Raw genomic sequence first — 122,237 nt, 5'->3', positions numbered from 1 at the left:
CAGGTTCTGCTCAGCCAGCCTGGCCTCCTGCGTAACTCGGCCCCGGGGATTTCAGCCGGGATCTCTGCGTCCGGCCTCGCCCGGAGCTTGTCCTGATGGGCTGTACGTCCACCCGGCTATAGCCCAGGCTGGCCCCCCAGACCGGCTGTGACTCGAGGTCGCTCCATGAGTCAGTCCCGAGTGACCCCGGTTGGGGACCCGGCCCTCCATAGCCAGGCCCTACAACCGCCTGGAACTGCCCTAGGACCCGGCCTGCTCTTTGCTCAGCCTGGCCCCACCAAGGTCCCCCCACCATGGGACCCTGCCCTCTCTGACAGGGGTGGAGGTGGGGGAGCAGGGCTGTGTTTCCCCCTGAGGTCCCCCCATGTGTCTCCTGCCCTGGGGGAGGGTCTGTCCCTTGCAAATGCCCAGCTCTAAAGACAAGATCTTGTGGTGGTGGCAGCCGTTGCTGGGTGGGCACGAGCTGGGTGGGCAGGGGGGAGAGGGCCTGACCCCCGCCCCAGGGGGAGCAGCTCGTGTTTACAGAGCCCCTGGATTCCCCCCACTGCTGCTCACACCCTGTCCTGTTCTCTGGAGCCCCGTGGGGCAGGCTGTCGGCTCTGGGATGGGATTCGCTATGTGTCAGGGAGTCCCCGGGCGATGCTCTGGAACTGCTCCCCACAAAGCCAGACAGGACTCTGGGGAAGTCTCCTCTCTGGGAGCAGCCTGTCTGCAGGACGCACAGCTCCCCCGGCTTCCACCTTCCTGGGTCTGACCTCGGAGCATTCAGCCTCCTCTGCCCCTCCGTGCGCTTCCCCCCAGCGAGTCCGCCCAAGCAGGGTCCTGGGGAAGCCAGAGGGTCCTGCCCCCCAACTCCGTAGTCAGACGTGACTCTCATCCAGCCGGGGAAACAGAGGTTTATTAGATGATAGGAACATGGTCAAACACAGAGCTTGTAGGTGCAGAGAACAGGACCCTTCAGCCAGGTCCATTCTGGGGGCCAGTGAGCCAGACAACCCCGTCTGCACTTCACTCCTTGTCCCCAGCCAGCCCCAAACTGAAACTCCCTCCAGCCCCCTCTCCTCTGGGCTTTGTTTCTTTCCTGGGCCAGGAGGGCACCTGATCTCTTTGTTCTCCAGCCCTTTAGCTCTCACCTCACAGGGGGGAAGGGCCCAGGCCATCAGTTGCCAGGAGACAGAGTGTCGGCCATTTATGTACCCTGGCCCTTTGCTCTGCAACAATTACACCCCCTAAAGACTTAAGAACTGCCTTGGTGAAACTGAGGCACCCCTACAGTATTCAGAGGAAACATTAAGAACAGTCCTGCTTCGTCACACTATGGGTCTGTGCCGGGGTGGGATGGGGCAGGGGGATCCCTTGGCCTGGGGTCCCTGGAGGGAGCAGCATTTGCTGATGCCGTGGGGACAGGGAGCGACCCGTGTCTGTCTCTGAGAGTGTCACGGGGGGGTGCTCCGTTCACCCCCATGGCAGCACCCTCTCCATAGAGCTCAGAGGGGCAGGGAGCAGGAACATGGGGTGTGGTGGTGGGAATCCAGCGGGGAAAGCGCAGGATGGCCCTGATTTCTTGGGACGTGCCTCACCCATGAGGGAGGGGACTTGTCCGACAGACCCCCCGCCCCCCCCACACACACCCAGAACCCGCCCCCAGGAAAGCCGGCCGCACAGGGTCCTGCTTGGGCAGGGATGTCTGTATCCGTGACCCGCAGCCTGTCCCTCCGTCTGCACCCCGAGCCTGAGCACCTCCAAACCCCCATCCTCAGCCAGGACCCCTCATTCCACACCAGCCCCACTCCTCTGACTGAGCACCCCAGATGGACAGACAGCCCCCATGCTTGTCTCTAGCATGTGGGGGGTGGGGGGCTGGGAGCCAGGGCTCCTGGGTACTTTCCTAACACTGCGAGGGGAGTGGGGACTAGCGCGGGGGGCTGGGAACCAGGACTCCTGGGTTCTATCACAGTTCTGTGGCTTCTGACAAGTCGCTTTCCCTCAGTGTCCCCCTCTGTACCATGGGGTGAGGACACCGACCGGGGCTGCATTTCACTCGTAGTTTATTCCTCTCCAGTGCAGGTGTGGGGCTGGGCCAGGCCCCCCGGATGCCGGGTGGTTTCGGGTGGAAAGTCCCTGGCACCGAAATAACGCCCGCCCATGGGACCCTGGTGTCTCACTGACGCACCAACAAGCAGGACGCTGGGCCGGGGTTAGCACCTCCGGGGCTCGGCCAGGGGCAGCGCGGCACCGACCGGGCATCACCGGGCGCCGGGCAGAGTCGGGGCGGGGAGCAGAGTGTGTTGGATGCTGCTGGGGCCCGGGGCTGGGGGCTCAGAACCATCCCTGGGGGCGGGGGGGAGTGAAACCAGGTGAGGGGGAAAGCAGACGTCAGTCTGTCTGTCTGTCCGCCCACAGGCTGCCGGGGTGTGAAAGGACGTAGAGAGTTAACCCTTTCGGGGTCGCGGGGCCTGAGAAATGTCTCCACTGGGCTGTGGGCAATTGCACGGGGACTTTCCGCTGACACGGGATTGATGGCCCTGGACTGAAAGGCCCCATGTCCCGGCCCTGGCCCCCTGAGCCAGCCAGTCCCTCCCCCCCAATCCCGGCCCTTCAGCGCAGCCCTGTCCACTTGCCCTCCCTGACGGAGCCTGTGCAGGGAAAGCCCAGCGAGGCCGCGCTCGAGGGCTGGAGTCTGGAGGGGCCCGTACTCAGAGCTGGGCTGGAACCCAGGAGTCCTGGTGCCCAGGGCTGGGCTCTGTCTGGCCAATGGGGCTGCCGTAGCTGCACCATAGTTAGGTGTGACACAGACTTTGGTTAGCGCAGAGGCAGGATGGTGAATAGCCGGGGCGGGGGTGTGGCGGGGGGCAGGAGTAGGGCCGGGATGGTCCATGTGGGGCGCTGGAGAGAGAAGACTCCATGGCAGGGGGGTCTTGGCCAGCAGAAGGAGCAGCGGGCCAGGCTCTGAGTGACTCACACAGATTCATGCCCTGGCCCTGTGTCCCCTCCCGCGGGGACAGCCCATGGGAGCAGCTGACAGGGACGTCCCCACGGCCTCATCTCCCCGCTCTCCGGGACACTCCCCCACCAGGGTCCCAGAGCTCTTTGCACCCCGATAGCACTGGGGCCAATTTCCCCCACAGAAATGCAGCCACCGCTGGGGTGGGGCCTGGCAGCTGGGAAACAGCACCCAATGGGAGCGGCGGGGAAGGGCCAGGGGAGCATGAATGGCCATGGTGGGGCAGGGGCTGGGGTCTCCCCGGCAGCCCTGGGGCAGGGTAACAGCGACAGAGCAGGGCCGGGCTGGGGGGAGGGGGAATGTGAGCACCCAGCCCACATATCGCCCCAGAGGTTGCGGGGTCCCGCATAGCTGGGACCCCACAAACAACCCCCACAGCGGGATGTGGGACTCTCTGACTGGGATGGGGCTCCCGTGTCACTGGTGAGTCTCTGGGCCCCTGGGGGGATGGGGCTGTGACTCCCTGGGGGGTTTGGGCTCCTGGATAATAACTGCCCTGCCCCATAGCCCAGCTCAATGACAGCCCCCCCATCCCAGCCCGGCCCTGTCGCTGACCCCAGGCCGGGGTGTCCATGCTCTTGGGGTGCCCCCCAGGCTCACCAGGGGGACGGGAGCATCCCCCCCTCTGCAGCTGCCTCTCCCCTGGGGAAGGAACCGGTCTGCACTGGGACTGGGAACCCACAGCCTCCCCCAGGGGTCACCCCCACCCGCAGAGCCCCCCTCTGGGGTCCTGCCCCCTCCCTCCCGTCAGATCCTGCCCTGCCCAGGGCCCTCCCCAGCACAACAACCCTGATCCCTCCAGCCGCTAAATGGCCCCATGGTGTGTCTGGGGAGTCCCCTCCCCCAGGGCAGCTGCTCTGTGCCCTGCGTCCCGCTCCCCCCAGCCAGAGCCCAGCGGGCCCAGTGGCCCCAGCCCTGTCCCGGCCCCGGGGGAGCAGTGAGCACGGAGCCGGGGGGGCTGGGGATGGTTTATTAGGGTGCAGCAGTTCTAACAGCGCCCGGCCTCGGTCCGGCTTCCCCCCGGGCTGTGGAGCAGCGTCCCCCAAAGGTTCCCCGAGGGCCGCGGGGTCAGCGAGAGGGAACGTGGGGCTGGGCTGGGGCAGGGAAAGGGTTAACGCAGGAGGGGTCGCCCCCGTGGCAGACCCTGCGGGGACTGAGGGGCAGGGACGGGTCCCAAGGCGGGGGCAGCGCGGGCTGGAGCCGGGCAGAGCGCGGGGAGCAGACGGGGACGGGAAGGGACCAGCCCCAGGTTCTGCATTCTCCGGGCTGGGCGAGGGGCTGGGAGAGACGGACGGAAACTCCTGCCGGCCGGGGGGTCCGACGCCCAGGATCTAACTCAGGAGCCCTGCAGGGAGAGGGGAGAGAAATCAGCCCCTGGCCATGGGGCTAGCGGGAGGGACGGGGGATTTTCTCTGCCAGGCCCCAGGGCGCCCCCAGGGACTCTGCCCGGCAGCCGCAGGGCTGGGCGATGCTCGGCAGGACCCAGGACCCTCTGCCCCCGGGAGCAGCTCGGGGATCGGCCTGAACGAGGACTGAGGGAGCCGCAGACTCCTCCTCCGCGATGCCAACGCCCCATTGCCCAGCTGCCCCGGGGCTGAGCCGGGCGGGTGTCATGGGCCGAGGGGCAGAAGCAGCCGCCCCACGGGTGTCCCAGGCAGCCTGTGGTCAGTGTGGGGGGAGGTGGGTTTAACGGGGGGAGGGGAATTGAAATTACCTGCAGGTTGGGGAATGGGGCGCCCTGAAAAAGAAAGAGATACATGGTCAAAGCCGTGGGCAGAGAGAGCCGGATCCTGGGGGTCAGAGCTCCAGCCCCCGCCCCACGGCATGGAACGTCCCTCACTAGGACCCCAGCCCCCGTCTAACCCCCAGACCTGGGGTTCCCCCCCAGCCTGTTATTACAGTATTGTAAATCCCTGCCCCAGGATCCCCACCTCGGGGGAGGGGACGGGAAAGGCTCTCAGCCCCGGGGTAGGGGCAGCTCCCCGCACTGCGAGGGGTCGGGGTCTCTGTCCCACCCCGGGGTCTCGGCCGGGAGAGGGGAGAATGGGAGCTCCCAGGCTGGCCCTGGGGCCCCCCACTGAGATCTCCCCATGGCCCCTGCTCTGTCCCTACCCTAAGGGTGGGGGGAGGTGGTGAGATCTGACCCGGCCCCAGCCCCAGGAGACTAGAAGTTGGGAGGCCCCTGCCAGGCTCTGAGCAGCCCCTGCTGGGGGGTGGGAAGGAGCCTGCAGCCAGGCCCACATCCCCCCCACAGAGAAACCCTGGTGCCCCGACCCCGCCCGGAGCCATTCACCTTTCTTATTCTTCAGGTAGATGAGGAGTCCTGGCACCAGGAAGATCAGCCCCAGCACGAAGCCCCCGACGCCCGTCAGCATCTTGCTCCTGGCAGCATCAGACTGTGCCTCTGTGAGACAGGGAAAGGGGAACGGGCAGTCGGGTCAGAGCCAGAGGACTCCGGGCCAGGCTCCCGTCAGCACCAGGGACCAGCGCCAGCCGGGGCAGAGCCCGGGCCAGAGCCCGCAGGTGCAGCTATGGGACATCAGGGCTCCTCCCGGTCTGTGATCATCAGAGATCGGTCTCCGGCTCTGCAGCGCGAGGTCTGACATCCTGCCCATTGTCAGTATGAACTAGTCGAGCCCTGGATACTCCTGTGAGCCACAGAACTGGCCAACCCCTTTGTGAACCTTGCTCAGCTCTTGGGTCCGTTATATCCTGTGGCTGTTCGTTCCACAGGGGAACTTCACAGTGTGTGGAAAAAGTCCTTGCTTTTCCCAGGTGTGAATTTGCCCCCTCCGTCGAGCGTCCCCTTGTCCTTGTGCTGTGAGACAGGGAGAACAGGAGTTCCCAGCTCAGGTCAATAGATTTGGGTTAGCAGGGCTCAAACAAGTGCTCTAAAAATTGTGAGTAGGGTCGATGCTTTTGCTAAACACAAGCATAAATGTAAAAATCTGGATGTAACTGTTAAAATTTTCGAAGAAAGTTTCCCCCCACAAAAGCAGTGTCCTTTTCCAAATCAGGCCAAACCTTAAATTGCTAAAACCATTGACTCTCTTCTGCAACAAGAAATCATTTGTGTGTGTACTTCCATGTGCAATTCTCCCATTTGGCCAGGACAAAAACCAGATGGATCATGGCGTCTTCGTACGGATGATCAAAACTTAAATGAAGTCTCTCCAGCTGTTACAGCTGTTGTTTCCAAAATCCCTAATCTAATTAATCTGTAAATCCCAGAGCAAAATAAGTTTCTACCATTGGCACCTGTTGGGTTTGAATATAACTATAAGCTTTAGAGAATGAGTTCAGCACTTCTGGAAGAGTGCTCCCAGGGTGGACACGCATCGGTACTGGACCCCGAACCTAAATTCTCACGAGCGTTGACATGTAAGAAATACAGCAGCAAATGAATTCCATGCCACTGAGCAGTCAGCACACCCCACCTCAACCCACGTAGCAACTAAACTAGCACCCTGGATTTCAACTCCGCCCAAGGAGTATAAAAAGCAGGAAGTGAAATTAAAGTTTCAAATAAAACCAAAGTTACCAATAAATACTTAAAAAGAAAAGGAGTACTTGTGGCACCTTAGAGACTAACCAATTTATTTGAGCATAAGCTTTCGTGAGCTACAGCTCACTTCATCGGATGCATACTGTGGAAAATATCGAAGAAAGTACCCACCTGCGGAAGTGAAGAAACAGATAGATAGAGCCAGAAGAGTACCCAGAAGTCACCTACTACAGGACAGGCCTAACAAAGAAAATAACAGAACGCCACTAGCCGTCACCTTCAGCCCCCAACTAAAACCCCTCCAACGCATTATTAAGGATCTACAACCTATCCTGAAGGATGACCCAACACTCTCACAAATCTTGGGAGACAGGCCAGTCCTTGCCTACAGACAGCCCCCCAACCTGAAGCAAATACTCACCACCAACAACATACCACACAACAGAACCACTAACCGAGGAACCTATCCTTGCAACAAAGCCCGTTGCCAACTGTGCCCACATATCTATTCAGGGGACACCATCATAGGGCCTAATCACATCAGCCACACTATCAGAGGCTCGTTCACCTGCACATCCACCAATGTGATCTATGCCATCATGGGCCAGCAATGCCCCTCTGCCATGTACGTTGGCCAAACTGGACAGTCTCTACGTAAAAGAATAAATGGACACAAACCAGACGTCAAGAATTGTAACATTCAAAAACCAGTCGGAGAACACTTCACTCTCTCTGGTGACGCGATTACAGACATGAAAGTTGCAATATTACAACAAAAAAACTTCAAATCCAGACTCCAGTGAGAGATTGCTGAATTGGAATTCATTTGCAAATTGGATACAATTAACTTAGGCTTGAATAGAGACTGGGAATGGCTAAGTCATTATGCAAGGTAACCTATTTCCCCTTGTTTTTTCCTACACCCCCCCCCCCCCGCCCCTCAGACGTTCTTGTTAAACCCTGGATTTGTGCTGGAAATGGCCCACCTTGATTATCATGCACATTGTAAGGAGAGTGATCACTTTAGATAAGCTACTACCAACAGGAGAGTGGGTTTGTGTGTGTGTGTTGGGGGGGGCGGAGGGGGGGAGAAAACCTGGATTTGTGCTGGAAATGGCCCAACTTTATTATCATACACATTGTAAGGAGAGGTTTCAGAGGAACAGCCGTGTTAGTCTGTATTCGCAAAAAGAAAAGGAGGACTTGTGGCACCTTAGAGACTAACCAATTTATTTGAGCATGAGCTTTCGTGAGCTACAGCTCACTTCATCGGATGTATACCGTGGAAACTGCAGCAGACTTTATATACACACAGAGAATATGAAACAATACCTCCTCCCACCCCACTGTCCTGCTGGTAATAGCTTATCTAAAGTGATCATCAGGTGGGCCATTTCCAGCACAAATCCAGGTTTTCTCACCCTCCACCCCCCCACACAAATTCACTCTCCTGCTGGTGATAGCCCATCCAAAGTGACAACTCTTTACACAATGTGCATGATAATAAAGTTGGGCTGGAAATGGCCCACCTGATGATCACTTTAGATAAGCTATTACCAGCAGGACAGTGGGGTGGGAGGAGGTATTGTTTCATATTCTCTGTGTGTATATAAAGTCTGCTGCAGTTTCCACGGTATGCATCCGATGAAGTGAGCTGTAGCTCAGGAAAGCTCATGCTCAAATAAATTGGTTAGTCTCTAAGGTGCCACAAGTCCTCCTTTTCTTTTTGCGAATACAGACTAACACGGCTGTTACTCTGAAACCTGTCAATAAATACTTCCAAGTGCTCGGAGCAGGAAAATGGAGCGTCCTACGGAAAACCAGCAGGAACCACTCCCGTATATTGATGGTCAATCCAGGAGGGGGCAAGAGACTCTAACACCATCGAGGAGGAGGCGAGTAAGTCTGGAGGTGTAACTGGCACGTGGGACGTATGTTTAGGACTTGTATATGCGGTGACATGTATAACTTTGTTGGTAACCTTAATAAAACTGCTAAAAGACAGATGCTCTCGCATGCGTTGGGTGCCTACGGCTCCATGTGTTCCTATGGGCTCTAAATCCAGAAGAAACAGAGACAACGTTGTGGAACTTGAGACTGCAGCCCAGAGCTGAACCCACTGGAGTGCGATTCACCGTAAACAGAACGAAAGGCTACGGCAGACAGCGCTTTGAAGTCTTGGCTTGGGCTGGTATTTGTGGGGGCTGGGTGACCCAGAGGCTCTTACCCCAGTTCACGGCGAGGGGGCCCCGCAGGCTGATGTGCTCCACCTGGCAGGTGTAGACGTCCCCGCGCCGGGGGCTCATCTCCAGCATCACCAGGATCTGGAAGGTCCAGTCTCCGTTCTGGAGCAGCTCCGTGGACACCACCCCGGCCGTCTGCTCCTGCCCGTTCTTGAACCACTTGATCTCGATCCCCGAGGGATAAAACCCCGTCACCGAGCAAACCAGCAGGTGGGAGTGGGGCCCAGACCCCGATGTCGTGGGGGAAACTTTCACCTTGGGCTGAACTGGGGGGAGAGAGAGAGAGCTGGGAAAGGGTCTGGAGATGGACGGGGGCTCAGAGAGAACAGGGGCCCCTCCAGGGAAATACTCCCCCCAACCCCCGCATGTGCCCAGCACCTGCCTAGGGCGATGCCCCCCAGGGTGTGTGGAGTCCAATCCCCCCAACCGCACACACGGTGCCGTTCCAGGACAGGGCATCCGACCCCCCCAAGACACCTGGCAGCTGCCCGGGGCAGGGCACCCGGGATGTGTAAGGTCCCGTTCCCCGGGACACGCCCAGGACAGACGGGGCTCCCCATGGTGTGTGGGGTCTGATTCCCAGGCCACCCCGTTCCCCCCTCACTGCCCTGGGGTGGGGCTGGTTCTCTCCTGCCCCCCGTTGCCCTGGGCAGGCTCCGGCAGGAGGGCCCGAGGGGAGTCGCGTCCTGTCACCCCCATGGGGACAGAGCCGGGGACGGTCTGACCCTCGGGGCCCCGGGAGACGGGGTCTCAGCCAGGGACCAGGGGCTGCGCTGACCCCTGCCAGTGGGGACCCCGAGGGGGGAGGGGCGGGGTTGGGGGGAGGGGAAAGTTCTGCCCCATCGCCCGGCCCCCCCAGCCCAGGAAGGGGGGTAGGAGCCGCAGCAGCCGCCTGCCCCGAGGGGGGTCTGGGGGGGCGCTGGGGGCTGAACCCCTCAGAGGGGTGTGGGGGGGCTGGGAAGGGGGAGGGGTCACCGGCCCCCCAGAGACTGACCCGGGGTGGGGCTCTGCTCCCTGCCGACAGGGGGCGCCGCAGCCAGACCGGGAGGGGGGCGGGAGGGGAGATGACCCCGCCCCAGCGCGAGACGTTCGGTCCCCCCCCCGGGGTGCGGGTGGCGGACCGCGCCCAGCGAGGGGAGCAGGGGGCGGGGCAGGGCGTGTCCTGCTGCAGCCCCGCCCCCCGCGCTCCCTCTCAGGGCCCCGCCCCCCCGAGCCCCGGCCCTAACCCCGCCCCCCGCGCTCCGTCTCCGGACCCCGCCCCCTCGAAGCCCCGCCCCCGCGCTCCCCTCTCTGGCCCCGCCCCCTCGGAGCCGCAGCCCCGCCCCCGCACTCACCTCTGCGGCCGACCATCCTCCCCGTCTGCGCCGTCTCGTAGTTGTGCCGGCAGAACCGGTCCACCGCCGCCCGCGCGTTCGCCAGGATCGCCGGGTCCTGGTTCCAGCCCTCGGCACAGCGCCGCCCCACCGCCGTCTCCCCCACGTACACCCCCACCTCGCTGTCGAAGTGCAGGAACTGCTGCCGGTCGTAGAGGTACCGGGCCAGGAACCGGACCCGCTCCGTGCCGTTGGTGAACAGACACTCCGACTTCGCCTGGTACAGGAACCGCCCTGGGGGGGGACGGGCTCGGCTCGGCTCGGCTCGGCTCGGCTCAGCCCAGCCCATGCCCCTCCCCCCCGCTGCCGCTGCCCCCCCCCTTGGACCCGGCTCGCAGCCCAGCGGGGGGGACCAGCCGGAGCCGTCAGAGCTGCAAGGAACCCGCCGCCCCGAGCCCACCCCCGGGGGCGGGGAGCCCGGCGGGCCGGCAGGGGCGTGACAGGAACGCCGAGCCCCGACTCGGGCACGCAGGGCAGAGACGGGGGGCTGCGGGGAGACACTGAGCGGGGGGGGACACCGGCACAGGCAGCACAGGGCTCCCGGGACATGTCGGGTCTGACCCCCCCCCCCCCGAAACACCCAGCACCTGCCCAGGACGGGGCTCCCCGGGGCGCTGGGGTCTCTGCTCACCTGGGGGCTCCGTGCAATGAGCCAGGTGGGTTCTCAGCACCGTCAGTGTCACGAGCAGAGCCCCAGCCCAGCGGCTCCCGGCCCCCAGGATCCGACCCGCCCCCATCGCGGCTCAGGAGGGAGAGATCTGGAAAGTCGTCGGGACCCCGCAGACTGAGACCTTCTCTGTCCAGCTCCGAGCACCAGACCCGGGACGCTGCCCACGGCCCCGGGGATTGGGCACCCCCAGCCTAGGGGCCAGTCAGCATCGGGTCTGGGCAGCATCATCCGTTGCCAGGCAGAGCTGGCCCCAGCAGGGCTCGGTTCCATACTTCTCCCTCGTAGGGGGCAGAGCAGGGTCTGGGGTCGGGCTGCAGGACTCGCCACCCAGATGCCACCAGAGAAGGACACACAGCAAAGTGTCTGGCACACTCTGTCCCCTTCCCCTGATCCCCCAAAGCCCCCTCCCTGCTGGGGTTGCGGCAGGCCATGTGTGTGTGTGTGGGGGGGGGTCTCTGGTTTGTTGGGGGTAAATTTAGGCCCAGTGGAAGGTTCGGGGCTGGCCCCACAGGCAGAAGTTCTGAGCTTCCCCTCCCCCCACCCCTACATGCCTGAGCCGGGGACAAACCCCTCCCAATGGCGCCACTTCCACACTGGGGACTAGTCCCCCTGGCAGCGCCGTGTCCACACCGGAGACAACGCCCCCCGGCAGTGCCACGTCCACACCAGGGACAGACCCACCCTTGGCCGCACTATGTCCACACAGGGAACAAACCTGTCCTAGCAGCACAGTCCCCACACTGGGCAGCTGGTTGGAGCCCACCCCACTGCAGGCCCTGCCAGGCAGCCCCAGCCCCAGAACCTGGCGCCCGGCACCTGGCCGGAATTTCTCAGTCTCCTCTCGGGGAGGCTCCACACTGCTGCTCTGCCCGGTAACAGCCTGGTCGGTGCAGGGATTTCTGCCATTGGGTGCGGGCCACTGGGCTGGGCTCCCCTGGCCAATGCCGGGCGCTGCCCCCCAGCCCTGCCCCCCAGGGTGTGACACGTGCCCCCCCCGACCCCCTAGCACTGCCGGCCCCACGCCCAGCCCAGTGTCCGGGGAGAGGAGATGGGTGCAGGACGGGGCGTCCCCATGGCCCAGCTGGCCCTGCTCACCCTGCTGGCCCTGCCGGGTGCCGGGGCGGTGACAGGTACGGGTGGGGCGGGGGCTGTGACGCCTGGGCCTGGGCAGGGGGGCGGCTTCATCCCCAGAGCGCCCGGCTCCCCCCCAGGGAGGGGACAATGGGGGCTGACGGGGCAGGGAGGCGTATGGGGGGAGTCAGATTGGGGTGGGGGCTGCAGGAAGGAGGGTCTCACCCCATAGTGGGGAGGGGATGAGGTTGGTGGGCTGGATGGGGGGCTGATCTGGGCAGGGTGGGGCTGCACGGAGGGAAGGGTTTCACCCCCGTGACAGGGAGGGGGGAGGGGAGGCTGGTGCAGGGGCAGCCGAGGGATCATGGGGAAGTCGCTGTGGTTTGGGTACGACACAGCCCTGCCCTAGGGGTGCAGCCCCCTCCCCCACAGGGACTCGGGGGCTGATCTCCCAGGGGATGCCAGGCACAGGGGAGATGCGGGAGCGTTCCCCAAAGACCTGTTTCTGGGCCAGACCCTGCCGAGCAGTGAGTGCATCTGTGCAGAGCAGGGAGCCCCTGGACCTGCCCCCTGGCCTGTCCCCATTGTCCCCCGTCCCCCCAGGGCTCAGACCCACGGGGGGAGGGGGACTCTGTGGTGCTGACTCTCTCCTCGGCTAGTGGTGGCAAGTTTCCTCCTTTGGGCCCTGGGGGATGCTAGCCTCAGGCCTGAGCCAGACCCCTCCCCCTCCCGGAGGGTGTCTGACCCCCCCCAGTGCAGCTTTAATGTCTCTGGCTGGGGAGTTCTTGGGTCTCCCAGTGACCGGCCCCGGGGGGGTGAGTGTCGGGGGCCAGGATTGAAATCGCCTGAGAACCAGGTCATGGTGACACTGGGACATGGAACGAGCCCCATGGACAGAGGGGAGAATGAAATGTCCTGCAGCCGCAGCCCCCAACCCCACCTCACCCCCAGCACACACCTCTCTGGACTGGGGTCACGTTCACCCCTCACCAACTAAGTGGGTAGAGGCCTGACCACTTCCTGGATGGGAGACCTGTAGTGATCAAATGAGCGGCGGGGGGCACGGAAGGGGCGCTGTCCCCTCCCAGGCAGCGCGTGCCCCAGTGCCCCAGTGTGATGCCAGGGGTCCCTGTGCTCCCTGCGGCTGCTTTCCCCTGGCACCGGGGGTCCTAATGCCAGTGTCACAGCCCGGGAGCTGGGGGGCTGTGGCCTTAGGGGGAGCGCTCAGAGACCCTGTGCCCGGGTGGCCCGTGCTGACGCCCGTCTCCCCGCAGCGGAGAACATGCTCTCCCAGGTGGAGTTCTACCAGCGCACGGAGCCGGCCCAGCAGGTGTCCGGGGAGTTCATGTTCGAGTTCGACCAGGACGAGATCTTCCACGTGGACCTGGAGAGGAAGGAGACCGTCTGGCGCCTGCCCGACTTCGGCAAGTTCGCCAGCTTCGAGGCGCAGGGCGCCCTGGGCAACGCAGCTGTGGGCAAGGCGAACCTGGAGACTCTTATCAAAAGCTTCAACCACACACGGGCCCAGAATGGTACAGCAGGACAGGGGGTGGCATCTTCCCTGACAGGCACCTTTACTGGGGCCCCCCCTCAATCTTGCTCACCAAGGGACCCTCCACTCCCCATGTGAGCCCAGTACCAGGCACCGGAAAGATTGCGCGCCCCCCTTCAGCTCCCGCAACAGCCCCTGGAGGGCTGCGGGGAGCCAGTCAGCCGGGCCAGGGCTGTGCAGGGCAGGGGCCCCGGGCAGTTCACACCCTCCAGGCTGGTGGCCCAGGGCATCTCTTTGCCGAGGGCTGTTCCTTGCCCCTGCCCAGCCCCAGGCCCTGCCCCTGAGGGATTCTCTCGCCGGCCCCTGGTGCCCCATGAGCCGTCAGGGCAGGGAGCTGGGACGGCCCCGGTGACGCCCCCACAGTCCTGGGGAGAGACCCCTGAGCTGGAGCGTGAGTACCAGGGACTGGCTGGCTCAGGGGGGCAGGGAATGGGGCACAGGGCCTTTCCCCTCTAGGGGGTGCTGGCTCCGATCCAGCCCCAGGGCAGGGACTGGCTGGCTCAGGGGGGCAGGGAATGGGACCCACTCACCCCTGTCTCCCCAGTGCCCCCTGAGGTGACCGTGTTCCCCGAAGACCCCGTGGAGCTGGGGGAGCCCAACGTCCTGATCTGCTTCGTGGACAAGTTCTCCCCACCCGTGCTCAGCGTGACGTGGCTGAAGAACGGGCAGGAGGTGACGGGGGGCATCTATGAGACCGACTTCTACCCCCGCCAGGACGACTCCTTCCGCAAGTTCTCCTACCTGCCCTTCCTCCCCAGCCAGGGCGACTTCTACGACTGCCGGGTGGAGCACGGGGGGCTGCCCGAGCCCTTCACGAAGCACTGGGGTAAGGCTGGGATGCCCGGGAATCCCATGGGGCACAGGGCTGGGAGCCAGGACACCTGGGTTCTATCCTGGCTCTGGGAGGGGAGTGGGGGCTAATGGCTCAGAGCAGGAGGGGCTGGGAGCCAGGACTCCGGGTTTCTATCCCAGCTCTGGGAAGGAGGGGTGGGAACAGCCCCCTTCACTCCGTGCCCTGTCTCTCTCCCCCTCTCTCCAGAAGCCCAGATACCCACCCCCGTCCCCGAGACCACCGAGACCCTGATGTGCGCCCTGGGCCTGGCCGTGGGCATCATTGGCATCATCGCGGGCACCATCCTCATCATCAAGGGCATGAAGATGAACGCCGCCCGCAACCCAAGGGGCCCCTTGTGAGTAGCCGGTGCCTGGGGAGGGCACCCGCAGCCCTTGGGCCCATCCAGCGCCCCCTGGGGAGACCCCCCCCACCCGCTGTGCCCCCCCAGCCAGCCACAGCCCCTAGGCCCACCCATCACCCCCTGGGGAGATCCCACTGTGTTCCCCAGCTAGCCACGGCCCCTCCTCCACCCAGAACCCCATGGGGAGAACCCCCCAACCGCTGTGCCCCCACAGCGACTCACAATCCCTCTCCCACCCAGTGCCCCCATGTCAAAGGGAGACTCCCTGGGGGTGCTGGGGAGTGGTCCTGATCCCTGCGAGCTTCGCGTTGGGGCCCAGGGCTCCTGGTAACTGACCCTCTTTGCCTTTCAGATAAACGCGGGGAGGAGCCGGGGTCCCTGAATCCTTCCCAGGTGCCTTCGTGAGACCCACTCGCGCCACCCACCCCCGTCAGCTCTGCTCCCAGCGTCCCTGCTCCGTGCCCATTGGTGCCAGCTGCTGTACCCAGGCGGGAGCCTCCTGGGCCTGTAATCGCGATGAGCCAACTCACTAGAGACTCTCTGGGGAGCTGGCCCCTCAGGCTGCCACTGCCTCCATCCACTCTGGGCTTGGGAGGGGGGCCCCTATCCAGGGAGAGGGCTGCTGCCCCATGGGGCTGGGAATGGGGGTCGCCCCTCGTCAGGGGGCAGAAGGGCCCACGGGGCTGATCCAAACCCCATTGCCATCGTGGGGAAGGTTTCTCTTGACTCCAGTGGGGGCTGGATTGGGCCCCGAGCCCAGCCCCTGTTGGCCAGAGGCTGCTGTCAGTCACCCCAGGTAAAGCCCCTCCAGCTATTACCCAGAAGGCTTTGGGCCAGATTCAGCCATTCCCAGTCAATGGGTCCTGTGGGGCGGGATCGGGCCCATGGCTAGCACCCGGCTAAAGGCCCCATGGTGCCCGTGTGTGACTCCCCCGGGGTCCAGCCCTGCTGAGTCCAGCGCCCAGGGCAGGGTCTGTGTAGGAAGGGCCCAGTCCCCTGTATAGCCTTCCCTGCTCCTTCATCCTTCGACCCATACCCTGCAGCCCTGGATCTCTCCGTGCAGCTTTGCTAACAGCAATAAAGTGAATTTTTGAGACGTTTTTGATCCTGATTTTAAATCTGGTCAGTCTGGGCCGTGCCCACGGCAGCCTGTGTTAGCCCAGCCCAGCTGCAGTCGGTCCAGGGGCCCCAGGTTATAGCGGGAGTTAAGGGCGTTTGGTAGAAGGGCTAAGGAAGGGCCCAGGACTCCTGGGTTCTGTCCTGGCTCTGGGCGGGGAGTGGGGGCTAGTGGGGGAGAACTGGGAGTCAGGACTCAGCAGTGTGCCCTTGTTGCCAAGAAGGCCAATGGCATTTTGGGATGTATAAGTAGGGGCATAGCGAGCAGACCGAGGGACGTGATCGTTCCCCTCTATTCGACATTGGTGAGGCCTCATCTGGAGTACTGTGTCCAGTTTTGGGCCCCACACTACAAGAAGGATGTGGATAAATTGGAGAGAGTCCAGCGAAGGGCAACAAAAATGATTAGGGGACTGGAACACATGACTTATGAGGAGAGGCTGAGAGAACTGGGATTGTTTAGCCTGCAGAAGAGAAGAATGAGGGGGGATTTGATAGCTGCTTTCAACTACCTGAGAGGTGGTTCCAGAGAGGATGGATCTAGACTATTCTCAGTGGTAGAAGAGGACAGGACAAGGAGTAATGGTCTCAAGTTGCAGTGGGGGGAGGTTTAGTTTGGATATTAGGAAAAACTTTTTCACTAGGAGGGTGGTGAAACACTGGAATGCGTTACCTAGGGAGGTGGTGGAATCCCCTTCCTTAGAAGCTTTTAAGGTCAGGCTTGACAAAGCCCTGGCTGGGATGATTTAATTGGGGATTAGTCCTGCTTTGAGCAGGGGGTTGGACTAGATGACCTCCTGGGGTCCCTTCCAACCCTGATATTCTATGATTCTGGGGGTCCATTCCCGTTGCTGACACAGACTTGCTGCGAGTTGTGACGCACCCTATACCTGTTTCCCCTTGTGTGACATATGGCCAGTCTCCTCCTGCCGTGGTGGTGGGGGCTCTGGGGCTGAGGGATGGTCCATGAAGAGCTTTGAGAACGTCCCATGGCCGGGAGCCCTGGAGAAGGGCAGGACTCATGGGCTAGGCTCCCCTAGGACTGAACCCCGCAGGGCGAGCGGCTGCAGAGAGACGCTGGCCTGTCCGGGTGCTGCGGTGACGTCCCCCAGGCTGGGGTCACGGTGACGCGAAGGGCAGATCCCCCCTGAACATGGCACCGAGACCGAGCACAGCTTCCTCGCACCCCTTCCCGGGCACATGCCGGGAGACCCCCCGGCTCCCAATAATGCCACCAACCCACCAAGCTCTCCCATTGGCCGCTGGAGCATTGGACCAGCCTCCTGCGCATTCCCATTGGCTGCGGCTGTACAGCTGTCCCTGGTGGGAATGTTCCCAGGTCCCTTCAGGCAGCTCCAGACACAGGTCCTGGGCTCCTGCCGGCTGGGGAGGCCCTGGGGGGCTGGGCGTGGGGGAGGGGGGCTGTTTCCAGTGGGGGCTGACAGGGCCTGGTCCTTGTCCCAGGGCTGGTCAATAGCCCGGTGAGCCGAGAGACGATGTAAACCCGCCATGGGGTGCGTCTGCGGGGACACCGAGAGTGGGGGACGGCTGATCATGATGGGTTCGCTTGGTGAGCTGGGCCCATTCGCATGTGTTTTCACACAGCCAAGTGCAAGATAAGCGGGGAACAAATCTTTGATAATGGGCTCTTCAGCCTAGCAGAGGAAGGTCTAACATGACCCAACGGCTGGAAATTGAAGCTAGACAAGTCCAGGCTGTAAATCAGGTGCAATTTTTACCAGTGCGGGAAATGAACCAGTGGAACATGTTACCCAAGGCCGTGTTGGATTCTCCACCCCAGGAATGTTTGGATCATGATTGGCTGGTTTTCTCCAAGATCTCCTCTAGGGGGCAGGTCTCTGGCCTGTGCTGTACAGGGGGTCAGAGGAGATTACGATGGTCCCTTCTGGCCTTGGGATCTACAAAAAATCTAGAAAGGCTATACATCTAGGACACAAAGCTGTAGGCCCCACAAGATGGATGGGTTGAGTTGTACCCTGGGATGCAGTGACTCTGAACTGGACTTGGGGGTCATGCTAGAAGTCAATTGAACACAAGCTCCCAGTGCAATCTGTGGCTAAGGGTAGGTGTACCTTGCAACTAGACACCCTGGCTGGCCCATGCCAGCTGACTTGGGCTCATGGGGCTCAGGTTGTGTGGCTGTTCCATTATAGTGTAGCCTTCCGGGCTTGGGCTGGAGCCAGGGCTCTGGGATCCTCCCACCACGTGGGGTCCTAGACCCTGGTCTCCAGCCCAAGCCTGGAAGTTTACACTGCAATGAAACAGCCCTGCAGCCTGAGCCCCGCAAGCCCATCAGCTGGCATGGGCCAGCCTTGGGTGTCTAGTTGCAGTGTAGACGTCATGTACCCTAATAGGGTGAATGTGACCATGGGCCATATGAACAGGGGAATATCGAGCAGGTGCAGGGAGATGGTATCACCTCTATATACAGCACCAGTGAGACCGCCAGTGGCTACTGTGTCCCATTCTGGGGTCTGCCCTACAGAAAGGCCATTGTGTGACGAAGCGGGACTGTTCTTAATGTTTCCTCTGAATAGTGTGGGGGTGCCTCAGTTTCCCCTAGGCACTTCTTAAGTATCTAGGGGGTGGGGTAAGGGTGTATGATCACTGCAGAGCCCTAGAGGGCAGGTGTGTGCAGGGGTCTGGACACAGAGAATGGCCGACACCCTGTTTCCTGGCACCTGATGGCCTGGGCCCTTCCCCCCTGCAAGGTGAGAGCTAAAGGGTTGGAGAACAAAGGAATCCGGTGCCCTCCTGGCCCAGGAAAGGGACAAAGCCCAGAGCAGGGCAGGGCTGGAGGGAGTTTCAGTTTGGGGCTGGCTGGGACATGGAGTGAAGGGCAGACGGGGTTGTCTGGCTCACGGCCCCCCAAAATGGACCCAGCTGAGGGGTCCTGTTCTCTGCACCTGCAAACTCTGTGTTAGACCACGTTCCTGTCGTCTAATAAACCTTCTGTTTTACTGGCTGGCTGAGAGTCACGTCTGACTGCGGAGTTTGGGGGCAGGACCCTCTGGCTTCCCCAGGACCCTGCCTGGGCGGACTCGCGGTGGGAAGCGCATGGAGGGGCAGAGGAGGCTGAATGCTCCGAGGTCAGACCCAGGAAGGGGGAAGCCGGGTGAGCTGTGTGTCCTGAAGACAGGCTGCTCACAGGAAGGCGACTGCCCCAGAGTCCTGCCTGGCTTCATGGGGAGCTGTTCCAGAACATCGCCCAGGGACTCCGTGACACATTGAAACACAGAGAGGAGCCACAAGGACGATTCAATGTCTGGAGAAATCTGCCTTTGAGTGAGAGATGGAAGGAGCTCAGGCTATGCAGTTCATCCAAGGGAAGGTTCCTGGGGAGCAGATTTCTGCAAGCAGGGGGCTCTTTAGTCTCACAGACAAAGCTGAGTGAGAGCCAGTGGCTGGCAGCTGAAGTGAGACAAATTCAGATGAGAAATAAGGGATACATTTAACTGAGAGGGGCACTAACCATTGGAACGGCCGACCCAGGGACACGGTGGATTCGGCAACACTTGGAGTCTGTACATCAGGCTGGGACGTCTCTTTCTAACAGACCCGCTCTAGCTCGACTACCAGACATGGGCTGGATGTTGGTATTTCTGGGTGTGACTCTCTCTGGCCTGTGCATGCAGGAGCTCAGACCAGATGCTCTGAACAGTGCCTTCTGGCCTTGACAGCTCTGGCTCCGTGACTGGGATGTGGGGTGAGGGCGCCAGGGACGTGGTGCTGCCCTTCAGGAGAGGCCAGCAGAGCACTCCTGGCAATTACTGCCCCTCAAAGCTTGCTCCTGGACCCCAGCTGGGGTACGAGAACTAACAGCACCAGGGAGAGAGCCTTGACAATACCAAGTTGGGGGCAGGGGGCAGGACCGTGAGCTGCAGGGCAGCACTGGGGGTAGGGGTGGGTGGCAGTGGGTAGAACTGCAGACTGAACAGTGGTGGGGAGGGCAGGGCATGGTGCCTGCAGGGTCTGGGGAGGGGCCCAGAGACAGAGGTTGGCAGGGTCTGGGGATCAGGGCACTGCCCAGGGTTGGGGTGTCATGGGGGGTGGGTCTGGACAGGGTGTAGAAGGGTCCGGGCTCAGGAAGGGACCAGGATGTGAGGTTATGGGATTACCCAGAGTCGGGTGTGGGGCTTGGGATAGGGGTTGGCCCACAGGATAGAGTCTAGAGGGATCAGGGGTTATCTGTGGTGGGGCCTGGGATTGATGAAGGACCTGGGGTTGGGGGGTTCAGGAGCACACAGGACAGGGTCTGGCAGAGTCAGGGGTTACCCCGGGGGTGTAGGGCTGGGGGAGGGGTTGGAATGGGGGGGTCAGGGAGCGCACAGGTCAGGGTTTACCCGGGGCACTGGTTGCCCTGTGCCAGGGCGCAGGGAGGCTGCCATCCCTCCAGCTGACTGGGATCTTTCTCGAGCTCGGGGCGCGCCCTGTCCCCTGGGCCGGGGATGGAGCAGACACGGCTCATGCAGAGCCCGGACCCGGCTCTCGCTGCAGCACTTTCACCCAGCAACAGGTGACCCAGCGGCCCCAGGGCCTGCGATTGGTGCTGCTGGATCCACACCCGGTGCACGGAAAGTCCCTAGCAAAGCCCTGGGTCCCGGGAGCACATGCCAGGGAACCGAGCCTGGGAGAGTCCCTGGCCCCGGCCCAGTGTGGGGGATGGGGAGCCCCTCCCAGTGCATCACCGAATGGGGAGCGGCCCAGCCTAGAGACGCCCTGAGGGCAGCAAAGCCAGATAGGATGGCTGGGCCAGTTCAGAAAATCCTGCATGGACCCCTCCTCCCCTCAGAGAGAGGGATCCCCTCATCTCACACCCACCCAACCCAGGGGCTCCTGAACCTTCCCTTGGGGAAAGGATCCCCCGGCTCACAGACCTCGCAGCCCCAGGGCTCCCCCTGACAGCTCACAGACCCCTCACAAGCCACGATTCCACAGGCATGGAAAAAGTTGGACTCAGCAAGAAGCCATCCTGCTTGAAAGGAGATGTGGGAACAACAATCAAACATTAAACAATCAATATAAAAAGGGGAAGTAAATGGCAACAAATATGTTACAAGTCAACTAATACAGGCTATTGATAAGGGAAGCTAAAGGATTCAATGGCCAACAGGGTTAAGGACAATAAAAAGACATTTTAAAACATATTAGGAACTAAAATAACCCTCAGTCAGGTATAGGTCCATCACTAGATGCAGATGGTAAAACATTAAAGATGCAGAGAAGGCAGAAATGTCCCACAGCTATTCCTGTCTGTGTTTGGAGTGAGGCAGGAGGCTGGGTCCGTCCCTGAGGAAGCTGTGGATGGACCAGAATATTCACCGTCTCTAACAAAGGAGGAGGTGTTTGCTAAAATCGGACACTTTCACATCAACAGTCCCAGATAATTTACACCCAAGATCAGAGGAACCAGCTGAGGAGCACTCTGAGAGTAATTACAGCCCAAGGCGAGGCAGCCCATCTGGGCACCAAGAACGCAGTTTGTACCTGCAGGGTGGGGACTGCCTTGGAAAGCTGTGACTCAGAGACGGGCTCAGGGTCAGGGCAGATACCTGCCTCACCATGAGTTTTCAGGGCAGGGCTGTGGAAGGCGGGCTGAGGAGATCCTTGGATGTATAAGCAGGGGAATATCGAGTAGAAGCAGGGACGTGACCCTGCCTCTGTATGGTGCATTGGTGAGACCGCCAGAGATTGCTGTGTCCAGCTCTGGGGTCCACACTTGAAGAGGGATGTAGAAATGCTGGAGCGAGTTCAAAGGAGGGCCAGAAAAACGCTCCAGGTCCATGGGCCGGGTAACAACCCCTAGGAGGTGAGGCTAAAGGCTGAGGGGCCTGGTCACTGGGGCTAGGTCCTGACCCACAGACGGATCTGAGAGTGGGGCGGCTTCTCAGTCCTGCTGACAGAGGCAGAACAAGAGCCAATGGCTAGAAGCTGAAGACAGACAAAACTCAGTTTGAAATAAGGTGCAAATATTTCCTAGCAGAGGGTGGTGACTGACACTGGAACAGCTCCCAGGGAAGGTGGGTGGTGATTCTGCATAAAGGATTTTCTTTCGTCCAGCCTCCCTACAGCCCGTGTAATGGGGAGGGGTTGGGCTGGGTGGGTCCCTTCTGGCCTTGGAGTCTGTGAATCTGGGGTTCCCGTTTGTCTCCTCCCTTCACAGGTCACGGGAGAATAGGGTTGCCTGCGTTGCTCTTGGCATGCTGTAACACTCAGACAATGGCTCTCATCCAACCTCAGGCTTCAGGGCTTCAGCCAGTCACCTGCGGGGTCAGGAAGGGATTTGCTCCCCAAGACTCAGTTGACCAGATGTCTCTGGGGCTTTTCCTCTGAAGCGTCAGGACTCGGCCCAGCTGGAGACGGGGCACTGCACGGGGGTGGGAGTGGGGAATACTCTGAGCGGCTCCAGAGACTCTGTCTGGCTCACATGTTGGGGGTCCCCAGATTGGGGGCAGGGAAGGAATCCCCCCAGGGCAGACTGGAGGGGCCCTTGGGGAGTTTCCCATTCTGCTGTAGCGCGGGGTGTGGGTCGCCAGCTGGGATCGGGTCCCAGCCATTGCAGGGGTGTTGGTCCTTGGGGCCCCTCGGTCCCACCTGGGCTTTGGCTGGGGCCACATCAGCACGGTCCCCCAAGGGCTGAAATGCCTTGGTCCGACCAGGCACCGGGGACTGGCTGTGGGTCTCTGGCCTGGGCTGGGCTGCAGTGGGACAGGCCAGACAATCCGATGGTCCCTGCTGGCCTGGCTCTCTATGGAGCCGTGCTGGGGGCCCGCTCCTGGCGGGTGTCGCTCCCGGCCCGGGCCCCACTGCGAGGGAGTCCGGCCCCGATTCACCTGGCTGGGCGCTGGCCCGAAGGCTGGGCCGGGCGCAGCGTGTCCGGGGGCTGGAGGTCAGGGCTCATTGGGGTGAGGAGAGCCCTGACCTTTGCCCTCCCCCCAGTGCTAGCCCCCAGCCCTGCCCCCTACTTCAACCTCCACATCCCAGTCCCCCCCCCCGGGCTAACACCCCCTCCCTGGTTAGCCCCCCCATGGCTCTTGGTGCATCTCCACGCGGGCGGGGGTCCGTGTCCATGGCAGGGCTGGTGCGAGCGTGGTCCCATCCCCCCCCCGGGCCCAGTGTCCTCCCCCCCCCCAATTCTCAGCCCTAGGGGCTTTCCCCAGAAGCTTCCACTTCACCTTGAACTCAAGTAACCCCCCTTTCCCAGCCAATCAGCACGCGGCTCTGGGCAGCGTCATCGGTCTCCGGCAGATTCCGGCCGGGCCAGGCCGCGCTGGGGCAGGCTGAGCGGTGCAGCGGGGGGGGGACACGACGGAGGGCCCGGCTGGTGTTAGGGGGCAGCGGATCCCCCAGCCCCCCCCCCCCACTGGCTCAGTCCGGCTCCTCCTCCCCAGCAGGGAGCTGAGTTCAGTCGCCCCCTGAGCCCCAGCACTGGGGGTCTGGTGGGTTACAGTGGGGGGAGGGGCTGGGAGCCAGGACTCCTGGGTTCTCTCCCCAGCACTGGGGGTCTGGTGGGTTACAGTGGGGGGAGGGGCTGAGAGCCAGGACTCCTGGGTTCAGTTCCCCCTTTTGGCACTATTGTGCTGTGTGCACTGGGGTAAATCCCTCCCTGTCTGGGGCTCCGTTCCCAGCTCTGACGTGGGGCTGGCGACCTCCCGGTGTCTTGTTGTCTTAGGCTGTAACCTCCCGAGGGCAGAGCCCGTGTCTCTGGGCAGCGCCCGGCACAACACGGCCCTGATCCCAGCTGGGGTCTGTGCAGCCCCCGGGGAGGGGACTGGCTGGCTCATGGGGGCAGGGAATGGGGCACAGGCCCTTTTCCACCCAGGAGGCGCCGGCTCCGATCCAGCCCCAGGTTTGGCTCTTCAGGTGCCTGCTCCAGTCACTCCAAACCCACCCCTGAGCCAGGTGCAGCCTGTTGGTACCATCCCGATTTCCAGCCCCAGCGGTTGATTGGCGCCCTCCAGGGCTTTCCCTGCACAGCCGGCTCCGGGCAGCAGGAGGTGCCGGACGCAGACGCTGAGCCCACGCACTGAGCTCTGGTCCTGGGGCGTTTGGGGTCGGGTCAGGCAGGTGTCTGGTGTAAACAGGCCCTTCGAGGGGCAGGAATCCCCGAGCGGCTCAGCCTGGTCAGGGGCCCCTCTAACCTGGTCTCCCGACTCTGACAGAGGCCAGTCCCAGCTGCTCCGGGGGGCGGGGTAGGAACCCCACAGGGATGGGATAACCTGCCCTGGGAGAAGTTTAACCCCCCATAGCCGGAGTTCAGCTGCTGTCCTGCGGCAGGTGGTGTTTGCTCCCATCCCAATCGCTTATTAGCCATTACTGGACACCCTCACGGTCCATATACACCTCCAGTTCTTGTGTGAATCCTGCTGAGCTCTCGGCCCCAGTCAGATCTTGTGGCAGTGAGTTCCACAGGCCAGAGGTGCATCTTTCCTTTTGCCAGCTTTACGCTGGCCACGATTCAATTTCACGGACTGTCCCCTTGTTCTTCTATTAATTATTTCTCATACCGGGTGTCTGGAGGACCCAGACTCCCTGTTGTACCAGGGGCTGCACATACACCCCCAGACCAAGACTTCAGCCCCGCCCCTGCGCCAGGCACCATCCAGATTCCCACAACAGAGATCAGGGCCCCATCGTGCCAGGCGCTGCACAGACCCCGACTGAGACTGGGGCTGGATCGGGGCCAGTTCTCCATGAGGGAAGCCCCCCGGCACCGTGAGGCCGACCCCGGGTCCAGCGTCTCAGTGCTGGGGTCCCAGCGCGGGGGCTGAGCGATGCTGCAGACGCCCGGGGTTTCGGTTCCTCTCCTGCAGCCCCACGCTGGGTGGAGTCCAGCCTTGGGGGAAGTGAAAGAGAGAAGCTGGCGGGTTCCAGGGCTCAGAGGGGAAGTGGCCCTGGCTGGGCGGTTCCCCCAGGCCAGGCAGCCCCGTGGCGGGGCCAGTGGGGAGGGAGAAGGGCCCCGCGTCACCCGTCCCCAGGGCAAGGAGAGCGCGGCGCCCAGGGCACAGGCTGCTGGCAGGGCCCGCTCGTCCCTTCTGGGGCAAACAGCCATTGCAACAGACAGGCCCCAGCATCAGAGCCAGCGGCCCCTAGAGGGGAACAGTCCCATAGCTTATTGCCCCCCCCTCCCGCCCTCCGCCAGCCTGTTGGACTGGAGCTGGTGCCCTTAGAGGGGAGAAGCCCTTCCCCCCCCCGCCCAAAACCAACCAGACACCCCAATTCCCCTCCAGCCTGGAGCCATTTGGTCACTCGGGCCTCATTCCTCTGCATTAGAAAGCACAGATGATGTGTGTGAGATTAGGCCAGGAGTCCTGGCCCCCAGCACCCCTCCCCCATGCTCTATCCATTAGACCCCACTCCCCTCCCAGGGCCAGGGAGAGAACCCAGGAGTCCTGGCCCCCAGCACCCCTCCCCCATGCTCTGTCCATTAGACCCCACTCCCCTCCCAGAGCCGGGGAGAGAACCCAGGAGCAGTCCTGGCCCCCAGCACCCCTCCCCCATGCTCTAACCATTAGACCCCACTTCCCTCCCAGGGCCAGGGAGAGAACCCAGGAGTCCTGGCCCCCAGCGCCTCCTCCCCCATGCTCTAACCATTAGACCCCACTCCCCTCCCAGGGCCAGGGAGAGAACCCAGGAGTCCTGGCCCCCAGCCCCGCTGCTCATAGACTCTTAAGGCCAGAAGGGACCATTGTGATCATCTAGTCCGACCCCCTGCACATCGCAGGCCACAGCCCCTCACCCACCCACTCCTGTAACAGACCTGAATCTCTGGCTGGGTTACTGACAGCCTCGAACCGTGGGTTCAAGACATCACATGACAGAGATTCCACCAGTGACACTAGTTTAAACCTGCCCATGCCCCACGCTCCAGGCTGCAGGGGAAGGCGAAACCCCCCCTCCCCTCCCAGGGTCTTTGCCAATCTGACCCAGGGGAAATTCGTTCCCCACCCAACATCTGGTGATCAGTTAGACCCTGAGTATGTGGGCGAGACCCACCAGCCAGCCCCTCCCCAGACTCCCCAGCCGCCCTGGTCACTGAACCCCGGCCAGCGAGCACAGCTCGGTGCGGGCAGCCTGGTTATCAGCAGCCTGGTTATCAGTTTTCCGGGGAGCGGGGACGCCCCTCGCTGGCTGCCACCGGCTGGGCCGGGAGCCCAGGCCCCAGGAACAAGCCCACCCTTCAGGGTCACCGGGAGATAGCCCGGAGCCTGGCGGGGGAAATCGCTGCCAGGCCGGAGCGAGGGGGGATCTGACCGTCCATGGGCAGCCCCCACTGTGCAGGTACCTGAGGAGGTCGGGGCGATCAGACCCTGTGTGGGTCACAGAGAGCTCTGTGCTATCCCCATGTCTGACACCTGCCCCGTGCCTAGGATAGGTGAGATCCTGGCCAGGCTGGGAGGGGCCCAGTTCCTGATCACAGCTGACCTCACTAACGGGCATTGGCCTCAGATACCCGGCTCCAGTCGGCATTTACCCCCGCACTGGGGCTCTTGCAGTTCCTGGTCCTGTCGTTTTGGCTGGAGGGGGCCCCAGCTTCCTTCCAGCGGCCGGTAGCTCCGGTGTGGGGTGGGCTGGGGAGTGTCCCCCGGCGTGGCTAGAGGGTGTTTGTAGGTTAGTCAGACCTGGGACAAGCCCGTGACTCGCGTCAGGTGGGGGCTGCGAGGCATTCAGACCCCAGCCCTGCCTGGGAAGGGGGAGCAGGGCAAGGTGGGGCTGGCAGAAGTGGGAGATCTTGGCCATGGAGGGGGGAGGGGGCTGCATGAAACCAGAGCCTGCAAAAGTGGAGGTGGCTGAGACCTGGCCCATCCCCAGCCAAGGGAGCCGGTACCGGCCGCCAGCGGCTGGCAGGGGATTGCCGGAGATTGTCCCTCACTGCGGTACCCACCCGCCCCGTCACTGGCCTGTGTGAGCCGGGGCAGCCAGACAAGGGCGTCCGGTCTAACGGGGTCCACGGGCCGGCTGGGAGCAGGGGGCAGCCCTGAGCACTGACCCAGCTCTGGGGGGCCGCAACTGTGACAAACCGGTTGTGGGTTTCACAGCCGCCTCTCTCGGGCTGCACTGCTTCTGTGAAGCCATGAACAGGGGAGACGCCCCCCCGCCCACACACACACACACACCCGGGGCCGGATCTGAGCAAGACATTGCTTCCCTGAGAGAACTAGGGGACAATAGACAATGAACATCTGGTCCAGGGCCTGGCCCTCTGCAAACTACAGCCTGTCTGTCCTGGAGACGTCGCCCTGTCTGTACCGACCGCTTGCCGGCCCGCAGCCAGTGACGGGCTAAGGCCAGGGGACTGCCATGGCGCCTGGTGCCCCTAGCGAACGGAGTGGGGGTGAGCCATGCTACAGGGATTGCAGCTCTCCCAGCTGGTGCCTGGCCAGGCCATGTGTCACGGCGTGAGGGGGAGTCAGGGCCCCGCACCCCCACTTCCTGCAATTCACCGTGACTCTCAGCCAGCCAGGAGAACAGACGGTTTATTAGAGGACAGCAACACAGTCCAAACCAGAGCTTGTAGGTACAGACAACAGGACCCCTCAGTCAAGTCCTTCTGGGGGGTAGGGAGCTTAGACCCCAGCCTTGGGGTTCCCTCCATTTCCCCATCCAGCCCAAAACTGAAAAACCCCCTCCAGCTGTCTCACCCAGCCTCCCCCCAGCTCCTCCTTCAGCGTTTGTCCAGTTTCCCGGGCAGACGGTGTCACCTGGCCCCAGCCTCCCTCCTGGCTCAGGTGACAGGCTCAGGTATCGTCCCTCCAGTAAAGTCACGCCCTGCTCGCCCATCCCCAGTGCAGACAGTGCCAGTAAAACTAGACGACACTCCCCGGTCATCCACCCCGCTCCCTACTGCGTCACCCCATGAGCCATGGATTCCCCAAGCCTGCTAGTCGGGCAGCCTGGGTCCCTGACTTCTTCATGAGGAAGGTGATATCACAGCCCAGGGCGGTGTCTGTGCGGCCCACGCTGGGTTATGCCCATGAGGGGTTTGTGGATCACTGCGAGCCAGGGATTGATCTGCTCCATGGCAGGGGGGTGTGATGAAGTGGGGGGTTTTCTTGGTTTTTCCTTGGTTTTGTCAATGGTTTGCATGCAGAGGGGGTGGGACTCAGTTTCCCTGGGTGTTATGGGTTTAACGAGGTGATGGGAGAGGGAGTTTGTGGGGACACAGGACCAGCGAGAGAACTTGGGACCCCAGCCAATGGCCTGGAGAATGGAGACCCCAGCGCCTGGTGACCTGGGGACCCGGAGGCCCAGCTCGGGAGTTGCAGCCGGTTCTGGCCAGTGGGACGACAATGGGCTGCGGGGAGAGAACTCCGGTGACCTGACCAGCCGGCTCCAGCCAGAGGGGGCCCAGGTGACCCTGTTTACCTGGAGAGAAGACAATGGACGGGAGGGCGGGGGGGCTTGGGGCCAGTGATAGCAGATGCCCAGCTGGGAAGCAGGGGGGCTCTGGGCTGGAGGAGGGAGCAGGCAGAGCCCCCCAGATGCAGGGGAGACTGGGATGCGCTGGGCTGAGGGAGGCCAGGTCTGAGGCCCGGAGAGTTTCCTGTGAAGGGTTCAGACGCTCAATAACCCCTCCTGTTTTACGCTGGCGGACAGTCGCTCCGGTCTAGAGAACAGGGGGGGCATCATCCCCTTTGGGGGGTGGAGGCCCAGGGGGTCCAGAGCGAGGGGACTCCCTGAGGGGGCCCATGGCAGAGACAGGGATGCTGAGGGTCAGAGCGGTGCGGCTCCAGGAGGTGGAGGGGCTGGACCCCCGAGAGAGAGTGGACCCCTGGGAGAAGGGCTGTCTCACTGAAGGAGGTTCCTCCCATGGACCACATGGGGCCAAGAGTGGGCACGACCTGGGAGTCCGTGACGGGGGGTCGCCCCTGGTCCCCAGGCACTAACAGCAGCGTGGGGTGATCACTGCAGTGCCTGGGACTGTGGCCAGCTCAGAGACGTATCCCCCTGCCCGGGGTGGGTCGCCCAGACTGGCAGGGCTGGGTCAGAGGAGAGGTGAGGGCCACAAAACGAACCAGGGCTAGAGAGACGGCATTTAACAGGCTTGGGGCCTTGCTTTGGATCCAGCGACAGATGGGGCTTTGGTCCTGGGGCCCTAATTCTGGCTGGTGAGCGGGGAAGAGCCTGGGCCCATCCGACACCCCGTGAGGGAGACGGGCAATTCCTGCTCCTCAGGGAGCGGTTACGTCTGGTTACTGGTTTTTATTTGTGTCGCTGTGATGAGAGTCGCTGTCTTGGCTGAGTGCGAGCCAGCTGGGAACCGGTGTCCCAAGTACACTGGTTCGGGGCTACGGCCCAGCTGTGGATCAGGCTCTGGGAGGCCCCGTCAGGCCAGGGGGCCAGACCTCTGGGGTCTCACTCTGCTGCCAGGGTGAGCCCCATGGCTTCACCGCCTCCTTAGGCTGGACATCTGGGCCTGCAGCCCCCTGCTCCCCCCGTGAGCTCGTCAGCCAGCCCCACTGAGGCAGACCCTGGGGGAGACCTGGCCACTCTGCGGGGATCAGTGCCCCAGCCCAGTGTTTGCAGGGACACGCAGACGGTGCTGCCAGAACAGGCGGGTTTATTAGCCAGGCGGCCCCAGCACAGGGAGGCCTGTGGGGCACCCAGAGGACCAAGCGTTACAGCCCGGCCCACGGTCAGCCCAGCGCCCAGCCTGGCTGCAGGGAACCCCTGGCTTCAAGCTCCGTCTGTCTCTCCTCCTTCGGCAGATGCCAGATGGGAGCCCCGACTCCACCCAGCTCCTCTCCCCCCATCACCCCTCCCAGCCCTTTGCTCTCCAGCTGGGGGTCGTTGCTCAGCCCCCCTGCGGAGAAGCAGGGAGTCCGTCTCCCCCTGGGGTGCTGGGTGCTGAGTGAGTCAATGCCCTGGCCACTGGATCTGCCATTCTCAGCTGCTCCACTGATCTGGGGCCTACGGCCCAGGCAGCTGGGTGATACCCACACCTGTGGCTCCTAGCCTGCCCTGAGAGCAGACAGTCCTTCACCACACTGGGTAACAGTGCAGCACATGGGGGAAACTGAGGCACACACAGGACTCATAAAAACATCACAGAAAATTCCCTTGTCGTCACACCTGGTAACTGCCAGCAAACACTGGAGCTCAGAGCCGACCCCCCTGAGCCAGGTCTGGGATTCTCTGCCAGGGACAGGGCTCCGGGGTGGCTGGGGAGTGAATCTCTGGGCCCCAGGTGGTGAGGGGCTGTGACTCCCTGGGGGTGGGGGGGTTGGAATGCTGGGTAATAATTGCCCCCACCCCATGTGCTGCCCCCGAGCTGCTCCCCAGCCCTGCTGCCCCACTGCTGAGCCCCCGGGGCTGGGGGTGTCAGGCTGGTCCCTGCAGCCCAGGCTTGGGACAGGAGCATCTCTCCAGCTGCCTCTCCCCTGGGAAAGGGATTTGGGGGCCCCCTCCCCGCTCTCCCCATCCCTGCGCAAGGAGCCCATCCAGCCTGGGAACAAACCTGCAGCCTCCCCCAGGAATCACCCCCCTCTCAGAGCCGCCCCGTGGGCTCCTGCTCCCTCCCCCCAATCAGATCCGGCCCCTGCCCCGTGCCCAGCCTGGCTCAGCCGTGTGTTCGCACTGTTCCAACGGGCGTTAGATGGATCCCAGTGGGGTCAGACTGTGTGAAATGCTCGTGAGGGCTGTCTGCGTTAGTCTCCCCCAGAACGGGGGGTCCCAGGCTATCAGGCGACAGGGAAGGGTTTGCTCTGAATCAGTGAATCCAGGCAGGAGAGACGAGTCACCGAGCGTGAAACACCAGAGTGCCCAGGCCGGGTTCTCTCCGCCCGGCCCAGCAACAGACGCCCCCGGGAAGTCTGCACTACGGTTCGTCTCACCGTAATTGATGTCTCCTGCCCTGGGGCTGGGGGAGTTCGGTGCCTACGCTGATTGGGGGGGTGCCCCTGCTCGCCCCCCCCGGCGCACGCCCCTGTGTGAATAAACCACCTCCCGGAGTGACGGAAGTGAGACGGACACAAGCCCTCGTGGGCCCAGCGCTGCCGGCGGAGAGCGTCCTCCCCACTCCCATGCCGCGCGCAGAGATGGGTTATCGGGCCAAGGGCAGATCCCCCTCCCAGCGGCGTAAAGCGTCTTCACCAGACCCGCTGCAGCAGCCCTGGGCGTGGGGACAAGCCCCACGCCCCAGGTGGGTCCTTGGGGGGCCTCAGAGGACACAGGACTTGGTTGAGCCCCCCCCCCACACCCCCATGAAGGGGAGAGGTGCAGGAGCGCTCGTCCCACCAGCTTGAACATGGGCAGGAAGGGCATGAAAACCCCCGTCCAGGAGAAATCCCTCGCTGGGAGCGGCGTGGATGGGAAGGGGCAGGAATGACCAGGCACCGATCCCCTGGCTGTGCCCCAGTCAGCCCCATAGCAGACACAGCGCTTGCTTCTGACAGGAGTTCCTGCGACCTTTGGGCCCCGAGGGCTGTAACTCCCTGGTGTGTGTGTGGGACCTGCTGTAACCTTGTAAAGAAATCCCAGTGCTTGGTCTCCGTTAACAAGTCTTTACTGAGGTTATAGCAGGATTGGCTACAAGCGTTGTCTGTGGAGTGGGACCGAAGGTGCTACTGACCTGGGGAAAGCGACTGCTCCTTTGGGACAGGGAGAGACCTGAATATTGCTGTGATTTGTGGGGGAAGGGACAATTGACTGATCACAAAGGCAGGCTGGCCGGGGTGGCCAGACAGATGGGAGAGCCCAAGGGGACTATCTGTGGCCCCACAGTGACATCGTTACCGGGCCTGCGGAGTTCACACCCGATACTTTGGTGAAATCTCGGGACAGAACTCAGCCAATTTGGGGTTGGTGCCCCGGGTACTAACTGTGCCCTGAGATTGGTACCCACACTCGTGAACCACTCGACAGTGTGACAGGGTCACCCTAGGGCCCTGTGGGGACTGATGGGCAGGGACGGGTCCCCAGGCGGGGGCAGCGCGGGCTGGAGCCGGGCAGAGCGCGGGGAGCAGACGGGGACGGGAAGGGACCGGCCCCAGGTTCTGCATTCTCCGGGCTGGGCGAGGGGCTGGAAGAGACGGACGGAAACTCCTGCCGGCCGGGGGATCCGACGCCCAGGATCTAACTCAGGAGCCCTGCAGGGAGAGGGGAGAGAAATCAGCCCCTGGCCATGGGGCTAGCGGGAGGGACGGGGGATTTTCTCTGCCAGGCCCCAGGGCGCCCCCAGGGACTCTGCCCGGCAGCCGCAGGGCTGGGCGATGCTCGGCAGGACTCAGGACCCTCTGCCCCCGGGAGCAGCTCGGGGATCGGCCTGAACGGGGACCGAGGGAGCCGCAGACTCCTCCTCCGCGATGCCAACGCCCCATTGCCCAGCTGCCCCGGGGCTGAGCCGGGCGGGTGTCATGGGCTGAGGGGCAGAAGCAGCCGCCCCACGGGTGTCCCAGGCAGCCTGTGGTCAGTGTGGGGGGAGGCGGGTTTAAGGGGGGAGGGGGATTGAAATTACCTGCAGGTTGGGGAACTGGGCGCCCTGAAAAACAAAGAGAGAGATGGTCAAAGTCCTGGGCGGGGGGAGCCGGTTTCTGGGGATCAGAGCTCCAGCCCCTACCCCACGGCATGGAACGCCCCTCACTAGGAACCCAGCCCCCCTCCGGCCCCCAGATTCCCCTGAGCCCCCCCAGCCCCACATCCCTCCAGAGACACCCTGGTGCCCCGCCCCCGCCCGGAGCCATTCACCTTTCTTATTCTTCAGGTAGATGAGGAGTCCCGGCACCAGGAAGATCAGCCCCAGCACGAAGCCCCCGACGCCCGTCAGCATCTTGCTCCTGGCGGAGTCAGACTGCGCCTCTGAAACAGGGACACGGAACGGGCCGGGTCAGAGCCAGGGCCCTCCGGGCCAGGCTCCCGTCTGCACCAGTGACCAGCGCCGGCCGGGGCAGATCCCGCAGGATCAGCTGTGGGACAATCTGCCCCATGTCAGGGCTCCTCCTGGTCTGTGATTGTCAGAGATCGGCTCAGACCCTGCAGCGTGAGGTCAGATATCCCTGCCCATTGTCAGCATGAACTCGTCTAGCCAGGGCCTTCCCTAGGGGGGTGCGAGGCCCATGGGAGGAAGTGACAGATTTGTCTCTCTTCCGGGAGTGACCACGCTGGCCAATCGCACCGGCCCGCAGGGCCCAGAGCGGTTGCTCTGATTCGCCCTACCCAAGGGACAGCTCTGAGTCTAGCCCTGAATAGTCTGTGAGACACAGAAATAGCCCGTCTCTGTGTGAACCTTGCTCTGTTCTTGGGCTCAGTTATATCCTGTGGCAGTGAGTTCCACAGGCTAATTACACAGTGTGCGGGAAACATCCTTCCTTTTACCAGGTGTGAATTTGCCCCCTTTCCCTTCCACTGAGTCTCCCCTTGTCCTTGTGCTGTGATCTCCCTTCTCCAGACCTGTCATAATTATGGAGACTTTTCTCCTCTCCCAGCCCTGTCACTGCCTGTCATAAAAATACAGCTAAGGGTAGCATAAAATCCCTCCTTTACCTATAAGGGGTTAATCAGTTCAATTAACCTGGAGCAGGCTGTCCAGCACCGTCTGTGATTTGGGGGGCGTGTCATAAACATACAGCTAAGGGTAGCATAAAATCCCTCCTTTACCTATAAGGGGTTAATCAGTTCAATTAACCTAGTTGGCACCTGACCAGAAGGACCAATGGGGAAAGAAAATACTTTCAAATATGAAGGGAGGTTTTCTTTGTGCTCTTTGTTTTGTTCCCTCTTGGGACAAAGAAAAAAACCAAGCAGGTAACCCAGCTCCTACTGAAATGATACATCTAAAATTACAAAAATTGTAAGTAATAGCAAGAAAATGTGTTAAATTATCTTTTGTTTTAGCTTGTAAATTTTCCCTATGCTAAGAGGGATGTTTATTCCTGTTTTTGTAACTCTGAAGTTGAGCCTAGAGGGAAATCCTCTGTGTTTTAAATCTTTTTATTACCCTGTAAAATTACCTTCCATCCTGATTTTACAGAGGTGCTTCTTTTACTTTTTTCTTTATAATAAAGTTCTTGTTTTAAGAACCTAATTGATTTTAGTGTCCTAAACATAAAGGGTCTGGTCTGTACTTTTATTAAAGACAACTGGTTGGTAGATTATTCTCAAGGCTCCCCAGGAAAGGGGGTGAAGGGACTTGGGGGGAGATTTTGGGGAAATAGGAACTCCAAGTGGTCCTTTTCCTGAATCTTTGTCTAACTCACTTGGTGGTGGCAGCGATACCGTACAAGGACAAGGGAAGGAATTTGTGCCTTGGGGAAGTTTTTAACCTAAGCTGGTGGAATGTAAGATTAGGGGGTCTTTCATGGGCTCCCCACATCTGTACCCCAGAGTTAGAGTGGGGAGGGAACCCTGACATGGTAGCAGCACGGTGGGATCATTTTGAACCAGAAGCAGAGGATATTAAAAAGACATTTTTTTTCCTTTTGTGCTTGAAAACCAGGGAGGTTGTTTTTTTTTTAGCTGAGAGCAGCTGGAGGTTTTTTCTCTGTCTGAGGGCAGAGTAGTTAAGTTCCTGCAAGGGAATTGAGAAGCTTTTTTCTTTCTTTCTTTCTAGCTCTCGGGTTAGGCTAGGCTAAGCACAGGAAGGCTAGGATGATGGAAAGTGAGGTCCAAAAGAAACTAGAATTAGCCAGATAGGAAGCTGAAGAGAGACAGAAAGAACATGAAAGACAAAGGGCCTTAAAGCGCTTGAAGTTGGACGCGGAGGAGAGGAAGGAGGCAAAACGCTTGGAGGAAGAAACAGCCAGGGAGGAGGCTGCCCACAAGACAGTTATGGAGGCAGAAACAGCCAGAGAGGAGGCTGCCCATAAAAGAGATCTGGAGTTAAAAGACAAAGAAATACAGGCCCAGATTGAGGCTCAGAAGCGTGAACTGGCTGTTATGGAGTAGAAAAGACAGAACCCTTCAGCAGCTGGCTCCAATTCCCCAAAAATCCACAAATGGGAGCGACTATGTCCACAGTATGGTGAATCCAGTGATATTACTGAATATGTCTTCACCTTTGAGAGACTGTGCACCCTCCATGCAATTCCTAAAGATCACAAGATGACCATGTCGCGGAGTGTGGGGGAGTCCAGGCCCTGCACCCCTCTTCCTGGGATCCACTGAGACTCTCAGCCAGCCAGTAAAACAGAAGGTTTATTGGACAACAGGAACACAGTCCACAACAGAGCTTGTGGGTACAACCAGGACCCCTCAATCACGTCCTTCTGGGGGAGCAGGGAGCTTAGACCCCAGCCCTGGGGTTCCCTGTGTTCCTCTCCCCAGCCTCCAAACTGCCAACTCAATCCACCCAGCAGGTTCCCTGCTGCAGCCTCTGTTCACATTCCTGGGCAGAGGTGTCACCTCCCCCTCCCCCTCCTGGCTCAGGTGACAGGCTCTCAGGTCTCCCATCCCCAGGGCACATTCCCAGGTCAACACTCCCCCCTCCCTGCTGAGTCACATCGTCACAGACCACATTCGTAGCAAAATTAACTGGAAGAGCTCTGGACATATTCAACAAAATGGGTCAAGGAAGGGGTGTAACTAGCTTTGAAGGAATGTGTGATTTGGTTGTACAGGAGCAGTTCCTGACTATGGCCAATGATGATGTAAAACAGTGTTGATGGGATAAAAAAATAAACTCAGCAGAAAGTCTTGCTTCTTATGCTGATCAATACGAGCAGTCCCAGACCGCCAGAGAGGCGGGGCAAATTGGAACAAAACAGGTGGCGGTACCAGAGAGGAACAGCCCTGGTCGCAGTTTGGGCGGATACCAGAAGGGAGACACTGAGACTACACCATACCACCGGGGGCAGCCCAAGGCCCCACCTACACCCCAAGGAAAACCCCAGACACGTTATCATCCCACCACATCATTCTCCAGCAACCCACCTCGCCCCAGTGACCCGTCAGCTGGGCGATGTTTTAAATGTAACGAGCTGGGGCATGTAAAGGCCAACTGCCCCAAGAACCCCAACAGATTACAGTTCATTGCATCTGGGACACACCAAAGGTCCTCAGGCCCAGATGCCTCCCAGATACCCTCAGAGCGAAGGGAAACTGTGAGTGTAGACGGGAAGAAAGTTACCGCGTGGAGGGTTACTGAAGCACAGGTGTCAGCTATCCACCAATCCTTAGTGGACCCCAACTTCATCAACCCAGAGGTCCAAGTGACGATTCAACCCTTCAAGTCCATCTCTTTCGATTTGCCTACAGCCAAGTTGCCTGTCCAGTACAAGGGCTGGTCAGGAACGTGGACTTTTGCAGTCTATGATGATTATCCCGTTCCCATGCTGCTGGGGGAAGACTTGGCCAACCATGTGAAGCAGGCCAAGAGGGTGGGAATGGTCACCCGCAGCCAGGCTAAGCAAGCCTTCACACCTATCCCTGTTGCTGAGCCTTCCACCAGGGCCCCGTCTGTGCTACCAGAGACCCAGACTGAGGTGGTGGAATCGGACCCCAGGCCAATGTCTGCAACAGCCGTAGTGGATCCAGTCCCAGAGACCCAGCCAGAGCCAGGCCCAGAACCGGAACGGGCGGAGCACCCAGCACCAGAACCATTGCCAGCCCTGAGTCTAGCGCTTGCAACCCCGTCTGCAACCCCAACATCAGAGGGCCCCACCGAGCCCGCCCTGGCAGCAGCAGCTAAACCAGCGCAAGAGGCTCAGCCGGAGCCTGAACCCCAACCTAGCGCACCCGCGGAGAGCGGGTCACCGTCCCCGGAACCAGCCTCGTCCCTTGCGTCGCTTCCCGAGGGACCAAGCCCAGGCCCACCATCCAGTGAGGAACTGAGGTCTCCAGCATCAAGGGAACAGTTCCAGACCAAACAGGAAACAGAAGAAAGCCTCCAGGGAGCTTGGACAATGGCACGGAGCAACCCAGCGCCTCTCAACTCTTCTAATCGATCCCGGTTTGTGGTAGAATGAGGATTTTTATACAAGGAAACTCTTTCTGGTGGGCACCAGGAACCTGGCATCCTCAGAGACAGTTGGTAGTTCTAACTAAATACTGGGACCGTTTGGGGAGGTCATTCCACTGGGAGGGAATGGACAAGAACGTTTCTACTTACGTCCAGTCCTGTGAGGTGTGCCAAAGAGTGGAAAACCCCCAAGACCAGGTCAAAGCCCCTCTCCAGCCACTCCCCATCATTGAGGTTCCATTTCAGCGAGTAGCTGTGGATATTCTGGGTCCTTTCCCGAAAAAGACACCCAGAGGGAAGCAGTACAGACTGACTGTCATGGATTTTGCCACCCGATGGCCGAAAGCAGTAGCTCTAAGCAACACCAGGGCTAAAAGTGTGTGCCAGGCCTTAACAGACATTTCTGCCAGGGTAGGTTGGCCCTCCGACATCCTTATGGATTCGGGAACTAATTTCCTGGCAGGGACCATAAAAAGCCTTTGGGAAGCTCATGGGGTGAACTACTTGGTTGCCTCTCCTTACCACCATCAAACAAATGGCCTGGTGGAGAAGTTTTATGGAACTTTGCGGGTCATGATACGTAAATTCGTAAATGAGCACTCCAATGATTGGGACCTAGTGTTGCAGCAGTTGCTCTTTGCCTACAGGGCTGTAACACATCCCAGTTTAGGGTTTTCACCATTTGAACTTGTATATGGCCGTGAGGTTAAGGGGCCATTGCAGTTGGTGAAGCAGAAATGGGAGGGGTTTATCTTTAATTATCTCATAGCATCCACCACCTCAAACCGAAAGCCCAAGGTGTACCATGTTAATTCTCTAAAGCCCTTTTATTCCAGAGAATTAAAGGTTTGTCAGTTTACAGCCCAGGGAGGAGATGACGCTGAGTGGCCCGAAGGTGTCTACTACGAAGGGAAAAGTGCGGGTGGCGTGGAAGAGGTGAAACTCTCCGTGACCCTTGGGCGTATGCAGCGACAGCAGATCCAGGAGCTGTGCCCTAGCTACGCGCCAACGTTCTCAGCCACCCAGGACTGACTGAACGGGCATACCACTCCATTGACACAGGGAATGCTCACCCAATTAGAGCCCAACCTTACCGGGTGTCTCCTCAAGCCAAAACTGCTATAGAACGGGAGATCCAGGACATGCTACAGATGGGTGTAATCCACCCCCCTAACACTGCATGGGCATCTCCAGTGGTTCTAGTTCCCAAACCAGATGGGGAGATAGGCTTTTGCGTGGACTACCGCAAGCTAAATGCTGTAACTCGCCCAGACAACTATCCCATGCCACGCACAGATGACCTATTGGAGAAACTGGGATGGGCCCAGTTCATCTCTACCTTGGACTTAACCAAGGGGTACTGGCAGGTACCGCTAGATGAATCCGCCAAGGAAAGGTCAGCCTTCATCACCCATGTAGGGCTGTATAAATTTAATGTGCTCCCTTTCAGGCTGCAAAATGTACCCGCCACCTTCCAGAAACTTGTAGATAGTCTCCTAGCGGGATTGGGAGAATCTGCAGTCGCCTAGGTTGACGATGTGGCCATCTTTTCAGATTCATGGGCAAAACACCTGGAGCATCTCCAGAAAGTCTTCAAGCGCATAAGAAAGGCAGGACTAACTGTTAAGGCTAAGAAGTGTCAAATAGGCTTAAACAGAGTGACTTACCTTGAACACCAGGTGGGTCAAGAAACTATCAACCCCCTACAGGCCAAAGTGGATGCTATCCAAAAGTGACCTGTCCCAAAGTCAAAAAACCAGGTCCAGTCCTTCTTAGGCTTGGCCAAATATTACAGGCGATTTGTACCGCAATACAGCCAAATCGCTGCCCCACTAACAGAGCTGACCAAAAAAACCCAGCCAAATGCCGTTCAGGGAACTGAAGAGTGTCAGAAGGCCTTTAACCACCTTAAGGTGACACTCATGTCTGACCCTGTGCTAAGAGCACCTGACCAGAAGGACCAATGGGGAAAGAAAATACTTTCAAATGGGGGGCGGGGCAGGTTTTGTTTGTGCTCTTTGTTTAGTTCCCTCTCAGGACAAAGAAAAAAACCAAGCAGGTAACCCAGCTCCTACTAAAATGATACATCTAAAATTACAAAAATTGTAAGTAATAGCAAGAAAATGTGTTAAATTATCTTTTGTTTTAGCTTGTAAATGTTCCCTATGCTAAGAGGGATGTTTATTCCTGTTTTTGTAAAGTTAAGCCTAAAGAGGAATCCTCTGTGTTTTAAATCTTTTTATTACCCTGTAAAATTACCTTCCATCCTGATTTTACAGAGGTGCTTCTTTTACTTTTTTCTTTATAATAAAGTTCTTCTTTTAAAAACTTAATTAATTTTAGTGTCCTAACCATAAAGGGTCTGGTCTGTACTTTTATTAAAGACAACTGGTTGGTAGATTATTCTCAAGCTTCCCCAGGAAAGGGGGTGAAGGGGCTTGGGGGGAGATTTGGGGGAAATAGGAACTCCAAGTGGTCCTTTTCCTGAATCTTTGTCTAACTCACTTGGTGGAGGCAGCGATACCGTCCAACGCCAAGGGAAGGAATTTGTGTCTTGGGGAAGTTTTAACCTAAGCTGGTGGAATATAAGCTTAGGGAGTCTTTCATGCTGGTCCCCACATCTGTACCCCAGAGTTCAGAGTGGGGAGGAAACCCTAACGCTGCCCCACTCAGGTTGTGTCTACACAGCGTTTTGGAGCCCGTGGAAGTGAGCTCCCAGCCCAGGTTGATAGATTTGGGTTAGCAGGGCTCGTGTGAGCGCTCTGCCCCAGGCCCATCCCCTGGGGGCTCCACAGAGCGAGGGCTGCCCCTGCGGGCTCAGGGGTTGCCCCACACCCAGAGGCTCTTACCCCAGTGCACGCTGAGGGGGTCCTGCAGGCTGATGTGCTCCACCTGGCAGGTGTAGACGTCCCCGCGCCGGGGGCTCATCTCCAGCATCACCAGGATCTGGAAGGTCCAGTCTCCGTTCTGGAGCAGCTCCGTGGACACCACCCCGGCCGTCTGCTCCTGCCCGTTCTTCAGCCACTTGATCTCGATCCCCCCGGGGTAAAACCCCGTCACGGAGCAAACCAGCAGGTGGGAGTGGGACCCAGACCCCGATGTTGTGGGGGAAACTTTCACCTTGGGCTGAACTGGGGGGAGAGAAGGGGAGGGGTTGGGGGAGGGGCTGGGATAGGGGCTGGAGACAGAGCAGGGTGACCCCCCCGTCCCCCAGGGAAAGGCCCCAGCTCCGGGATCAGCAGAAAGGGCCCGAGGTGAGTTGCATCCTGTCACCCCCATGGGGACAGAGCCAGGGATGGTCTGACCCTCGGGGCCCAGGGAAACGGGGTCTGGCCCAGGGACCAGGGGCTACCCCCACCCTCCTGCCAGGGGCACCCCAAGGGGGAGCGGCAGGGTTGGGGGGGAGGGGAGGGGAAAGTTCTGCCCCATCATCCAGCCCCGCCCACCCCAGGGAGGGGGGTAGGAGCCGCAGCAGCCGCCTGCCCCGAGGGGGGTCTGAGTGGGGGGTGCTGGGGGCTGAACCCCCAGAGGGGCGGGGGGGGCTGGGAGGGGGAGAGGGTCAGTCCCTGGCCTGCAGAGAGGGGGTGCCGCAGCCAGACCCGGGGGGGGCCGGGACGGGCGGGGGGGGGAAGGCGAAGGGCGGAGACGTCCCCGCCCCAGCGCCGGGTTCCCGCCTGCTCCTGCCGCTGGGTGACCCCGGCCCCCGCCGCCCCCCCCGCTCCCTGGGCCCCGCCCCCTGCCCGTGACCCCGCCCCCTGCCCCCCCCGGCGCAGGAGCAGCTCAGCCGCCCCCCCGGCCAAGAGCCGGAGCATGGAGATAACTGGGGGGGGGGGCAGAGCGGAGGACCCCCCCCCCCCCGCGCGCTCACCTCTCCGGGCCACGGTGAAAGGCGCGTCCACCTCGTAGTTGTGCCGGCAGAACCGGTCCACCTGGCCCCGCTTGTACGCCAGGGTCTCGGGCTGGCTGTTCCAGAGCTCGGCGTCGGGCCGGCCCAGCTCCGTGTCCGCCACGTACACCCCCAGCTCGCTGTCGAAGTGCAGGAACTGCCGCCCGTTGTAGAGGGCCCGGTCCAGGAACCGGACCCGCTCGGTGCCGTTGGTGAACAGACACTCCGAGTTCTGCTGGTACACGTACCGCCCTGGGGGGGACGGGCTCGGCTCGGCTCGGCTCGGCTCGGGCACCCCGCCCCGCCCCCTGCTGCCCCCGGGGGGGCCCAAATCCTCCGGGAGCGCCCACGAGCCCGTAGCCGCCCCCCCAGCCCCGGACGCAGGCGGGCACGGACGGGGGGGGGCAGTGACGGTAACACCGAGCGGGGGGGCGCTGGGCCCATGTGTACGGGGGGGGGGGGGGTTGCTGAGAGCCCTTGACCCGAACCGTGACCCCCGTGTGGGAGGGAAACCGCTTCAATCCGGGGGGTGCGGCAGCCCCCTCGTCCCAGCACCTCCAGGAGGGGACACAGAGAACGGGGGAGACACTGAGCAGACAGGACACCAGGACAGGGGACCCCAAGGCATGTCGGGTCTGACCCCCCCAGATACACCCAGCGCCTGCCCAGGACAGGGCTCCCCGGGGCGCTGGGCTCTGACACCCCCCCACCCCCAGATACACCCAGCACCTGCCCAGGACAGGGCTCCCCGGGGCGCTGGGCTCTGACACCCCCCCACCCCCAGATACACCCAGCACCTGCCCAGGACAGGGCTCCCCAGGGCACTGGCGTCCAATTCCCCCCCCCCGGAAACACCCAGCACCTGCCCAGGACGGGGCTCCCCGGGGCGCTGGGCTCTGACACCCCCCCACCCCCAGATACACCCAGCACCTGCCCAGGACAGGGCTCCCCAGGGCACTGGCGTCCAATTCCCCCCCCCCCCCCGGAAACACCCAGCAGCTGCCCAGGACGGGGCTCCCCGGGGCGCTGGGCTCTGACACCCCCCCACCCCCAGATACACCCAGCACCTGCCCAGGACGGGGCTCCCCAGGGCACTGGCGTCCAATTCCCCCCCCCCCGGAAACACCCAGCACCTGCCCAGGACGGGGCTCCCAGGGGCACTGGGGTCTCTGCTCACCTGGGGGCTCCGTGCAACGAGCCAGGTGGGTTCTCAGCACCGTCAGTGTCACGAGCAGAGCCCCAGCCCAGCAGCTCCCAGCCCCCAGGATCCGACCCACCCCCATCGCGGCTCAGGAGGGAGAGATCTGGAAAGTCGTCGGGACCCCGCAGACTGAGACCTTCTCTGTCCAGCTCCAAGCACCAGACCCGGGACGCTGCCCACAGCCCCGGGGATTGGGCACCCCCAGCCCAGGGCCAGTCAGCATCGGGGCTGGGCAGCATCATCCGTTGCCAGGCAGAGCCGGCCCCAGCAGGTCTCGGTTCCATACTTCTCCCTCGTAGGGGGCAGAGCAGGGCCTGGGGTTGGGCTGCAGGACTCGCCCGGCGCCTGCCATGGCCCCGGGACAGCTGGAGAGCGGGGCCAGCCCAGGGACCAGCCCCCGCCAAAGCAGGGCCCCCAGCAACAAGCCTGGGACCCTCCGTCCCCTTCCCCTGGTGCCTCGACCCTCTGCTGCTGGCTGGGGCAGGCCGGGTCTGTTCGGGGGGGTCTCTGGTTGTGGATAAATTTAGGCCCAGTGGAAGGTTCGGGGCTGGCCCCACAGGCAGAAGTTCTGAGCTTCCCCCACCTCCACGGGCCTGAGCTCTGCCCCCCAGGCACCCCACCAGAGCAGGGGGCTCAGTCTCCATGGGTCAGGCACAGCTCGGCCTCCCAGCTGCTCCCACCATCGATCTCCCGAAGGGGCTTCTCTGGCCCCCCTGTCTCTGATCCCCTCCCCCTCTCTGCTGCGCGCATACCCCCCCCCCCGCCCCGTGGGGCAGGGCCATTGTCCCCAATGCCCAGCTGGGGAGGGAGGCCCAGAGAAGTCAGTGACAGGCCCAGGGTTACACACAGTCTGTGGCAGGGCTGGGAATGACCCCAGGGCTCCTGGGTCCCAGGCCAGCCCCTCTCGGCCCCTCCTGCCAGGGGCAGTGTGAACACCCCGCGCGTTAGCTGTGGGGGTGGGGGGGACAAGTTGGTGCCAATGGGGACAGGAGGCAGTGGGTTTGGGCAGGGGACAGGGACCAGCGTGCCACACATGGGGCCCAGGACAGACTCCGGGGGGAAGGAAGTTTGGTCACTAACAGCAGATCCACCCGAGGGAAAGGGCCTGTGTCCCATTCCCGCCCCGAGCCAGCCAGGATCCCACCCTGAGGCCAGGTGGGAACCAGTGCCCCAGAGGGGAATGGCCGGGCGTCCCGGTCTCCCACGGATGGTCTCCCCGAACCCTGCCTGTGGCCTGGTCTACACTTAACGCTTATCCCAGCAGAGCTCTGCAGTTAGGTGTGACACCACCCCCGGGACACACACAGAGCTCCGGGGGTCAGAGGTGTGACCCCACACCCCAGCACACCGCTGTGTCGCCAAGCCCCCCGTGTGCACACAGTCGCTCTGCAGAGCAGGGCATGTGTGGACCGGGCAAGGGCCGTGCGGGGAGGTGCTGTCCCCATGCTGGGGATAAACCCCTCCTGGCTGCGCTGCGTCCACGCTGGGGATAAACCCCTCCTGGCTGCGCTGCGTCCACGCTGGGGATAAACCCCTCCTGGCTGCGCTGCGTCCACGCTGGGGATAAACCCCTCCTGGCTGCGCTGCGTCCACACTGGGGATAAACCCCTCCTGGCTGCGCTGTGTCCACACTGGGGATAAACCCCTCCTGGCTGCGCTGCGTCCACACTGGGGATAAACCCCTCCTGGCTGCGCTGCGTCCACACTGGGCTGCTGGCAGAGCCACACCACGCTGGGCCCTGCCATGCAGACTCAGCCCGCGGCCCCAGGTGGCTGGGTGGGAATTTGCAGTATTGCCAACCCCGAGTGTTCAGAAATCCTGAAGTTATGTAAAAATACCAGCTGCTGTGAGGTTCTTTTAATTTGCCTGATTTGCCTGCAACTTCTCCATCTCCTCTCGGCGAGGCTCAGCCCTGCTGCTCTGCCCGGTAACAGCCTGGTCGGCGCAGGGATTTCTGCCATTGGGTGCGGGCCACTGGGCCAGGCTCCCCTGGCCAATGCTGGGCGCTGCCCCCCAGCCCTGCCTCCCCCCAGAGTGTGACACATGCCCTCCAGCCCCCTAGCACTGCCGGCCCCACGCCCAGCCCAGTGTCCGGGGAGAGGAGATGGGTGCAGGACGGGGCGTCCCCATGGCCCAGCTGGCCCTGCTCACCCTGCTGGCCCTGCCGGGCACCGGGGCAGTGAGAGGTACGGGCGGGGCGGGGGCTGTGACGCCTGGGCCTGGGGGGGGGGGCAGCTTGACCCCCCATAGTGCCCGGCTCCCCCACCCTCGGGGGGACAATGGGGGCTGACGGGGCAGGGAGGGGTATGGGGAGGAGCCAGATAGGGGGGCTGCAGGGAGGAAGAATCTCACCCCACAGTGTTGAGGGAGGGGTCGGGGGCTGATCTGGGCAGGGTGCATGCTGCATGGAGTGGAGGGTCTCCCCCCTCCCCCCCCCAATGGCATCGGGGGAGAGGAGGGGAGGCTGGCGCGGGGGCAGCAGAGGGATCGTGGGGAAGCCGCTGTGGTTTGGGTACAACACAGCCCTGCCCTAGGGGTGCAGCCCCCTCCCCCACAGGGATTCGGGGCTGATCCCCCCAGGAGGGATGGGGGAACGTTCCCCAAAGAGCTGCGCCAGGGCCAGACCCTGCCGAGCAGTGAGTGCGTCTGTGCAGAGCAGGGAGCCCCTGTCTCCACTCCCCGGCCTGGCCCCATTGTCCCCCGTCCCCCCAGGGCTCAGACCCACGGCGGGGGGGCGCTCTGTGGGGCAGACTCTCTCCTTGACTAGTGGTGGCAGGTCCCCTCCTTTGCAGTCGCTCTGTGAGATCCTGCCGGGCGAGCTGGATCAGCGAACGACTCCCTAGGATGTAGGTGCCCAACTCCCTTGGGCCCTGGGCAATCCCAACCTCAGGCCTGAGCCAGACCCCTCCCCCTCCCGGCGTGTGTCTGACCCCCCAGCGCAGCTTTAATGTCTCTGGCTGCGGGGTTCCCGGGTCTCCCAGTGACTATCCCCGGGGTGTGAGTGTCGGGGGCCAGGGATTGAAATCGTCCCGAGAACCAGGTTGTGGTGATGCGAGGACCCGGAACGAGCCCTCGGCACAGACGGGAGAATGAAATGTCCTGCAGTCACAATGTGTAACCTTCCCACCCCCACTCCAGACACCCCCCACTCTGCAATGGGGTCACGTCCCCCTTCCTAAGCTAAGTGGGTGTCGGCCTGGACACTACTTGGATGGAAAGGAGGACTCGTGGCACCTTAGAGACTAACCGATTTATTTGAGTGTAAGCTTTCCTGAGCTACAGCTCACTGCATCGGATGCACTTGGATGGGAGACCTGTTAGAACAAATGAGTGGTGGGGGGGGGCACAGCGGGGGCCTGTCCCCTCGCAGACAGCGCTGACCCCAATGCCCCAGCGTGATGTCAGGGGTCCCTGCGCTCCCTGCCGCTGCTTTCCCCTCGCAGCGGGGAGTCCTAGGATGAATGCTGGGGGCTGTGGCTGTAGGGGAAGTCCTCCAGAGACCATGCCCCGTGGGGGGGCTGCTGATGATGCCCCTCTCCCCACAGTGGAGCACATGAGCTCCCAGGTGAATTTCTACCAGCGGACGGACCTGGCCCAGCAGGAGTCTGGCGAGTACATGCAGGAGTTCGACCAGGACGAGATGTTCCACGTGGACCTGGAGAGGAAGGAGACCGTCTGGCGCCTGCCCGACTTCAGCAAGTTCACCAGCTTCGAGGCGCAGGGCGCCCTGGGCAACATCGCCGTGCTGAAGAACAACCTGGAGATCCTGATCAAGAGGTCCAACCATTCGCGGGCCCAGAACGGTACGGCACGGCGGGGGGGCACCTTCCCCGTCCCCTTCCTGGGGCCATCCCACACCTTGCTCACCCGTGGACCGTCCCCGCCACGCACGGGCCCAGTACCAGACACCCTAAAGACTGAGGGGCCTCGCTTAGATCCCCTCCCAGCCTCTGGCGAGGGCTGCGAGCAGCCACGCAGCTGGGGCCCGGGCAGTTCGCACCCTCCAGGCTGGTGGCCCAGGGCAGCTCCTTTGCTGAGGGCTGTTCGTTGCCCCTCCCCAGCACCTGCCCCTGCCCCTGGGGGATTCTCCCCCCTGCCCCTTCTGCCCCATCAGTCGTCAGGGCAGGGAGCTGGGACAGCCCCGGTGACGCCCCCACAGTCCTGGGGAGAGACCCCTGAGCTGGAGCATGATCACCAGGGACTGGCTGGCTCAGGGGGGCAGGGGATGGGACCAACTAACCCCTGTCTCCCCAGTGCCCCCTGAGGTGACCGTGTTCCCTGAAGACCCCGTGGAGCTGGGGGAGCCCAACGTCCTGATCTGCTTCGCGGACAAGTTCTTCCCGCCCGCGCTCAGCATGACGTGGCTGAAGAACGGGCAGGAGGTGACGGGGGGCGTCTACGAGACCGACTTCTACCCTCGCCAGGGTGACTCCTTCCGCAAGTTCTCCTACCTGCCCTTCCTCCCCAGCCAGGGCGACTTCTACGACTGCCGGGTGGAGCACTGGGGGCTGCCCGAGCCCTTCACGAAGCACTGGGGTGAGGCCGGGGTGCCCGGGGACCCCGCTGGGCACAGGGCTGGGAGCCAGGACACCTGGGTTCTATCCTGGCTCTGGGAGGGGAGTGGGGGCTAATGGGTCAGAGCAGGGGGGGCTTGGAGCCAGGACTCCTGGGTTCTATCCCAGCCCTGGGAGGGAGGGGTGGGAACAGCCCCCCTCACTCCGTGCCCTGTCCCTCTCCCCCTCTCTCCAGAAGCCCAGATGCCCACCCCCGTCCCCGAGACCACCGAGACCCTGGTGTGCGCCCTGGGCCTGGCCGTGGGCATCATCGGCATCATCGCGGGCACCATCCTCATCATCAAGGGCATGAAGATGAACGCCGCCCGCAACCCGCGGGGCCCCTTGTGAGTAGCTGCTGCCTGGGGAGGGCACCCGCTGCACCTGCAGCCCCTGGGCCCACACAGGGCCCCCTGGGGAGACCCGCCCCCCCGCTGTGCTTCCCCCATCCAGCCACAGCCCCATTGCCCATCCAGCACCCCCTGGGCAGACCCCCCACCCACTGTGCTTCCCCCATTCAGCCACAGCCCCTCCCCCACCCAGCAGCTACTGGGGAGATCCCCCCCCCACTGTGCGCCCCCAGCCAGCCACAGCTCCTGAACCCACCCAGCCCCCCCGTGTCAATGAGAGAGTCCCTGCAGGTGCTGGGGAATGGCCCTGATCCCTGCCAGCCTCGCGTCAGGGTCCAGGGCTCCTGGTAACTGACCCTCTTTGCCTTTCAGATAAACGCCGGGAGAAGCCAGGGCCCCTGAATCCTTCCCAGATGCCTTCCTGAGACCCGCTCACGGCCCCCACCCCCTCCAGCTCTGCCCCCAGCAACCCTGCTCCGTGCCCATTGGTGCCAGCTGCTGTACCCAGGCGGGGCCCCCCGACCCCATAACCGCGCTGAGCCAAGCCGCTAGAGACTCCCTGGGGAGCCGGCCCCTCAGGCGGGCCCTGCACCCCCGCTGGGCTTGGGAGGGGGGCACCTATCCAGGGAGAGGGCTGCTGCCCCATGGGGCTGGGAATGGGGGTGGCCCCTCGTCAGGGGGCAGCAGGGCCCACGGGGCTGATCCAAACCCCATTGCCATCGTGGGGAAGGTTTCTCTTGACTCCAGTGGGTGCTGGATTGGGCCCCGAGCCCAGCCCCTATTGGCTAGAGGCTGCTGTCAGTCACCCCAGGTAAAGCCCCTCCAGCCATTACCCAGAAGGCTTTGGGCCAGATTTGGCCATTCCCGGTCAATGGGGTCCCCACGGGGCAGGATCGGGCCCATGACTGTCCCAGCGCTAGCCCCTGGCTAAAGGCCCCATGGCACCCATGTGTGACTCCCCCGGGGTCCATCCCTGCTGGGTCTGTGTGGGAAGGGCCCAGTCCCTGTATAGCCCCCCTTCTCCCTGTGCCCCGTGTGTGTCCACAGCCCGGCTGCCCTCGATCTAGCTTTGCTAACAGCAATAAAGTGGATTTTGGGGACGTTTCTGAGCTTTTTATCATGATTTTAAATCCGGTCGGTCTGGGCCGTGCCCACGGCAGCCTGTGTTAGCCCAGCCCAGCTAGAGTCTGTCCAGGGGCCCCGGGTTATACCGGGAGTTAAGGGAGTTTGGTATGAGGGTTAAGGAAGGGGCCAGGACTTCTGGGTTCTATCCGAGCTCTGGGAGGGGAGTGGGGTCCAGTGGGTTAGAGCAGGGGGGATGGGAGCCAGGACTCCTGGGTTCTATTCCTGTTGCTGACACTGTGACACTGACTTGCTGCAAACTGTGAGGCTTTCTGTGCCTCAGTTTCCCCTTGTGTGACATGTGGCTGGTCTCCTCCTGGGGCGGTGGTGGGGGCTCTGGGGCTGAGGGATGGTCCATGGAGCACTTTGAGATCATCCTATGGTCAGGATCCCTGGGGCAGGGCAGGGCTCATGGGCCAGGCTCCCCCGGGACCGAACCCCGCAGGGCAAGCGGCTGCAGAGAGATGCTGGCCTGTCCGGGTGCTGCGGTGACGTCCCCCAGGCTGGGGTCACGGTGACGCGAAGGGCAGATCCCCCCCCGAACATGACAGCGAGACCCAGCCCAGCTTCCTCGCACCCCTTCCCGGGCACATGCCGGGAGACCCCCTGGCTCCCAATAATGCCACCAACCCACCAAGCTTTCCCATTGGCCGCTGGAGCATTGGACCAGCCTCCTGCGCGTTCCCATTGGCTGCGGCCGTACAGCTGTCCCTGGTGGGAATGTTCCCAGGTCCCTTCAGGCAGCTCCAGACGCAGGCCCTGGGCTCCTGCCGGCTGGGGAGGCCCTGGGGGGCTGGGCATATGGCTGGGGGGGGGGCTGTTTCCAGTGGGGTCTGGCAGGACCTGGCCCTGGAGCCAGGGCGAGTCAATAGCTCGGTGAGCCGAGACACGATGTAAACCCGCCATGGGGTGCGTCTGTGGGGACACCGAGACTGGGGAGTGGGGGGTAATGACGGGACAGGCCAGTTACACACAGCGAGCTGGGTCACGTGGGGAGCTGGGCCCATTCACACGTGTTTTCGCACAGCCGGGTGCCAGGCTGGACAGGGAGGAACCGAGGATGTGGGTCCCACATGATGGGGGTCAGGTGGGCTGTACCCTGGGACGTAGAGACTTTGAACTGGACATGGGGGGTCAAGGCAGAACCCAACTGAGTGTGAGCTCCCAGTGCCATGCTGTGGCTTAGGGGGCAGGTGTGACCCAGGGCTGTAGGAACAGGGGAATATCGGGCAGGCACCGGGAGATGGTGTCTCCTCTGGACACGGCCCTGGTGAGATCGGCACTGGCTGCTGTGTCCAGCCCTGGCGTCGGCCCTGCGGAAAGGAGGCTGAAACGTTAGCGGGGTTCAGAGGGGAGCCGCAAAGGTGCCTCAAGGTCTGGAGAAGCTGCCTGTGAGTGAGCGATGGAAGGAGCCTGTTCTGTGCAAGGCTCAGGGGTGACCTGATCCCGGTCTGTAAGGACCCACCCGGGGAGCCAATTTCTGGGAGCAGGGGGCTCGTCAGTCTCCCAGACAAAGCAGAACAAGAGCCAGCGTCTGGGAGCTGACGTGAGATGACCTCAGACTAGAAACCCGGGTCACATTTTTACCAGGGAGGGCCCCTAACCACTGCGACATCTGAGCCGGTGGGAGCACGTTGCTCTCCAAACACAACCACGACCCTGAGACTGGATCTGCACAAGCAGACCGTGAGTGGGGGGAGCCCCATTGAGTCCTGCAGGGGCACAGGAGTCCACACACAGACAGCCACCAGCGGGGTCCAGGCTTTGGGTTAAAAAGGCTTTTTAAGAACACAGCGTGAATGGCTGGAACATGCAAACACTGAGCTGGATGGAGATCAAAGCCCAGTCAGTACAGAGGATGGGAAACAGGAAGTAAATGGCAAAGAACATAAGTTACAAGTAAACACGTAGGCAACTGATAAGGGAAACTAAAGGATCCAATGGCCAATAGTTTGAAGGACAATAAGAAGACAGCTTAGAAACACGTCAGGAACAAACATAGCCCTAGGTTGGAACCGGGTCCAGGTCCAGGGCTGGATGCAGATGGTGAAACTGTAACTAGTGAAGCAGGAAAGGCAGAAATGTCCCGTAGCTATTCCTGTCTGTGTTTGGAGTGAGGCAGGAGGCTGTGTCCGTCCTTGATGATGCTGTGGATGGACCAGAAAATTTCCCAGCTCTAACAAAGGAGGAGGTGAGGCAGCAGCTGCTAAAATCAGACACGCTCACACCACCAGTCCCGGATCATTTATACCCAAGAGTCTCAAAGGAACTGGCTGAGATGTGTAAATACAGCCAGTGCCAGGCAGGCCAGCTGGGCAGCACAGAGGCTGCCTTCAAAAGCCGCAACCCAGAGCAGGGCCCAGGGGTCACTGCAGATCCCAGCCCCAACACGATCTTTGCTGTGTCCTGTAGCCAGGTGGATCCGGGGAGATCAGAGAGACATGGTGGGGAGGGGAGGTCAGCGCTTTGATTGGAAAAACTTCTGCTGGGGGCAGAGACGAGCTCGTGAGCTGCCCAGAGTCCTTCACACACCCCCTTTCCCCTCCGCCCTGCGTCCCCACCTCCCGGTTCCCAGCAGCCGGGGCTTTCCCCAGAAGCTTCCACTTCACCTTGAACTCGAGTAACCCCCGTCTCCCGGCCAATCAGCACGCGGCTCCGGGCAGCGTCATCGGTCTCCGGCAGATTCTGGCCATGCTGGGCTGCTATGGGGCAGGTTGAGGAGCAGCCAGGCGGGCTGGGCTGGGTGACAGGCGGGAGCGGGGCTGGGGATGGGGCAGTGGCTCCTCCAGCCGCAGCCTCACACCCACCCCACTCACCCCCCCGCGGGCTCAGGCCAGCCCTGACACCTCCCCTCCCCCGGCCTGGGTCACTCTGAGCCCCCCCACCCAGCCCCGCTCAGCACCCAGCTCGCCCCAGGACAGCCAGTGAGGCCCCCTCCACACGGACTGGGAGCCAGGACTCCTGGGTACCGTGTGGGGTCTGGTGGGTTAGAGGAGGGAGGGGCTGGGAGCCAGGACTCCTGGGTTCCGTGTGGGGTCTGGTGGGTTAGAGGAGGGAGGGGCTGGGAGCCAGGACTCCTGGGTTCCGTGTGGGGTCTGGTGGGTTAGAGGAGGGAGGGGCTGGGAGCCAGGACTCCTGGGTTCTGTGTGGGGTCTGGTGCATTAGAGGAGGGAGGGGCTGGGAGCCAGGACTCCTGGGTTCTATGTGGGGGTCTGGTGGGTTACAGGGCGGGAGGGGCTGGGAGCCAGGACTCCTGGGTTCAGTTCCCACCTTCATCACTACTGTGCTGTGTGCACTGGGGTCAATCCCTCACTCTGGGGCTGGTGACCCCCCTTTGTCTTGCTGTCTTCGGCTGCAACCTCCCGAGGGCAGCGCCCGTGTGTCTGGGCAGCGCCCGGCACAACACGGCCCCGATCCCAGCTGGGGTCCATGCAGCCCCGGGGCGGGGGGTGGAGGGCTGGCTCAGGGGTGGGAATGGGCCATTGGGCCTTTCCCCTCTGCGGGGCACCAGTTCCGATCCAGCCCCCTTTGGCTCCGTGGCCACCTGCCCCAGTCAGACCAAACCCAGATTTGGGCCCAGGGCAGCCGGTTAGTAGCCACAATTCCCGCCTGGTCTCTGATTGGTGCCCTGAAGGGTTTTGCCGGCCCAGCCAGCCCTGCCAGCCCTGCGATGCCTGGACAAGAACCTTCCTGTGACCCAGCCCCGGAGTCCGAGCCCACGCGCTGGGCTTTGGGCCTGGGGCGTTTGGGCAACTGCAGGCGTCTGATGTCAACGGCTCTCTCGAGGGGCAGGGATCCCCAGAGTGGCTCAGCCCCGGGACCTGTCTAACCTGGTCTCCTGTCTCTGAGCGGGGCCAGTCCCAGCGGGTCCAGGGGGAGGGGCAGGAACCCCGCAGGGACGGGATAACCTGCCCCAGGGGACCTGCCCCAGTAGCTAGAGCTCAGCTCCTGTGCTGACACAGCTGGGGGTAGATCTTGTCCCACACACCCATTAACCCCTTACTGCAGGCATCCACCATCCTTACAAACCTCCAGTTTTTGTGTGAATCTGCTGAGCTCTTGGCCCCAGTGAGATCTTGTGGCAGTGAGTTCCAGAGGCCAATAGCACGTATTTCCTTTTCCCAGCTTTCAACTAGCCACCTTTCAATTTCACTGACTGTCCCTCGTTCTTGTATAAATTATTTCTAGTACAGTGGGGTCTGGGGCCCCCGACTCAGACTGGGATCCCTGTTGTGCCGGGTGCTGTACATACACCCCAGACCGAAACTGAGCTCCCCACCCTTGCGCCAGGCACCTCCAGATTCCCTCAGCAGAGATCAGGGCCCTCTTGTGCCAGGTGCTGCACAGACCCCGACTGAGACTGGGTCTGGATCGGGCCAGCTCTCCATGAGGGAAGCCCCCAGCACCGTGAGGCCGACCCCGGGTCCAGCGTCTCAGTGCTGGGGTCGAGCGACGCTGCAGACGCCCGGGGTTTCGGTTCCTCCGCAGCAGCCCCGCGCTGGGCAGAGTCCAGCCTTGGGGGAAGTGAAAAGGAGAAGCTGGCAGGTTCCACGGCTCAGAGGGGAAGTGGCCCTGGCTGTGCGGTTCCCCCGGGCCAGGCAACCCCATGGCGGGGCCAGTGGAGAGGGAGAAGGGCCCTGCGTCACCTGTCCTTAGGGTAAGGAGAGCGCAGAGCCCAGGGCACGCAGAGCACGGGCTGCTGGCAGGTCCCACTCGTCCCTGCTGAGGCAAACAGCCATTGCAACAGACAGGTGTGACAAAGTGGGACTGTTCTTAATGTTTTCTCTGAATATTGTGTGGGTGCCTCAGTTTCCCCTAGGCTTTTCTTATGTCTCCAGGTGGTGGGATAAGGGGGTGTAATTGTTGCAGAGCAAAGGGCCAGGGTACATAAATGGCCGACTGTGACGAAGTGGGACTGTTCTTAATGTTTCCTCTGAATAGTGTGGGGGTGCCTCAGTTTCCCCCAGGCAGTTCTTAAGTATCTAGGGGGTGGAGTAAGGGTGTATGATCATTGCAGAGCCCTAGAGGGCATGTGTGTGCAGGAGTCTGGACACAGAGAATGGCCGACACCCTGTTTCCTGGCAACTGATGGCCTGGGCCCTTCCCCCCCTGCAAGGTGAGAGCTGAAGGGTTGGAGAACAAAGGAATCAGGTGACCACCTGGCCCGGGAAAGGAACAAAGCCCAGAGGAGGAGGGGCTGGAGGGAGTTTCAGTTTGGGGCTGGCTGGGACATGGAGTGAAGTGCAGACGTGGTTGTCTGGCTCACTACCCCCCAAAATGGACCCAGCTGAGGGGTCCCGTTCTCTGCACCTGCAAGCTCTGTGTTAGACCATGTTCCTGTCGTCTAATAAACCTTCTGTTTTACTGGCTGGCTGAGAGTCACGTCTGACTGCGAAGTTGGGGTGCAGGACCCTCTGGCTTCCCCAGGAGCCCCGCCTGAGCGGACTCGCTGTGGGAAGCGCACGGAGGGGCAGAGGATGCTGAATGCTCCGAGGTCAGACCCAGGAAGGTGGAAGCTGTGTGAGCTGTGTGTCCTGAAGACAGGCTGCTCACAGAAAGGCGACTGCCCCAGAGTCCTGACTGGCTTCATGGGGAGCAGTTCCAGAGCATCGCCCAGGGACTCCGTGACAACTGGTGGCAGCGGTGGGATGTACTGCACCCTGTGGATGGTGCTTCCTGCAGTAAGTGACTGGGGAGCAGTAACACGAAGGGGGATTGCCGAGGACTAGGCCTGCTGAAGGCTCAGAGAGGAGCGGTTTCGGGGGGCGGTTAACCCCTGGGAGTGTGTGACCAGCGAGAAGGACTGTGCAGTAGCAGGGTTCCCCTGGGGATTGCAGCAAGCAGTCCAAGGGGCGGAGGAGTCTGCAGCTCGACCCTGGCAAAGAGGTGGTGACCTCGAGAAGGGCTGGCACACTAGGGGTTCTCCCTGGAAACCGTGGGGAGCTGAGAACACACGGGCCTGTGAGTCCACAACAACTTGGGAGGAGCGGAGTGATGGCCTGTCACCGTCTCCTTAAGAAGGACATTGTAACCCTGTGCAGAAAGAGAGGGTTGAGCGTTGGAAAGTGCACCAAAGAAGAGTTAATCGTGCAGCTGGAGGAGGATGACTGCTCTAAGGAACAGATTCCTGACCCCAACTGGGGCTATAGCAGGATCTGGGAGCAGCTGAAGCGGGAGCCAGGCATCGCCAAGACTCCTGTCCCCGACCAGACGAGGGTCTTCACGATCGGGTTCCCCATCGGGGGATCGAGATGGACGGGATTGGAGCTGAGTCTGAGAGAGCCCGAGAAAGAGCTGCAGAAGCAGCAGCAGCATGAACTGGCGGTGGGGGAGCGGAGAGGCCTAGGGGACCCCTCAGGGGTGAGTGGGGATAGACCCCGGGGGGCCAGTTCCGCAGGGAACCTCGAGACTAAATTGCTGCCCCTGGTTAAGGGGGGGGGGTTTGGATGCCCACCTCACTGCCTTTGAGCAGGCTGGCGATTTGAACCAAGGGGACCCTGCGGAAAAGCCCCGGTGTCTAGCTCCCTTGCTGGGTCCCAAGGCCTTAGACTCCGTCAGCCAGATGGTTGGGGATGTGGACAGGCTCCCACTCCTGACCCCAACCTATATGTCTGTGTGGAGTTTCCTGGGGCCAGGCCCCCCGGACCTCCAGTGGGAGCAGAAGGTGATGGTCAATGGGGAGACATTCTTGGGGTGGCCAAAGGGCATGGGCTGCATAAACCTTCCCACATGCGGCCTGCGAGTGCTATCGACCACCCCTGACCTAAGGGAGGGCGTGAAACTGGAAGGGCCTGGTGTAACTCCTACCAAGGAATGGGAGAGATGCTGGGGCATCCATGGGAATGTTGGTGGCTTCGAACTTCCCCAGGTCACCGGCTAAAGTGACCCCGCTCAGTTCGATCTCGAAGGGGGGAGAGATGTGACGAAGTGGGACTGTTCTTAATGTTTCCTCTGAATAGTGTGGGGGTGCCTCAGTTTCCCCCAGGCAGTTCTTAAGTATCTAGGGGGTGGAGTAAGGGTGTATGATCATTGCAGAGCCCTAGAGGGCATGTGTGTGCAGGAGTCTGGACACAGAGAATGGCCGACACCCTGTTTCCTGGCAACTGATGGCCTGGGCCCTTCCCCCCCTGCAAGGTGAGAGCTGAAGGGTTGGAGAACAAAGGAATCAGGTGACCACCTGGCCCGGGAAAGGAACAAAGCCCAGAGGAGGAGGGGCTGGAGGGAGTTTCAATTTGGGGCTGGCTGGGACATGGAGTGAAGTGCAGACGTGGTTGTCTGGCTCACTACCCCCCAAAATGGACCCAGCTGAGGGGTCCCGTTCTCTGCACCTGCAAGCTCTGTGTTAGACCATGTTCCTGTCGTCTAATAAACCTTCTGTTTTACTGGCTGGCTGAGAGTCACGTCTGACTGCGAAGTTGGGGTGCAGGACCCTCTGGCTTCCCCAGGAGCCCCGCCTGAGCGGACTCGCTGTGGGAAGCGCACGGAGGGGCAGAGGATGCTGAATGCTCCGAGGTCAGACCCAGGAAGGTGGAAGCTGTGTGAGCTGTGTGTCCTGAAGACAGGCTGCTCACAGAAAGGCGACTGCCCCAGAGTCCTGACTGGCTTCATGGGGAGCAGTTCCAGAGCATCGCCCAGGGACTCCGTGACACCGACACTCTGTCTCCTGGCACCTGATGGCCTGGGCCCTTCCCCCCTGCAAGGTGAGAGCTAAAGGGTCCGATGAAGTGAGCTGTAGCTCACAAAAGCTTATGCTCAAATAAATTTGTTAGTATCTAAGGTCCCACAAGTACCCCTTTTCTTTTTGCAGATACAGACTAACCCGGCTGCTACTCTGAAACCAACTAAAGGGTTGGAAAACAAAGGAATCCGGTGAATTCCTGGCCCGGGAAAGGGACAAAGCCCAGAGGATGAGGGGCTGGAGGAAGTTTCAGTTTGGGGCTGGTTGGGGACGAGGAGTGAAGGGCAGATGGGGTTGTCTGGCTCACTGCCCCCCCAAATGGACCCGGCTGAGGGGTCCTGTTCTCTGTACCTGCAAGCTCTGTTTTAAACCGTGTTCCTGTCATCTAATAAAGCCTGTTGCCAACTGTGTCCACAGATCTATTCAGGGGACACCATCATAGGGCCTAATCACATCAGCCACACTATCAGAGGCTCGTTCACCTGCACATCCACCAATGTGATCTATGCCATCATGGGCCAGCAATGCCCCTCTGCCATGTACGTTGGCCAAACTGGACAGTCTCTATGTAAAAGAATAAACGGACACAAACCAGACGTCAAGAATTATAACATTCAAAAACCAGTCGGAGAACACTTCAATCTCTCTGGTCACGCGATTACAGACCTAAAAGTGGCAATTCTTCACAAAAAAACTTCAAAAACAGACTCCAATGAGAGAGTGCTGAATTGGAATTAATTTGCAAACTGGATACACCTAACTTAGGCTTGAATAAAGACTGGGAGTGGATGGGTCATTACACAAAGTAAAACTATTTCCCCAGGTTTATTCCCCCCTCCTTCCTACTATTGCTCAGACGTTCTTGTCAACTGCTGGAAATGGCCCACCTTGATTATCACTACAAAAGGTAAGGAGGACTTGTGGCACCTTAGAGACTAACAAATTAATTTGAGCATAAGCTTTCGTGAGCTACAGCTCACTTCATCGGATGCATTCAGTGGAAAATACAGTGGGGAGATTTTATATACACAGAGAACAGGAAACAATGGGTGTAACCAGACACACTGTAACCAGAGTGATCAGGTAAGGTGAGCTATTACCAGCAGGAGAGCGGGGGGCGGGGAGGGGGGAACGACACCTTTTCTCTCCCCCTCCCCGCCCCAACCCGCCCCGCCAGCCTGTCTCCCCACACTGGGGCTGGACTGGAGCTGGTGCCCCTAGAGGGGAAAGGCGCTATACCCCGCCCCCCACACACCAACCAGCCACCTCAATTCCCCTCCAGCCTGGAACCGTTTGGTCACTCAGGCCTCATTCCTCTGCGTTAGAAAGCACAGATGAAGTGTGTGAGGGGAAGCCAGGAGTCCTGGCTCCTAGACATCCCCTGCTCTACCCACCAGACATTATTTCCCTCTTAGATCCAGGATAGAACCCAGGAGTCCTGGCTCCCAGCTCCCCCTGCTCTCACCCACTAGACCCCATTCTGCTCCCCGAGCTGGGGATAGAACCCAGGAGTCCTGGCTCCCCATCTTGCTCATAGACTCAAAGGCCGGAAGGGACCACCGTGATTATCTAGCCTGGCCTCTTGTACATCACAGGCCACAGAAACTCACCCACCCACTCCTGTAACAGACCCCGAGCCTCTGGCTGGGTAACTGACAGCCTCAAATCATGGTTTAGAGACGTCAAGTAACAGAGACTGCACCTTCACTCTAGTTTAAACCTGCCAGTGACCCGCGCCCCATGCAGCCGGGGAAGGCAAAAATCTGCCAATCTGACCTGGGGGGAAATTCCTTCCTGATCCCAAACATGGTGATCGGTTAGACCCTGAGCATGTGGGTGAGAACCGCCAGCCAGACTCCTGGGAGAGAATTCCCTGTAGTAACTCAGAGCCCTCCCCAGCCAGTGCCCCATCACCGGCCCTTGGGGATTTTTGCTATTAGCAGTGGCCGATGGGCCACATGTCACAGTAGGCAGTCTCATCATCCCATCCCCTCCTAAACTCACCAAGCTCAGTCCTGGAGCCAGTTCGGTGTTTTGCCCCCACTGCTCCCCTCGGGAGGCTGCTCCAGAACTTCACCCCTCTGATGGTTAGAAACCTTCGCCTAATTTCAAGCCTAAACTTGTTGATGGCCAGTTTGTATCCGTTTATTCTTGTGTCCACATTGGCGTTTAACTTACATAACTCCTCTTTCGCTCTGGTATTTATCTCTCTGATGTATTTATAGAGTGCAATCATATCTCCCCACAGCCTTCTTTGGTTAGGCTAAACAAGCCAAGTTCTTTGAGTCTCCTCTTACAAGGTAGGTGTGACGGGATCCCCGGGGTGCAGCCTGGGACTGTGGGACTGCTGTGCCCCTTTATCTCTCCAGCCTGGGCTGTCTGTCACAATGCCCTGCTAGTGACAAGCAGCAAACCCCTCCAGGCGCTGTGATCACTCAGCACACCCGCATGTGGAGCCCCACACCCGCCTAGACTGCGTGAATGCTCCCAGAGCCACTCACGAATCACACAGAGAAAGGCATCAGCCGAATCCCCCGGGCTCCCATCACTGTACCTCAGGAATATTCCGTCCTGCACTGCTCAGGACAAGCCGTGCAAATTTCTTAATTGGTTCACCACCTCATCAATGGAGAGTGGACATACACCAGCCTTTGTAAATCTGAGCTGATTTACCACACTTCAGGCAAACTCACTGGTAAAGATAAACAGTTAAACAAATTTATTGATGATAAAAGATAGATTTTAAGTGATTATAAGTGATAGGCAAAAAGTCAGAGTGGTTACCAAAAGAAAACAAAAGAAAATATAAGCACGCAGTCTAAACTCTCAAGACAGACTTCCCCCTGCCCCTCCCTGGGGCTCCTGCGGTGCTGGCTCAGACCCTGCCTCTCTCAGCAAGGTGAATTCCCAGGGCGTGGGGGTCTGCCCCAGCCAACCTCACCGCCTCCTAGTACAGGCTGCTCCTCTTCCCCCTCCCACCAACAACGCCAGAACTGGGGTGCCGGGGGGCCATGCCCCCCCTTCTACAAAGGTTCTGGTGCCCTCCGTGTTAGCAATTCTCCAGTCCTAGGCCCCACTCCCCTCTTAGAGCTGTGGATAGAACCCAGGAGTCCTGAGTCCCACCCCACCCCCTCTCGCTCTAGCCCATGCTGCCCCCTTGTGACCGTCTCCCTCGTTCCACAAATCGCTGCTGGCTGGCTGGCTGGTGTGGATTCAACGCTGGGACAGAGCCAGCACTGGGCAGAAGCAGACAAAGGCCGTGTCTGCCCGACATAGTCTTGAGGGACACGACCCTGTCGCTAAAAGTCAGGCAGCGTGAATGCTCTTTGTCGGCACTTTTGCTGACAAAATACTTCCACCCCCAACGCACGGGGCTCACGGTGCCCACAGGAGAGCGCTCCTGCCGCAACGCGGGCGTTCACACAGGCACTTGCAGCGGCAAAACTTTTGTCTTTTGGGCGGGGCTCGGGGGTTGTTAAGTTCCTGTGAATGACAAAAGTTTGTTGTTCAATTGTAAGTGTAGACCTAGCCTAAGCAATTGTGTAGGGCCCTGAGCAGCTCAAGAGGCCCCCCCCGTTCACCTCTTATTGCAAGAACTGGCCTGTTTTAGTGTTGGGGGGACATTCCTGCATAGGGCCCGCAGTGGGCAGCCCCGACTCTGGCCCTGGGAAAGGCTGTAAGAAAATCACGGGCTGCAGTATGGTAGCAATAACCACCACTTTTCGCAGACACCCCACAACTGTTTTTAATTGCTGCAGCTTCCCTGCACCCCAGCCATCGGATGCTGCTGCCAGGACCGGGTCCAGCCTGTGCCCAGTGTGACGAAGTGAGAATGTTTCCTCTGAATAGTGTGGGGGTGCCTCAGTTTCCCCTAGGCAGTTCTTAAGTATCTAGGGGGTGGGAGAAGGGTGTATGATCATTGTAGAGCCCTAGAGGGCAGGTGTGTGCAGGGGTCTGGACACAGAGAATGGCCAACACCCTGTTTCCTGGCAACTGATGCCCTGGGCCCTCCCCCGCAAGGTGAGAGCTAAAGGGTTGGAGAACAAAGGAATCAGGTGACCACCTGGCCCGGGAAAGGAACAAAGTCCAGAGGAGGAGGGGCTGGAGGGGGGTTTTCAGTTTGGGGCTGGCTGGGACATGGAGTGAAGTGCAGACGTGGTTGTCTGGCTCACTGCCCCCCAAAATGGACCCAGCTGAGGGGTCCCGTTCTCTGCACCTGCAAGCTCTGTGTTAGACCATGTTCCTGTCGTCTAATAAACCTTCTGTTTTACTGGCTGGCTGAGAGTCACGTCTGACTGCGGAGTTCGGGTGCAGGACCCTCTGGCTTCCCCAGGAGCCCCGCCTCAGCGGACTGGCTGTGCTGGCTTCATGGGGAGCAGTTCCAGAGCATCGCCCAGGGACTCCGTGACACCCAGTCAGCTCCATGTGCCCCTGTCCCCTGCCAACCAGAGCCTCGGTGACAGCGGGGCAACCAAGCTAGACCGGAGTGCATGGCGCAGGGACCTGGAGCGTGGCGTGGCAATGCAGCGGTGCCAGGTCAAGCCGGGCTGTTTCCATGGTCCATGGCGCATCCAAGGGCTGGGGGTGCTGGAGTGAGCCCTTGGCAGCCTGGCCTGGGGAGGGGATGAGGGATGTGGGGGGAACCTGGGCCACGGCCACTGCTGGGCCTGGGCCTTTTGTTCCTGGCCTGAGGGGTGTGTTTGTGTGAATGCAGGGCAGAGAGAGGCTGCATGCGGGGCAGGGAGGGGGCACAGGGCTGGGTGTGGGGCAGAGAGGGGAACAGGACTGGATGCAGGGCAGAGAGAGGCTGCATGCGGGGCAGGGAGGGGGCACAGGGCTGGGTGTGGGGCAGAGGGGGGAGCAGGAATGGATGCAGGGCAGAGAGAGGCTGCATGCGGGGCAGGGAGGGGGCACAGGGCTGGGTGTGGGGCAGAGAGGGGAGCAGGACTGGATGCAGGGCAGAGTTGTGGTTTTCATGTAATTGCACCAAAACCGCAACTTAAACAAACTGTGGCTGCAGCTTTTGAACAAACAACAAAAATCACAACTTTCTCCAGCGTTCGCCATGGGACGGACCCAGAGTCCCCAGTGCGATTGCACCAGCCCCACGTGCAGAGATGTTCCACCTAGAGGGCAGGTAGGGGAGAAGCCCCGTCTCCTTGAGGTGTTGTCTGGTGTGGGAGTGTCTCTGCGTAGGGAGGACCGGGCCGAGAGGAGGAGACATTGCAGGTCGGGAGAGGCAGAAATGTCCCCAGGAGGTGTGAACGTTTCAGCCCCTCTCGGAGTTGGCGGAGTTCCGGGGTCAGGGCCGGCGGATCTGGGGTGGCCGAGGGCAGGGTGGCAGCAGGTTCCTCCTGGAATATGTCGACCTGTTGAAGGGGAGGCCACGTGGAGCACCCAGTCAGTCCCGGTGGGGTCCAAACCGTCAGTCTATGAGCCGGAGCCGGTACAGGTGGGTCCTTCCTCCTTCCCTTCCTGGGCAGAAGATTTAGGCAGGGCCCCGCCCGAGGACCCACCGGACCTGAGCCAAGTGGGGGAGGGATCCTTTCTGTGAGAGGCCGATCGGGGAGCTGCCCTCACGCCCACGGGATGCCCCTTGCTCCCGGAAGAGGCCTCTGGCTGTGGTTTCGTAGGCTCAGCGGTTTTGGCCAGAACGGGTGCTCAGACGGGCCCTGCTCGCAGCCTGAGCCCGTTGTACGGGGGGTCCCTGGCCTGGAGCCAACTGAGTCTCACGGGCTCCTCCAGGAGCTGCTCCCTCGCGGGGAGCTCTCAGACATCCCAGGTCAGGGAGGGAGGGAGCGACACCTGCCGCACTTGGCGGTGCTGTGAGCCTCCCAGGGGTTTAAACCCTGGGGCTCTGGGCCAAGTCCTGCTCCGCGGGAAGACACCCCCAGGTGGGAGACGCTCAGCCCCCCAGCCAACGCCTAGAAGCCGAATAACCACGTACAAACACAGCTGTGTCCACCGGGGCTGGAAAGAGACGAGGTGAAGGCCGCGTCGGACACAGGAGATGCCGCCTCAGGCCAGGCAGCCGCGACGAGGCCCTGGGGAGCCGCTGGTCTGGGGCGGCTCTGGAGACGCTCGGTTCGGAGCACGAGGGGAGCGACTGGGTAGGCGCCGAGCAATGGGCACTGCTGGCGAGAACCCCCGGCCCCAGCCGCATGGAGCGCGTGCGACCCACGGGTTGGGGGGGAACACAGGGACGGCTCGCGAAGCCAGATGGCCGGAAGTAGCATAAAGACGACAGCCAGCGGCCAAGTAACATGGTTTAATGGTTACCAACTAGCAAGAAAAAACGGTTCCCTGCCTCTCGTGACTGTCGTCTTCGGGGTGTGCTGCTCACGCCCGTTCCGTGTCGGGGGCAGGCCGCGTGTGCCGATTTCTCTCCCAGTGTATCCACCGGGCTGGCTCTGGGCCCCCGGAGAGCTGGCGCGTCGGTCCCTGCGCCCTCTCGGTTCCTTCTCGCCGAACTCCGGGGCAGCCCTGAAAATGTCCTGGATCAGAACCGGTGCCAGGAAGGCTGCGGAAAACCCTTGCACTCTCGTAAAACGGGCCTTTGCGATGGCTGGAGGCAGGACCTTTGCCTGCTCGTAGCCCGCCCGGATGCGGGCCCTGATCCCTACGGGACCTTTCGTTCTACCCGCGACCGTGACAAACAGCTGCGTCGATCTGTGGAAGGGGCTCGTCCGGTCAATATAAAAGGCTAGGGCCCTTCTCACATCCAGAGAGTGCAGGCGTCTTTCCGCCTCTGACTCATGCGGCTCCGGGAAGAAGACCGGCAGAACAATGTCTGGCTTGACATGGAACAGCGAGACCACCTTGGGTAGGAAGGCTGGCGGAGGCATGCAGCTGGACCTTGTCCGAAAAGAAACCGTATAGGGAGGCCCCGAGGTGAAGGCCTGAAGCCCTGAGACTCTCCTGGCCGGAGGGATTGCCACCAGGAAAGCGACCTTCACGAGGGGAGCAGCAAGGAGCAGGATGCAGGGCTCGAGTGGAGGCCTCGTGAGCCTAGACAGGACCAGCTTTAGGGCCCACGGTGGGATCGGGTCCCGGACCTGTGGATGGAGCCTCTCCAACCCTTTAACGACCCTGCTTGTCACCTCCCGGGCCGAGACCAATCTGCCTCAGATCGGGGGATGGGACGCAGAGATGGCCGCCAGGTGGACCCTGGCTGAAGGCAGTGATTGGCCTCGCTGCTCCAGGCGCAGGAGATATTCCACGATGGATGGCCAGGGCGCCGGCGACGGGCACAGGTTCTGCTCGGCTGCACGGCAAGAGAAGCGTTTCCACTTAGCCAGGTCGGCGGCCCTGGTCACCTGGCGGAATTGGCTGGACCTGCTCAGAGCCTGCTCCCTCGGCCGGGTTCAGCCATGCGGCCGCCACGCCATCAAGGGCAGGGCTGCTCGAGTCAGATGGAGCAGGCGCCCTGTGACAAAGTGGGACTGTTCTTAATGTTTCCCCTGAATAGTGTGGGGGTGCCTCAGTTTCCCCTAGGCAGTTCTTAAGTATCTAGGGGGTGGGGTAAGGGTGTATGATCATTGCAGAGCCCTAGAGGGCATGTGTGTGCAGGAGTCTGGACACAGAGAATGGCCGACACCCTGTTTCCTGGCAACTGATGGCCTGGGCCCTTCCTCCCCCTGCAAGGTGAGAGCTGAAGGGTTGGAGAACAAAGGAATCAGGTGACCACCTGGCCCGGGAAAGGAACAAAGCCCAGAGGAGGAGGGGCTGGAGGGGGTTTTCAGTTTGGGGCTGGCTGGGACATGGAGTGAAGGGCAGACGTGGTTGTCTGGCTCACTGCCCCCCAAAATGGACCCAGCTGAGGGGTCCCGTTCTCTGCACCTGCAAGCTCTGTTTTAGACCATGTTCCTGTCGTCTAATAAACCTTCTGTTTTACTGGCTGGCTGAGAGTCACGTCTGACTGCGAAGTTGGGGTGCAGGACCCTCTGGCTTCCCCAGGAGCCCCACCTGAGCCGACTCGCTGTGGGAAGCGCACGGAGGGGCAGAGGATGCTGAATGCTCCGAGGTCAGACCCAGGAAGGTGGAAGCTGTGTGAGCTGCGTGTCCTGAAGACAGGCTGCTCACAGAAAGGCGACTGCCCCAGAGTCCTGACTGGCTTCATGGGGAGCAGTTCCAGAGCATCGCCCAGGGACTCCGTGACAACTGGTGGCAGCGGTGGGATGTACTGCACCCCGTGGATGGTGCTTCCTGCAGTAAGTGACTGGGGAGCAGTAACACGAAGGGGGATTGCCGAGGACCAGGCCTGCTGAAGGCTCAGAGAGGAGCGGTTTCGGGGGGCGGTTAACCCCTGGGAGTGTGTGACCAGCGAGAAGGACTGTGCAGTAACAGGGTGTGACGAAGTGGGACTGTTCTTAATGTTTCCTCTGAATAGTGTGGGGGTGCCTCAGTTTCCCCTAGGCAGTTCTTAAGTATCTAGGGGGTGGGGTAAGGGTGTATGATCATTGCAGAGCCCTAGAGGGCATGTGTGTGCAGGAGTCTGGACACAGAGAATGGCCGACACCCTGTTTCCTGGCAACTGATGGCCTGGGCCCTTCCCCCCCTGCAAGGTGAGAGCTGAAGGGTTGGAGAACAAAGGAATCAGGTGACCTCCTGGCCCGGGAAAGGAACAAAGCCCAGAGGAGGAGGGGCTGGAGGGGTTTTCAGTTTGGGGCTGGCTGGGACATGGAGTGAAGTGCAGACGTGGTTGTCTGGCTCACTGCCCCCCAGAATGGACCCAGCTGAGGGGTCCCGTTCTCTGCACCTGCAAGCTCTGTGTTAGACCATGTTCCTGTCGTCTAATAAACCTTCTGTTTTACTGGCTGGCTGAGAGTCACGTCTGACTGCGAAGTTGGGGTGCAGGACCCTCTGGCTTCCCCAGGAGCCCCGCCTGAGCGGACTCGCTGTGGGAAGCACACGGAGGGGCAGAGGATGCTGAATGCTCCGAGGTCAGACCCAGGAAGGTGGAAGCTGTGTGAGCTGTGTGTCCTGAAGACAGGCTGCTCACAGAAAGGCGACTGCCCCAGAGTCCTGACTGGCTTCATGGGGAGCAGTTCCAGAGCATCGCCCAGGGACTCCGTGACACAGGGTTCCCCTGGGGATTGCAGCGAGCAGTCCAAGGGGCGGAGGAGTCTGCAGCTCGACCCTGGCAAAGAGGGGGTGACCTCGAGAAGGGCTGGCACACTAGGGGTTCTCCCTGGAAACCGTGGGGAGCTGAGAACACACGGGCCTGTGAGTCCACAACAACTTGGGAGGAGCGGAGTGATGGCCTGTCACCGTCTCCTTAAGAAGGACATTGTAACCCTGTGCAAAAAGAGAGGGTTGAGCGTTGGAAAGTTCACCAAAGCAGAGTTAATCGTGCAGCTGGAGGAGGATGACCGCTCTAAGGAACAGATTCCTGACCCCAACTGGGGCTATAGCAGGATCTGGGAGCAGCTGAAGCGGGAGCCAGGCATCGCCAAGACTCCTGTCCCCGACCAGACGAGGGTCTTCACGATCGGGTTCCCCATCGGAGGATCGAGACGGACGGGATTGGAGCTGAGTCTGAGAGAGCAAGAGGACCGTGGGAGACAGCGAGAGCCCGAGAAAGAGCTGCAGAAGCAGCAGCAGCATGAACTGGCGGTGGGGGAGCGGAGAGGCCGAGGGGACCTCCCCGGTGTGAGTGGGGATAGATCCCGGGGGGCCAGTTCCGCAGGGAACCTCGAGACTAAATTGCTGCCCCTGGTTAAGGAGGGGGGGGTGTGTGGATGCCACCTCACTGCCTTTGAGCAGGCTGGCGATTTGAACCAGGGGGACCCTGCGGAAAAGCCCCGGTTTCTAGCTCCCTTGCTGGGTCCCAAGGCCTTAGACTCCGTCAGCCAGATGGTTGGGGATGTGGACAGGCTCCCACTCCTGACCCCAACCTATATGTCTGTGTGGAGTTTCCTGGGGCCAGGCCCCCCGGACCTCCAGTGGGAGCAGAAGGTGATGGTCAATGGGGAGACATTCTTGGGGTGGCCAAAGGGCATGGGCTGCATAAACCTTCCCACATGCGGCCTGCGAGTGCTATCGACCACCCCTGACCTAAGGGAGGGCGTGAAACTGGAAGGGCCTGGTGTAATTCCTACCAAGGAATGGGAGAGATGCTGGGGCATCCATGGGAACGTTGGTGGCTTCGAACTTCCCCAGGTCACCGGCTAAAGTGACCCCGCTCAGTTCGATCTCGAAGGGGGGAGAGATGTGATGAAGTGGGACTGTTCTTAATGTTTCCTCTGAATAGTGTGGGGGTGCCTCAGTTTCCCCTAGGCAGTTCTTAAATATCTAGGTGGTGGGATAAGGGTGTATGATCATTGCAGAGCCGTAGAGGGGAGGTGTGTGCAGGAGTCTGGACACAGAGAATGGCCGACACCCTGTTTCCTGGCAACTGATGGCCTGGGCCCTTCCCCCCCTGCAAGGTGAGAGCTGAAGGGTTGGAGAACAAAGGAATCAGGTGACCACCTGGCCCGGGAAAGGAACAAAGCCCAGAGGAGGAGGGGCTGGAGGGGTTTTCAGTTTGGGGCTGGCTGGGACATGGAGTGAAGGGCAGACGTGGTTGTCTGGCTCACTGCCCCCCAAAATGGACCCAGCTGAGGGGTCCCGTTCTCTGCACCTGCAAGCTCTGTTTTAGACCATGTTCCTGTCGTCTAATAAACCTTCTGTTTTACTGGCTGGCTGAGAGTCACGTCTGACTGCGAAGTTGGGGTGCAGGACCCTCTGGCTTCCCCAGGAGCCCCGCCCGAGCGGACTCGCTGGGGGGAAGCGCACAGAGGGGCAGAGGATGCTGAATGCTCCGAGGTCAGACCCAGGAAGGTGGAAGCTGGGTGAGCTGCGTGTCCTGAAGACAGGCTGCTCACAGAAAGGTGACTGCCCCAGAGTCCTGACTGGCTTCATGGGGAGCAGTTCCAGAGCATCGCCCAGGGACTCCGTGACACCCCCCCACACCCCCATGAAGGGGAGAGGTGCAGGAGCGCTCATCCCACCAGCTTGAACATGGGCAGGAAGGGCATGAAAACCCCCGTCCAGGAGAAATCCCTCGCTGGGCGCGGCGTGGATGGGAAGGGGCAGGAATGACCAGGCACCGATCCCCTGGCTGTGCCCCAGTCAGCCCCATAGCAGACACAGCGCTTGCTTCTGACAGGAGTTCCTGCGACCTTTGGGCCCCGAGGGCTGTAACTCCCTGGTGTGTGTGTGGGACCTGCTGTAACCTTGTAAAGAAATCCCAGTGCTTGGTCTCCGTTAACAAGTCTTTACTGAGGTTATTGCAGGATTGGCTACAAGCGTTGTCTGTGGAGTGGGACCGAAGGTGCTACTGACCTGGGGAAAGCGACTGGTCCTTTGGGACAGGGAGAGACCCGAATATTGCTGTGATTTGTGGGGGAAGGGACAATTGACTGATCACAAAGGCAGGCTGGCCGGGGTGGCCAGACAGATGGGAGAGCCCAAGGGGACTATCTGTGGCCCCACAGTGACATCGTTACCGGGCCTGCGGAGTTCACACCCGATACTTTGGTGAAATCTCAGTACAGAACTCAGCCAATTTGGGGTTGGTGCCCCGGGTACTAACTGTGCCCTGAGATTGGTACCCACACTCGTGAGCCACTGCAGACAGTGTGACAGGGTCACCCCAGGGCCCTGCGGGGACTGAGGGGCAGGGACGGGTTCCCAGGCGGGGGCAGCGCGGGCTGGAGCCGGGCAGAGCGTGGGGAGCAGACGGGGACGGGAAGGGACCGGCCCCAGGTTCTGCATTCTCCGGGCTGGGTGAGGGGCTGGAAGAGACGGACAGAAACTCCTGCCGGCCGGGGGATCCGACGCCCAGGATCTAACTCAGGAGCCCTGCAGGGAGAGGGGAGAGAAATCAGCCCCTGGCTGTGGGGCTAGCGGGAGGGACAGGGGATTTTCTCTGCCAGGCCCCAGGGCGCCCCCAGGGACTCTGCCCGGCAGCCGCAGGGCTGGGCGATGCTCGGCAGGACCCAGGACCCTCTGCCCCCGGGAGCAGCTCGGGGATCGGCCTGAAGGGGGACCGAGGGAGCCGCAGACTCCTCCTCCGCGATGCCAACGCCCCATTGCCCAGCTGCCCCGGGGCTGAGCCGGGCGGGTGTCATGGGCCGAGGAGCAGAAGCAGCCGCCCCACGGGTGTCCCAGACAGCCTGTGGTCAGTGTGGGGGGAGGCGGGTTTAATGGGGGAGGGGGATTGAAATTACCTGCAGGTTGGGGAACAGGGTGCCCTGAAAAACAAAGAGAAACATGGTCAGAGCCGTGGGCAGGGGGAGCCGGATCCTGGGGGTCAAAGCTCCAGCCCCTACCCCATGGCATGGAACGTCCCTCACTAGGACCCCAGCCCCCGTCTAATCCCCAGACCTGGGGTTACCCCCCCTCCCCCATTATTACTGTAAATCCCTGCCCCATGGTATGGAACACTCCTCACTAGGAACCCAGCCCCCTCCAGCCCCCAGATTCCCCTGAGCCCCTCGCCAGCCCCACATCCCCCCCAGAGACACCCTGTGCCCCGTCCCTGCCCAGAGCCATTCACCTTTCTTATTCTTCAGGTAGATGAGGAGTCCCGGCGCCAGGAAGATCAGCCCCAGCACGAAGCCCCCGACGCCCGTCAGCATCTTGCTCCTGGCGGAGTCAGACTGCGCCTCTGAAACAGGGACATGGAACGGGCCGGGTCAGGGGCCTCCGGGCCGGGCTCCCGTCTGCGCCAGTGACCAGCACCAGCCGGAGCAAAGCCAGGGGCCAGTGCCTGCAGGATCAGTTGTGGGACAATCTGCCCCCCATCAGGGCTCCTCCTGGTCTGTGATTGTCAGAGATCGGCTCAGGCCCTGCAGCAGAGTGGGATATCCCTGCCCATTGTCATCATGAACTAGTCTAGTCAGGGCCAACCCTAGGGGGGTTCGGGGCCCGGGTTGAAGTGACAGATTCGTCTCTTTTGGGACCAACTGTGCCAGCCAATCGCACCGGCCCGCAGGGCACGGAGCGGTTCCCCCAATTCGTCCTACCCAACGGACAGCTCTGAGTCTAGCCCTGGATAGTCTGTGGGACACAGAAATAGCCCGTCTCTGTGTGAACCTTGCTCGAGCTCAGTTATATCCTGTGGCAGTGAGTTCCACAGGCTAATTACACAGTGTGTGGAAATGTCTTTCCTTTTATCAGGTGTGAATTTGCCCCTTTTCCATTCCACTGAGTGTCCCCTTGTCCTTGTGCTGTGAGACAGGGAGAACAGACGCTCCTCATCTCCCTTCTCCAGACCAGTCATTAATATGGAGACTTTTCTCCTCCCCCACTGCATCACTGCCCCACTCAGGTTGTGTCTACACAGCATTTTGGAGCCCGTGGAAGTGAGCTCCCAGCCCAGGTTGATAGATTTGGGTTAGCAGGGCTCGTGTGAGCGCTCTGCCCCAGGCCCAACCCCTGGGGGCTCCACAGAGCGAGGGCTGCCCCTGCGGGCTCAGGGGCTGCCCCACACCCAGAGGCTCTTACCCCAGTGCACGCTGAGGGGGTCCCGCAGGCTGATGTGCTCCACCTGGCAGGTGTAGACGTCCCCGCGCCGGGGGCTCATCTCCAGCATCACCAGGATCTGGAAGGTCCAGTCTCCGTTCTGGAGCAGCTCCGTGGACACCACCCCGGCCGTCTGCTCCTGCCCGTTCTTCAGCCACTTGATCTCGATCCCCCCGGGGTAAAACCCCATCACCGAGCAAACCAGCAGGTGGGGGTGGGGCTGGGACCCCGATTTTGTGGGAAAAACTGTCACCTCGGGCTGAACTGGGGGGAGAGAGGAGAGGGGGTTGGGAAAGGGGCTGGAGATGGAAGGGTGCTCAGGAGGAAGAGGTGCTCCCCTGCCCCTGGGAAAGGCCCAGCCCCCCAACTATCGCCCCTGGCTGGTTCTCTCCTGCCCCCCGTTGCCCTGGGCAGGCTCCGGCAGGAAGGGCCCGAGGGGAGTCGCGTCCCGTCACCCCCATGGGGACAGAGCTGGGGACGGTCTGACCCTCGGGGCCCCGGGAGACGGGGTCTCAGCCAGGGACCAGGGGCTGCCCCCACCCCTCAGCCAGGGGTACCCTGAGGGGGGAGGGGCGGGGCTGGGGGGAGGGGAAAGTTCTGCCCCATTGCCACGCCCCCTCCCAGCCCAGGAAGGGGGGGGTAGGAGCTGCAGCCGCGTGTCCCGAGGGGGATCTGGGGGGGGGGGCGCTGGGGGCTGGACCCCTTAGAGGGGCGGGGGGCGGGCCAGCCACAGCCCCCCAGAGACGGACCCGGGGTCTGGGGCTCTCGGCCCTGCCGACAGGGGGCGCCACAGCCGGACCCGGGGACAGGATCTGGGCCGCTCCTAGACCCGGCTTCCCTCCCGCAGCTGCCGCTGGGTGACCCCGCCCCCTGCTCTCTGTGCCCCGCCCCCTGGCTGTGACCCCGCCCCCTGCTCTCTCGGCCCCGCCCCTGCCCCGTGACCCCGTGCCCTGGCCCCGCCCCTCTCCCTGCCGCTCCCCAGCGCAGGAGCAGCTGAGCCCCCCCCCGCCGCCGTGTCTCCCGCGCTCACCCCCCCCCCCCAGCGCTCAGCCCCCCCACTCACCTCTCCGGTCGATGGTGAACGGCTGGATCACCCCGTAGTTGTACCGGCAGAACGTGTCCACCGCCGCCCGCCGCTCCGCCAGGATCGCCGGGTCCTTGTTCCAGCCCTCGGCCCAGCGCCGCCCCACCGCCGTCTCCCCCACGTACACCCCCACCTCGCTGTCGAAGTGCACGAACTGCTGCCGGTCGTAGAGGTACCGGTCCAGGAACCGGACCCGCTCCGTGCCGTTGGTGAACAGACACTCCGACTTCGCCTGGTACAGGAACCGCCCTGGGGGGGGACGGGCTGGGGTCAGGGACCCTGCCCCACCCCTGCTGCCCCCGGGCTCGGAGCCCAGCGGGGGGGGAACAGCCGGAGCCCCCGGAGCCCCCCCGCCCTGAACCCCGCCCACACCCAGGGGAGCCCGGCGGGCGGGCAGGGCCGTGTGTGGGGAGGGGAGTGACAGTAACACTTGTGAGCGTGTGAGGCAGGGGGCGGGGGGGGAGGGGGGAGTGTTGACCTGGGGAGGGGAGACCTGAGAGCCTGTCCCCTGAGCCGGGGGGGGGGGGGTGTTGGTGACCCCTCGGCCCAGGAATGTGGACAGAGGCTGCAGGAGGGGCCCTGCTGGGTGGGTTTAGTTTCCGTTTGGGGCTGGGGGGAGGAACACAGGGAACCCCAGGGCTGGGGTCTAAGCTCCCTGCTCCCCCAGAAGGACGTGACTGAGGGGTCCTGGGGGTACCCACAAGCTCTGTTATGGACTGTGTTCCTGTTGTCCAATAAACCTTCTGTTTTACTGGCTGGCTGAGAGTCTCAGGGAATCCCAGGAAGAGGGGTGCAGGGCCTGGACTCCCCCACACTCCATGACAACACTGACCCGGGGTGGGGCGTAGGGCCGAGACTGTGACAGGGACAGGGGCAGAGACACTGAGCGGGGGGGGCACCAGCACAGGCAGGACGGGGCTCCCCGGGGCGCTGGGGTCTGATCCCCCCACCCCCAGATACACCCAGCGCCTGCCCACGACGGGGCTCCCCGGGGCGCTGGGGTCTCTGCTCACCTTCGGGCTCCATGCAATGAGCCAGGTGGGTTCTCAGCACCGTCAGTGTCATGAGCAGAGCCCCAGCCCAGCGGCTCCCGGCCCCCAGGATCCGACCCGCCCCCATCGTGGCTCAGGAGGGAGAGATCTGGAAAGTCGTCGGGACCCCGCAGACTGAGACCTTCTCTGTCCAGCTCGGAGCACCAGACCCAGGACGCTGCCCACGGCCCTGGGGATTGGGTACCCCCAGCCCAGGGGCCAGGCAGCATCGAGTCTGGGCAGCATCATCCGTCGCCAGGCAGAGCTGGCCCAAGCAGGGCTCGATTCCATACTTCTCCCTCGTAGGGGGCAGAGCAGGGCCTGGGGTCGGGCTGCAGGACTTGCCCGGCGCCTGCCATGGCCCTGGGTCAGCGGGGAGAGCCCCCACCAGAGCAGGGCCCCCAGCAACAAGCCTGGGACCCTCCATCCCCTTCCCCTGGTGCAGGCCAAATGTGGGGCGATCCCTGGTTTGTTGGGGGTAAATTTAGGCCCAGTGGTAGGTTTGGGGCTGGCCCTACAGGCAGAAGTTCTGAGCTTCCCCCTCCCCCACCTCCATGGACCTGAGCCCTGCCGCCCCTGGGACCCCACCAGAAAGGGGGGCTCAGTCTCCATGGGTCAGGCACAGCTCAGCCTCTCACCTGTTCCCACCATCGATCTCCCGAAGGGGCTTCTCTGGCGCCCCAGTCTCTGAGCCCCTCCCCCTCTCTGCTGCATTCACCCCCAGCCCAGTGGGGCAGGGCCATTGTCCCCAATGCCCAGCTGGGGAGGGAGGCCCAGAGAAGTCAGTGACTGGCACAGGGTCACACACTGTCTGTGGCAGGGCCAGGAATGACCCCAGGGCTCCTGGGTCCCAGGCAAGCCCCCCAACTGCCCCTCTCCGGCCCCTCCAGTGCCCGGCCCCTCCTGCCGGGAGCAGTATGAACACCCAGCGCATTAGCCGTTGGGGTGGGGATAACTTGGTGCCATGGGGGGGGGGGGGGGGCGGGATTGGGCAGGGGACAGGGACCAAAGGGCCCAGGGGAAGGGAGTTTGGTCACTAACAGCAGGTCGGAGCAGGTGCCAGCAGAGGGGAAAGGCCCCATGTCCCCGTCCCCCCCTCCTCAGCCAGTCAGTCCCCACCCTGGGGCCTCATGGGTGATGGTCCCGTGTCCCAGTCTTCCATGGATGATGCCCCAAACCCCGTGTGTGGCCTGGTCTACACTTAACACTTGTCCCGGCAGAGCTCTGTGGCTCAGGGGTGTGACCCCCCCCAGTGGAGAGCTGGTCCGGCCAAGTCCCCCGTGTGCACCCAGCCGTGCTGCAGAGCAGGGTGCCTGGGGGGGGCGTGAGCGCCGTCTGGGGAGGTGCTGTCTTCACACCGGGGACAAAACCCCTCCTGGTGGCGCCGCGTCCACATCAGGGACAAGCCCCCCCGCCCCTCCCCCAGTGGCGCCGTGTCCGCATCAGGGACAACCCCCCACTGGAGGCGCCGTGTCCACGCCAGGAGCAGGCATCTGGCTGGGAATGTGCCATGTTGTCAGCCCCAAATGCTTTAAAATCCTGCGACGATGTACGAATACCAGCTGTGGGGTTTATTTGCCTTCTGCTCTTTGAGCCCTTCGGGTGCCCGGGGGTCACAGTTTGAAGCTCTCCCCGCAGCCCCAAGGGCTGGACACTCACTTTGTCTCTAAGATCGAGGCTGGAATCGTCCCAGACCCACGTGACTCCAGGAGCTGGGGCTTTAGGAAAACACGAGAATTATCCTGAGACTCGTGACACAATCCTGAGAGCCGGGAACACTGAATTTCTCCGTCTCCTCTCGGCGAGGCTCAGCCCTGCTGCTCTGCCCGGTAACAGCCTGGTTCGCGCAGGGATTTCTGCCATTGGGTGCGGGACCCTGGGGCGGGCTCCCCTGGCCAATGCCGGGCGCTGACCCCCAGCCCTGCCTCCCCCCAGAATGTGACACGTGCCCTCTGGCCCCCTAGCACTGCCGGCCCCACGCCCAGCCCAGTGTCCGGGGAGAGGAGATGGGCGCAGGACGGGGCGTCCCCATGGCCCAGCTGGCCCTGCTCACCCTGCTGGCCCTGCCGGGCACCGGGGCGGTGACAGGTACGGGCGGGGTGGGGGCTGTGACGCCTGGGCCCGGGGTGAGGGGAGGGATGGGGTGGCTTCACCCACCCGAGCGCCAGGCTCCCACCCCCAGGGAGGGACAATAGGGGGCTGATAGGGCATGGAGGGGTATGGAGGGGAGCCAGATTTGGGGGGGGGTTGCAGGGAGGAGGGTGTCCCCCCCCATGGCAGCAGGGGAGGGGAGGCTGGTGCGGGGGCAGCAGAGGGATCACGGGGAAGTCATTGTGGTTTGGCTACGAGACAGCCCTGCCCTAGGGGTGCAGCCCCCTCCCCCTCCAGGGACTCAGGGGCTGACCCCCCCATCGGGACACCAGATATGGACCCCCCCAAAGAGCCACTCCAGGTCCAGACCCTGCTGAGCAGTGAGAGCATCTGTGCAGAGCAGGAGCCCCTGGCCCTGCTCCCCGGCCTGGCCCCATTGTCCCCTGTCCCCCCAGGGCTCAGACCCACAGGGAGGTGACTCTCTCCTCGGCTAGTGGTGGCGGGTCCCCTCCTTTGCAGTCGCTCTGTGAGTTCCTGCTGGGCGAGCTGGGATCATCCAACGACTCCCTAGGATGTAGGTGCCCAACTCCCTTGGGCCCTGGGGAATCCCAACCTCAGCCCTGAGCCAGACCCCTCCCCCTCCCGGCGTGTGTCTGACCCCCCCCCAGCGCAGCTTTAATGTCTCTGGCTGGGGAGTTCCCGGGGTCCTAGTGACCGGCCCCGGGGTGTGAGTGTCGGGGGCCAGGGATTGAAATCTCCCCGAGAGCCAGGTCATGGCGACGCCGGGACACAGAACCAGCCCCCCACAGAGACGGGAGAAAGAAATGTCCGGCACTAATGACGTCCAACTTCCCCCCTACACCACTGTGGGCTGGGGTCACGTCCCCCTTCACACGCGAAGTGGGACAGGCCCGGCCCCTGCTTGCATGGGATTGAAGTGAGCAGAAGGGGGAGCACAGTGGGGGGCGCTGGCCCCTCCAGGCAGCCCTGACCCCAATGCCCCAGCACGATACCAGGGGTCACTGGGCTCCCTGCACCCGCTTTCCCCCCACACCGGGGCGTCCCAGTGCCAGTGTGGCCCCAGAGGAAGAGATCAGAGACCCTGTATCCCGGGGAGGGGCTGGCGTGGGTGCTGATGGGGACGCCCGTCTCCCCGCAGCGGAGCACGTGTTCTCCCAGGTGGAGTTCTACCAGCGGACGGACCGATCCCAGCAGGGGTCCGGGGAGTTCATGTTCGAGTTCGACCAAGACGAGATCTTGCACGTGGACCTGGAGAGGAAGGAGGCCGTCTGGCGCCTGCCTGAATTCACCAAGTTCGCCAGCTACGAGGCGCAGGGCGGCCTGGCCAACATCGCCGTGGACAAGCAGAACCTGGAGATCATGATCCAGAGCACCAACCACACACGGACCGAGAACGGTGGGACCCTTCCTGCCTCATGCATACCCAGTGCAAGCCCCTGCAGGGCTCCGGGGAGCCAGTCAGCCGGGCCAGGGCTGTGCAGGGCAGGGGTCCCGGGCAGTTCACACCCTCCAGGCTGGTGGCCCAGGGCATCTCTTTGCCGAGGGCTGTTCCTTGCCCCTGCCCAGCCCCAGGCCCTGCCCCTGAGGGATTCTCTCGCCGGCCCCTGGTGCTGCATGAGCCGTCAGGGCAGGGAGCTGGGACGGCCCCGGTGACGCCCCCACAGTCCTGGGGAGAGACCTCTGAGCTGGAACGTGAGCACCAGGGACTGGCTGGCTCAGGGGGGCAGGGAATGGGGCACGGGGCCTTTCCCCTCTAGGGGGTGCTGGCTCCGACCCAGCCCCAGGGCAGTGAGTGGCTGTCTCAGGGGCAGGCAATGGGACCCACTAATCCCTGTCTCCCCAGTGCCCCCTGAGGTGACCGTGTTCCCCAAAGGCCCCGTGGAGCTGGGCGAGCCCAACGTCCTGATCTGCTTCGTGGACAAGTTCTTCCCGCCCGTGCTCAGCGTGACGTGGCTGAAGAACGGGCAGGAGGTGACGGGGGGCGTCTACGAGACCGACTTCTACGCCCGCCAGGACTATGCCTTCCGCAAGTTCTCCTACCTGCCCTTCCTCCCCAGCCAGGGCGACTTCTACGACTGCCGGGTGGAGCACGGGGGGCTGCCCGAGCCCTTCACGAAGCACTGGGGTGAGGCTGGGATGCCCGGGAACCCCGTGGGGCCCAGGCCTGGGAGCCAGGACACCTGGGTTCTATCCTGGCTCTGGGAGGGGAGTGGGGGCTAATGGGTCAGAGCAGGGGGGGCTTGGAGCCAGGACTCCTGGGTTCTATCCCAGCCCTGGGAGGGAGGGGTGGGAACAGCTCCCCTCACTCCGTGCCCTGTCCCTCTCCCCCTCTCTCCAGAAGCCCAGGTGCCCACCCCCGTCCCCGAGACCACCGAGACCCTGGTGTGCGCCCTGGGCCTGGCCGTGGGCATCATCGGCATCATCGCGGGCACCATCCTCATCATCAAGGGCATGAAGATGAACGCCGCCCGCAACCCGCGGGGCCCCTTGTGAGTAGCCGCTGCCTGGGGAGGGCACCCGCTGCACCCGCAGCCCCTGGGCCCACACAGCAGTCCCCGGGGAGACCCCTGTTAGGATATAGATTTTCAGGCCTGTCTGTAAAGGCCTATACTTTAAGAATTTAGGTGTATGTTTATCATTTTAGCTAACTTTGGGTCTTGTTGCTCTCTGTTCATGCGAGAAGGACCAGGGAAGTGGGAGTGAAGGAATAAGCTCTCTAACAAGCCCCCACCCTCTGTGTCCCCCACAGCCAGCCATAACCACTCCCCACCCAGCACCCACTGGGAAGACTCTCCACCACCACCTGCTGTGACCCCCCAGCCAGCCAGCACCCCCTGTGCCAATGGGAGACTCCCTGGGGGTGCTGGGGAACGCGTCAGGGCCCAGAGCTCCTGGTAACTGACCCTCTTTGCCTTTCAGATAAACGCGGGGAGGAGCCGGGCCCCTGAATCCCCCAGGTGCCTTCGTGAGACCCACTCGTACTGCCCCCCCGCTGCCCCCAGCGTCCCTGCTCCGTGCCCGTTGGTGCCAGCTGCTGTACCCCGACCCCGTAACCGGGACAAGCCAACCCGCTAGAGACTCACCGGGGAGCCGGCCCCTCGGACTTCCCTCACCCACCCCGCTGCTGGGCTTGGGAGGGGGCACCTATCCAGGGAGAGGGCTGCTGCCCCATGGGGCTGGGAATGGGGGTCGCCCCTCGTCAGGGGGCAGCAGGGCCCACGGGGCTGATCCAAACCCCATTGCCATCGTGGGGAAGGTTTCTCTTGACTCCAGTGGGCGCTGGATTGGGCCCCAAGCCCGGCCCCTGTTGGCCAGAGGCTGCTGTCAGTCACCCCAGGTAAAGCCCCTCCAGCCATTACCCAGAAGGCTTTGGGCCAGATTCGGCCATTCCTGGTCAATGGGGTCCCTGTGGGATGGGATCAGGGCCATGGCTGGGGGTGGGGCAGCCCCAGTGCCCGGCTAAAGGCCCCATGGCACCCGTGTGCGGCTCCCCCGGGTCCAAGGGCCCAGCGCGGGGTCTGTGTGGGAAGGGCCCAGTCCCCGTATAGCCCCCGCCCCGTGTGTGTCCACAGCCGGGCCGCCCCCGATCTCGCTCTGCCGCTTTGCTAATAGCCATAAAGTGGATTTTGGGGACGTTTTTGATCTTTATTTAAAATCTGGTCGGTCTGAGCCGAGCCCACGGCAGCCTGTATTAGCCCAGCCCAGGTGCAGTCGGTCCAGGAGCCCCGGGTTATACCGGTGTCGCGGAGTGTGGGGGAGTCCAGGCCCTGCACCCCTCTTCCTGGGATCCACTGAGACTCTCAGCCAGCCAGTAAAACAGAAGGTTTATTGGACAACAGGAACACAGTCCACAACAGAGCTTGTGGGTACGACCAGGACCCCTCAATCACGTCCTTCTGGGGGAGCAGGGAGCTTAGACCCCAGCCCTGGGGTTCCCTGTGTTCCTCTCCCCAGCCTCCAAACTGCCAACTCAACCCCCCCAGCAGGTTCCCTGCTGCAGCCTCTGTTCACATTCCTGGGCAGAGGTGTCACCTCCCCCTCCCCCTCCTGGCTCAGGTGACAGGCTCTCAGGTCTCCCATCCCCAGGGCACATTCCCAGGTCAACACTCCCCCCTCCCTGCTGAGTCACATCGTCACATCTCTCCCCCCTTCGAGACTGAACTGAGCGGGGTCACTGTGACCAGTGACCTGGGGAAGTTCGGGGCCCCCTCTCCGGGACAGCGCATCCGCTATCAGGTTGGCACTTCCCTTCACGTGGACCACGTCCATGTCGTAATCCTGCAGGAGCAGGCTCCATCTCAGGAGTTTGGTGTTGGCTCCTTTCATCTGGTGCAGCCAGGTCAGGGGAGAGTGGTCGGTGTAGACGGTGAAGTGTCGCCCGAAGAGATAGGGCTCTAGTTTCTTGAGGGCCCACACCATGGCCAGGCACTCCTTCTCGATGGCCGCGTAGTGTTGCTCCCGGGGTAGCAACTTCTTGCTCAGGTACACGATGGGGTGTCTCTCCCCCTTTTCATCCTCCTGCATTAACACCGCCCCCAGTCTCGTGTCGGAGGCGTCGGTGAACACCACAAAGGCCTTGTCAAAGTCTGGGTTCGCCAGAACTGGGCCACTGACCAGAGCCTCCTTCAGCGCCCGGAAAGCCTCCTGGCACTGCTCGGTCCAGACCACCTTGTCTGGCTTCCCCTTCTTGCATAGCTCAGTGATGGGGGTGGCTATGGCGCTAAAGTGGGGCACAAATCTTCGGTAGTATCCTGCCATCCCAATAAAGGCTTGGACCTGCTTTTTGGTGTGGGGAGCGGGCCAGTCTCTGATCACCTCCACCTTGGCTGGTTCCGGCTTTAGGCGGCCGCTCCCCACCCGATGGCCCAGGTAAGACACTTCCGCCATCCCCACCTTGCACTTCTCCGCTTTTACAGTCAGCCCAGCCCCCTGGAGTCGGTCCAGCACTTGTCTAACCTGGGACACGTGGTCCTCCCAGGTCTGGCTAAAGACACAGATGTCATCAATATACGCCACGGCAAAACTCTCCATCCCCCTCAGGAGCTGGTCCACCAGGCGTTGGAAGGTGGCCGGCGCTCCCTTGAGGCCGAAAGGCAGGGTCAGGAACTCATAGAGCCCCAGAGGGGTGATAAAGGCCGATTTCAGCCGGGCATCTGCATCCAGCGGCACTTGCCAGTAGCCCTTTGTAAGGTCCATGGTGGTAAGGTACCGAGCTCCTCCCAGTTTGTCTAGGAGCTCGTCCGGCCTGGGCATGGGGTAGGCATCAGATACAGTGATGGCATTGAGCTTCCGATAGTCCACGCAGAACCGGACCGACCCGTCCTTTTTGGGGACCAGCACCACCGGCGAGGCCCAAGGGCTGGCCGATGGCTGGATCACCCCCAAAGCCAGCATGTCCCGGACCTCTCTTTCCAGGTCCTGAGCAGTTTTCCCTGTGACTCGGAAGGGGGAGCATCTTATCGGCGGGTGCGACCCTGTCTGCACCCGGTGGACAGTCAGATTAGTGCGTCCAGGCTGGTTGGAAAACAGCTGTCGGTACGGATGCAGCACCTCCCTGACCTCAGCTTGCTGGGCAGGGGTTAGCTGATCCGAGAGGGGGATTGTTTCCAGGGGGGAACCAGCTCTGGTCCCAGGGAATAGATCTACTAAAGGGTCATCCCCCTGCTCTTCCCACTGTCCACACACGGCCAACACCACATTCCCCCTGGCATAATATGGCTTCATCATATTCACATGGTACACCCGGCGGTGGTGCGCCCGGTTCGACAGCTCTACCACATAGTTTACCTCATTGAGCTGCTTGACGACCTTGAAAGGGCCCTCCCAGGCGGCCTGTAGTTTGTTCTTTCTCACTGGGATGAGAACCATCACCGGATCCCCGGTGGCGTAGGCATGGGCCCGCGCCGTGCAGTCATACCAGACCTTCTGCTTCCTCTGGGCTCTGGCCAGATTCTCCCTGGCCAGGCCCATGAGTTCAGCAAGTCTCTCTCGGAAGATCAGGACATACTCCACCACTGACTCTCCATCGGGAGTGGCCTTCCCCTCCCACTCGTCTCTCATCAGGTCCAGGGGGCCCCTCACCCTCCTTCCATACAACAGTTCGAAAGGCGAAAATCCGGTCGACTCCTGTGGCACCTCCCTGTACGCGAACAGCAGGTGAGGTAAGTACTTGTCCCAATCCTGCGGGTGCTGGTTCATAAAGGTTTTCAGCATCATCTTTAGCGTCCCGTTAAACCTCTCCACCAGCCCGTTGGACTGGGGGTGATAAGCTGAGGCCCAGTCGTGCCGGACCCCACATTTCTCCCACAAGCACCGGAGCAGGGCCGACATGAAGTTGGAGCCTTGGTCTGTCAAGACTTCCTTGGGGAACCCCACTCTGCTGAAAATGGTCAGGAGCGCATCTGCCACGGTGTCTGCTTCAATGGAAGCTAAGGGCACTGCCTCGGGGTAGCGGGTGGCGAAATCTACCACCACCAGAATGTATTTCTTCCCCGACCGGGTCGTCTTGCTGAGAGGCCCCACGATGTCCATGGCCACTTTCTGGAAAGGCTCCTCTATGATGGGCAAAGGTCTCAAAGCCGCTTTCCCCTTGTCCCGGGCCTTCCCCACCCTCTGACAGGGGTCACAGGATCGGCAATACTGCCGGACCGTGGTAAAGACCCCGGGCCAGTAAAAGTTCTGTAGCAACCTCTGCCGGGTACGCCGGATTCCCTGGTGCCCTGCGAGGGGGATGTCATGGGCCAGGTACAGGAGCCTGCGGCGATACTTCTGGGGGACCCCCAGCTGCCTCCTGATCCCACAGGACTCCACTTCCCTTGTGGGAGCCCATTCTCGGTACAGGAACCCCTTCTCCCACAGGAACCTCTCCTGGCAGCCTCTCCTCATGGTCCGTACCACACCGAGGTCGGCCAGGTCCCTGAGCTTCCGCAAGGAGGGATCTTTCCTCAACTCGGCCTGGAACTCAGCGGCTGGGGAAGGGATGGGGACCGGTTCCCCCTCAGTGGCCAGGTCTGAGGCCTCAGCCTCTCTGAGCCGTGCCCCTCGGCCCTCCCTTCCCACCAGGGTAGGGTCCTGCGCCTCCGGTGCGGTACCCTCCCCGAGGTCAGGGAGCAGTGCCCCTCGCCGGCTCTGGCTACGGGTCACAACCAGGGCGGTCTGGGGCTTGCTTGGCCAGTCCTCTAGGTCTCCCCCCATCAAAACTTCAGTGGGCAAATGGTGGTGTACCCCCACATCCTTGGGGCCCTCCTTGGCCCCCCATTTCAGGTGTACCCTTGCCACGGGCACCTTAAATGGGGTCCCGCCCACCCCTGTCAGGGTCAGGTAGGTGTTGGGCACCACCCGATCTGGGGCCACCACCTCGGGCCGGGCCAGCGTCACCTCCGCGCCCGTATCCCAGTATCCATTGACCTTCCTCCCATCCACCTCCAGGGGAACAAGGCACTCTCTCCGGAGGGACAGCCCCGCGCCCACCCTGTAAACTGAGCACCCTGAGTCCAGAGCCTCCAGCCCTCTGGTGGAGCTGGCCTGGGGTACTCTTCCCTCCTGAGCAGGTGGTAAACTGGTAGGCCCCCTTTCCTGGGTCGTCTGCCCCTCGTCCAGCTGGGTCCCTACCCAGTTAACCCTGGGTAGGTTGGGTCTGCTCAGTTTGTCCCTGAGCCCAGGGCACTGGGACCGTATGTGGCCTCTCTGGCCACAGTGATAGCAGCTCAGGTCACGTTGGTCCCCTCGAGCGGGTCGGAGGGGCCCGACACCAGGCGTTCCCCTTGGGAGGGGGTTCTCCCTATTTCCCCGCTGGGAGGCCCCCTGGTGACTCTCTCTCTGCATCGGGGGGGGTCTGTTCTTTTGGGACTCCTCCCGGCTACCCCCTGACCGACTGTTCACAAACTCGTCGGCCAGCTGCCCTGCGTGCTGGGGGTTCTCGAGCTTTTTGTCCACCAACCACAGCCTCAGGTTGGAAGGGCACTGATCATACAGCTGCTCCGGTACGATTAGGTCAAGCAGGTCCTCTTTAGCTCGGGCCCCAGCTGTCCACTTGCGGGCATACCCCTGCATCCGGTTGGCCAGTTGTAGGTAGGTGACCTCAGGCGTTTTACGCTGACTCCGGAACCTTCTCCGGTACATCTCGGGGGTCAGCCCAAACTCACGGAGCAGGGCCTGTTTGAACAGTTCATAGTCCCCTGCCTCCGGCCCTGTCATCCGGCTGTACACCTCCACGGCTTTGGGGTCCAGTAAGGGGGTGAGGAACTGGAGCCTGTCTGCAGGGTCAACCCTGTGCAGCTCACAGGCATTCTCAAAGGCCGTCAGGAAGCTATCTATGTCCTCCCCCTCCTTCCGCTGGGCCAGGAAGCACTTATCAAAGCTCCCTGCAGTCTTGGGTCCCCCCGCACTCACCACAGCCGGGGCCCCACTGCTCTTCAGCCTGGCCAGCTCCAGTTCATGCTGTCTTTGTTTCTCCTTCTCCTGACGTTCCCTCTCCTTCTCCTCCTGCTCATGTTGACGTTGTTTCTCCTTCTCCTCCTGCTCATGTTGACGTTGTTTCTCCTCATGTTGACGTTGTTTTTCATGATCCTCCAGCTCCCTCATTTTCATCTCCCTCTCCCATTCCAGCCGCCTCTGCTCCAGGGATGGGGAGCTCCGCCGGGAGGATCCCCTGCTGGGTGCTGGGGTCAGGGTGCCCTCGGTATTCGCTGGGCTTCCCCCAACCCCTCCCCCAGGCATAGGTAGGAAGGGTCTCGGGATGTCCTCGGCAGCAGTCTGACCCCTCCCAGCCCGGTCAGGCCCCAGGGCCCACGCTGCGTCTGCCGGGCGGCTCCCCTCAGGGACAGGGATCGGGTCATCCAAGCGATCCCTCTCCTCCAACTGGGCAATCAGTTGTTCCTTGGTGGACCTCCCGATGCGCAGCCCTCTCTGCCTGCACAGCTCCACCAGGTCACTCTTAAGGCGTTTAGCGTACATCTCCCTGCTGGCCACTCGCAGGCCGGGCAGCTTCCCACGGTTTCCAGGAAAAGCCCTTAGTGTGCCAGTCCTTCTTGAGGTCACCACCTCTTTGCTAGGGTCGAGCTGCAGACTCCTCCGCCCCTGGGACCGCTCACTGCAATCCCCCGGGGGACCCTGTTACTGCAAAAGTCTTTCTCTCTGGTCACACATTCCCAGGGGTTAGCCGCCCCCCGAAACCGTCTCTCTCTGAATCTTCAGCACGCCTGGTCCCCGTCAATTCCCCTTCGTTTTACTGTTCCCCAGTCACTTACTGCAGGAAGCGCCGTTCACGGGGTGCAGTAGATCCCACCGCTGCCACCAGTTGTCGCGGAGTGTGGGGGAGTCCAGGCCCTGCACCCCTCTTCCTGGGATCCACTGAGACTCTCAGCCAGCCAGTAAAACAGAAGGTTTATTGGACAACAGGAACACAGTCCACAACAGAGCTTGTGGGTACGACCAGGACCCCTCAATCACGTCCTTCTGGGGGAGCAGGGAGCTTAGACCCCAGCCCTGGGGTTCCCTGTGTTCCTCTCCCCAGCCTCCAAACTGCCAACTCAACCCACCCAGCAGGTTCCCTGCTGCAGCCTCTGTTCACATTCCCGGGCAGAGGTGTTACCTCCCCCTCCCCCTCCTGGCTCAGGTGACAGGCTCTCAGGTCTCCCATCCCCAGGGCACATTCCCAGGTCAACACTCCCCCCTCCCTGCTGAGTCACATCGTCACAACCGGGAGTTAAGGGAGTTTGGTAGAAGGGCTAAGGAAGGAACCAGGACTCCTGGGTTCTGTCCCAGCTCTGGGAGGGGAGTGGGGTCCAGTGGGTTAGAGCAGGGGGTTGAGAGTCAGGACTCCTGGGTTCTATTCCTATTGCTGGGTCACGCGGGGAGCTGGGCCCATTCACATGTGTTTTCGCACAGCCGGGTGCCAGGCTGGACAGCGAGGAACTGAGGATGTGGGTCCCACATGATGGGGGTCAGGTGGGCTGCACCCTGGGACGTAGAGACTCTGAACTGGACTTGGGGGGGGGTCAAGGCAGAACCCAACTGAGTGTGAGCTCCCAGTGCCATGCTGTGGCTTAGGGGGCAGGTGTGACCCAGGGCTGTAGGAACAGGGGAATATCGGGCAGGCACCGGGAGATGGTGTCTCCTCTGGACACGGCCCTGGTGAGATCGGCACTGGCTGCTGTGTCCAGCCCTGGCGTCGGCCCTGCGGAAAGGAGGCTGAAACGTTAGCGGGGTTCAGAGGGGAGCCGCAAAGGTGCCTCAAGGTCTGGAGAAGCTGCCTGTGAGTGAGCGATGGAAGGAGCCTGTTCTGTGCAAGGCTCAGGGGTGACCTGATCCCGGTCTGTAAGGACCCACCCGGGGAGCCGATTTCTGGGAGCAGGGGGCTCGTCAGTCTCCCAGACAAAGCAGAACAAGAGCCAGCGTCTGGGAGCTGACATGAGATGACCTCAGACTAGAAACCCGGGTCACATTTTTACCAGGGAGGGCCCCTAACCACTGCGACATCTGAGCCGGTGGGAGCACGTTGCTCTCCAAACACAGCCACGACCCTGAGACTGGATCTGCACAAGCAGACCGTGCGTGGGGGGAGCCCCCTTGAGTCCTGCAGGGGCACAGGAGTCCACACACAGACAGCCACCGGCGGGGTCCAGGCTTTGGGTTAAAAAGGCTTTTTAAGAATGCAGCGTGTATGGCTGGAACATGCAAACACTGAGCTGGATGGAGATCAAAGCCCAGTCAGTACAGAGGATGGGAAACAGGAAGTAAATGGCAAAGAACATAAGTTACAAGTAAACATGTAGGCAACTGATAAGGGAAACTAAAGGATCCAATGGCCAATAATTTGAAGGACAATAAGAAGACAGCTCAGAAACACGTCAGGAACAAACATAGCGCTAGGTTGGGTCCGGGTCCAGGTCCGGATGCAGATGGTGAAACTGTAACTAGTGAAGCAGGAAAGGCAGAAATGTCCCGTAGCTATTCCTGTCTGTGTTTGGAGTGAGGCAGGAGGCTGTGTCCGTCCTTGATGATGCTGTGGATGGACCAGAAAATTTCCCAGCTCTAACAAAGGAGGAGGTGAGGCAGCAGCTGCTAAAATCAGACACGCTCACACCACCAGTCCCGGATCATTTATACCCAAGAGTCTCAAAGGAACTGGCTGAGATGTGTAAATACAGCCAGTGCCAGGCAGGCCAGCTGGGCAGCACAGAGGCTGCCTTCAAAAGCCGCAACCCAGAGCAGGGCCCAGGGGTCACTGCAGATCCCAGCCCCAACACGATCTTTGCTGTGTCCTGTAGCCAGGTGGATCCGGGGAGATCAGAGAGACATGGTGGGGGAGGGGAGGTCAGAGCTTTGATTGGAAAAACTTCTGCTGGGGGCAGAGACGAGCTCGTGAGCTGCCCAGAGTCCTTCACTCCCCCCCTTTCCCCTCCGCCCTGCGTCCCCACCTCCCGGTTCCCAGCAGCCGGGGCTTTCCCCAGAAGCTTCCACTTCACCTTGAACTCGAGTAACCCCCGTCTCCCGGCCAATCAGCACGCGGCTCCGGGCAGCGTCATCGGTCTCCGGCAGATTCTGGCCATGCTGGGCTGCTATGGGGCAGGTTGAGGAGCAGCCAGGCGGGCTGGGCTGGGTGACAGGCGGGAGCGGGGCTGGGGATGGGGCAGTGGCTCCTCCAGCCGCAGCCTCACACCCACCCCACTCACCCCCCCGCGGGCTCAGGCCAGCCCTGACACCTCCCCTCCCCCGGCCTGGGTCACTCTGAGCCCCCCCACCCAGCCCCGCTCAGCACCCAGCTCGCCCCAGGACAGCCAGTGAGGCCCCCTCCACAGGGACTGGGAGCCAGGACTCCTGGGTACCGTGTGGGGTCTGGTGGGTTAGAGGAGGGAGGGGCTGGGAGCCAGGACTCCTGGGTTCCGTGTGGGGTCTGGTGGGTTAGAGGAGGGAGGGGCTGGGAGCCAGGACTCCTGGGTTCCGTGTGGGGTCTGGTGGGTTAGAGGAGGGAGGGGCTGGGAGCCAGGACTCCTGGGTTCTGTGTGGGGTCTGGTGCATTAGAGGAGGGAGGGGCTGGGAGCCAGGACTCCTGGGTTCTATGTGGGGGTCTGGTGGGTTACAGGGCGGGAGGGGCTGGGAGCCAGGACTCCTGGGTTCAGTTCCCACCTTCATCACTACTGTGCTGTGTGCACTGGGGTCAATCCCTCACTCTGGGGCTGGTGACCCCCCTTTGTCTTGCTGTCTTCGGCTGCAACCTCCCGAGGGCAGCGCCCGTGTGTCTGGGCAGCGCCCGGCACAACACGGCCCCGATCCCAGCTGGGGTCCATGCAGCCCCGGGGCGGGGGGTGGAGGGCTGGCTCAGGGGTGGGAATGGGCCATTGGGCCTTTCCCCTCTGCGGGGCACCAGTTCCGATCCAGCCCCCTTTGGCTCCGTGGCCACCTGCCCCAGTCAGACCAAACCCAGATTTGGGCCCAGGGCAGCCGGTTAGTAGCCACAATTCCCGCCTGGTCTCTGATTGGTGCCCTGAAGGGTTTTGCCGGCCCAGCCAGCCCTGCCAGCCCTGCGATGCCTGGACAAGAACCTTCCTGTGACCCAGCCCCGGAGTCCGAGCCCACGCGCTGGGCTTTGGGCCTGGGGCGTTTGGGCAACTGCAGGCGTCTGATGTCAACGGCTCTCTCGAGGGGCAGGGATCCCCAGAGTGGCTCAGCCCCGGGACCTGTCTAACCTGGTCTCCTGTCTCTGAGCGGGGCCAGTCCCAGCGGGTCCAGGGGGAGGGGCAGGAACCCCGCAGGGACGGGATAACCTGCCCCAGGGGACCTGCCCCAGTAGCTACAGCTCAGCTCCTGTGCTGACACAGCTGGGGGTAGATCTTGTCCCACACGCCCATTAACCCCTTACTGCAGGCATCCACCATCCTTACAAACCTCCAGTTTTTGTGTGAATCTGCTGAGCTCTTGGCCCCAGTGAGATCTTGTGGCAGTGAGTTCCAGAGGCCAATAGCACGTATTTCCTTTTCCCAGCTTTCAACTAGCCACCTTTCAATTTCACTGACTGTCCCTCGTTCTTGTATAAATTATTTCTAGTACAGTGGGGTCTGGGGCCCCCGACTCAGACTGGGATCTCTGTTGTGCCGGGTGCTGTACATACACCCCAGACCGAAACTGAGCTCCCCACCCTTGCGCCAGGCACCTCCAGATTCCCTCAGCAGAGATCAGGGCCCTCTTGTGCCAGGTGCTGCACAGACCCCGACTGAGACTGGGGCTGGATCGGGCCAGCTCTCCATGAGGGAAGCCCCCAGCACCGTGAGGCCGACCCCGGGTCCAGCGTCTCAGTGCTGGGGTCGAGCGACGCTGCAGACGCCCGGGGTTTCGGTTCCTCCGCAGCAGCCCCGCGCTGGGCAGAGTCCAGCCTTGGGGGAAGTGAAAAGGAGAAGCTGGCAGGTTCCACGGCTCAGAGGGGAAGTGGCCCTGGCTGTGCGGTTCCCCCGGGCCAGGCAACCCCATGGCGGGGCCAGTGGAGAGGGAGAAGGGCCCTGCGTCACCTGTCCTTAGGGTAAGGAGAGCGCAGAGCCCAGGGCACGCAGAGCACGGGCTGCTGGCAGGTCCCACTCGTCCCTGCTGAGGCAAACAGCCATTGCAACAGACAGGTGTGACAAAGTGGGACTGTTCTTAATGTTTTCTCTGAATATTGTGTGGGTGCCTCAGTTTCCCCTAGGCTTTTCTTATGTCTCCAGGTGGTGGGATAAGGGGGTGTAATTGTTGCAGAGCAAAGGGCCAGGGTACATAAATGGTTGACACTCTGTCTCCTGGCACCTGATGGCCTGGGCCCTTCCCCACTGCAAGGTGAGAGCTAAAGGGTCCGATGAAGTGAGCTGTAGCTCACAAAAGCTTATGCTCAAATAAATTTGTTAGTATCTAAGGTCCCACAAGTACCCCTTTTCTTTTTGCGGATACAGACTAACCCGGCTGCTACTCTGAAACCAACTAAAGGGTTGGAAAACAAAGGAATCCGGTGAATTCCTGGCCTGGGAAAGGGACAAAGCCCAGAGGATGAGGGGCTGGAGGAAGTTTCAGTTTGGGGCTGGTTGGGGACGAGGAGTGAAGGGCAGATGGGGTTGTCTGGCTCACTGCCCCCCCAAATGGACCCGGCTGAGGGGTCCTGTTCTCTGTACCTGCAAGCTCTGTTTTAAACCGTGTTCCTGTCGTCTAATAAAGCCTGTTGCCAACTGTGTCCACAGATCTATTCAGGGGACACCATCATAGGGCCTAATCACATCAGCCACACTATCAGAGGCTCGTTCACCTGCACATCCACCAATGTGATCTATGCCATCATGGGCCAGCAATGCCCCTCTGCCATGTACGTTGGCCAAACTGGACAGTCTCTATGTAAAAGAATAAACGGACACAAACCAGACGTCAAGAATTATAACATTCAAAAACCAGTCGGAAAACACTTCAATCTCTCTGGTCACGCGATTACAGACCTAAAAGTGGCAATTCTTCACAAAAAAACTTCAAAAACAGACTCCAATGAGAGAGTGCTGAATTGGAATTAATTTGCAAACTGGATACACCTAACTTAGGCTTGAATAAAGACTGGGAGTGGATGGGTCATTACACAAAGTAAAACTATTTCCCCAGGTTTATTCCCCCCTCCTTCCTACTATTGCTCAGACGTTCTTGTCAACTGCTGGAAATGGCCCACCTTGATTATCACTACAAAAGGTAAGGAGGACTTGTGGCACCTTAGAGACTAACAAATTAATTTGAGCATAAGCTTTCGTGAGCTACAGCTCACTTCATCGGATGCATTCAGTGGAAAATACAGTGGGGAGATTTTATATACACAGAGAACAGGAAACAATGGGTGTAACCAGACACACTGTAACCAGAGTGATCAGGTAAGGTGAGCTATTACCAGCAGGAGAGCGGGGGGCGGGGAGGGGGGAACGACACCTTTTCTCTCCCCCTCCCCGCCCCAACCCGCCCCGCCAGCCTGTCTCCCCACACTGGGGCTGGACTGGAGCTGGTGCCCCTAGAGGGGAAAGGCGCTATACCCCGCCCCCCACACACCAACCAGCCACCTCAATTCCCCTCCAGCCTGGAACCGTTTGGTCACTCGGGCCTCATTCCTCTGCGTTAGAAAGCACAGATGAAGTGTGTGAGGGGAAGCCAGGAGTCCTGGCTCCTAGACATCCCCTGCTCTACCCACCAGACATTATTTCCCTCTTAGATCCAGGATAGAACCCAGGAGTCCTGGCTCCCAGCTCCCCCTGCTCTAACCCACTAGACCCCATTCTGCTCCCCAAGCTGGGGATAGAACCCAGGAGTCCTGGCTCCCCATCTTGCTCATAGACTCAAAGGCCGGAAGGGACCACCGTGATTATCTAGCCTGGCCTCTTGTACATCACAGGCCACAGAAACTCACCCACCCACTCCTGTAACAGACCCCGAGCCTCTGGCTGGGTAACTGACAGCCTCAAATCATGGTTTAGAGTCGTCAGGTAACAGAGACTGCACCTTCACTCTAGTTTAAACCTGCCAGTGACCCGCGCCCCATGCAGCCGGGGAAGGCAAAAATCTGCCAATCTGACCTGGGGGGAAATTCCTTCCTGATCCCAAACATGGTGATCGGTTAGACCCTGAGCATGTGGGTGAGAACCGCCAGCCAGACTCCTGGGAGAGAATTCCCTGTAGTAACTCAGAGCCCTCCCCAGCCAGTGCCCCATCACCGGCCCTTGGGGATTTTTGCTATTAGCAGTGGCCGATGGGCCACGTGTCACAGTAGGCAGTCTCATCATCCCATCCCCTCCATAAACTCACCAAGCTCAGTCCTGGAGCCAGTTCGGTGTTTTGCCCCCACTGCTCCCCTCGGGAGGCTGCTCCAGAACTTCACCCCTCTGATGGTTAGAAACCTTCGCCTAATTTCAAGCCTAAACTTGTTGATGGCCAGTTTGTATCCGTTTATTCTTGTGTCCACATTGGCGTTTAACTTACATAACTCCTCTTTCGCTCTGGTATTTATCTCTCTGATGTATTTATAGAGTGCAATCATATCTCCCCACAGCCTTCTTTGGTTAGGCTAAACAAGCCAAGTTCTTTGAGTCTCCTCTTACAAGGTAGGTGTGACGGGATCCCCGGGGTGCAGCCTGGGACTGTGGGACTGCTGTGCCCCTTTATCTCTCCAGCCTGGGCTGTCTGTCACAATGCCCTGCTAGTGACAAGCAGCAAACCCCTCCAGGCGCTGTGATCACTCAGCACACCCGCATGTGGAGCCCCACACCCGCCTAGACTGCGTGAATGCTCCCAGAGCCACTCACGAATCACACAGAGAAAGGCATCAGCCGAATCCCCCGGGCTCCCATCACTGTACCTCAGGAATATTCCGTCCTGCACTGCTCAGGACAAGCCGTGCAAATTTCTTAATTGGTTCACCACCTCATCAATGGAGAGTGGACATACACCAGCCTTTGTAAATCTGAGCTGATTTACCACACTTCAGGCAAACTCACTGGTAAAGATAAACAGTTAAACAAATTTATTGATGATAAAAGATAGATTTTAAGTGATTATAAGTGATAGGCAAAAAGTCAGAGTGGTTACCAAAAGAAAACAAAAGAAAATATAAGCACGCAGTCTAAACTCTCAAGACAGACTTCCCCCTGCCCCTCCCTGGGGCTCCTGCGGTGCTGGCTCAGACCCTGCCTCTCTCAGCAAGGTGAATTCCCAGGGCGTGGGGGTCTGCCCCAGCCAACCTCACCGCCTCCTAGTACAGGCTGCTCCTCTTCCCCCTCCCACCAACAACGCCAGAACTGGGGTGCCGGGGGGCCATGCCCCCCCTTCTACAAAGGTGGAAGCTGTGTGAGCTGTGTGTCCTGAAGACAGGCTGCTCACAGAAAGGCGACTACCCCAGAGTCCTGACTGACTTCATGGGGAGCAGTTCCAGAGCATCGCCCAGGGACTCCGTGACAACTGGTGGCAGCGGTGGGATGTACTGCACCCCGTGGATGGCGCTTCCTGCAGTAAGTGACTGGGGAGCAGTAACACGAAGGGGGATTGCCGAGGACCAGGCCTGCTGAAGGCTCAGAGAGGAGCGGTTTCGGGGGGCGGTTAACCCCTGGGAGTGTGTGACCAGCGAGAAGGACTGTGCAGTAATGGGGTCCCCCTGGGGACTGCAGTGAGCAGTCTCAGGGGCGGAGGAGCCTGCAGCTTGGCCCGGGGAGAGAGAAGGACTTTTGCAGTAACAGGGTTCCCCTGGGGATTGCAGTGAGCAGTCTCAGGGGCGGAGGAGTCTGCAGCTCGACCCTGGCAAAGAGGTGGTGACCTCGAGAAGGGCTGGCACACTAGGGGTTCTCCCTGGAAACCGTGGGGAGCTGAGAACACACGGGCCTGTGAGTCCACAACAACTTGGGAGGAGCGGAGTGATGGCCTGTCACCGTCTCCTTAAGAAGGACATTGTAACCCTGTGCAAAAAGAGAGGGTTGAGCGTTGGAAAGTTCACCAAAGCAGAGTTAATCGTGCAGCTGGAGGAGGATGACCCCTCTAAGGAACAGATTCCTGATCCCAAATGGGGCTATAGCAGGATCTGGGAGCAGCTGGAGCGGGAGCCAGGCATCGCCAAGACTCCTGTCCCCGACCAGACGGGGGTCTTCACGATCGGGTTCCCCATCGGGGGATCGAGACGGACGGGATTGGAGCGGAGTCTGAGAGAGCAAGAGGACCGTGGGAGACAGCGAGAGCCCGAGAAAGAGCTGCAGAAGCAGCAGCAGCATGAACTGGCGGTGGTGGGGCGGAGAGGCCGAGGGGACCTCCCCGGGGTGAGTGGGGATAGATCCCGGAGGGCCAGTTCTGCAGGGAACCTCGAGACTAAATTGCTGCCCCTAGTTAAGGGGGGGTGTGTGGATGCCCACCTCACTGCCTTTGAGCAGGCTGGAGATCTGAACCAGGGGGACCCTGCGGAAAACCCCGGTGTCTAGCTCCCTTGCTGGGTCCCAAGGCCACAGACTCCATCAGCCAGATGGGTGGGGAGGTGGACAGGCTCCCACTCCTGACCCCAACCTATATGTCTGTGTGGAGTTCCCTGGGGTCGGGCCCCTCGGACCCCCAGTGGGAGTGGAAGGTGATGGTCAATAGGGAGACATTCCTGGGGTGGCGAGATCCTGGGACAGAGAGAACTGGTGTCAGACCCTGGGTGGTGCAGCCTCAGAGGCTGAGGGCCTGTGTGAGCTGGGTGAGGGTCCCAGGGACGAAGCCCCTCGCCCTGCCTATGGCCCAGATCCCTGTGCAGACCCAGGAGGGGTTGGGCTGGCTGGCCGTTGGGGTGCCCCAGGACACCAGCTGCGAGACCCTGTTGTGGGGTGACTGTGTCTCTTTGGGACAGGATCCAGGCCCTGCTCCTGTAACTGCCGAGGGTTTGAATTTGAATCCAGGGAACCAATCGGTGGAGAGGGAAATGGTCAGTGAAAATGCAGATGACCTGGCTGGCAGCAGGGAGGAGCCGCTAGGCTCAGGCTACCTGCCTGCCTGTAACCAGACCCCTGGGACTCGGTGGGACAGAGAGATGCTCCCTGCCCCCTTGCACACCAGACTGGGGACTGTCGCTGGCTCTGATGCAGTGAGGAAAGCAGCGAGCTCGCTGCCTGCCCCCACTGGGACAGCAAGGGCAGCGCTGAGCATGGGGGGAGCTGAGACCCCAGCTGAGTGGGGGGAGACACAGGCAGGGCAGGGGATCTGTGGGGAGTGGCAAGGTGCTTGGTAAGGGAAGTTTGGATGAGCCTAGGCAGCCTTGTGAGCTGATGGCTGTGTCCAGTCAGCAGGGTGGGAAGGCGAGGAGAGTGGAAGATGAGAGTCCCTGGACCTTACCTGTTAGCTGGGTGGAGAATTGGGACAGTGAAGGAAATGGGTTTCTGTCTGTCAGGGGTATTGACTTGCCTATGGAGGGAGCTACCCTGATCTCCAAGCAGTTGTCTGTGACCAGCCTTGTGTGCTGGGACAAAGGGAATGAGATCCCAACCTGTGTGTCTGGTAAAGGAGAAAGTGTGTCCGGCTCTTCTTGGTCTGTGGAGCAGACAGAAGGGGCCTTTCAGCCTGTGATGGTTGAGGGTCGTGCAGTTGTCTCAGAGCTGGTTCTGGATTCAGCTAAAGCCCAGGAAGGGAAGGGTCCTAAGTTTCTGTCTGCTCAGGAGAATGGCCCTGTAACTAGGTCGCATCCAGTTAGGGTCTATGTAAAATCCCCGAGACCAGACAATTCTGGTGCTTGTATTTTTGCCTGTTGCTAGTGTGTTGTTGGAAAGGGTGGAGCAACTCTGTCTAATCAGGGTGAGATCCTAGCCAGGGCACAAGGAGAGCATGAAGGTGTGTGATTGTGTTACCTACTGAGGGTGTGGAAACCTGTAGCAAGAAGGAAAAGATTCCTGAACTTGTGTGTGGCAAAGGGAAGGAGAATGCTTCTAACCTTTTATCTAGGAAGTCTGTCAGTTTGCCTGAAAGGGGATTGTGTAGGAATCCGCCTGATGGGCCAGAGGTGATTCTGGATGTAAGGGAGACCCAGAAAGAGTCTGTAGTTGCTCAGGAAAGTGTTCCCCTAGAGCAAGCCCTCGGTAAAGAGGGTAAGAGCAGAATTTCTGGGAGGGGTGAATTGTTGCATAGAAAAGCCCTTGGGAAAGGAATCCTCATGGAGTCTTTGCAAGCAGTTTACTGCAACTGAAGGGTGTGAAAATGATTTAATCAAGAAAGTTTCAGTTCCTAACAGCCAGAAATTTTCTGTTGTGAATGGATCCACTGACTTTCCTGTTGAAAGATCCAGTGTGGAGAGCTTTGAGAAGGTCTCAGATGGAGTGAAAGCTGTTAAGAAAGGTATACCGTCCTATAACCAAGTGGCTGTGTTTGGCCAGCTTGTTGGGGAGACAAGGTTGTTGGGAAAGGGATGTCTCCATGCTAGTTCTGTAAGTGAACAGTATGTGGCCCAGGTCAAGATGGGGGCCCTTAACCAAGAGAGCCCGAATTGCAGCCCTCCAGACTGGAGCTCTGGGAGAAAACCCAATCCCAGTTTGACCCCCTGGGGTTTTGGGGTGGCCAAAGGGCATGGGCTGCAGAAACCTTCCCACATGCAGCCTGCTAGTGCTATCGACCACCCCCGACCTAAGGGAGGGCGTGAAACTGGAAGGGCCTGGTGTAACTCCTACCAAGGAATGGGAGAGATGCTGGGGCATCCATGGGAACATTGGTGGCTTCAAACTTCCCCAGGTCACCGGGTAAAGTGACCCCGCTCAGTTCGATCTCGAAGGGGGGAGAGATGTGACGAAGTGGGCCTGTTCTTAATGTTTCCTCTGAATATTGTGGGGGTGCCTCAGTTTCCCCTAGGCAGTTCTTAAGTATCTAGGTGGTGGGGTAAGGGTGTATGATCATTGCAGAGCCCTAGAGGGCAGGTGTGTGCAGGGGTCTGGACACAGAGAATGGCCGACACCCTGTTTCCTGGCAACTGATGGCCTGGGCCCTTCCCCCCCTGCAAGGTGAGAGCTAAAGGGTTGGAGAACAAAGGAATCAGGTGACCACCTGGCCCGGGAAAGGAACAAAGCCCAGAGGAGGAGGGGCTGGAGGGGGTTTTCAGTTTGGGGCTGGCTGGGACATGGAGTGAAGTGCAGACGTGGTTGTCTGGCTCACTGCCCCCCAGAATGGACCCAGCTGAGGGGTCCCGTTCTCTGCACCTGCAAGCTCTGTTTTAGACCATGTTCCTGTAGTCTAATAAACCTTCTGTTTTACTGGCTGGCTGAGAGTCACGTCTGACTGTGAAGTTGGGGTGCAGGACCCTCTGGCTTCCCCAGGAGCCCCGCCTGAGCGGACTCGCTGGGGGAAAGCGCATGGAGGGGCAGAGGATGCTGAATGCTCTGAGGTCAGACCCAGGAAGGTGGAAGCTGTGTGAGCTGTGTGTCCTGAAGACAGGCTGCTCACAGAAAGGCGACTACCCCAGAGTCCTGACTGACTTCATGGGGAGCAGTTCCAGAGCATCGCCCAGGGACTCCGTGACACCTTGCAGGGGGGAAGGGCCCAGGCCATCAGTTGCCAGGAAACAGGGTGTCGGCCATTCTCTGTGTCCAGACTCCTGCACACACCTGCCCTCTAGGGCTCTGCAATGATCATACACCCTTACTCCACCCCCTAGATACTTAAGAACTGCCTAGGGGAAACTGAGGCACCCCCACACTATTCAGAGGAAACATTAAGAACAGTCCCACTTCGTCACATCTCTCCCCCCTTCGAGATCGAACTGAGCGGGGTCACTTTAGCTGGTGACCTGGGGAAGTTCGAAGCCACCAACTTTCCCATGGATGCCCCAGCATCTCTCCCATTCCTTGGTAGGAGTTACACCAGGCCCTTCCAGTTTCGCCCCCTCCCTTAGGTCAGGGGTGGTCAATAGCACTCGCAGGCCGCATGTGGGAAGGTTTATGCAGCCCATGCCCTTTGGCCACCCCAAGAATGTCTCCCCATTGACCATCACCTTCCGCTCCCACTGGAGGTCCGAGAGGCCTGGCCCCAGGAAACTCCACACAGACATATAGGTTGGGGTCAGGAGTGGGAGCCTGTCCACATCCCCAACCATCTGGCTGACGGAGTCTATGGCCTTGGGACCCAGCAAGGGAGCTAGACACCGGGGCTTTTCCACAGGGTCCCCCTGGTTCAAATCGCCAGCCTGCTCAAAGGCAGTGAGGTGGGCATCCACACACCCCCCCTCCTTAACCAGGGGCAGCAATTTAGTTTCAAGGTTCCCTGCGGAACTGGCCCCCCGGGATCTATCCCCACTCACCCCGGGGAGGTCCCCTAGGCCTCTCCGCTCCCCCACCGCCAGTTCATGCTGCTGCTGCTTCTGCAGCTCTTTCTCGGGCTCTCGCTGTCTCCCACGGTCCTCTTGCTCTCTCGGACTCAGCTCCAATCCCGTCCGTCTCGATCCCCCGATGGGGAACCCGATCGTGAAGACCCCCGTCTGGTCGGGGACAGGAGTCTTGGCGATGCCTGGCTCCCGCTTCAGCTGCTCCCAGATCCTGCTATAGCCCCAGTTGGGGTCAGGAATCTGTTCCTTAGAGCGGTCATCCTTATCCAGGTGCACGATTAACTCTGCTTTGGTGAACTTTCCAACGCTCAACCCTCTCTGTTTGCACAGGGTTACAACGTCCTTCTTAAGGAGATGGTGACAGGCCATCACTCCGCTCCTCCCAAGTTCTTGTGGACTCACAGGCCCGTGTGTTCTCAGCTCCCCACGATTTCCAGGGAGAACCCCTAGTGTGCCAGCCCTTCTCGAGGTCACCACCTCTTTGCCAGGGTCGAGCTGCAGACTCCTCCGCCCCTGAGACTGCTCACTGCAGTTCCCAGGGGGACCCCTGTGACGAAGTGACTCAGCAGGGAGGGGGGAGTGTTGACCTGGGAATGTGCCCTGGGGATGGGAGACCTGAGAGCCTGTCACCTGAGCCAGGAGGGGGAGGGGGAGGTAACACCTCTGCCCGGGAATGTGAACAGAGGCTGCAGCAGGGAACCTGCTGGGTGGGGTTAGTTGGCAGTTTGGGAGGCTGGGGAGAGGAACACAGGGAACCCCAGGGCTGGGGTCTAAGCTCCCTGCTCCCCCAGAAGGACGTGATCGAGGGGTCCTGGTTGTACCCACAAGCTCTGTTGTGGACTGTGTTCCTGTTGTCCAATAAACCTTCTGTTTTACTGGCTGGCTGAGAGTCTCAGTGGATCCCAGGAAGAGGGGTGCAGGGCCTGGACTCCCCCACACTCCGCGACAACTGGTGGCAGCGGTGGGATCTACTGCACCCCGTGAACGGCGCTTCCTGCAGTAAGTGACTGGGGAACAGTAAAACGAAGGGGAATTGACGGGGACCAGGCGTGCTGAAGATTCAGAGAGAGACGGTTTCGGGGGGCGGCTAACCCCTGGGAATGTGTGACCAGAGAGAAAGACTTTTGCAGTAACAGGGTCCCCCGGGGGATTGCAGCGAGCGGTCCCAGGGGCGGAGGAGTCTGCAGCTCGACCCTGGCAAAGAGGTGGTGACCTCAAGAAGGACTGGCACACTAAGGGCTTTTCCTGGAAACCGTGGGAAGCTGCCCGGCCTGCGAGTGGCCAGCAGGGAGATGTACGCTAAACGCCTTAAGAGTGACCTGGTGGAGCTGTGCAGGCAGAGGGGGCTGCGCATCGGGAGGTCCACCAAGGAACAACTGATTGCCCAGTTGGAGGAGAGGGATCACTTGGATGACCCGATCCCTGTCCCTGAGGGGAGCCGCCCGGCAGACGCAGCGTGGGCCCCGGGGCCTGACCGGGCTGGGAGGGGTCAGACTGCTGCCGAGGACATCCCGAGACCCTTCCTACCTATGCCTGGGGGAGGGGTTGGGGGAAGCCCAGCGAATACCGAGGGCACCCTGACCCCAGCACCCAGCAGGGGATCCTCCCGGCGGAGCTCCCCATCCCTGGAGCGGAGGCGGCTGGAATGGGAGAGGGAGATGAAAATGAGGGAGCTGGAGGATCATGAAAAACAACGTCAACATGAGGAGAAACAACGTCAACATGAGCGTCAGGAGAAGGAGAGGGAACGTCAGGAGAAGGAGAAACAAAGACAGCATGAACTGGAGCTGGCCAGGCTGAAGAGCAGTGGGGCCCCGGCTGTGGTGAATGAGGGGGGACCCAAGACTGCAAGGAACTTTGATAAGTGCTTCCTGGCCCAGCGGAAGGAGGGGGAGGACATAGATAGCTTCCTGACGGCCTTTGAGAATGCCTGTGAGCTGCACAGGGTTGACCCTGCAGACAGGCTCCAGTTTCTCACCCCCTTACTGGACCCCAAAGCCGTGGAGGTGTACAGCCGGATGACAGGGCCGGAGGCAGGGGACTATGAACTGTTCAAACAGGCCCTGCTCCGTGAGTTTGGGCTGACCCCCGAGATGTACCGGAGAAGGTTCCGGAGTCAGCGTAAAACGCCTGAGGTCACCTACCTACAACTGGCCAACCGGATGCAGGGATATGCCCGCAAGTGGACAGCTGGGGCCCGAGCTAAAGAGGACCTGCTTGACCTAATTGTACTGGAGCAACTGTATGAACAGTGCCCTTCCGACCTGAGGCTGTGGTTGGTGGACAAAAAGCTCGAGAACCCCCAGCACGCAGGGCAGCTGGCCGACGAGTTTGTGAACAGTCGGTCAGGGGGTAGCCGGGAGGAGTCCCAAAAGAACAGGCCCCCCCCGATGCAGAGAGAGAGTCACCAGGGGGCCTCCCAGCGGGGAAATAGGGAGAACCCCCTCCCAAGGGGAACGCCTGGCGTCGGGCCCCTCCGACCCGCTCGAGGGGACCAACGTGACCTGAGCTGCTATCACTGTGGCCAGAGAGGCCACATACGGTCCCAGTGCCCTGGGCTCAGGGACAAACTGAGCAGACCCAACCTACCCAGGGTTAACTGGGTAGGGACCCAGCTGGACGAGGGGCAGACGACCCAGGAAAGGGGGCCTACCAGTTTACCACCTGCTCAGGAGGGAAGAGTACCCCAGGCCAGCTCCACCAGAGGGCTGGAGGCTCTGGACTCAGGGCGCTCAGTTTACAGGGTGGGCGCGGGGCTGTCCCTCCGGAGAGAGTGCCTTGTTCCCCTGGAGGTGGATGGGAGGAAGGTCAATGGATACTGGGATACGGGCGCGGAGGTGACGCTGGCCCGGCCCGAGGTGGTGGCCCCAGATCGGGTGGTGCCCAACACCTACCTGACCCTGACAGGGGTGGGCGGGACCCCATTTAAGGTGCCCGTGGCAAGGGTACACCTGAAATGGGGGGCCAAGGAGGGCCCCAAGGATGTGGGGGTACACCACCATTTGCCCACTGAAGTTTTGATGGGGGGAGACCTAGAGGACTGGCCAAGCAAGCCCCAGACCGCCCTGGTTGTGACCCGTAGCCAGAGCCGGCAAGGGCCACTGCTCCCTGACCTCGGGGAGGGTACCGCACCGGAGGCGCAGGACCCTACCCTGGTGGGAAGGGAGGGCCGAGGGGCACGGCTCAGAGAGGCTGAGGCCTCAGACCTGGCCACTGAGGGGGAACCGGTCCCCATCCCTTCCCCAGCCGCTGAGTTCCAGGCCGAGTTGAGGAAAGATCCCTCCTTGCGGAAGCTCAGGGACCTGGCCGACCTCGGTGTGGTACGAACCATGAGGAGAGGCTGCCAGGAGAGGTTCCTGTGGGAGAAGGGGTTCCTGTACCGAGAATGGGCTCCCACAAGGGAAGTAGAGTCCTGTGGAATCAGGAGGCAGCTGGTGGTCCCCCAGAAGTATCGCCGCAAGCTCCTGTCCCTGGCCCATGACATCCCCCTCGCAGGGCACCAGGGAATCCGGCGCACCCGGCAGAGGTTGCTACAGAACTTTTACTGGCCCGGGGTCTTTACCACGGTCCGGCAGTATTGCCGATCCTGCGACCCCTGTCAGAGGGTGGGGAAGGCCCGGGACAAGGGGAAAGCGGCTTTGAGACCTTTGCCCATCATAGAGGAGCCTTTCCAGAAGGTGGCCATGGACATCGTGGGGCCTCTCAGCAAGACGACCCGGTCGGGGAAGAAATACATTCTGGTGGTGGTAGATTTTGCCACCCGCTACCCCGAGGCAGTGCCCTTAGCTTCCATTGAAGCAGACACCGTGGCCGATGCGCTCCTGACCATTTTCAGCCGAGTGGGGTTCCCCAAGGAAGTCTTGACAGACCAAGGCTCCAACTTCATGTCGGCCCTGCTCCGGTGCTTGTGGGAGAAATGTGGGGTCCGGCACGACTGGGCCTCAGCTTATCACCCCCAGTCCAACGGGCTGGTGGAGAGGTTTAACGGGACGCTAAAGATGATGCTGAAAACCTTTATGAACCAGCACCCGCAGGATTGGGACAAGTACTTACCTCACCTGCTGTTCGCGTACAGGGAGGTGCCCCAGGAGTCTACCGGATTTTCGCCTTTCGAACTGTTATATGGAAGGAGGGTGAGGGGCCCCCTGGACCTGATGAGAGACGAGTGGGAGGGGAAGGCCACTCCCGATGGAGAGTCAGTGGTGGAGTATGTCCTGATCTTCCGAGAGAGACTGGCTGAACTCATGGGCCTGGCCAGGGAGAATCTGGCCAGAGCCCAGAAGAAGCAGAAGGTCTGGTATGACCGCACGGCAAGGGCCCGTGCCTACGCCACCGGGGATCCGGTGATGGTTCTCATCCCAGTGAGAAAGAACAAACTACAGGCCGCCTGGGAGGGCCCTTTCAAGGTCGTCAAGCAGCTCAATGAGGTAAACTATGTGGTGGAGCTGTCGAACCGGGCGCACCACCGCCGGGTGTACCATGTGAATATGATGAAGCCATATTATGCCAGGGGGAATGTGGTGTTGGCCGTGTGTGGACAGTGGGAAGAGCAGGGAGATGACCCTTTAGTAGATCTATTCCCTGGGACCAGAGCTGGTTCCCCCCTGGAAACAATCCCCCTCTCGGATCAGCTAACCCCTGCCCAGCAAGCTGAGGTCAGGGGGGTGCTGCATCCGTACCGACAGCTGTTTTCCAACCAGCCTGGACGCACTAATCTGACTGTCCACCGGGTGCAGACAGGGTCGCACCCGCCGATAAGATGCTCCCCCTTCCGAGTCACAGGGAAAACTGCTCAGGACCTGGAAAGAGAGGTCCGGGACATGCTGGCTTTGGGGGTGATCCAGCCATCTGCCAGCCCTTGGGCCTCGCCGGTGGTGCTGGTCCCCAAAAAGGACGGGTCGGTCCGGTTCTGCGTGGACTATCGGAAGCTCAATGCCATCACTGTATCTGATGCCTACCCCATGCCCAGGCCGGACGAGCTCCTAGACAAACTGGGAGGAGCTCGGTACCTTACCACCATGGACCTTACAAAGGGCTACTGGCAAGTGCCGCTGGATGCAGATGCCCGACTGAAATCGGCCTTTATCACCCCTCTGGGGCTCTATGAGTTCCTGACCCTGCCTTTCGGCCTCAAGGGAGCGCCGGCCACCTTCCAACGCCTGGTGGACCAGCTCCTGAGGGGGATGGAGAGTTTTGCCGTGGCGTATATTGATGACATCTGTGTCTTTAGCCAGACCTGGGAGGACCACGTGTCCCAGGTTAGACAAGTGCTGGACCGACTCCAGGGGGCTGGGCTGACTGTAAAAGCGGAGAAGTGCAAGGTGGGGATGGCGGAAGTGTCTTACCTGGGCCATCGGGTGGGGAGCGGCCGCCTAAAGCCGGAACCAGCCAAGGTGGAGGTGATCAGAGACTGGCCCGCTCCCCACACCAAAAAGCAGGTCCAAGCCTTTATTGGGATGGCAGGATACTACCGAAGATTTGTGCCCCACTTTAGCGCCATAGCCACCCCCATCACTGAGCTATGCAAGAAGGGGAAGCCAGACAAGGTGGTCTGGACCGAGCAGTGCCAGGTGGCTTTCCGGGCGCTGAAGGAGGCTCTGGTCAGTGGCCCAGTTCTGGCGAACCCGGACTTTGACAAGGCCTTTGTGGTGTTCACCGACGCCTCCGACACGGGACTGGGGGCGGTGTTAATGCAGGAGGATGAAAAGGGGGAGAGACACCCCATCGTGTACCTGAGCAAGAAGTTGCTACCCCGGGAGCAACACTACGCGGCCATCGAGAAGGAGTGCCTGGCCATGGTGTGGGCCCTCAAGAAACTAGAGCCCTATCTCTTCGGGCGGCACTTCACCGTGTACACCGACCACTCTCCCCTGACCTGGCTGCACCAGATGAAAGGAGCCAACGCCAAGCTCCTGAGATGGAGCCTGCTCCTGCAGGATTACGACATGGACGTGGTCCACGTGAAGGGAAGTGCCAACCTGATAGCGGATGCGCTGTCCCGGAGAGGGGGCCCCGAACTTCCCCAGGTCACTGGTCACAGTGACCCCGCTCAGTTCAGTCTCGAAGGGGGGAGAGATGTGACGAAGTGACTCAGCAGGGAGGGGGGAGTATTGACCTGGGAATGTGCCCTGGGGATGGGAGACCTGAGAGCCTGTCACCTGAGCCAGGAGGGGGAGGGGGAGGTGACACCTCTGCCCAGGAATGTGAACAGAGGCTGCAGCAGGGAACCTGCTGGGTGGGGTTAGTTGGCAGTTTGGGAGGCTGGGGAGAGGAACACAGGGAACCCCAGGGCTGGGGTCTAAGCTCCCTGCTCCCCCAGAAGGACGTGATCGAGGGGTCCTGGTTGTACCCACAAGCTCTGTTGTGGACTGTGTTCCTGTTGTCCAATAAACCTTCTGTTTTACTGGCTGGCTGAGAGTCTCAGTGGATCCCAGGAAGAGGGGTGCAGGGCCTGGACTCCCCCACACTCCGCGACAACCCCATTACTGCACAGTCCTTCTCGCTGGTCACACACTCCCAGGGGTTAACCGCCCCCCGAAACCGCTCCTCTCTGAGCCTTCAGCACGCCTGGTCCTCGGCAATCCCCCTTCGTGTTACTGCTCCCCAGTCACTTACTGCAGGAAGCGCCATCCACGGGGTGCAGTACATCCCACCGCTGCCACCAGTTGTCACGGAGTCCCTGGGCGATGCTCTGGAACTGCTCCCCATGAAGCCAGTCAGGACTCTGGGGCAGTCGCCTTTCTGTGAGCAGCCTGTCTGCAGGACACACAGCTCACACAGCTTCCACCTTCCTGGGTCTGACCTCGGAGCATTCAGCATCCTCTGCCCCTCCGTGCGCTTCCCCCAGCGAGTCCGCTCAGGCGGGGCTCCTGGGGAAGCCAGAGGGTCCTGCACCCCAACTTCGCAGTCAGACGTGACTCTCAGCCAGCCAGTAAAACAGAAGGTTTATTAGACGACAGGAACATGGTCTAACACAGAGCTTGCAGGTGCAGAGAACGGGACCCCTCAGCTGGGTCCATTTTGGGGGGCAGTGAGCCAGACAACCACGTCTGCACTTCACTCCATGTCCCAGCCAGCCCCAAACTGAAAACCCCCTCCAGCCCCTCCTCCTCTGGGCTTTGTTCCTTTCCCGGGCCAGGTGGTCACATGATTCCTTTGTTCTCCAACCCTTCAGCTCTCACCTTGCAGGGGGGAAGGGCCCAGGCCATCAGTTGCCAGGAAACAGGGTGTCGGCCATTCTCTGTGTCCAGACTCCTGCACACACCTGCCCTCTAGGGCTCTGCAATGATCATACACCCTTACTCCACCCCCTAGATACTTAAGAACTGCCTAGGGGAAACTGAGGCACCCCCACACTATTCAGAGGAAACATTAAGAACAGTCCCACTTCGTCACACAAGGCCACAGACTCCGTCAGCCAGATGGTTGGGGATGTGGACAGGCTCCCACTCCTGACCCCAACCTATATGTCTGTGTGGAGTTTCCTGGGGCCAGGCCCCCCGGACCTCCAGTGGGAGCAGAAGGTGATGGTCAATGGGGAGACATTCTTGGGGTGGCCAAAGGGCATGGGCTGCATAAACCTTCCCACATGCGGCCTGCGAGTGCTATCGACCACCCCTGACCTAAGGGAGGGCGTGAAACTGGAAGGGCCTGGTGTAACTCCTACCAAGGAATGGGAGAGATGCTGGGGCATCCATGGGAACGTTGGTGGCTTCGAACTTCCCCAGGTCACCGGCTAAAGTGACCCCGCTCAGTTCGATCTCGAAGGGGGGAGAGATGTGACGAAGTGGGACTGTTCTTAATGTTTCCTCTGAATAGTGTGGGGGTGCCTCAGTTTCCCCTAGGCAGTTCTTAAGTATCTAGGGGGTGGGGTAAGGGTGTATGATCATTGCAGTGCCCTAGAGGGCATGTGTGTGCAGGAGTCTGGACACAGAGAATGGCCGACACCCTGTTTCCTGGCAACTGATGGCCTGGGCCCTTCCCCCCCTGCAAGGTGAGAGCTGAAGGGTTGGAGAACAAAGGAATCAGGTGACCTACTGGCCCGGGAAAGGAACAAAGCCCAGAGGAGGAGGGGCTGGAGGGGTTTTTCAGTTTGGGGCTGGCTGGGACATGGAGTGAAGTGCAGACGTGGTTGTCTGGCTCACTGCCCCCCAGAATGGACCCAGCTGAGGGGTCCCGTTCTCTGCACCTGCAAGCTCTGTTTTAGACCATGTTCCTGTAGTCTAATAAACCTTCTGTTTTACTGGCTGGCTGAGAGTCACGTCTGACTGCGAAGTTGGGGTGCAGGACCCTCTGGCTTCCCCAGGAGCACCGCCTGAGCGGACTCGCTGTGGGAAGCGCACGGAGAGGCAGAGGATGCTGAATGCTCCGAGGTCAGACCCAGGAAGGTGGAAGCTGTGTGAGCTGTGTGTCCTGAAGACAGGCTGCTCACAGAAAGGCGACTACCCCAGAGTCCTGACTGACTTCATGGGGAGCAGTTCCAGAGCATCGCCCAGGGACTCCGTGACACACCCCACGACTGTTTTTAATTGCTGCAGCTTCCCTGCACCCCAGCCGTCGGATGCTGCTGCCAGGACCGGGTCCAGCCTGTGCCCAGTGTGACGAAGTGGGACTGTTCTTAATGTTTCCTCTGAATAGTGTGGGGGTGCCTCAGTTTCCCCTAGGCAGTTCTTAAGTATCTAGGGAGTGGGGTAAGGGTGTATGATCGTTGCAGAGCCCTAGACAGCAGGTGTGTGCAGGGGTCTGGGCACAGAGAATGACCGACACCCTGTTTCCTGGCCACTAATGGCCTGGGCCCTTCCCCCCTGCAAGGTGAGAGCTAAAGGGTTGGAGAACAAAGGAATCAGGTGCCCTCCTGTCCCGGGAAAGGGGCAAAGCCCAGAGGAGGAGGGGCTGGAGGGAGTTTCAGTTTGGGGATGACTGGGACATGGAGTGAAGTGCAGAGGGGGTTCTCTGGCTCACTGCCCCCCAAAATGGACCCAGCTGAGGGGTCCTGCTCTCTGCACCTACAAGCTCTGTTTTAGACCGTGTTCCTGTCGTCAATAAACCTTCTGTTTTACTGGCTCGCTCAGAGTCACGTCTGACTGTGGAGTTGGGGGGCAGGACCCTCTGGCTTCCCCAGGACCCCGCCTGGGCGGACTCGCTGGGGGGAAGCGCACGGAGGGGCAGAGGAGGCTGAATGCTCCGAGGTCAGACCCAGGAAGGTGGAAGCCGGGTGAGCTCTGTGTCCTGCAGACATGCTGCTCCCAGAGAGGAGACTTCCCCAGAGTCCTGACTGGCTTCGCAGGGAGCAGTTCCAGAGCATCGCCCGGGGACTCCATGACAGGATCAGACCCGCCTTCGGCCCTCGCCGGAGCGCCAGTCCAGTACCCGCGGCCGTGGCAACGCTGGTGTCGGGTGCGTCGGAGGTGGGGTCGGGAGCCCCCCTCGGACACCTCTGGGCCCAAGGTCGCGGGATGAGATCTCCTGGCACGCAGACGTCGGAGCTCAGAGCGATAGCTTGGCCCGCGAGGTGTTCCTCCCGCCGCTCTCCGGCCCGAACGGGCCCGTGCTAACGGCCAGAGCAGCCACCCTGTTCTCTGTCAGCCGGCGGGGCGCCCGCGGCAGGGCCCTCAAGCCCCGGGCTGGGGGAGTTCTGCGTGAAACACTCGGCCCATCCGGGGGCGTCGCACCTCCCCGGGGAGTGGGACCTATTCGCCGGTCGACTCAGCAGGTCCTTCTCCTCTCACCACGAGTGGTCTCTCCGCCCTCAGGTCCCCAGCGCCGTCTTCCAGAGGCGGGGGACTCCCCAGGGGACCTGCTGGCCGCCGCACGGAGCAAGAAATTGTCACCTCTTTTGCGCGAGGCTCGGTCACGGCAGGGGCTCTCGGACGCTTTCCTACAGTCACCGTCGGGCGGCGACCGCACGCTCTCCCTCCGGTTCCCCTCGTTCACAAGGGTCTCCTGGAGATCCAGGGGGACAAGGCAAGGGGCGTTCTGATCGCTGCAGCCTGGCCGCGCCGGCATTGGTTCGGCATGCTCCGGGATCTCATGGTAGCAGCCCCGTGGATGCCCCCCTCAGACCGGATTTGCTGTCTCAGGACCACGGGCGCCTGCTCCATCTGTCTCGAGCAGCCCTGCCCTTGAGGGCGTGGCGGCCGCATGGCTGAACCCGGCCGAGGGAGCAGGCTCTGAGCAGGTCCAGCCAACTCTGCCAGGTGACCAGGGCCACCGACCTGGCTAAGTGGAAACGCTTCTCTTGCCGTGCAGCCGAGCAGAACCTGTGCCCGTCGCCGGCGCCCTGGCCATCCATCGTGGAATATCTCCTGCGCCTGGAGCAGCCCGGCCGATCACTGCCTTCAGCCAGGGTCCACCTGGCGGCCATCTCTGCGTCCCATCCCCCCATCTGAGGCAGATTGGTCTCGGCCCGGGAGGTGACAAGCAGGGTCGTTAAAGGGTTGGAGAGGCTCCATCCACAGGTCCATCCACAGGTCCGATCCCACCGTGGGCCCTAAACCTGGTCCTGTCTAGGCTCACGAGGCCTCCATTCGAGCCCTGCATCCTGCTCCTTGCTGCTCCTCTCATGAAGGTCGCTTTCCTGGTGGCAATCACTCCGGCCAGGAGAGTCTCAGGGCTTCAGGCCTTCACCTCGGGGCCTCCCTATACGGTTTCTTTTCGGACAAGGTCCAGCTGCATCCCCCGCCAGCCTTCCTACCCAAGGTGGTCTCGCTGTTCCATGTCAAGCCAGACATTGTTCTGCCGGTCTTCTTCCCAGAGCCGCATGAGTCAGAGGCGGAAAGACGCCTGCACTCTCTGGACGTGAGAAGGGCCCTAGCCTTTTATATTGACCGGACGAGCCCCTTCCACAGATCGACGCAGCTGTTTGTCACAGTCGCGGGTAGAATGAAAGGTCCCATAGGGATCAGGGCCCGCATCCGGGCGGGCTACGAGCAGGCAAAGATCCTGCCTCCAACCATCGCAAAGGCCCGTTTTACGAGAGTGCAAGGGTTTTCCGCAGCCTTCCTGGCACCGGTTCCGATCCAGGACATTTTCAGGGCTGCTACGTCGCCTCGATCCAGAGGTTCACTTCCCATGACGCCATCAGCCACCAAGCCAGGGATGGCACCGGCTTCGGGAGAGCTGTGTCGTGATCGGCAGGCCCGTGAGCTCTGAGCCTCCTCTGGGGATGCTGCTTGTGAGTCACCGGGAATGGAGTCGACACGAGCCAGCACTCGGTTCCCAGCCTCTCGTAGCTTGTTCCTCGGGACGCGTTGCCCGCGCCCAAACCCGCCCTCCTGCCCCGGAGTTCGGTGAGAAGGAAGCGAGAGGGCACAGGGACCGACGCGTGAGCGCTCCGGGGACGCCAGAGCCAGCCCGGTGGATACACTGGGAGAGAAATCGGCACACGCGGCCACAATCCCCACTTGAGGGAAGCCGGGACTGAGGCTGGAAGGTGAGGATAGGGTCCAAATGATGCCGGCTCGGGCTGTACCCCCGGGATGCTGGCTGGACGTGACCTTCCGCGTCCCCCTTTATCACCCGCTCCTCCAGGGACGGGTAGGTCTGAGGTGGGCCCGTGACCACCGTCCTGCACGGTGTGAAGCCTCGCGGGGCCACCAAAAGGCCAAAGGGAAGCACAGTGAACTGGTAACGAGCGTGGCCCACCGCGAACCCAAGGAAGCGCCTGAGTCCCCGGAAAAAGGAGATATGAAAATACGTGTCCTTCAAATCGAGGGCGGCATCCCAGTGCCTGGATCTAGCGAGGGGACGAGGGAGGCCGGACGGAATCTCACCTTCCTGAGAGACGCGGGGAGTCGACGCAGGTCTAGGGTTGGCCGTAGACCCCCCTTCGCCTTGGGAACAAGGAAACAGCAGGAGAAGAATCCCTTTGCTCTCCGCTCCGGGGCAACCGCCTCCACCGCCCCAGCCCACAGCCGGGCCAGCAGCTCCTGGGTGAGAAGCTGCTGGGGAGGAGGCCCCTGAAGAGGGACAGGGAAGGGGGGTGAGGAGGCGGGATGGGAATACACTGAGGGGTGCACCCCGCAGCGAGGTGCTGAGCCCCCAGCGCTCTGACGTTATTGCTGCCCAAGCGGGGAAGGATGGGGAAAGGGGGTGCAAAAATAAACGGGGGGGGGTGTTGATGATCCAGGAGGGAGACTGATCGTCCGTCCCCGGCCTGCCTTCAAAAGGCCTGTCTGTGCCCACGCGGCAGGCTAGTGCCCCGCTGGGCAGAGGTGGGGACCAGCAGGCCCTGACTGCACCGGTGCCCTCGCCCCTTTCGTTTGTGAGGCTCGTGCCGGGAGGGACCCGAGACCCGAGGGGGCCGCTGAGGCCTGACACGCTTGCGCCAGACGACTGACGCACACAGGGCCCGGGGCCGATCGCAGTGCGGCTCTGGAGCCCTTGAGGCCAGGCAGCTTCGTGGGGTCCCAGAAGAGCGAGGCCCCGTTGAAGGGAAGGCCCTGAGGTCGGTGCTGCACCTCCTGCGAGAGCCCCGACGTCTGCAGCCACAGGCCTCTCTGCAGGGCGACCGGTCTGGCCACCGAGTCCGCCGTATCCCAGGCAGGCTGGGGGGAGGTTCTCGCCACCCTCGGTCCCTGCCGCACGACGGTGGGAATTCCTGCCACAAACCTTGGGGCAGCGAACCCTGGAGTGGAGCCAGGGAGTCCCAGACGCCAAAATCCTATCGCCCCAGCCACACCCGCTGGTTCGGCAGAGGTGGCTGGAGGCTCGCAGCAGGAGGAGGCTTTGTACCAAACAGGTCCCAGCGCTTTGCCTCCTGGTTCTCAGGGTAGCGCGGGCCTGGCCCTGCCTCTCCCGCTCGCTGGCTGCGGTGACCCCCAGAGAGCCCCGGGGGGCACAGAGAGTCAAACCCTTCTGCAGGCAGGTGACGCGTCTTCTCTGCCCTTTCAGACGCGGGGGGCAGAGAAGCGGGGTCTGCCCTGGAGCCGTCACTGCTTGGAGCACCCCCGGGTGGGGGCAGAGCCACTGGTGCCAAACCGCCAGGGACGGGGTCCGCAGGTGTGACAAGGCGGCCTTTGGGGGGCCCCACTGGGAGTGTCAATTCAGGACAAACTGCTTAGAGCAGGGGAGTCAGAGCCCACGGCTGGGGTCCTTCGCTACTAAGGCACCCACCAGCCAGACAGAGAGGACTTCGGTCTCACCCCACTGGCTAAGCAGAAGTCCAGCGAGCAATTCCCTCAGACACCCCAGGTCCCTTGTATCGCCGCCCATAGCACACCTCCCAGAAACAACCGAGAGCAGGGCTGTGCCGTGCCGGGGGCTGCCCAGACCCACGGGCTCTGCCCGCAGGAGCCTGACGCCAGGACAAAGGTGGGACCGGCCCCCCGGGGAACGGAGACCTGGGCAGAGCGAGGGATTGGCCAAGATGACACATCAAATTAGTGGCAAAGTGGGAGCTGAACCCAGGAGTCCTGGCTCCCAGCCACCCCCGCCCTAGCCCCTGCTGCCCCCTAGTGGACGCCTCCCTCCTTACACACACCCCGCTGCCCGGCTGACATGTCAGCGCCACGGGCCGGGCCGTAAGAAACTCCCGGGCCACGGTGGGGTTGCGACAACCATGACTCTTCGCAGACACCCCACAACCGTTCTTAGCCGCAGCAGCTTTCCTCCCCTCGGGGCTGCTGCCCGCGGCAGGGTCCAGCCTGCGCCCAGCGGCTCCTCGTGCCCCGGCTCCCCGCCAGGGAGAGCAGCTCCGAGCGCGTGGCCCAGGGACCTGGCCCCGTCACAACGCCGGGCACCGCTTCACACTGGGCCGCGGGCCACAGAGCATCCCCGGGCTGGGGGCGCTGAAATGACCCCTGGCAGTGCCGAGGGGTCGCCTGGCCATGCCGGGGCAGGGGGTCTGGGCCGGGCCTGTCCGCCCGCCGAGGCTGTGATGGCAGATCACCCCTGGGGAGCAGGGGCAGCGAGGCCAGATGTGGGGCAGCGAGGGGGGATCAAGGCTGCATGGGGGGCAGTGAGGTGGGGGCAGGGCCAGATGGGGGGGCAGGGCTGGATGTGGGGCAGCGAGGGGGGATCAAGGCTGGATGGGGGGCAGTGAGGTGGGGGCAGGGCCGGATGGGGGGCAGGGACAGTGGGCACGGTCGGATGGGGGCACTGGGTGGGGGCGGGGGCAGGGGCAGTGCTGGACGTGGGGCAGGGGCAGTGCTGGACGTGGGGCAGAGGAGCTGTTTTTGTGAGTGCTCAAAATAGCAACTGCACCAAACTGCTGAACAGAACCAGTCCCAACTTTCTTCCCACCTGAGCCACGGGAGACCCAGAGACCCCAGGTCAAGAGCCACCAGCCCCACACGTGTCTGTCCCCCCACGGCAGCCAGCTGGGGACCCGCCAGCCCATAGCCAGCCAAACCCCAGCCCCGTGAGGAAGGAGAGGGCGCCCTCGGCAGGGCAAGGAGGGAACAGCAGCTGCAGCGGGCACCCCGGGGCAGGCTGGGGAGAAGGGACGGGGGTCGGGCGCCCTGCAGGGCCCAGTCACAGACGTCAGCGGGCGAAGGGCCCCGGGACCAGCCCGGCCTGGTCTGCACCAAACGCTTGGGTCAACGGAGCTGCAGCCCTCAGGGCACAGACGCCAACTTCCCCTCTTTTCCCTGGGTGCTCGACCCCCACCTCTGCCCCCACCCCACCCCTTCCATGAGGCCCCGCCCCTGCCCCACCCCTTCCCCAAATCCCGGCCCGGGCCCCGCCTCTTCCCCGCCTCCTCCCCTGAGCACGCCACGTTCCTGCTCCTGCCCCCCCCTCCTGGAGTGTGCTAACGCCGCCAAACAGCATATGGGGGAAACTGAGGCACACACAAGCCTCCTAACAGTATCACAGAAAATTCCTATTTCATCACACTGGAGCTCAGAGCCAACCCCCCTGAGACAGGTCTGGGACTCTGCTGGGGACGGGGCTCCGGGGTGTGAATCTCTGGGCCCCGGGAGGTGAGGGGCCCTGGGGGCGGGGGGGTTGGAAGGCTGGGTAACAACTGCCCCCACGCCCGTGTGCTGCCCCCGATCTGCTCCCCAGCCCTGCTGCCCCACTGCTGAGCCCCCGGGGCTGGGGGTGTCAGGCTGGTCCCTGCAGCCCGGGCTTGGGACAGGAGCATCTCTCCAGCTGCCTCTCCCCTGGGAAAGGGATTTGGGGGCCCCCTCCCCGCTCTCCCCACCCCTGGGCAAGGAGCCCATCCAGCCTGGGAACAAACCCGCAGCCTCCCCCAGAAATCAACCCCCTCTCAGAGCCGCCCCGTGGGCTCCTGCTCCCTCCCCCCAATCAGATCCGGCCCCTGCCCCGTGCCCAGCCTGGCTCAGCTGTGTGTTCGCACTGTTCCAACGGGCGTTAGATGGATCCCAGTGGGGTCAGACTGTGTGAAATGCTCGTGAGGGCTGTCTGCGTTAGTCTCCCCCAGAACGGGGGGTCCCAGGCCATCAGGCGACAGGGAAGGGTTTGCTCTGAATCAGTGAATCCAGGCAGGAGAGACGAGTCACCGAGCGTGAAACACCAGAGTGCCCAGGCCGGGTTCTCTCCGCCCGGCCCAGCAACAGACGCCCCCGGGAAGTCTGCACTACGGTTCGTCTCACCGTAATTGATGTCTCCCGCCCTGGGGCTGGGGGAGTTCTGTGCCTGCGCTGATTGGGGGGGTGCCCCTGCTCGCCCCCCCCCCGGCGCACGCCCCTGTGTGAATAAACCACCTCCCGGAGTGACGGAAGTGAGACGGACACAAGCCCTCGTGGGCCCAGCGCTGCCGGCGGAGAGCGTCCCCCCCCCACTGCCATGCCGCGCGCAGAGATGGGTTATCGGGCCAAGTGCAGATCTCCCTCCCAGCGGCGTAAAGCGTCTTCATCAGACCCGCTGCAGCAGCCCTGGGCGTGGGGACAAGCCCCACGCCCCAGGTGGGCCCTTGGGGGGCCTCAGAGGACACAGGACTTGGTTGAGGCCCCCCCCCCCCACACACCCCCATGAAGGGGAGAGGTGCAGGAGCGCTCGTCCCACCAGCTTGAACATGGGCAGGAAGGGCATGAAAACCCCCGTCCAGGAGAAATCCCTCGCTGGGCGCGGCGTGGATGGGAAGGGGCAGGAATGACCAGGCTCCGATCCCCTGGCTGTGCCCCAGTCAGCCCCATAGCAGACACAGCGCTTGCTCCTGACAGGAGTTCCTGCGACCTTTGGGCCCCGAGGGCTGTAACTCCCTGGTGTGTGTGTGGGACCTGCTGTAACCTTGTAAAGAAATCCCAGTGCTTGGTCTCCGTTAACAAGTCTTTACTGAGGTTATTGCAGGATTGGCTACAAGCGTTGTCTGTGGAGTGGGACCGAAGGTGCTACTGACCTGGGGAAAGCGACTGGTCCTTTGGGACAGGGAGAGACCCGAATATCACTGTGATTTGTGGGGGAAGGGGTGACTGATCGATCACAAAGGCAGGCTGGCCGGGGTGGCCAGACAGATGGGAGAGCCCAAGGGGACTGTCTGTGGCTCCACAGTGACATCGTTACCGGGCCTGCGGAGTTCACACCCGATACTTTGGTGAAATCTCAGTACAGAACTCAGCCAATTTGGGGTTGGTGCCCCGGGTACTAACTGTGCCCTGAGATTGGTACCCACACTTGTGAGCCACTGCAGACAGCGTGACAGGGTCGCCCTATGACAAAGTGGGACTGTTCTTAATGTTTCTTCTGAATACTGTAGGGGTGCCTCAGTTTCCCCTATGCATTTCTTAAGTCTCTAGGGGATGAGATAAGGCGGTGTAATTGTTGCAGAGCAAAGGGCCAGGGTACATAAATGTCTGACACCCTGTCTCCTGGAAACTGATGGCCTGGGCCCTTCCCCCCTGCAAGGTGAGAGCTAAAGGGTTGGAGAACAAAGGAATCAGGTACCCTCCTGGCCCGGGAAAGGGACAAAGCCCAGAGGAGGAGGGGCGGGACGGAGTTTCAGTTTGGGGCTGGCTGGGGACAAGGAGTGAAGTGCAGACATGGTTGTCTGGCTCACTGCCCCCCAAAATGGACCCGGCTGAGTCTGAGGGGTCCTGTTCTCTGCACCTGCAAGCTCTGGTTTAGACCATGTTCCTGTCATCTAATAAACCTTCTGTTTTCCTGGCTGGCTGAGAGTCCCATCTGACTGCGGAGTTGGGGTGCAGGACCCTCTGGCTTCCCCAGGAGCCCGCTTGGGCGGACTCGCTGTGGGAAGCGCACGGAGGGGCAAAGAAGGCTGAATGCTCCGAGGTCAGACCCAGGAAGGTGGAAGCTGTGTGAGCTTCTTGCCCTGCAGACAGTCTGCTCCCCGAGAGGAGTCTTCCCCAGAGTCCTGTCTGGCTTCGTAGGTAGCAGTCCCAGAGCATCGCCCGGGGACTCCAGGACACTCCCCAGGGCCCTGTGGGGACTGAGGGGCAGGGACGGGTCCCCAGGCGGGGGCAGCGCGGGCTGGAGCCGGGCAGAGCGCAGGGAGCAGATGGGGACGGGAAGGGACCGGCCCCAGGTTCTGCATTCTCCGGGCTGGGCGAGGGGCTGGGAGAGACGGACGGAAACTCCTGCCGGCCGGGGGGTCCGACGCCCAGGATCTAACTCAGGAGCCCTGCAGGGAGAGGGGAAAGAAATCAGCCCCTGGCCGTGGGGCTAGCCTGAGGGACGGGGGATTTTCTCTGCCAGGCCTCAGGGCACCCCCAGGGACTCTGCCCGGCAGCCGCAGGGCCCTGGGAGCAGCTCGGGGATCGGCCTGAACGGGGACCGAGGGAGCCACAGACTCCTCCTCCGAGGTGCGAGGGCCCCATTGCCCAGCTGCCCCGGGGCTGAGCCGGGCGGGTGTCATGGGCCAAGGGGCAGAAGCAGCCGCCCCACGGGTGTCCCAGGCAGCCTGTGGTCAGTGTGGGGGGAGGCGGGTTTAATGGGGGATGGGGATTGAAATTACCTGGAGGTTGGGGAACGGGGCGCCCTGAAAAACAAAGACATGGTCAAAGCCCTGGGCGGGGGGAGCCAGATCCTGGGGTCAGAGCTCCAGCCCCTACCCCACGGCATGGAACTCCCCTCACTTGGACCCCAGCCCCCCTCCAGGCCCCAAACCTGGGGTTACCCCCCTGTGACGAAGTGGGACTGTTCTTAATGTTTCCTCTGAATAGTGTGGGGGTGCCTCAGTTTCCCCTATGCAGTTCTTAAGTATCTAGGGGGTGGAGTAAGGGTGTATGATCATTGCAGAGCCCTCGAGGGCAGGTGTGTGCAGGAGTCTGGACACAGAGAATGGCCGACACCCTGTTTCCTGGCAACTGATGGCCTGGGCCCTTCCCCCCCTGCAAGGTGAGAGCTGAAGGGTTGGAGAACAAAGGAATCAGGTGACCACCTGGCCCGGGAAAGGAACAAAGCCCAGAGGAGGAGGGGCTGGAGGGGGTTTCAGTTTGGGTCTGGCTGGGACATGGAGTGAAGTGCAGACGTGGTTGTCTGGCTCACTGCCCCCCAAAATGGACCCAGCTGAGGGGTCCCGTTCTCTGCACCTGCAAGCTCTGGTTTAGACCATGTTCCTGTCGTCTAATAAACCTTCTGTTTTACTGGCTGGCTGAGAGTCACGTCTGACTGCGAAGTGGGGGTGCAGGACCCTCTGGCTTCCCCAGGAGCCCCGCCTGAGCGGACTCGCTGGGGGAAAGCGCACGGAGGGGCAGAGGATGCTGAATGCTCCGAGGTCAGACCCAGGAAGGTGGAAGCTGTGTGAGCTGTGTGTCCTGAAGACAGGCTGCTCACAGAAAGGCGACTACCCCAGAGTCCTGACTGACTTCATGGGGAGCAGTTCCAGAGCATCGCCCAGGGACTCCGTGACACCCCCACTGCCCCATTATTACTGTAAATCCCTGACCCAGGATTCCTGCCTCGGGGGAGGGGATGGGAAAGGCTCTGAGCCCCGGGGTAGGGGCAGATCCCCTCACTGCGAGGGGTTGGGGTCTCTGTCCCACCCTGGGGATGGGGGAGGGGAGAGTGGGAGCTCCCAGCCTGGCCCCGGGGCCCCGCACTGAGATCTCCCCATGGCCCCTGCTCTGTCCCTGCCCTAGGAGCGGGGAGGGTCTCACCCAGCGCCGGCCCCAGGAGACCAGAAACTGGGAGGCCCCTGCCAGACTCTGAGCAGTCCCGGGGGGGGGCTGCAGCCAGACCCAGATTCCCCTGAGCCTCCACACGCCCCAGACCCACATCCCCCGAGAGACACCCTGGTGCCCCGCCCCCACCCGGAGCCATTCACCTTTCTTATTCTTCAGGTAGATGAGGAGTCCCGGCACCAGGAAGATCAGCCCCAGCACGAAGCCCCCGACGCCCGTCAGCATCTTGCTCCTGGCAGCATCAGACTGTCCCTCTGGGAGACAGGGAAAGGGGAATGGGCAGCCGGGTCAGAGCCACGGGCCTCCGGGCCAGGCTCCCGTCTGCGCCGGTGACCAGCACCGGATGGGGCAGAGCCGGCAGGAGCAGCTGTGGGACAATCTGCCCCTTGTCAGGGCTCCTCTTGGTTTGTCTCATGTCCCTGCCCATTGTCAGCATGAACTGGTCTAGCCAGGGCCGTCTAGGGGAGTGCGGGGCCCAGGGCAGAAGTGACGGATTCACTTCTTTCGGGACCAATCGCACCGGCCAATCGCACCGGCCCGGGCGCAGTTGCTCCGATTCGCCCTACCCAAGGGACAGATCTGAGTCTAGCCTTGGATAGTCTGTGAGACACAGAAATAGCCAGTCTCTGTGTGAACCTTGCTCTGTTCTTGGGCTCAGTTATATCCTGTGGCAGTGAGTTCCACAGGATAATTACCCAGTGTGTGGGAAACATCCTTCCTTTTATCAACTTTGAATTTGTCCCCTCTCCATTCCATTGTGTCTCTCCTTGTCCTCGTGTGGTGAGACAGGGAGAACAGATGCTCCCGATCTCCCTTCTCCAGACCAGTCATTATTATGGACACTTTTCTCCTCTCCCCGCCCCGTCACTGCCCCACTCAGGTTGTGTCTACACAGCGTTTTGGAGCCCGTGGAAGTGAGCTCCCAGCCCAGGTTGATAGATTTGGGTTAGCAGGGCTCGTGTGAGCGCTCTGCCCCAGGCCCATCCCCTGGGGGCTCCACAGAGCGAGGGCTGCCCCTGTGGGCTCAGGGGCTGCCCCAAACCAGAGGCTCTTACCCCAGTGCATGCTGAGGGGGTCCTGCAGGCTGATGTGCTCCACCTGGCAGGTGTAGACGTCCCCGCGCCGGGGGCTCATCTCCAGCATCACCAGGATCTGGAAGGTCCAGTCTCCGTTCTGGAGCAGCTCCGTGGACACCACCCCGGCCGTCTGCTCCTGCTCGTTCTTCAGCCACTTGATCTCGATCCCCCCGGGGTAAAACCCCGTCACGGAGCAAACCAGAAGGTGGGAGTGGGACCCAGACCCCGATGTCGTGGGGGAAACTTTCACCTTGGGCTGAACTGGGGGGAGAGAAGGGGAGGGGTTGGGGGAGGGGCTGGGATAGGGGCTGGAGACAGAGCAGGGTGACCCCCCGTCCCCCAGGGAAAGGCCCCAGCTCCGGGATCAGCAGAAAGGGCCTGAGGGAGTCGCGTCCTGTCACCCCCATGGGGACAGAGCCAGGGACTGTCTGACCCTCCGGGCCCAGGGAAACGGGGTCTGGCCCAGGGACCAGGGGCTGCCCCCACCCTCCTGCCAGGGGCACTCCAAGGGGGAGGGGCAGGGTTGGGGGGGAGGGGAGGGGAAAGTTCTGCCCCATCATCCAGCCCCGCCCACCCCAGGGAGGGGGGTAGGAGCCGCAGCAGCTGCCTGCCCCGAGGGGGGTCTGAGTGGGGGGTGCTGGGGGCTGAACCCCCAGAGGGGCGGGGGGGGCTGGGAGGGGGAGAGGGTCAGTCCCCGGCCTGCAGAGAGGGGGTGCCGCAGCCAGACCCGGGGGGGGCCGGGACGGGCGGGGGGGGGAAGGCGAAGGGCGGAGACGTCCCCGCCCCAGCGCCGGGTTCCCGCCTGCTCCTGCCGCTGGGTGACCCCGGCCCCCGCCGCCCCCCCCCGCTCCCTGGGCCCCGCCCCCTGCCCGTGACCCCGCCCCCTGCCCCCCCCGGCGCAGGAGCAGCTCAGCCGCCCCCCCCGGCCAAGAGCCGGAGCATGGAGATAACTGGGGGGGGGGGCAGAGCGGAGGACCCCCCCCCCCCCGCGCGCTCACCTCTCCGGGCCACGGTGAAAGGCGCGTCCACCTCGTAGTTGTGCCGGCAGAACGTGTCCACCGCCCCCCGGTAGTACGCCAGGGTCTCGGGCTGGCTGTTCCAGAGCTCGGCGTCGGGCCGGCCCAGCTCCGTGTCCGCCACGAACACCCCCAGCTCGCTGTCGAAGTGGACGTCCTGCCGCCCGTTGTAGAGGTACCGGTCCAGGAGCCGGACCCGCTCGGTGCCGTTGGTGAACAGACACTCCGAGTTCTGCTGGTACACGTACCGCCCTGGGGGGGACGGGCTCGGCTCGGCTCGGCTCGGGCACCCCGCCCCGCCCCGCCCCCTGCTGCCCCCGGGGGGGCCCAAATCCTCCGGGAGCGCCCACGAGCCCGTAGCCGCCCCCCCAGCCCCGGACGCAGGTGGGCATGGACGGGGGGGGGGGGGCAGTGACGGTAACACCGAGCGGGGGGGCGCTGGGCCCATGTGTACCGGGGGGGGGATGCTGAGAGCCCTTGACCCGAACCGTGACCCCCGTGTGGGAGGGAAACCGCTTCAATCCGGGGGGTGCGGCAGCCCCCTCGTCCCAGCACCTCCGGGAGGGGACACAGAGAACGGGGGAGACACTGAGCAGACAGGACACCAGGAGAGGGGACCCCAAGGCATGTCGGGTCTGACCCCCCCAGATACACCCAGCACCTGCCCAGGACGGGGCTGCCCAGGGCGCTGGCGTCCGATTCCCCCCCCCCAGATACGCCCAGCGCCTGCCCAGGACGGGGCTCCTCGGGGCGCTGGGGTCTCTGCTCACCTGGGGGCTCCGTGCAACGAGCCAGGTGGGTTCTCAGCACCATCAGTGTCACGAGCAGAGCCCCAGCCCAGCAGCTCCCGGCCCCCAGGATCCGACCCGCCCCCATCGTGGCTCAGGAGGGAGAGATCTGGAAAGTTGTCAGGACCCCCCAGCCTGAGACCTTCTCTATCCAGCTCCGAGCACCAGCCCCAGGATGCTGCCCACGGCCCTGGGGATTGGGCACCCCCAGCCCAGGGGCCAGGCAGCATCGAGTCTGGGCAGCATCATCTGTTGCCGGGCAGAGCCGGCCCCAGCAGGGCTCGGTTCCATACTTCTCCCTCGTAGGGGGCAGAGCAGGGTCTGGGGTCGGGCTGCAGGACTCGCCCGGCGCCTGCCATGGCCCCGGGGCAGCTGGAGAGTGGGGCCAGCCCAGGGACCAGCCCCCACCAGAGCAGGGCCCCCAGCAACAAGCCTGGGACCCTCCATCCCCTTCCCCTCATGCCTCGACCCTCTGCTGCTGGCTGGGGCAGGCCGGGTCTGTTCGGGGGGGTCTCTGGTTGTGGATAAATTTAGGCCCAGTGGAAGGTTCGCGGCTGACCCCACAGGCAGAAGTTGTGAGCTTCCCCCACCCCCACCTCCATGGGCCTGAGCTCTGCCCCCCTAGGCACCCCACCAGAGCAGGGGGCTCAGTCTCCATGGGTCAGGCACAGCTCGGCCTCCCAGCTGCTCCCACCATCGATCTCCCGAAGGGGCTTCTCTGGCCGCCCTGTCTCTGATCCCCTCCCCCTCTCTGCTGCCCGCATACACCACCCCCACCCCCCGTGGGGCAGGGCCATTGTCCCCAATGCCCAGCTGGGGAGGGAGGCCCAGAGAAGTCAGTGACTGGCCCAGGGTCACACACAGTCTGTGGCAGGGCTGGGAATGACCCCAGGGCTCCTGGGTCCCAGGCCAGCCCCTCTCGGCCCCTCCTGCCGGGGGCAGTGTGAACACCCCGCGCGTTAGCTGTGAGGGTGGGGGGGACAAGTTGGTGCCAATGGGGACAGGAGGCAGTGGGTTTGGGCAGGGGACAGGGACCAGCGTGCCACACACAGGGCTCAGGACAGACTCCGGGGGGAAGGAAGTTTGGTCACTAACAGCAGATCCACCCGAGGGAAAGGGCCTGTGTCCCATTCCCGCCCCGAGCCAGCCAGGATCCCACCCTGAGGCCAGGTGGGAACCAGTGCCCCAGAGGGGAATGGCCGGGCGTCCCGGTCTCCCACGGATGGTCTCCCCGAACCCTGCCTGTGGCCTGGTCTACACTTAACGCTTATCCCAGCAGAGCTCTGCAGTTAGGTGTGACACCACCCCCGGGACACACACAGAGCTCCGGGGCTCAGAGGTGTGACCCCACACCCCAGCACACCGCTGTGTCGCCAAGCCCCCCGTGTGCACACAGTCGCTCTGCAGAGCAGGGCATGTGTGGACCGGGCGAGGGCCGTGCGGGGAGGTGCTGTCCCCACGCTGGGGATAAACCCCTCCTGGCTGCGCTGCGTCCACACTGGGGATAAACCCCTCCTGGCTGCGCTGCGTCCACACTGGGGATAAACCCCTCCTGGCTGCGCTGCGTCCACACTGGGCTGCTGGCAGAGCCACACCACGCTGGGCCCTGCCACGCAGACTCAGCCCGGGAGATCCCCCCACCCGCTGTGCTCCCCCATCCAGCGACAGCCCCTCCCCCACCCAGCACCCACTGGGGAGACCCCGCAACCCGCTGTGCCCCCCCAGCCAGCCACAGCTCCTGAACCCACCCAGCCCCCCCCCCGTGTCAATGAGAGAGTCCCTGCGGGTGCTGGGGAATGGCCCTGATCCCTGCCAGCCTCACGTCAGGGCCCAGGGCTCCTGGTAACCGACCCTCTTTGCCTTTCAGATAAACGCCGGGAGAAGCCGGGGCCCCTGAATCCTTCCCAGATGCCTTCCTGAGACCCGCTCACAGCCCCCACCCCCTCCAGCTCTGCCCCCAGCGTCCCTGCTCCGTGCCCATTGGTGCCAGCTGCTGTACCCAGGCGGGGCCCCCCGACCCCGTAACCGCGCCAAGCCAAGCTGCTAGAGACTCCCTGGGGAGCCGGCCCCACAGGCGGGCCCTGCACCCCCGCTGGGCTTGGGATGGGGGCACCTATCCAGGGAGAGGGCTGCTGCCCCATGGGGCTGGGAATGGGGGTGGCCCCTCGTCAGGGGGCAGCAGGGCCCACGGGGCTGATCCAAACCCCATTGCCATTGTGGGGAAGGTTTCTCTTGACTGGATTGGGCCCCGAGCCCGGCCCCTGTTGGCCAGAGGCTGCTGTCAGGCACCCCAGGTAAAGCCCCTCCAGCCGTTACCCAGAAGGCTTTGGGCCAGATTTGGCCATTCCCAGTCAATGGGGTCCCTGTGGGATGGGATCGGGTCCATGGCTGGGGGTGGGGCAGCCCCAGCGCCCGGCTAAAGGCCCCATGGCACCCATGTGTGGCTCCCCCGGGTCCAAGGGCCCAGCGCGGGGTCTGTGTGGGAAGGGCCCAGTCCCTGTATAGCCCCCGCCCCGTGTGTGTCCACAGCCCGGCCGCCCCCGATCTTGCTCTGCAGCTTTGCGAACAGCAATAAAGTGGATTTTGGGGACGTTTCTGAGTTTTTTATCAGTCTGGGCCGTGCCCGCGGCAGCCTGTGTTAGCCCAGCCCAGCTGCAGTCAGTCCAGGGGGCCTGGGTTATAGCGGGAATTAAGGGCGTTTGGTAGAAGGGCTAAGGAAGGGGCCAGGACTCCTGGGTTCTGTCCGAGCTCTGGGAGGGGAGTGCAGTCTAATGTGTGAGACCAGGGGGACGGGAGCCAGGACTCCTGGGTTCTGTCCGAGCTCTGGGAGGGGAGTGCAGTCTAATGTGTGAGACCAGGGGGACGGGAGCCAGGACTCCTGGGTTCTATTCCTATTGCTGACACTGTGACACTGACTTGCTGCAAACTGTGAGGCTACATTGACGACCTCTTCATCACGTGGACCCACGGGGGAAGGAGGCCCTTGAGGAATTCCACCTGGATTTCAACCGTTTCCAGCCCACCATCAACCTCAGCCTGGACCAGACCACACAAGAGATCCACTTCCTGGACACTACGGTGCTAATAAGCGATGGTCACATAAACACCACCCTATACCGGACACCTACTGACCGCTATTCCTACCTGCATGCCTCCAGCTTTCACCCTGACCACACCACACGATCCATCGTCTACAGCCAAGCTCTGCGATACACCCGCATTTGCTCCAACCCCTCGGACAGAGACAAACACCTACAAGATCTTTATCAAGCATTCTTACAGCTACAATACCCACCTGGGGAAGTGAGGAAACAGATTGACAGAGCGAGACGGGTGTCACGGAGTCCCTGGGCGATGCTCTGGAACTGCTCCCCATGAAGCCAGTCAGGACTCTGGGGAAGTCTCCTTTCTGTGAGCAGCCTGTCTTCAGGACACGCAGCTCACCCAGCTTCCACCTTCCTGGGTCTGACCTCGGAGCATTCAGCATCCTCTGCCCCTCCGTGCGCTTCCCCCAGCGAGTCCGCCCAGGCGGGGTCCTGGGGAAGCCAGAGGGTCCTGCCCCCCAACTCCGCAGTCAGACGTGACTCTCAGCCAGCCAGTAACACAGAAGGTTTATTAGACGACAGGAACATGGTCTAACACAGAGCTTGTAGGTGCAGAGAACTGGACCCCTCAGGGCTCTGCAATGATCACACACCCTTAGCCCACCACCTAGATGTGACTGTGGGACTGTTCTTAATGTTTCCTCTGAATATTGTGGGGGTGCCTCAGTTTCCCCTAGGCAGTTCTTAAGTATCTAGGGGGTGGGGTAAGGGTGTATGATCACTGCAGAGTCCTAGAGGGCAGGTGTGTGCAGGGGTCTGGACACAGAGAATGGCCGACACCCTGTTTCCTGGCCACTGATGGCCTGGGCCCTTCCCCCCCTGCAAGGTGAGAGCTGAAGGGTTGGAGAACAAAGGAATCCGGTGCCCTCCTGGAGGGAGTTTCAGTTTGGGGCTGGCTGGGACATGGAGTGAGGTGCAGACAGGGTTGTCTGGCTCACTGGCCCCCAAAATGGACCCAGCTGAGGGCTCCGGTTCTCTGCACCTACAAGCTCTGTGTTAGACCATGTTCCTGTCGTCTAATAAACCTTCTGTTTTACTGGCTGGCTGAGAGTCACGTCTGACTGCGGAGTTGGGGTGCAGGACCCTCTGGCTTCCCCAGGAGCCCCGCCTGAGCGGACTCACTGTGGGAAGCGCACGGAGGGGCAGAGGATGTTGAAGGCTCCGAGGTCAGACCCAGGAAGGTGGAAGCCGGGTGCGCTGTGTGTCCTGAAGACAGGATGCTCCCAGAAAGGAGTCTTCCCCAGAGTCCTGCCTGGCTTCATGGGGAGCAGTTCCAGAGCATCGCCCAGGGACTCCATGACACTAGATACTTAAGAACTGCCTAGGGGAAACTGAGGCACCCCCACACTATTCAGAGGAAACATTAAGAACAGTCCCACTTCGTCACAACGGGTACCCAGAAATCACCTACTACAGGACAGGCCCAACAAGGAAAATAACAGAACACCATGGGCCATCATGTACAAAAACCTCTCCAGCACATCATCAACAATCTACAACCTATCCTGGAAAACGATCCCTCACGCTCCCAGACCTTGGGAGACAGGCCAGTCCTCGCTTACAGACAGCCCCCCAACCTGAAGCAAATACTCACCAGCAACTTGTCACGGAGTGTGGGGGAGTCCAGGCCCTGCACCCCTCTTCCTGGGATCCACTGAGACTCTCAGCCAGCCAGTAAAACAGAAGGTTTATTGGACAACAGGACCACAGTCCACAACAGAGCTTGTGGGTACAACCAGGACCCCTCAATCACGTCCTTCTGGGGGAGCAGGGAGCTTAGACCCCAGCCCTGGGGTTCCCTGTGTTCCTCTCCCCAGCCCCAAACTGAAACTAAACCCCCCCAGCAGGTTCCCTGCTGCAGCCTGTCTTCACATTCCCAGGCAGAGGTGTTACCTCCCCCACCCCCTCCCGGCTCAGGTGACAGGCTCTCAGGTCTCCCTTCCCCAGGGCACATTCCCAGGTCAACACTCCCCCCTCCCTGCTGCGTCACATCGTCACACAACTACACACCACACCACAGAAACACTAACCCAGGAACCAATCCCTGCAACAAACCCCATTGCCAACTCTGTCTGCATATCTATTCAAGGGACACCATCATAGGACCTAACCATGTCAGCCACACCCTCAGGGGCTCGTTCACCTGCACTTCTACCAATGTGATCTATGCCATCATGGGCCAGCAGTGCCCTCTGCCATGTACACTGGCCAAACCGGACAGTCTCTACACAAAAAAATAAATGGAC

General features: G+C 61.5%; 5 protein-coding genes and 1 long non-coding RNA gene across 15 annotated transcripts; 3 read left to right on the top strand and 3 right to left on the bottom strand.

The window, feature by feature from the left end:
* Positions 1 to 878: 878 nt before the first annotated feature.
* LOC142068332 (H-2 class II histocompatibility antigen, E-S beta chain-like) lies at positions 879 to 41,900 on the bottom strand. Of its 3 annotated transcripts, none has more exons than XM_075119645.1 (6): positions 41,708 to 41,900; positions 10,087 to 10,359; positions 8,737 to 9,018; positions 5,298 to 5,408; positions 4,719 to 4,742; positions 879 to 4,349 (listed from the first exon to the last, which is right to left on the bottom strand). In XM_075119645.1, the coding sequence occupies exons 1-6, from the start codon at positions 41,811 to 41,813 to the stop codon at positions 4,336 to 4,338; spliced, it is 810 nt and encodes a 269-aa protein (XP_074975746.1). In that variant the 5' UTR covers positions 41,814 to 41,900; the 3' UTR covers positions 879 to 4,335. The 3 variants fall into 3 exon arrangements, with proteins under 3 accessions (XP_074975746.1, XP_074975745.1, XP_074975747.1); XM_075119644.1 differs by lacking the exon at positions 41,708 to 41,900 and adding an exon at positions 10,757 to 10,948; XM_075119646.1 differs by lacking the exons at positions 879 to 4,349; positions 4,719 to 4,742; positions 5,298 to 5,408; positions 8,737 to 9,018; positions 10,087 to 10,359 and adding exons at positions 31,239 to 31,839; positions 32,208 to 32,231; positions 32,438 to 32,548; positions 39,494 to 39,775; positions 40,513 to 40,782 and having other exon boundaries at positions 41,708 to 41,898.
* On the top strand, positions 11,784 to 15,710 carry LOC125621144 (HLA class II histocompatibility antigen, DR alpha chain). Of its 2 annotated transcripts, XM_048817685.2 has the most exons (5): positions 11,784 to 11,925; positions 13,141 to 13,398; positions 13,963 to 14,244; positions 14,458 to 14,608; positions 14,967 to 15,710. In XM_048817685.2, exons 1-5 carry the CDS (start codon positions 11,844 to 11,846, stop codon positions 14,968 to 14,970), a joined length of 777 nt encoding a protein of 258 aa, XP_048673642.2. In that variant the 5' UTR covers positions 11,784 to 11,843; the 3' UTR covers positions 14,971 to 15,710. The 2 variants fall into 2 exon arrangements, with proteins under 2 accessions (XP_048673642.2, XP_048673643.2); XM_048817686.2 differs by lacking the exon at positions 14,967 to 15,710 and having other exon boundaries at positions 14,458 to 14,612.
* LOC125621142 (HLA class II histocompatibility antigen, DR alpha chain) lies at positions 40,646 to 47,735 on the top strand. 3 transcript variants are annotated; one of them, XM_075119643.1, is made up of 5 exons: positions 40,646 to 40,768; positions 45,278 to 45,535; positions 45,987 to 46,268; positions 46,482 to 46,632; positions 47,008 to 47,735. In XM_075119643.1, exons 2-5 carry the CDS (start codon positions 45,286 to 45,288, stop codon positions 47,009 to 47,011), a joined length of 687 nt encoding a protein of 228 aa, XP_074975744.1. In that variant the 5' UTR covers positions 40,646 to 40,768; positions 45,278 to 45,285; the 3' UTR covers positions 47,012 to 47,735. The 3 variants fall into 3 exon arrangements, with proteins under 3 accessions (XP_074975744.1, XP_048673634.2, XP_048673633.2); XM_048817677.2 differs by lacking the exon at positions 40,646 to 40,768 and adding an exon at positions 43,780 to 43,918; XM_048817676.2 differs by lacking the exons at positions 40,646 to 40,768; positions 47,008 to 47,735 and adding an exon at positions 43,822 to 43,918 and having other exon boundaries at positions 46,482 to 46,636.
* Positions 47,736 to 49,520: 1,785 nt separating this feature from the next.
* Positions 49,521 to 57,607, bottom strand: LOC142069172 (uncharacterized). Its single transcript, XR_012665011.1, has 2 exons — positions 57,440 to 57,607; positions 49,521 to 49,904 (listed from the first exon to the last, which is right to left on the bottom strand). It is a non-coding gene; the product is annotated as an uncharacterized LOC142069172 (long non-coding RNA).
* A 9,069-nt stretch (positions 57,608 to 66,676) lies between these two features.
* Positions 66,677 to 117,284, bottom strand: LOC125621135 (DLA class II histocompatibility antigen, DR-1 beta chain). Of its 4 annotated transcripts, none has more exons than XM_075119649.1 (6): positions 116,870 to 117,037; positions 70,008 to 70,277; positions 68,927 to 69,208; positions 67,977 to 68,087; positions 67,648 to 67,671; positions 66,677 to 67,279 (listed from the first exon to the last, which is right to left on the bottom strand). In XM_075119649.1, exons 1-6 carry the CDS (start codon positions 116,973 to 116,975, stop codon positions 67,266 to 67,268), a joined length of 807 nt encoding a protein of 268 aa, XP_074975750.1. In that variant the 5' UTR covers positions 116,976 to 117,037; the 3' UTR covers positions 66,677 to 67,265. The 4 variants fall into 4 exon arrangements, with proteins under 4 accessions (XP_074975750.1, XP_074975749.1, XP_048673615.2 ...); XM_075119648.1 differs by lacking the exon at positions 116,870 to 117,037 and adding an exon at positions 71,042 to 71,224; XM_048817658.2 differs by lacking the exons at positions 66,677 to 67,279; positions 67,648 to 67,671; positions 67,977 to 68,087; positions 68,927 to 69,208; positions 70,008 to 70,277 and adding exons at positions 111,184 to 112,506; positions 112,840 to 112,863; positions 114,151 to 114,261; positions 115,063 to 115,344; positions 116,082 to 116,351 and having other exon boundaries at positions 116,870 to 117,284.
* Positions 73,026 to 76,804, top strand: LOC142069170 (HLA class II histocompatibility antigen, DR alpha chain-like). Of its 2 annotated transcripts, XM_075119651.1 has the most exons (5): positions 73,028 to 73,147; positions 74,310 to 74,567; positions 75,015 to 75,296; positions 75,510 to 75,660; positions 76,091 to 76,804. In XM_075119651.1, the coding sequence occupies exons 1-5, from the start codon at positions 73,066 to 73,068 to the stop codon at positions 76,092 to 76,094; spliced, it is 777 nt and encodes a 258-aa protein (XP_074975752.1). In that variant the 5' UTR covers positions 73,028 to 73,065; the 3' UTR covers positions 76,095 to 76,804. The 2 variants fall into 2 exon arrangements, with proteins under 2 accessions (XP_074975753.1, XP_074975752.1); XM_075119652.1 differs by lacking the exon at positions 76,091 to 76,804 and having other exon boundaries at positions 73,026 to 73,147; positions 75,510 to 75,664.
* Positions 117,285 to 122,237: the final 4,953 nt, after the last annotated feature.

Source organism: Caretta caretta, chromosome 14, assembly GCF_965140235.1.
Source record: "Caretta caretta isolate rCarCar2 chromosome 14, rCarCar1.hap1, whole genome shotgun sequence".
NCBI classification, from domain to species: domain Eukaryota; kingdom Metazoa; phylum Chordata; order Testudines; family Cheloniidae; genus Caretta; species Caretta caretta.
This window is presented reverse-complemented; position numbering and strand designations above follow the sequence as displayed.

Coding starts and splice junctions, on each gene's coding strand:
- LOC142069170 (XM_075119651.1), top strand. CDS start 73,066: ATGGGCGCAGGACGGGGCGTCCCCATGGCCCAGCTGGCCCTGCTCACC. Junction 73,148..74,309: donor GGGCACCGGGGCGGTGACAG/GTACGGGCGGGG, acceptor GTCTCCCCGCAG/CGGAGCACGTGTTCTCCCAG. Junction 74,568..75,014: donor CCACACACGGACCGAGAACG/GTGGGACCCTTC, acceptor CTGTCTCCCCAG/TGCCCCCTGAGGTGACCGTG.
- LOC125621144 (XM_048817685.2), top strand. CDS start 11,844: ATGGGTGCAGGACGGGGCGTCCCCATGGCCCAGCTGGCCCTGCTCACC. Junction 13,399..13,962: donor CCACACACGGGCCCAGAATG/GTACAGCAGGAC, acceptor CTGTCTCCCCAG/TGCCCCCTGAGGTGACCGTG. Junction 14,245..14,457: donor GCCCTTCACGAAGCACTGGG/GTAAGGCTGGGA, acceptor CCCTCTCTCCAG/AAGCCCAGATACCCACCCCC.
- LOC125621142 (XM_048817677.2), top strand. CDS start 43,837: ATGGGTGCAGGACGGGGCGTCCCCATGGCCCAGCTGGCCCTGCTCACC. Junction 43,919..45,277: donor GGGCACCGGGGCAGTGAGAG/GTACGGGCGGGG, acceptor CTCTCCCCACAG/TGGAGCACATGAGCTCCCAG. Junction 45,536..45,986: donor CCATTCGCGGGCCCAGAACG/GTACGGCACGGC, acceptor CTGTCTCCCCAG/TGCCCCCTGAGGTGACCGTG.
- LOC125621135 (XM_048817658.2), bottom strand. CDS start 116,975: ATGGGGGCGGGTCGGATCCTGGGGGCCGGGAGCTGCTGGGCTGGGGCT. Junction 115,345..116,081: donor TTTCACCGTGGCCCGGAGAG/GTGAGCGCGCGG, acceptor CTCTCCCCCCAG/TTCAGCCCAAGGTGAAAGTT. Junction 114,262..115,062: donor CCCCCTCAGCATGCACTGGG/GTAAGAGCCTCT, acceptor CCTGTCTCCCAG/AGGGACAGTCTGATGCTGCC.
- LOC142068332 (XM_075119645.1), bottom strand. CDS start 41,813: ATGGGGGTGGGTCGGATCCTGGGGGCTGGGAGCTGCTGGGCTGGGGCT. Junction 9,019..10,086: donor GAGGATGGTCGGCCGCAGAG/GTGAGTGCGGGG, acceptor CTCTCCCCCCAG/TTCAGCCCAAGGTGAAAGTT. Junction 4,743..5,297: donor CTACCTGAAGAATAAGAAAG/GTGAATGGCTCC, acceptor TTTCTTTTTCAG/GGCGCCCCATTCCCCAACCT.